Raw genomic sequence first — 144,179 nt, 5'->3', positions numbered from 1 at the left:
AGGTTAGGGATAGCTAGGTGGCACAGTGAATAGAGCACCAGCCCTGAATTCAGGAGGACCAGAGTTCAAATCTGGTCTCAGACACTTAACATTTCCTAGCTGTGTGACCCTGGGCAAGTCACTTAATCCCAGACTCAAAAAAAAAAAAAAAAAAAAAAGAGTGGGTATCTGTATCCACTAATGAGAGAATCCCATATCCAATGAGTTTTAGGACTTGGGTTAGATAGGGGGAAATGTATTTAAAGCTTTTTTAAGAAACTAAAAAGTACGGATTAGCTCCCTGGAGGACCTCAGGATTAGCCAGAGTCAGGATAAATCAAAGTCCTTGGTCTTTACAGGGAGAAGTGAAGGAAGCAGGCAAGCTGATATGTGGCTTGCCAAAGATGTATCCTGGATTCTGGAGTTTGAAGTCTCCAGCCTCTCTCTCCTCATCCTGCTGCCAAGTGACTCTGACTTCTCTCTCCCAGGCCTCCAATCCTTGCCTACAATTATTTCAACAGAATTCAGCAAGTCTCAATGATGAGGAGAGGCATCACATCATAATCTCATCTAAATATATATAGAGAGCCATTATCTCACATCCAATAGGTAATTAGCCTTAAGTGCTCTATTGTCTGATTCAAGCATACCTTTTTGGAGTTTTAGCCCTCTACATCTCCCACTTTCTTTTGTTTTAGAACACAGGTGGTCATGCCCTTTCTGACTTCTCAGGAAAGGGGTGAAAACACCAAAAAGAGGTGATCATGCTTCCCCTGACTTCTCAGGAAGGGAAGTGAAAGCACTAAAAATGAGATGATCGCATCCTTCCTGACTTCTCAGGAAGAGCGATGAAAAACACCAAAGGTAAGTGGGGAGTCAAGCCAGATATTGTTATTAGGTTTCTGGTCTGAAGGGTCTTACTAGAAACAGGTATACACAAATCCATCAGCATGGGAGGTATTACATAAGCACATAGCAATAAAGCACAGGCTATTAGTGATGACTCTCCTCACAGTTGGTGCAGGCTCGATGTGGTATAACAAACATGAAATGTACACTCAAGTAGTGATATAACAAACAATATGAATCAATATGGTATTGTAAAAGATTACCAGAAGTCCTAGAAGGAGAGTATGTAATTAACAATCACACAGACACCTCCTTCAGGAGCCAAGAAATAATCCAAAACTAATCTATTGTCCATTACTTTATGTATCAGGGAATCCAATGATTCCCTCCAAGTTTTTGAAATCCTACAACAGTTTTATTATGTGTTAGGAAATCCAATGATTCCTGCAGATTTTGAAGTCCTACAACAGTCTTATCATGTCTCAGGGTTTCCAGTGGTTCCTGAGGGTTTTGAAGTCCTGCATCAGTCTCATTAACAATTTTTATGTCCATGAGTAAATTGCCATAACAGCCATGCTCTTTAAGTGGTGGGAGTAATCAATTATGGACCACCAATTTTTCATGGGATTTCTCCTTCACTTCAAGCATCTCCTCCATCTTTCTCCAATGGATAAGGCAAATATTGCTCATTGACACCCATCTGATTCCTTCTCCATCTGTAGAGATACAAGTAAACCCTCTCCCTCAAGCAGTTAACCTATCTGGTCCCTCCCATTCATCACTTTCTGGATCTCCACATCACCTGGGAATTATCTAAAGATAGTGGAGCTGCTCAAACTGGACACTATCCTTCCATTGGGTTATAAAACCTGTCTGTCAGAGCCAGTGTATTTTTATCAAAAATCAAGAAGTTAATTGTATAAATAGCTAAATTTAGAAGTTTTCTAGGGTTACCTGTGGCTCCCCCTGTCTTTTGTTTTTGGAGGAGTGTCTTGATGTCTGTTTTTCCTCTTTACTATTGCCTGTCCTTGAGGATTGAAAGGTATGCCAGTGGTGTGAAAATCTGATACTGTGCACAAAAGTGTGCAAAATGTTTAGAAGTATATGCAGGTACATTTTCTGTTTTTATTGCTTGTGGCACACCCATAATTGCAAATGCTTGTATAAGGAATTCAGTGACCACTTGGGCTGTCTCTTTTGCTGTTGGTACTGCAAAAGTAAATCCTGAAAAGGTGTCTACTACAACATGGATAAAAGACAGATGACCAAAAGATTTATAATGGGTCACAACTATTTGCCAAATTTCATTAGGTCTCAAACCACAAAGGTTCTTCCCTAGAGGGAGTGTAGGAGCATGGAAAGGAAGGCAAGCTGGACAGGCTTTTACTATGCTCCTAGCTTTCTCTCTTGTTATTCCAAATTTTAAATGTAAAATTCTAGGAGCCTGATGATATTTAGAATGAGATTCTTGTGCTTCTTGAAATAAAGAAGTATTGGCCAACATGGTTGGAAGGCTTCCTGAAATAAAGGAGTATTGGACAACATAGTTAGAAGGCTATCTGCCTTTGAATTACCATCAAAAATAGAATCTGGAAGTCCACTATGAAAGTGGACATGCAAGACATAAATCTTAACTGGGTGCTTTCTCACATGCTCTTGTTCCTTAAAGAGCTGATATATATTGGAAGCTATAAATTTTATTTGGACTATAGTAATTCTTTGTACCACACCTACTCAATAGACCAAATCAGATATTATATTTATATCTTCTGGATAATAAGTAAGAACTAGAATGATTGCATTCTGCTAAGTGAACTGAAAAGGAGTTCTGACTACCCTCTTTATAATTAAGTCATGCGATATACAACACAAATGTTATGTTTGGATGCATTTGTAAAGATAGTTTGTCTTTTAAGAGAAACTTTAAAAACTTTTTCTTCAAGAATACATTGCCAATTATATAAAATCTGGTTATCTTTAATGGAAACCCCTGTGTAAAATTTGGAGCCATGGCCAATAAAATTTGCCATTCTGGGATGGTTTCACAGCATACAATAATTTGTGCATTGGTATAAAAAGTGTATATCTTGTCAGGTCTTATCCCTGATAATTGTACTACTCGCTTAATGGCCTTTAATAAAATTCTAATCACAAGCAGGGAGTAAGGAGTAAGGCTTTGTTCTGGTTGTGCTGGGAGGTTCACCCACTCTATCACAGTGTCTCCTTGATGTAGTACTGCTGTGGGGGCCTCTTTTGTAGCAAAAACTGAAATTTCCAAGGGTTTTTGAGTGACTCTTTCAACCACATTGGATAAAGCCAGTTAACTTCTTTCAAAGCCTCTTGAGCTTCCTTTGAAAGCTGGCATGGTGAATTTAAAGCACTGTCTCCCCTTAAAATGTCATATAATGGTTGCAATTGATAGGTAGTCAAGTATCACACTGGAGGCATGCATCCACTGGATATTTCCTATCAATTTCTGAAAGTCATTTAAGGTGTTTAGCTTCTCTGTTCTTAAGGAAAGTTTTTATACTGTAAGCACCTTAGGGTATACTTTATATCCTAAATATTGAAAAGGAGCATGTCTTTGAATTTTTTCTGAAGCTATATGCAATTTGTAGTTCATTATTGTTTCTATGGTCTTTTGTAGACATGCTTCTAACATTTGCTCCTTAGGTGCACATCCCAATATATCATCCATGTAATTTAATTTTTGGAAATGCTTTTCTTACTGGAGTAAGAGCAGCAGCAACATACATTTGACATATAGTAGGGCTATTTTTCATTCCTTTTGGCAAAACTGTCCATTCATATCTTTTATAAGGCTCAGCTAAGTTAATCCTTCTCACTGAAAAGGCAAATCTTTATATATCCTCTTTATTTAAAGGAACAGAATAGAAACAGGCCTTAATGTCTATAACCCAAAGGGGCCATTCTCTAGGCAGTTGAGTAGGAGATGGAAGTCCAGCTGAAGAGTTCCCATAGTTTCCATCTGTTCATTTATTTTTCTTAAATCAGTCAACATCCTCCATTTTCCAGATTTCTTCCTTACAACAAATACAGGGGAATTCCAAGGACTTAGAAAAGGTTGTAAGAGTCCTTGGTCAAATTGCTCCTGTCTATAGCTAATAAGACCTGAATTTTTATTACTAGCTAAGGGGCACTGTTCTATTCACACTGGTGTATCAGTTTTCCATTGGATAGAAACAAGTGAAAGTGTTGGCGGGCCTTCAAAAGCAGCCCTGCCTAAAATACTGAAATACTCATTTGTAATCCTAACTGTTGTAAAATGTCTCTTCCACACAAATTGATGGGTATTTTTTGAACTATATAAGGACTCAAAACTATTTCACCTTCAAATGTCCATCTTAAAGGAGTAGCTCTATGCAAGACATGTAGGTGTCTGCCTTACTCTTTGGCCAGTGACTGGGCCAGTTGGCACCTCTAATGACTGTATAATCTGCACCTGTGTCTAGCAATCCTTCTAATGGGATGCCATTTATATAGATAGTGAGCATAGGTTGATCAGCTGTCACAGCTGCTGCCCAGTATATTCCTGGATTCTGTTGCTGGGAGTTACAATCTGAGTAGCTGGAGGGTGCAGAGCCAAGATAGCAGAGAAGATACACGTGAATTTATAAGCTCCCTTCTTCCCTCACTATCAATTAGTTAAATCAGCCTCAAAAATAATGCTGGGCTGATAAAAACCACAAAAATTAGAAGCACAACTTACCAGCTGAAGAGAATCTGGAATTTCAACAGAAAAGGTCGGTTGCAAGGGGAGGAAAAAAAAAAAAAAAAAAAGAAAGAAAGAAAGAGGCCAGCACAGACAGGGTTAAACTGGGTGCTAACACACTGTGCCAATAGGGCTGGGGAGAACTCTGGGATCAGAGAAGCCACTGAGATAGAGGAATCTGATACAGGCTGTAAGCTCTTCTCTGCATATAAAACAGCAGTTCAGAAGAAAAATCAAGCTACTTTAAAATATAAAGCCAGATCCTAAATCCATCCCAATCTGGAAGTGACCTAATAGATCTCCTCACTGCTGTCCAGACTGTGCAGATGCCTTCTGCTGCCTGGGGCTACTCCTTGGGGTAGTTGAGAGCCTGAACAGCTGGGACACAGCCCTAGGCAGCCTTTAATCCACATAGTGTGAGGCTCAACCTAAGACAATGGAATTCTAGCAGCAGTGGAACTCCCAGAAAAGCAGAACTCCCAGAGAAGTGGAACCTTTAAAGTAGGAACCGCGGTTTCCGGGCAGACACTTCCAGTTTGAGCTTTTCACATCAGCTGCTGACATCCACAGCCCCAAGGGAGGCATTGGCTGGGGTTTGTGACACTTTCATTGTTCAGCCTTAAACTTCAGGGCAGTTGCTATGCCACACAGTGGGGTCCTTCACTGGGCAACCCTCACAGTACAGCCATGCTAAACACTTCTGAGGTATTTCCGGGGAGGGGGGAGGAGAACTCTCTCCCAGGGCTCTCTCTTACCTCAGGCACAGGGTTGTTGCATTCTACCCCCCCCCACCTCCCCCCAGTCTGGGAGGAAGCTGGTAAATAAATAAATAAACTTCTTATCCCAAAGGCAAATCCCAACAGATTTTTAACAATGAGTAAGAAGGTGAAGATAACAATTGACACTTTTTACACAGAGAAAGAGCGGGTATCCAACCCTGAAGAAGCTAACAACAGAGAGTATGCAGATAACATTCTAAAGGGGAACAATAACTGCCCACCATCACATAACTCTCTCCTAGAAGAGACTATTAAAAAGATAAGAGAGTTTGAAGGAAAATGGGGAAAGGAAAGAGAAGCTATGATAGAGAATATAAATGTTCTGAAATTTGAGTTGGAAGAAAGGAAAGGAGGTGCAGGGAAACAAAATTTGTGAATTAGGAAAGGTTAAAAAAAATCACAGGAAAGTAAGATTTCTGAATTGGAAAAGATAAAAAATTCTCAAGAAAGTAGGATTTCTGAATTGGAAAAAGAAAATAACTCGCTAAAAAAAATTAGTGAAATGGAAAAAATTCAACAGAGCAAAATAATTCATTTAAAAACTCAATTGAGCATATACAAAAAGAACTAAAAAATGTGAATGAAGAAAATAACTCATTAAAAATCAGGACGGAACAAATAGAAATGAATGATTCCTTGAGAACCCAAGAATTAGTCAAACAAAACAAAACAAAACAAAAAAAAAAAAAGCTAGAGAATAACATCAAATACTTACTGGGAAAAATCTATAGACCTGGAAAATAGATCTAGGAGAGATAATCTGAGGATCATTGAACTTCCTGAAAACTATGACCAAAAAAAGAGCCTATAGATTCTATTTTACAGGAAATCATCAAAGAGAACTGTCCAGAGATAATAGAAACAGAAGGGAAAATAGGCGTTGAAAGAATTCATCGAACACCTTCTGAAAAAGACCCTAAAAAAAGAACTCCACGGAACACTGTGACTAAGCTGCAGAACTACCAAACAAAGGAAAAAATATTGCAAGCACCGAGATAAAAACAATTCAAATATCAACGGGTCACAATAAGGGTCACTCAAGATCTGGCTGCCTCCACATTAAAGGATTTAAGGGCCTGGAACCTGATATTCCGAAATGCAAAAGAACAAGCATTGCAACCAGTTAAGTTCACCATTTTCTTCCATGGAACAAGATGGTCATTTAATGAAACAGAGGAATTCAATTTGTTTCTAAGAAAAAAACCAGACTTAAACAAAAAGTTTGATCTACATGGACAAGACTGAAGAGAAGCAGAAAAAGGTAAAAAGAACTCTTGAGAACTGTATATCTGTTGTGGATATACAGAAAGTCTGCATGGATAATTTGATTTTACTGATATAATATTTTTAAAAAGGGAAGTAGTAAAGGGAAGGGGATAGTATCAGAAAAAGGGGAAGGAGAGATAAAAAGAGGGAAACTACATCCCAGGAAGAGGCATAGAAAATCTACCACATCTGAGGGAATTTAGAAAGGGGGAGAAATATTATGAGAATCTTACTCTCATCAGAGTAGGCTCAAAGAGTAAATAATTGAAATATTTGTTTTTCAGAGAATCCTCTCACCTCATTAAAAGGGGGGAGAGGAAAAGGAAAAGGAAAAGAGGAATAAGGGAAGGGTACAAGAAAGGGGAAGGGACTTAAAAGGAGGAAGGAGGGATACTAAAAAGGGAGGGCTGTGCGTCACAAATGGGGTCTATAAATTAAATATTGGGTAAGAGGTTCAGGGGGATCGAGGGGGAAAAAAAGCATAATCTGGGGATAATATGATGGCAGGAAATACAGAATTAGTAATTTTAACTGTAAATGTGAATGGGATGAACTCTCCCATTAAACGGAGGCAGATAGCAGACTGGATCAAAAGTCAGAACCCTACAATAAGTTGTTTACAGGAAACACACTTAAAGCAGGGATATACATACAGAGTAAAGGTAAAAGGTTGGAGCAGAATCTATTATGCTTCAGGTAAAGTCAAAAAAGCAGGGGTTGCCATCCTTATCTCAGATCAAGCAAAAGCAGAAATTGATCTAATTAAAAGAGATAAGGAAGGAAACTATATCCTGCTAAAATGTAGCATAGACAATGAAGCCATATCAATACTAAACCTATATGCACCAAGTGGTATAGCATCTAACTTCCTAAAGGAAAAGTTAAGAGTGTTTCAAGAAGAAATAGACAGCAAAACTATAATAATGAGTGATCTCAACCTTGCACTCTCAGAATTAGACAAATCAATCCACAAAACAAATAAGAAAGAAATTAAAAAGGTAAAAAGAATATTAGAAAAACTAGGTATGATAGACCTTTGGAGAAAACTGAATGGTGATAGAAAGGAGTATACTTTCTTCTCAGCAGTTCATGGAACCTATACAAAAATAGGCCATATATTAGGACATAAAGATCTCAAAATTAAATGCAGGAAGGCAGAAATGGTAAATGCCTTTTTCTCAGATCCCAATGCAATAAAAATTACATTCAATAAGAAGTTAGGGGTAAATAGACCAAAAACTAATTGGAAACTGAACAATATCATCTTAAAGAATGACTGGGTGAAACAGCAAATTATAGAAACAATTAATAATTTCATCCAAGATAATGACAACAATGAGACATCATACCAAAATTTGTGGGATGCAGCTAAAGCGGTAATAAGGGAAAATTGTATGTCTTTAGAGGCTTATTTGAACAAAATAGAGAAAGAGAAGATTAATGAATTGGGCCTGCAACCTAAAAAGCTAGAAAAAGACCAAATTAAAACCCCCCAAACAAAAACTAAACTTGAAATGCTAAAATTAAAAGGAGAAATCAGTAATATTGAAAGTAAAAAAAAAACTATGGAATTAATAAATAAAACCAAGAGTTGGTTTTATGAAAAAGCCAATAAAATAGATAAACCTTTGGTAAATCTGATCAGAAAAAGGAAAGAGGAAAATCAAATTGTTAGTTTTAAAAATGAAAAAAGGGATCTTTCTACCAATGAAGAGGAAATTAGAGAAATAATGAGTTACTTTGCCCAACTTTATGCCAATAAATTTGATAACAAGTGAAATGGATGACTTCCTCCAAAAATATAGGCTTCCTAGATTAACAAAGGAGGAGATAAATTGCTTAAATAGTCCCATTTCAGAAAAAGAAATAGAACAAGCTATTAATCAACTCCCCAGGAAAAAATCCCCAGGACCAGATGGATTTACATGTGAATTCTACCAAACATTTAAAGAACAACTAGCCCCAATGTTATATAAATTATTTGAAAAAATAGAGGATGAAGGAATCCTGCCAAACTCCTTTCATGACATAGACATGGTACTGATACCTAAACTAGGTAGATCAAAAACTGAGAAGAAAACTATAGACTAATTTCCTTAATGAATATTGATGCTAAAATCTTAAATAAGATATTAGCAAAAAGACTTCAGAAAATCATCCCCAGGATAATACACTATGATCAAGTAGGATTTATACCAGGAATGCAGGGCTGGTTTAATATTAGGAAAACTATTAGTATAATTGACCATATTAATAATCAAATTAATAAAAACCATATGATCATCTCAAGAGATGCAAAAAAAGCATTTGATAAAATCCAACATCCATTCCTACTAAAAATGCTTGAGAGTATAAGAATAAATGGACTATTCCATAGAATAGTCAGGATCATATATTTAAGACCGTCAGTAAGCATAATATGTAATGGAGATAAACTGGAACCTTTCCCAGTAAGATCAGGAGTGAAATAAGGTTGCCCACTTTCACCATTGTTATTCAATATTGTATTAGAAATGCTAGCCTCGGCAATAAGAGTTGAGAAAGAGAATAAAGGAGTAAGACTAGGTAATGAGGAAATCAAACTGTCACTCTTTGCAGATGATATGATGGTATACTTAGAAAACCCCAGAAATTCTAATAAAAAGTTATTAGAAATAATTCACAACTTTAGCAAAGTTGCTGGGTACAAAATAAATCCACATAAATCCTCAGCATTTTTATACTTCACCAATAAATTGCAACAACAAGAGATACAAAGAGAAATTCCTCTCCAAACAAATATCGAGAGCATAAAATATTTGGGAATCCATCTACCAAAGAAAAGTCAGGAATTATATGAACAAAATTACAAGGCACTTGCCACAAAAATAGTCAGATTTAAATAACTGGAAAGACATCCAGTGCTCGTGGATGGGCCAAGAGAATACAATAAAGATGACAATATGCCCCAAACTAATCTATTTATTTAGTGCTATATCAATCAGACTATTTCAGTAACCTAGAAAAAATAACAACAAAGTTCATATGAAAGAATCAAAGGTCCAGAATTTCAAGGGAATTAATGAAAAAAAAAGTCAGATGAAGGTGGTTTAGGTGTACTTGATCTAAAGCTATATTATATCGCAGCAGTCACCAAAACCATTTGGTATTGGCTAAGAAATAGACCAGTCGATCAATGGAACAGATTAAGTACAAAGGACAAAAAAGGGTACAACTATAGAAATCTAGTGTTTGATAAACCCAAAGATACCAACATTAGGGATAAAAATGCATTATTTGGAAAAAAACTGTTGGGAAAACTGGAAATTGGTATGCCAGAAATTAGATATGGGCCCACACTTAACACCATATACCAAGATAAGATCAAAATGCGTCCATGATTTAGGCATAAAGAATGAGATCATAAATAGATTAGAGGAACAGAGGATAGTTTACCTCTCAGACCTGTGGAGGAGGAAGGAATTTATGACTAGAGAAGAACTAGAGATCATTATTGATCACAAAATAGAAGATTTTGATTACATCAAACTAAAAAGTTTCTGTACAAACAATACTAATGCAAACAAAATTAGAAGGGAAGTAACAAATTGGGAAAAAGAAGATCCAACTCACTTCCAGTTGGTCAATGATGGACAGAAACAACTACACTCAGAGAAGGAACACTGGGACGTGAATGTAAAATATTAGCACAACTGTCTATCTACCCAGGTTACTTTTACCTTTGGAATCTAATACTTAATGTGCAACAAGAAAATTGGATTTACACACATATATTGTATCTAGGTTATATTGTAACACATGTAAAATGTATGGGATTGCCTGTCATCTAGGGGAGGGAGTAGAGAGAAGGAGGGGAAAATTTGGAAAAATGAATACAAGGGATAATGTTATAAAAAAAACTACTCATGCATATATAATGTCAAAAAATTATAATTATAAAATTAATTTAAAAAAAAAGTAAACAAAAAAAAAAGAATCTGGGCAGCTATCACCAAATTGCCTTTTAGGAGTCTGTATCAGTAAACCTGATCGTACTCTTTCTACTGGTTGATAAGCCACACATTGTCTACCTTTATTAGTGACTAGTATATTGTCTACCTATTCCCCAGTTTCCCACATCAGTATATGGATGAACCCTGTATTATAAGTTCTCTCAGGAGGTTAAATGATCAAGCCTACTGTACCTGGAGGCAAGGGATCCATAAGCTGGAGAGAAACAGATTTCACCTCTATAGGGGGCATCTCAGTTGTCCCAGCTGCATACAACTCTATTCTCTCCAATTTTAATCTCTTTCTCCCATCAGGTAGCTTCCTGGTTCGTTGATTATGTTATCTCTTTCTCCTATTAGATTGCTTCTTGGCTGATTGGTTATGTCTGAGTACTGAACTTCTGAAGACTCTCTAGGTGTGGCATAGGCTGCCATCATGCCCCAAGTGTTTTTTTGCTTTGGGCCTTGGGGCTGGGCCCCCCATCCTTCTTCTCTGAATCAATCTACATTCTGATGCCCAATTGAAGTCTCTGTTGAATTTTGGACATGGGATTTTCGGTCTTGTTTTCCCACCCTATCGCTATGCCAACATTGAGCTTTCAAGTCATTGAAAGCATTGACAAATCTCTCTGGAAGTTCCTTGCCAAAAAGGACCTTGTCTTCCCATGTTCAGATGTTGGGAAATTTACATCATAACCTGGGTATAAAAGGCATTTGACCCCACTGTGGCACAGCATCTTATGATTTCCTCTAAAGGAGCATCCTTGTGTAATCTTAGTATAATTCTTCTATAAATCTCATTAGCATTTTCTTTAGCAAGTTGTCGTATCATAATTTCTGTTGCTGCATTTTCACCAATAGTTCATATGACAGCTGTTTGCAGATGTCCCATAAAATCAGCAAAAGGCTCATTTGAATCTTGCTCTATTTTCATGAAGGTTTCTCCTCTATCTTGTTAACATGGGAGAAAGCTCCATGCTTTGATAGCAGCAGAAGCAATTTGCTTATATGCTGCTATGGGTAATTAATTTGTGCTGAAATATCGGCATAAGAATCGACACCTGTTAATTGGTCACAGGTCATTGGTGTATTAACTCCATTTTGCCTATTTCACTGGGCTTGCATCCTACAGAGTTCACTATATTCAGAAAACCACAACAAGTTTCCCCTCCCCCCCAGGTTCTAAGCATGTCCTTGCTATAGATTTCCAGTCACTAGAAGTTAAAATTTCATAAGTCAAATTCTTTAATAATATCTTGACATGACATGATGTAGACCCATAAAGAGTGCAAGCCTTTTTTAGGTCTTTGATTATTTCTAGATCAAAAAAAGTATATCTTCTCCTTTCTTGACTTGAAGAGTTAGGCTCTTCAATACTAGCATACATTTCTATTCTCAAATTAGCTGTATTTTGCCCTTCCTTTTTGGCTTTAAGTAGTGCCTTTTGCAATGGAATCATAATGTTGGGGGTGATTGGTGGGGGGGATGCAATGGTGATATCACTGCCCTTCCCACTCCTCTTCCTCCTTCCAGTCAGGAAGGTGAAATTGATGGGGGAAGGTTAAGAGCCTGCTCAGGTGTAAGCAGAGTTGAAGCTGGGCTGTGAAAGGGAGAATCACCACGCCTTTTAAATTCACTTAACTCCCCAAGCCTTTCAGTGATATTTTCATTACCTTCTCCTGTCTCTTCCTCTTTCTCTTCATGCTTCCTTGTTTGACTATTCTCCTTAGAACTTTTGTTTTTTCTAGACATTGAGGATTCTTTAAGGCTAATTGTATTATGTTGTATATATAGAATGTTTCCTTAGAAATTGAATCAGGACCATTATCATTGTAATATTCACATAGTTCATCTCCTACTAGTTTCCAATTATCTGCCTCTATTTAGTCTTCCTTGAAAAACCAAGGGGATGTTCATTCTAATGTTTCCAAGAGTCCACCAATCTGCTCCCAAGTTACTAGCAAACCTTACCTCTTTATTCGTCTTAGTATGCTTTCTATAGAGCTTCCTCAGGTGGGGGTGGGAATGGGTGTGGGGGAGAATCTTTTCCTAATATCTGGCCCATTTCAGCTAGAAAATGAAAGTTACTAGTTTAGCCCTTAACAAAGTTCCCTGTTTGTCTATTTTAATATTCACCCTGTTTCCTGGTCACAGGGATTTCTTCACTGAAATTAGAGTCCTTGGTCCACATTGGCCGCCAAATATAAAGTACATATTAGCTCCCTGAAGGGTCTCAGGATCAGCCAGAGTAAGGATAAATCAAAGTCCTTGGTCTTTAGGGGGAGAAATGGAGGTAGGCAAGCTGACATGTGGTTTGCCAAAGATGTATCCTGGATTCTGGAGTCTCCAGCCTCTCTCTCCTTGTCCTGTCACTAAATGATTCTGGCTTCTCTCCCCCCACCCTCTAATCCTTGCCTACGATTATTTATCTTAACATCAAACATTCAGCAAGCACCAATGTTGAGAAGAGCTATCACATCACCATCTCATCTAAATATGTAGATAGAGCCATTATCTCACATGGAATAGGTAATTAGCCTTAAGTGCTCTATTGTCTGATTCAAGCATATCTTTTTGGAGTTTCAGTCATCACATAAAACAGTTTTTAAAATGACAATTCACTTATAGTCCTTATCAGCAAAGGGGACTGATGGGCAAGTAAAAAAAAAAATTAAATAAATAAAAGTAAAGTAAAGTAAGAAAGCAGAGTAAAAGGTAAAAAAGAGAAACTGAAACAACATTAAAGAAAGTTTTGCAGGACAGGAGGAAGTCCTAGAACTCTGGAGTTTATCAGATAACCAGTATGAGTAGTAGTTGACAAATGATAATTATTGCTGCCCCAAACTGGATATATCTTGAACAATTAGAGACTTTTCAGGAGTAATCTTCCTCGACTGAATTTGCTTATACACTGAAACCAAGTAATATAAAACTTTTTGTTCATAGCCACACAAAAGGTATGTGTGTGTGTGTGTGTGTGTGTGTGTGTGTGTGTGTGTATAAACAGATGAAATTTGAAAACTGATCTTTATTATATCAAGTCAAGAGATATCTCTTCTTTCTTTTCATTAAACCATGTAGTAAAGGTGAAAGATCTCAGTATCTATTATTACCCATGCTAGCATGGGCAAGCTACTGTACTTTTCTGGGCCTCAGTTTCTTCTTTTGTAATATGAATTCAATTAACTGTGGGGTCCTAGCTAATTCTAAATACATGCATATATTTAGAATTAGATATATTAGATATATTATATATATTTATATTATATATATATTTATATTATTATATTTTATATATTATATTATATTTTATATTATATTATATATATACATATATATATGTGTATATATATGTGTATGTATATATATATATGTGTATGTATATATATGTGTGTATGTATATATATATATATATATATATATATATACTTTTTTTTTTTTTAAAGAACTATAAGGGGCAGCCAATTAATGTAGTGGATAGAGCACCAGTCCTGAAGTCAGGACTCCAGTTCAAATCTGGTCTCCGACACTTAACACTTCCTGGCTGTGTGTGACCCTGGGTAAGTCACTTAACCCCAATTGCCTTAGCCAAAAAAAAAAAAAGAAAAGAAAAGAAAAGAAAGAAAGAAAAAGAAAAAAGAACTATGATAAATATGATATCACAATTACTCAAAACAATTAGATTGACTTCAGAGAAAGAAATATGATTCCAATAAATTAATAGTTCACCTCTGCCTAATTACTCTCTATATTGGTAAAAGAGGACTACTAGAGCCTAAGTACTTAGTTTTAGATCTTCCACTGTGCAATAACCTTTTTTTGCTCTTAGAGAAGGAGTGTCAAGAACCAATTGTTACTGTTCTATTTGTTGACGATAAAAAAATAAATTACTTGAAGGGGTAATATTGACTATAAATAAACATTTTTGACATACATACAATGTATATAGATAGAATTCAAATAGGTTTGGAGTGAAATATAAATATAAATAAGAAATGACCCCTGCCTCATTCATGAGTATTAATCAAGTAATATCAATGTAATATGCTATTATTATTCATTTAATTAATTTATTTTTCTGATGAAGTTTAAATAAGTATATTCCTGGGGCAAGTGACTACATTAATATTATTTGTCTAAAATATTTGATGTTGGGGCAGCTAGTTGATGTAGTGTATAGAGCACCAGCCCTGAAGTCAGGAGGACCTGACTCCAAAATCTGGCCTCAGACAATTAACACTTCCTTGGCTATGTGACAAGTCACTTAATCCCAATTGCCTTAGCAAAATAACTAATTAATTAATTAAAATAAAATAAAATAAAATGTTTGATGTTCTATGGACTATTGAACAAGGGAATAATAGCTTTTTTTAGTTGAAAAAAATTGATATTAATATTTACTTTATGGTATCTAGATATAATGGTAGAATGCTGGATCTAGAATCAAATAAGATCAGGTGAATTCAGCTTCAACTCCTGACTGAGATTCTTACTAGCTGTTTGACTTTAGACAAGTCACTTAATCTCTGCTTGTATCAGTGTTCTTAAATGTAAAATGGCAATAATGATACAACCTATCTAACTCACACCATTGTACTGAACATCAAATGAGATAATATTTGTAAAGAACTTAGAACAATAATAGCTAGTTAATAAATGCTTGTTCCCTTTCCTTCTCCCTTGCCTTATCTTCTCTAGTTTCAACAAATGCACCTTTGGGACAACTCTCATCACAGATAATGTATAATATATTATAGGTACCTCATCCTGTTTCCAGATGACTTTAATTTAGCTTAGAGATTTATGTGTCTCTTGAATGATAGATTTTATTTTATTATGGATCGATGTTATATCTGATTATTTGGGAATAAAAATTTGATCATGATAATGTAACAATTCCAGTAATGCTTATTTATTGAATGCTCAATTAGAATTTAAGGCATCTATTTGTAATATGTTGATATGTCATCTCTTAATTTATGAGACAGTGTATCATTTCAATTATTAAGGCCTTGTCTTGCTTGTTATTTCATAGTGGCTTTTTTTTTTTTTTTTTTTTGCATTTTGCGAATATATGTTGCACAGCTTTTTCTTTGTATATTCTGAATTGATCAGTAAACTAGGTATCTAAATTAATTTGCTTTTCTATACTTATTGTGATGATGACCTAATCTTGAATTGCTATTAAAAAATACCAAATTTCCATAACAAATCCACAGTAGCTTGTTGTTGTTATTGTTGTACTTATTTGTTTTGTTTTTCTTCTTCTTGTTGTTGTTGCTGTTGTTCATTATCATCATCTTCTTCTTCTACATCTTTGTTGACAAATGCGATAAATTTATTTGGGTGTGTCCCTTGGAGGGTCTTTTTTTATTCTACTCTTAAATCATAACTATTCTTAACTTCTAACTGTAGATAGGCCACTTCCAGATAACAACTTTTAAAAATCCATTAGTCTATACCTATTTTCAATGCTCAGTAAAGTAAGTCTTTTCATTCCAAAAGTATTCTTTTAAGATTTTGACTAGTTTATCATGTGGGCCAAGAAAATATATCAATCTTCTTATTCTTTGATAAGAAAATGTTAAGATTTCTATAATTGGCTTAAGGTGATAGACCTTGTCTTTCACTAACATTATACAAACTTTTGTTAGGATGCATTCCAAATCTGTTGCATATACAATAAGATGAATGTTGCATAGGCTTGGGTGTTCCTTAATTTATATATGCTTTTCAGACAAACTTTATAAAAAAATCTTGACATACAGACATAACTTTTTCTCTAGATAGCTTTTTCCTCAATACGTTTCATCAGAGGAAAAGTATTTTTAAATATTGTCTTCATTAATTAGTTCAATTTAATCACCAGAGTCAAGCTCAGTCCCTTCAGTTTCTATTTAACCTTAGTGCAGTTTAAGACTTTTACACCTATAGTCCAAATAACATTTTGTTATCAGTGGAGTAAAGTTTTCCAAGATGACAAAGCTGTTTAATATAATGTTTCATGGAGCTATACAATTTAGGGCCATTCATATCCATTATATAGGATAGAAGATAATGCAATGTAATATCATATAATATTATACACAGTAGTTTGATGTATCATAATATTATATTGTATAGTATTAATATTAATATGATGATATAACAACATCATATGTAATACATATATAATGAGATATTTTGGTACAATATCCTCTTAAACTTGAAAGTAATTTTTTAGACAGATAATTATGACATTAAGGTTATACAGAACTATAACTACAGTTTCCCTGTAAGATTCTATTACATTACTTTTTCATGGTGTCAATATGTTAGTGTTATTTTTAAATTAGAGAACAGTCATAAAAAAACTATTCCAATTTTTTTAGTAGTCAGATAAAAATGTCCTTGGTCCCGGAACAAGTTATTCTGCTGTTATTCTTTTAAATTTATTTTTCTGTTGATTTGTTGGACTGGTGAATAAGAAAACTGATTTTACAAATTTAAATAAAAACATTGGGATTTTTTACCTTTGTTGTTTATATAAAATTTTTGTTTCCCATTTTACTTAGTGAAGTTCAAATGCAAAAGAACTCAGGGCATAGTTCCATTATTATTATTTTTTTCATCCATTCTTCTCATGCTTTTAAATGAGATTTGGATAGAAATGAACTTGAGATGCCATTCTTCTGCCATTATTCTTTTATATTTAAGGTTCTGGAGATTCTTGTACAGGTGGAAAAAAATGATATTTATATTTTAACAATAGTATTAGAACACAAACTCAGCCTTTGTATACTCACTGAGAACTTTTCATATGATTTCAGGAGCACGGAGGATGGTGGTAATGATATGTATCCCATCCTGTTCCCACACAATTTTTATTTCCTCTACAGACTTTCTACTGAGACTCTGGAACTTTTAATTCCAGACAATTTTTAAAGTATAAATATTTGACATAGCAATATCTATAAGAAATGGTATTCTTAAATTTTTTAAACTTCTTGTTGTTTAATGGATCAATGTTAAATAGAAAACTTCTATGGTCTAAATATGTAGTATGTATGCTTTTAATCTTCCATTGCATGAAAAATAATAAGAATCTAATATGTAATTCTATCCAACATATGATATATTTCTAGGTATTTGATAGTATCTTAATTTTCAAAGTCCATTATGATGAGCTGCATAATTTCTATTGTTTCTTTTCAAAATTTCCATTGATTGTTAAGTCTAGACTCTATAAAAAGTTTGTCTTTCTGTATGCAATGAACTAGTTCCTAATTACCATCATAAATTTCTTCATTTATTGTTTCTTTATAGAATTATTTATTATTATATTATATTATACTTTATTGCATTATATAGATATTATTGGTTGAATTGATGAGAATTTTACCAATAGAGGAATTATATTATATTTATATTTTATATTTAACTAACTATCTTAGTCATTCTTTTTATCAATCACTTCATCATCATCATCTTTATCAAAGTATATAAACACACAAAAATATATAAAGCTAAAAATTGGAATATTTTTATGTTTTTAAATTGAATTATCATATTTAGGTCTTGAAGATGGTTCTATCACCTCTTTTAAAATTTTTTTTTTTGGTTCCCTTAATCATGTCTAAATTTTTCCATTTTCTTTCCATTGATTAATTTTTCTTTTTTTTTTAAATATATATGTACATATATGTGTGTATACATATATATATATATATATATAAGTATATGCATATGTATTTGTTTTACCTTATTCTTTTCTAAAAGATCATTTGTCAAATTTCAAAGAATGAATAAAGCATTTGAAAGGTGGGTTAGAGGTAGTACATAATCTAATAAGAACTTTAATTGATTCAAGGATTAAAGGAACACTGTGAAATTTACCTTCTAGTAAAAGCCTGTCAAACCTAACAGGCTATAAAACAATTGTTAGGAAATACAAGGTTTTATTACTTAGTTTTCCAATAACTCTGGTTTTAATTATCTTGTGGTGACAACTGGGAATCTGAAGCCTAAATGGTCTTTTCAGCAACAATTATGCATGATATTTCAGGTTTGGAACTGAAGCCTAAGGAAAGAATAAATAAATAAATATATATATATATATATATTTATATATAAAACTTGCTGTCAACAGGCTCCAGCATCTGCAATAAACTACTAAGATCTGAGTTAAAATCAATCAGTCATTCAAGGAGCTCATCAAATGCCAATGCTACCTAAATAGAAATACTATCTAGGTTATTTCCAAAAAAAATGGGTTACTAGTTCCCCTTGGAGGTCTTCTATGATAGAGTTACACTGAGTAAACATTTGCATTTGTTATATATTCATTCATTTTAGTTCTACCCTTTGAAGCCAAGTAACAAAAATGTTGAACAAGAGTAAGGATGGAGCCTCAAGATACTCCATTAGAGATGCCTTCTCAGTTAACTCAGTCTTTTAATCACTACTCTCTTGGGACTTGTCCATTCAACTATCACAAATTAAACCAGAGAAATTATCATCTAACCCACATTTATGTACTTGTATATTATGGGTACAGCTATGAACTTGGTATTAAAATATTTGATTTCTTGTACAAGTTTGCAATAAATAGGTATAAGACCTTTGTTCAGTTGGTCAGTCCAGTCCTAAACTTCTTTTTGCGCCATCCAAAGATCATAGCACATCAATGCTGTCCATGGAATATTCTTGACAAAAATACTGGAGTCGGTTTACCACTTCCTCTCCAGTGGTCTAAGGCAAAAAGAGATTAAGTGATTTGCCCAGGGTGACTAAGTGTCTAAGACTAAATTTAAACTCAGATCTTCCTTATTCCAGGCCTAATACTCCATTCATTGAACCATTTAGCTGCCAAAAGACCTTAGGCAAATGCCTTCATTTAGCCATCTTAAGTCTCAGTTTCCTTGTTCATAAAATGAGAAGACTGAATTAGATGACCTATAAAGACTCTTACAACTTTTGTGCCTTGTAATTCAATATATCTTAGCTGAAATCATTACAATTAGAATTCTGTTCGTTACCTCAACAGAATACCCTTTGTCTTTCCTCCTCAGTTACTATGTAATGATTGAAAATATTTGAAATGATGAAAGTAAATATATTTTATCTTATTAGACAGATCTTCTTAACCTGGGAACCTGTAAACTGTTTTCTAATTAATATTTCATAAATTTTTATTTTGTTTATGTTTAAATTATTATTTTGTGTTTATTTTATATTAATTGTATTTAAATATCTATATTGAAATTTAAATGTTTATTTATATTTAATATTAAATTCATTTTATTTCAAATACCAAATGGTATTTATTAAAATTAAAATTCATATTAAATATTATGTTAAGTATTTTATATTAATTATATTAAAGAATTATGTTAGATTTATATTTCATGTCCATTATTTTTATATTTTATATATTATATTTATATTTTAATTTTTGTTATTTATATTTTATAATTGAATAATTTTATATTATATTTATATTTTATATTTAACTAACAATAGAATTGGTTTTCTTTGTAATTCTATACATATTATTTTAGGCATTTAAAAAAACCATTATTCTGGGGGGCAGCTAGGTGGTGCAGTGGATAGAGCACCAGCCTTGAATTCAGGAGGACTGGAGTTCAAATCTGGTCTCAGACACTTAACACTTCCTAGCTGTGTGACCCTGGGCAAGTCACTTAACCCCAGCCTCAGGGAAAAAAAACACACACACACACACACACACACACACACAAAACATTATTCTGAGAAGGGGTCCATAAATTTTATCCAATTGCCACAGGAATCCATAAACCAAAAAAAGGATAAAGAACACTAGTACTTGATTATACAGAGGTACATCATTCAATGTTGACCATGGAATCAGAAACTGAAAACTAGAAGTTATCTTAGAGGCCATTTAATAGATTGAAAATTGGAAATTATCTTAAAGGCCATTTAATATAACCTCTTCATTCTACAAAAGAAGAAACAAGCCCTAGGAAGTTAAATGTCCATGCCCATGTTCACACAAGTAATATATTCTACTACTGCTACTACAACAACTATTACTACTATTACTACTACTACTACTACTACTACTACTACTACTACTCAATGAAGGATTCTTATATCTCAAAAATGTATTTTTTAAAAATCGACTGCATGAGTCATATCTGAATGACTTTATTAAATTATTCTATGTTAAAGAAAATTTAAATCATTTTTAAAAAAGAATCGATCCCAAATCTGTTCATGCTTCCTATTACTTCTAACCCTTTGTCCTTTCAAAAGTGAGTGGGGATATGTAAGTGTAAGCTACAAATTTCCTCTTGACATTTTTTGGGCAAGCATCAGAGATCTAAGCTACACCCAGGAGTTGATGTTTTATAAAAAAAAGAAATTAGACAGGCACTAGAATGAATCCATAGCCAGATGAGGCTAACTGTTAATGACAGTTGTACAATGATAGAAGTGTCCCTTTCATCTCAAAAAAAAAAAAAAAAAAAAAAAAAAAAAAAAAAAAAAAAAAGGGAGGGTGGTCCTTTTTCAAACAATTACTTTCAAAAGAAGAGGCAGTTTGTCATGAGTCAGCATAATTTGCAGAGATTGGCTATCTTTCCTTTCAAGAGCAGTCATAGGTATGGGTCTTTATGCAAATAATAAGCAGATATAACTCATTGCATTTTTATTTGGTCTACTTTCTTGCTAAGGAATGTTCTAGCCCAGTTCTCATTCAGGAGAGAAACAAAAGTGTTATTCTCTCTTTTACAAGCAGTCCTTTTGATTTCTACCTCCCCTGCCCCTTATTTTTTTGTTTGCTTTTGACCCTGCTTATCTATCAAATTCGATAAAAGAAATGAAATGGCAGTGAAGCTCAAGGGGAATGCAGGAAAAGACAGCTTTTTGTGAAAAGCTACTTTAAAAGATGGAGATCAGTTCCTACCTGTGTAAGAGGTATGATTCAGTTTGGTACCAATTACACACACACACACACACACACACACACAAAACATGGCCAATATTTTTTAAGGTCTTTTGATTTCAGAGAGGAACATTCTTTTGCAGCTCTTTCAAATTATTTTCTTAAAAGAGGCTTTCTCAAAATCTAGTTTTACATATAAAGTGTAATGCTTGCCACATAGAACTTAATAACATCATCCTTTCTTCTTTCCCATATATCACAGTATTGTCTTTGTTTGTTTTTCTAGACCTGTGATTCCATCAGTATAGACAATTTCTAGTGAGGAAATACTCTCTACCAATGCAGGAAAACACCTTCTCTGCAATTTATTCTGAGAAATGTCTAGTATTGGGGGGAAGGAGAGAAGGTGTTAAATGAGAATCCCATAGAGTCCTGCAGAACCCATGCAGGAATTCAGGTATTCTTAGCTCTGAGGCCAGGTTACTATCCACTGTTTTATTCAATCTCTTTGCCTTTACACTAGTTAAACCCCTTCCCTCCCATGCCTGGCATGTTCTGCCTCCCTATTTAGCCTCTTACTTTCTTTAGTATCCCCCAAGACATACATGTGAGCACATAAGTTTGTATATATGTATGTGTGTCTTTATGCATTGTGTATACTTGTTCTGTTGTGGTACCTGAAAGAAAATTCTAAGTAACAGTTGTTAGTCAAATAATATTTTAACTTGCAATATAAGGAAGGTAATATAGAATACAGGAAAAGCAACAAAATCAAAGGAACTGTTTATTCTATTCTGATTTATTGTACTAATACTAACAAGGTATGGGAATACATGGAAGTATAGAAAAAAGCAAACAGTTACAAAATATCCATTTATATATGATAGATACAATTGCTTGCAACAAAGAAATATAAATGATACAGGATATTTCTGTGTATATTCATTTTTACAAATTGTATTTCCTCAGCAAACTATAGCATTCTTGAAATTAAATAAAAATGGAGTCACTTTTGATGCAAATTTAAGTTTCATTTAATTGAATTATTTATATATTCTCTTACAGTAGAATGTGTGTTCCTTGTGGTCAGGGATTCTTTTTTGTCTTTGAATTCCCAGTGCTTAGCATAATGTCTGGCATATGGCATTGACATAGATTAAAAAGTTTCTGAAATTTGGTATGTCCTCCAAATTTCACTATCTAATTCTTCTAGTTTCCTTTTCCTAGTTTCTTTTATTCCTTGGTTAAAATTGGGTGATAGTAAGATTCAAAATCAGTATTCACAAAAGCATACAGAGACTGGACACTGCTAAGAGGAAAATCCAAGAAACTTTTCTGATTGAGTTTCTTATTTATCTTTCTCTCAGTCTGGGTGTATGTGGGGACATTTAAAAAATAATAATATTAAAAAAAAAACTTCCTGTTCCACAATCTCTCCTATGAATGCCCTCCCCAATCACATTTTCATTGCTAAGAGAACCAATTTGAGGTCTTCTGCTCTCCTGGTGATTATTTGACCCTTAGTTCTGAACTCAGTTCAGCTTTTCCATTCCTAACACTACATAAAGTACCATAACTACCAGTTCCAGGAGCCCTATGCAGACCTTTTTTCTATTAAGAACATGGAACAGTTACTAGACAGGGAATTAATTTTTGGCTCTGGTTGTATCTTTTCATGCTACAATTCAGAAGTACAGGATACATAAAAGTCTATATATCTCCTCTAGGCTCTTAAAAGAAATTCACAGCTCATTTTAGGAAACTTCCTGCTTCTGGGGAATAGAGAGATTCTCAAGCAACACTAGCAATGAGCAACCAACTGAAATGCAAATAAAGTATCTTTCTCTTGCCCCACTTTCATTCTGAGAGCAAGTCCTTTCTTCTTGTTTTGGGAACTGTTAACGGTTTTATTTGAAATATGTGCTATTTAAGAAAGCCTTCAAAAGTGTTCTGGTGGTACATATATAAAGCTATTATTTCTAACAGACAGAAATAAGGAAAAATACATCTCAGATAAGAGGTAAAGTCTATACAAAGGCATCATAGAAAGATATTAGATATTAATTCTGGTGAAAATAGGCCAGATTGGATATAATGTAAAGTAAATAAATATAAAAGTAAAAGAAGTATAGTGTGAAATCATTTTCAAAATACATGTTGGAGACAAATTATGAAAAATTTTAAATGCCCAACAGATTAATTTTTATTATATTCTGGAGGCAGAATGGTACAGTGGAAAGATTAACCCTACTGTCAAAAGGCCTCAACTACCTGCCTAATATTGTGTCAATGACAATCTCCCTATTCTTCAGTTTCTTCCTGTCAAGTAAGAGAAATCACTGTAGCTTAAAATTAGTTAAATTCCATTTTCTCCACTTAACTTATATATCATCTCTACCAATAGAATGTATGTTCCCTGTGGCCAGGGATTCTTTTTTGTTTTTGTATTTCTAATGCTTGTTAACATTTCTGGCACACTATAAGCACTTAATAAATGCATTTGAATGACATTATTATTGGTTTAAGAAAAATCAAAAAGAAAATAAACAAGACTCTAACATGATAACAAATTCAAATATGATGGACTATGGCCAACTCAAATGCAGGAATACTGCATGATTATGAGCCTCATTATGAAAAACCACATTGCATATAAGTTAGACAATATAAAGCCAATGTCAAGGATGACATTATGGCTGAAAACCTGAGTGACTAGAAGAATGGAGACATCCTTGATATAGAGAACTTAGGAAATTTAATGGATTTTGGGGAAAAAGATAATGAACCTGTAAGAACTTCTAAACTTGAAATACCTTTATAAAACTGAGTGGGAAATTCTCAATAGGCAATTAGTGATTCATGACTGTGGTTCAGCAGAGATAAGGGCAAGATGCACTGTCACTGTTGGAACTTTCCTTTATTGCCCTCTTGGAAATATTCTAATTCCCAATATTATGTTGTCATCTAGATGCTGAGATTTGTGAATGTGTGAATTTGTGGATTTTGTGGACTCACTACATTCCCACTAGCTCTCCAACAAAAAAGTAGAAGGTTCTTAACAAGTTACGTAATGAAAATAAAGAAGCAGCTTGCCATTGTTCATAAAGCAAGACATTCTTGTTTCAAAACCAACATGTCTCCAGAAAGTAAGGTGATGGTGAAATATCCTCATCTGTAGCATGGGTCATAGCAGTTATGAAAAATGATGTAGACTTAATGTTCCAATGAGTAGAGCAAAAGACATAGAATTCAGATGTAATCTGCAGAAATCAAATTCAGGACCTAAACTCTGGACTGGGTTTGCTGTACTCTCCTTATCTTTTTCTCTTTTAAAATTTAAGTTTAAATTTAATTTTTAAAAAATACTTTAAAGTATTATCAACTTTTTAGAGTTGCATTATGCTAATGACCATTAATTTCCCAGACTTTACTTTTTAAAGCCTTTTTAAAAAATATTTTATTTTTCCCAATTACACTAAAAACAGTTTATAGCATTCTTTTTTTTTTAAATTTTGAACTCCAAAGTATTCTTTTTCCCTCTCTCCCTTACCTTCTCATTGAGAAGGAAAATAATTTATTTAGATTATACATATGCAGGCTTGCAAAATATATTTTCTTATTATTTATGTTGTGAAAGAAAACAAACAAAAATGAATAAGAAAAATAAGGAAAACTTTTAAATGTATGCTTTAATCTATATTCAGACTCCATCAGTTCTTTTTTTCTGGATGTAGATATGTTTTCATGATAAGTCCTTTGGAATTTGTTTGGATCATTATATTTCTATGATTAGATAAGTCATTCACAGTTAATTATCATAAAATACTGTTTTACTATAGACAATGTTCTCCTAGTTTTGCTCCTTTCACTTTGCATCAGTTCATGTACATCTTTAAAGTTTTCCTGGAAGCATTCTGATTATCATTTCTTAGTGGACAACAATATTTGTTCATAATCATAGATTGCAAAAGAGAGAGACAGAGACAGAGACAGAGACAGAGAGACACACAGAGAGAGAGAGACAGACAGACAGACAGACAGACAGACACACAGAGAGACAGAGAGAAAGAGAGAGAGAGAGAGAGAGAGAGAGAGAGAGAGAGAGAGAGAGAGAGAGAGAGAGAGGGAGGGAGAAGCAGGGAGGGAGAGAAAGAAGGAGGGAGAAAGCTGCTTAGATATTTTTGTACATATTGGTCCCTTTCCTTTTTTTAGTTAATCTCTTTGGGATACAGAACTAGTAGTGGTATTGTTCGGTCAACGGATATGCAAGATTCTATAGCCTTTCTAGCATAGATTCAACCAGAATGTTTGAATCAATTCACAGCTCCACCAATGATTCATCAATGTCTCAGTTCCTACATCCCTTCCAACATTTGTCAATTTCATTTTCAGTCATATTAGCCAATCCGATAGGTATGGGATAGTATCTCAGAGATATTTTTCTGATTATTCATTTATTAAAGTAAATGCAAATAAAAAAAAAAAGAAAAAAAAAAAAGAAAAGAAAGAAAGAGAAAACCAGAAAACTTGTCTGTGCCTATCAGAACATCAGGAAGGATTCAAAATATATAACAATAAAATTCCATTTCAAGAAAGCATATATAGGGGGCAGAGACAAGATGGCAGAGAAGATATACTCGAATTTGTAAGCTCCCTTCTTCCCTCATTACCAATTAGTTAAATCAGCCTCAAAAATAACACTGGACTGATAGAAACCACAAGGATTAGAAGCACAACATGCCAGCTGAAGAAAATCTGGAGTCTCTACAGGAAAGGTCAGTTCTAATGGGAGGAAGAAAAAAGGCCAGCACAGACAAAGCTAGGTACTAGCACACTGTGCCCATCGGGCTGGGGAGAACTCTGGGATCAGAGAAGCCACTGAGATAGAGGAATCTGACACAGGCTGTTAGCTCTTCTCTGCTTATAAAACAGCAGTTCAGAAGAGAAATCAAGCCACTTTAAAATATAAAGCTAGATTCTAGAACCACCCCAATCCAGAAGTGACCTTAGCATAGGTGTGAATCCTCCTTCTGCTGTCTGGGGCTTCACCTTGGGGTAGTTAAGATCCTGAACGCGGGGACACACCCCGAGGCAACATCTAATCCACATAGGGCCAGGCTTGGCCTGAAGTTGTGGAACTCTAGCAGCTGCAGAATTCCCAGAGAAGCAGAACTCCCAGAGAAGCAGAATCTTTGAAGTAGGACACGCTTTCCGGGCAGACACATCCAGTTTGAGCACAGGGGCTTTTCACCTCAGCTGCTGATATCCACGCCCCACAGACACATTGGCTGGGCTTTGTGTCACTTTTACTGTTCAGTCTTAAACCTCAGGGAAGTCGCTGGGACACACAGTGAGGTCCTTCACTGGGCAACCTACACAGCGCAGCCGTATCACCTCTGAAGCATTTTGGGGAGGAGGGAGGGGAACTCTCTCCCAGAGCTCTCTCTTAGCTCAGGCACAGGAGCTGCTGCATCCATCCAGTCTCAGAGGAAGCTGGTAAATAAATAAACTTCTTACCCCAAGGGCAGACCCCAAAAGATTTTTAACAATGAGTAAAAAGCTGAAGAAAACGATTGATTCCTTCTACACAGAGAAAGAGCAGGTATCCAACGCTGAGGAAGTTAACAGCAAACAGTCAGCAGATAGTACTCTAAAGGGGAATGATACCTGCCTCCCATCACATAACTCTCTCCTATCTCCTTGAAAAGACTGTTATAAAGTTAAGAGAGTTTGAAGAAAAATGGGAAAAGGAAAGAGAAGCTATGATAAGGAATAACAATGTCCTGAAATTTGAGTTGAAAAAATAAAGAATTCACAGGAGATGGAGGGAAACAAAATTTGTGAATTAGAAAAGGTTAAAAAATCACAGGGAAGTAGGATTTCTGAATTTGAAAAGATAAAAAAAAGTATCAAGAAAGTAGGATTTCTGAATTGAAGAAAGAAAATAACTCTAAAAAAAAAGTTAGGGAAATGGAAAAAAATTCAATAGAGAAAAATAATTCATTTAAAAACTCAATTGGGAATATACAAAAAGAACTAAAAACTGTGAATGAGGAAAATAACTCATTAAAAATCAGGATGGAACAAATGGAAATGAATGAATGGTGATAGAAAGAATAAACTTTCTTCTCAGCAGTTCATGGAACCTATACAAAAATAGACCATATATTAGGACATAAAGATCTCAAAATTAAATGCAGGGAGGCAGAAATAATAAATGCCTTCTTCTCAGATCCCAATGCAATAAAAATTACATTCAATAAGAAGCAAGTGGTAAATAGACTAAAAATAAATAGACTAAAAACTAATTGGAAACTGAACAATATCATCCTAAAGAATGACTGGGTGAAACAGCAAATTATAGAAACAATTAATAATTTTCCCCCAAGATAATGACAATGATTAGACATCATACCAAAATCTGTGGGATGCAGCTAAAGCGGTAATAAGGGGAAATTTTATGTCTTTAGAGGCCTATTTGAACAAAATAGAGAAAGAGAAGATTAATGAATTGGGCCTACAACCTAAAAAGCTAGAAAAAGACCAAATTAAAACCCCCCAAACAAAAACTAAACTTGAAATGCTAAAATTAAAAGGAGAAATCAGTAATATTGAAAGTAAAAAAACTATTGAAATAATAAATAAAACCAAGAGTTGGTTTTATGAAAAAGCCAATAAAATAGATAAACCTTTGGTAAATCTGATCAGAAAAAGGAAAGAGGAAAATCAAATTGTTAGTCTTAAAAATGAAAAGGGGGAAGAGGAAATTAGAGAAATAATAAGGGGTTACTTTGCCCAACTTTATGCCAATAAATTTGATAAGTTAAGTGAAATGGATGACTTCCTCTAAAAATATAGGCATCCTAGGATTAACAGAGGAGGAGATAAATTGCTTAAATAGTCCCATTTCAGAAAAAGAAATAGAACAAGCTATTAATCAACTCCCCAGGAAAAAATCCCCAGGACCAGATGGATTTACATGTGAATTCTACCAAACATTTAAAGAACAATTAGCCCCAATATTATATAAACTATTTGAAAAAATAGAGAATGAAGGAGTCCTGCCAAACTCCTTTTATGACACAGACATGGTATTGATACCTAAACCAGGTAGATCGAAAACTAAGAAAGAAAACTATAGACCAATTTCCTTAATGAATATTGATGCTAAAATCTTAAATAAGATATTAGCAAAAAGACTTCAGAAAATCATCCCCAGGATAATACACTATGATAAAGTAGGATTCCTACCAGGAATGCAGGCCTGGTTTAATATTAGGAAAACTATTAGTATAATTGACCATATTAATAATCAAATTAATAAAAACCATATGATCATCTCAAGAGATGCAGAAAAAGCATTTGATAAAATCCAACATCCATTCCTACTAAAAATGCTTGAGAGTATAAGAATAAATGGACTATTCCATATAATAGTCAGGATCATATATTTAAGACCGTCAGTAAGCATAATATGCAATGGAGATAAACTGGAACCTTTCCCAGTAAGATCAGGAATGAAACAAGATTGCCCACTATCACCATTACTATTCAATATTGTATTAGAAATGTTAGCCTCGGCAATAAGAGGTGACAAAAGGGATTAAAAGAATAAGAGCAGGTAATGAGGAAATCAAACTGTCACTCTTTGCAGATGATATGATGGTATACTTAGAAAACCCCAGAGATTCTAATAAAAAGTTATTAGAAATAATTCACAACTTTAGCAAAGTTGCTGGGTACAGAATAAATCCACATAAATCCTCAGCATTTTTATATATCACCAACAAAATGCAACAGCAAGAGATACAAAGAGAAATTCCATTCCAAACAAATGTTGAAAGTATAAAATATTTGGGAATCCATCTACCAAAGAAAAGTCAGGAATTATATGAGAAAAATTACGAAACACTTGCCACAAAAATAAAGTCAGATTTAAATAATTGGAAAGACATTCAGTGCTTGTAGATAGGCCAAGAGAATATAATAAAGATGACAATACTCCCCAAACTAATCTATTTATTTAGTGCTATACCAATCAGACTCCCAAGAAACTGTTTCAGTGACTTAGAAAAAATAACAACAAAGTTCATATAGAAGAATAAAAGGTCCAGAATTTCAAGGGAATTAATGAAAAAAAAAAGTCAGATGAAGGTGGTCTAGGTATACCTGATCTAAAACTATATTATATAGCAGCAGTCACCAAAACCATTTGGTATTGGCTAAAAAATAGACCGGTCGATCAGTGGAACAGATTAAGTACAAAGGACAAAAAAGGGTACAACTATAGCAATCTAGTGTTTGATAAATCCAAAGATACCAACATTAGGGATAAAAATGCATTATTTGGAAAAAACTGTTGGGAAAACTGGAAATTAATATGGCAGAAATTAGATATGGATCCTCACTTAACACCATATACCAAGATAAAATCAAAATGGGTCCATGATTTAGGCATAAAGAATGAGATCATAAATAGAGAAGAGGAATAGAGGATAGTCTACCTCTCAGACTTGTGGAGGAGGAAGGAATTTGTGACCAGAGGAGAAGTAGAGATCATTATTGATCACAAAATAGAAGATTTTGATTACATCAAACTAAAAAGTTTCTGTACAAACAATACTAATGCAAACAAGATTAGAAGGGAAGGAACAAATTGGGAAAATATTTTTATAGTTAAAAGTTCTGATAAAGGTCTCATTTCCAAAATATATAGAGAATTAATCCTAATTTATAAGAAATCAAACCATTCTCCAATTGATAAATGGTCAAAGGATATGAACAGACAATTCTTAGATAATGAAATTGAAACTATTTCCACTCATATGAAAGAGTGTTCCAAATCACTACTGATCAGAGAAATGTAAATTAATACAACTCTGAGATATCACTACACACCTGTCAGATTGGCTAAGATGACAGGAACAAATAATGATGAATGTTGGAGGGGATGTGGGAACACTGGGACACTGATACATTGTTGGTGGAGTTGTGAAAGAATCCAGCCATTCTGGAGAGCAATTTGGAACTATGCCCAAAAAGTTATCAAACTGTGCATACCCTTTGACCCAGCATTGCTGCTATTGGGCTTATATCCCAAAGAAATACTAAAGAGCGGAAAGGGATCTGTATGTGCCAAAATGTTTGTGGCAGCTCTTTTTGTTGTAGCTAGAAATTGAAAGATGAATGGATGTCCATCAATTGGAGAATGGTTGGGTAAATTATGGTATATGAAGGCTATGGAATATTATTGCTCTGTAAGAAATGACCAGCAGGAGGAATTCAGAAAGGCTTGGAGAGACTTGCATGAACTGATGCTGAGTGAAATATGCAGAACTAGAAGATCACTATACACTTCAACAACAATACTGTATGAAGATGTATTCTGATGGAAGTGGATATCTTCAACATAAAGAAGATCCAACTCACTTCCAGCTGATCAATGATGGACAGAAACATCTACACCCAGAGAAGGAACACTGGGAATTGAATGTAAAATATTAGCACAACTGTCTATCTACCCAGGTTACTGAGACCTTCGGAATGCAACAAGAAAATTGCATTTGCACACATATGTTATATCTAGGTTATACTGTAACACATGTAAAATGTATGAGATTGCCTGTCATCTAGGGGAGGTAGTAGAGGGAGGGAGGGGAAAATCTGGAAAAATGAATACAAGAAATAATGTTATTAAAAAATTATTCATGCATATATACTGTCAAAAATGTATAATTATAAAATTAATAAAAAGGAAAGCATATATAATAATAGAAGAGATGATATTCATGAATGTCCATTTTTACTTCCTTGTTAGGTTTTTTTTTGGTTTGGTTTTGTTTTCTGCTTGCACTTTTTGCTTTATTCTTTTCCTCCCATTCATCCTATTCCTTCATCTCCTCCAAAAGGCTACAGTAACAGATATATAGATTTCTCTCAATTGAATTTTTAAGTTTGACTTTGTTTGAGATCAATGATTACTAGCCCTCCTTTTTTTCTAGCACTAAATAAAGTTAAATATAAGAATATAAGAACATATATCAATAGTGGTGTGCTAGATAAGAGTTCTGGGATTTAGAGTTTAAAAGACCTCAGTTCTAATCTCACCTCAATCACTTACTAGTTATATGACTTTGGGAAAATTAATCTCTCTCTCTGATTCAGTTTTCTTATCTATAAAATTAATCATAATAATAACTATTTCAGAGGATAATTGAAAGAAAAAAATTCATATTATATTTTATAAATCCTAATATGCTATAAAAATACTCATTAGATGATGATTATAATTACCTGGCAAGCTTATCTAACAAATGTATGGTGTTTATTTTACTCCTACACTGAGATTTAACTTTATTTAGTCAGCCACAAAATTCTCTTTTCAATATCACTGATATCTAAGCCAGTCCTATAAAAATTAAAGACTGGAGGCCTTACTCTTTTATTTTGTTGAATAAAATGTATTACAATCTCATGACAGAATATAAACTCCTGGTAGAAAAGCTTCTTAGGGACAAGATAAGTTTCATTCTTATTTTTGTATTCTATTGGAATGAATATAGAATGAATAGAGGGCCATTGTTGAGCCAGAAGGTACTGGGTTGAAGGTCTTTCTCTAATATTTACTGACTGTGTGAACCAGAATATAACTTCTCAGTCCTCTAGATCAATGCTTCTGAAATGGTGTTGCAAGGAACCCAGAAAAAATTTAGTATTTTTCTTTTTCCTATGAAAGTCAGACAGCTTTCTAAAGGCATTAAATAATAATTCAAAATTTTACTACAAGAATTTTGTCAAAGCTCATTCACATTTAAGGATTCTACACCAGAAGTGTAAGAAACACTGCTCTAGACAACTCAAACTATAAAAGTTTAAGAAAAGGTGCTGACAGAGAAAGTTAACATAGAAGTTCCCTTATCTGAGAGTTCTCTACATTATAAGCTCTTAGGTCTGTTTCCTATATTTAATGCCTGGCATCAAATTAGCATTAGTGGTACTGAATCAATTTCTTAAAATTTCCTTTTACATAACTTCAATAGATCCTTGACAACATTGATTGATCACTGGTCCTTCTACTGGGATCATCATGATAGATCACAAGCTTTCCAAGTCTTCTTAATCTGTGTACACATACATTTACACTCATATGTATCCCTTGCATAATGTCATAAAATCATAGATTTAGAGAAGAAATGAACCTTAGATATTACCTATTTCAATCTCCTTTTATGATTTTGTATTTTTCTAAGTCTTCCATGGATAATCTACAAAATTCATTGAAGGCTAACCTCAGGTTATATTAATGAATTGATAATGTAAGATAACTGGAAAAATATTAATTTTTAAAGTACAAAGTGCTTCTATCATGCTCAGTCTGGCATACAAAATCTTTTACAATGTTTCCAACCTACTTTGTAATATTCTGCCCACCATTCACCTTCCTGAATGTTCTGATCTAACAAATTGATTTTCTAGCAGTGCCTCAAATATGTAGTGTTCCTACCTCTTTTTTCTACTCATTCTAATCATCTTTCCTGGAATGCTTGCCTCACTTTTTGCCAACTATTCAAATACTACTCAATTGGTAAGACTAAGGTCAAATTCTTCTATAAATCATTCCTAATAAACCCAGTCACATTCAATTAAGCAAGCATTTATTAAATACTTTAGACAATAATATCAAAGAAGAGGAGAGGTCTAGTTTAGCTTTGCTTTTTAAGAAACTTCACCTCTGAAAAAAATAAAATAAAATAAATACTTACCACTGTCTACTCTTTGCCGTCATTCAGTGATTCTATTGAGGATATAGGACATGTGCACAACTCAATCAACCATTCAACAAATCTCTATTAAGTGTCTAACATATGCCAAGCAATGTGGGGATATGAACACATCATTAAATAATTAAGATTCACAAAGAACTTATATTATAATTGCGAACGCGTGTATGTGTGTAAATATAGAATAAATATTAAAAGAGTATGTACAAAGTAGTTAAATACTAGATGCTTTGGGAGGGGAGGATACTAAAAATTTGTTAATGTAAAAAGTCTTCTAGGAAGGAGAACTTGACATGAGACTTCAAGAAAGCTAGTGAATCCCAGAAGGGAAAAAGAAGTCCAGGCACAAGGGATAAATTTTGCAAAAGTATAGACACAGGAGATGAAATATTATATGTAAGGGCCAGTAAGGAGGCTAGCTAACTATCCTGACCCTTAGTTTCCTCATATATAAATAAGGATAATGCTGTTTTTTTTGTTTGTTTGTTTTTTTCTCTCTTTTCTAATTTCACAGAGTAATGAGGATCAAATAAGATAATGTATGTAAATCATTTAGCATATTTGAATTAATTTATGAAAAAAATTGTGAAGCACTATTTACCACGTTCTATGTTAAGTATTAAATACAAAGAGGAAAATGACACTTAGCTAAAAATAGCTGAATGATAATGGGAAGGGAAAGAAGTGACGGGAAAACAATATCTGAATCTGTAGGGTTCAACTGCAGAATAGATTGAAATATCCTGATGGCCTTTTTATGGAGAGACAAGACAAATTGTGAGGCTCAGTAATTGTTAAGATGCTTCTCTCCCAGAAGACCAGTGGCAAAGATGATGTTAAGATCTTATGGTCTTTACAAGGCAATTTTATCTGGAAAAAGAATGGTCAAGTTTTGATGTCAGGATAGATACTGATAGTCCATTTTGCTATGAGCTCCAATGTAAATAACAGTCATTTTTGCTTTGGCCAACAACCCTAAGGGTTTTCTTTAGAGATTCATTCATTCATTTAGATTTTTTCAGACTAAATGAAAGAGGAGATTCTTTACCTCAAATGCTACCTGACCTTAATTACTGAATGAAAAGGCCACGGTCTCATATTTCATCCAGGGTCATCTCCAGTCATCTTGATCTGTCTTGCCACTGGACCCACTTATTCTGGAGGGGAAAAAGTAAGGCAGGTGGTCTTGTGTAGCCCTCCCTCACTTAAATCCAATTCACTTGCATGCTGTGGCATCACTTCCTTAATGTCATGGTTCTCTTTGAGAATGAAGGACAAAGCACACAATAACAACTTCTTCCACAGAAATCCTAGAATATTTACTATCTATGCTGTTCCTTTGGTGATTAATCAAAAACTCCCTTGTAATTGATTTTGTGTTGTATTGAATTATCATTTACCTCTCTAATTACAATTGAATTCTGTACTTTAGTAATTAAAGTGGTATCTTGGGCTCCTTACAATCTTATTCTCTTTAAAATTCAGGACAACTTTTGTAGACCTGGTAATCCAGAGAGAGATTCCAAATTCATCCACTCATTCATTCATTCACTTAACAGATATTTATTAGAAGCTTACTATATGTAGAACACTATGTCATGCAAGGTATAGCAAGGAGATCAGTGTCATTGGGTTACAGAGTACATGAAGAAAATTGAGGTGTAGTAAGGCTAAAAAGGCAAGAAGAGTCAGTTTGTATTTGATATGGACTAGACTTATCTAAGAATTAAATATCTAAGTATTATTGGGAAATAGATGTTTTATTTTGTTTTGTTTTTTAAAGAAATACATTGTCAAAAGTCCTTTTAAAATAGCAACTATTTGTAGGCAAAACCAATTTCACCTATTCTACTTCCCATCTTTCAGAGGGAAAGGACAATATTTTCTAAACATCCCCAAGCAACCAAAAAATATTTTATTATGTACCAACCATTGTGCTAAATGCTAGGGACACAATTAATAAAAAGAATGACAGTTCCTCTCCTCAAAGAATTTATAATCTAAAAGATGAGACAACAAAAAAAATAAAATAAAATAAAAGTATGCAGGAAAGCAGGCAAGAGAAGGGAAGGACAAGATACCAGGAAGTAACTTATTCCATGATTCTGAAACCAGGCAGGACAACTGATGCAAAATAGGGTGGGCTAAGTCAAATCATGTTGCTTCCCTCTTTAAAGGTAGGCATGAGGAGTTTAATACATAATTGTCTAAGCCTTCAATCATAGAGGAAAGGAGTCTGATGGAGGTGTGGTCAATCAAGGCTAGCAGCATGGTGGTGAGTTCAGAAGTGATGAGCTTATCCTAAGAGAAACATCTTGAAGAATTGAAATCATACAGAGCAACAAATAAAAAATGGAGTGAAAACACAAACAGCTTTTAATGCTCATCCATTTTGTGTTCCTATCTAGTTAAGCACTCATATTGGTGGGTGGTGAGTCTACATGAACTCATTACATTCTCTCTTGAAAGATAAACATGTACTCTACTGACCTAAATAAGAGAAACATCTGGTTAGACTCACACATGGCTTTTTTGGCTGAGTTCAGCAACAGAGAAGCATAGTGTATGTATTATCCATCTTTGTGCAACAACCACATATCATTATTAATCAGTGTGTTTCATTATAGAGATTACTAGAGTTGGAAATAACTAAATTGGACAGATCTCCATAAACAAGCTTTCATGATATTCCCATATATCCCAAAATCCCAAGATGTTGCTTTTCAAAGGATTTTTGGTACAATACACACATTTATGAAGTTGTCAGAGGTATGTAATTTGTTCTTTCTGAAAATGGAGATAGGTAGTAATACTAAGTAACTCCTTCAGGCATATTTTAAAAATTACTGTAAAAGTATGCTAAAATTATCTCAGAAAAAAGTTACCATAAGGATCTATGTGTGTTTTTATATATATAATATAATATATATGACAAAATATTATCTGATATATTCATTTAAAAGTATGTAATATAAAATCTCAAAATATTACCCTGAGTCATTTAACATTTCAGCAAAGGATTTTATCTTTTTTTAAAAATAAATATAACAAGGAAAAAGAACCAAATTTCTGCAATATTTCATGATTGTTCACTAAGTTATGCTTCATATGGTCATAAATTTAGAATTATCTGCCATTCCTGGAATATACTCCCTTTTAACTTCTGCCTCGTGGAATCCATTATTTCTTTCAAGATGCAGCTCAAGGGGACTACTTTCTTATTGAAGACTTTTCTGATTTCTCCAACTACTTCCCAAATACTCTGCATATTTAATTACTTTATATTTAGCTATAACAGCTTAAATTCATATAATATTTTAAGGTTCAAAAAGAAATTGGTAAATATCATCTCATTTAATTTCCACAATAATCCTGAGAGATAGGTAGTATTATTATTAGTCCCATTTTTGAAGAGGGGAAACTGAAGCAGACAGATATTAAGTAGCTGATAAGGCAATGAAGCAAATAAGTATCTGATACAGAATTTGAACTCCGGTCTTCTTAACCTTGAGTCTGGTGCTTTATATAATGTGTCACCTAAAAGCCTCCACTTTTATATGTTCTTTTTTCTTCCTTATTGAAATGTAAACTCTCCTTCCTTAGAGGATTGTTGATTGTTTCATTTACTGAATTTGTATAACCAGTATAGTGCATGGCATATAAGTATTTAATAAACACTTGGATGAGTAGTTGCTAGCTTGAACTATATGGGATTTAAGAATTCATCTAGCCCAAACCCTTCAAGCAACTCATCACATGTCAGAGGCAAGATTTGAAGCCTGGTCTACTCATGAGATAGTGCATATACCATAATATTCATCATCTAGGTACTTATTTACCACTAAAAATGGATTCCATGGAAATATATTTTATTTAATTCCATAATGTAATCATCAGGCTAAAAATTAAGTAATATTGGAAATATAGGCAAAGAGATAAAATACCTTTCTTGTAGCTGGCAAAGGTAAAAAGTTAAGATTTTGGAATAAGAATTCATTTTTGGTAAGAAAAAAAATTAATTGAGAAAATTGGAAAGTAGTAATATGGCTGAAACTGGGCATGGACCAATATCCTATACCATTTGCCAAGATAAGGTCAAAATAAATTTATGGTTTAGATATAGAGACTTTACCAAAAAAAAAAACAAAAAACAGAAGACCATGGAACATACTACTTGTTGAACTTATAAATTATTTTAAGGAGCAATATGGAATTATTGCCATTGAATTTTTAAAATACTTATACCCTTTGACTTATTTCACAAATTTATGCAACTTGCTTCATTCTGTTTTGTTAAAATTTTCCATGGAAATCTTCATACCTATAATATCATCCTTTTTTTTTTTTTTTTTTTTTTTTTTTTTTTTTTTTTTTGTCATTTAGTGCTCTACACAGAACTTTTATGACTTATAACTTCCTAAGGTGTAACACCAATTCCATATTATCCCATCCATTAGAATTAAGTTCCTTGTGAGCAGGGACTATCTTCATCACTTAACCCCAGACTATAGAACAGTTTTTGGCATGTTTGGTAATTTTTCAGTCATATCTTACTCTTCATGAATTTATTTGGGATTTTCTTGGCAAACATACTGCAGAGGTTTGCCATTTCTTTAGCTTATTTTCCATGAAGTGGTGCAAGATACAGTGCCCAGGGTCAAGGAGTTAGTAAGGGTCTGAGACTAGCTTTTAACTCAGAAAAATAAGACTTCCTGACTCCAGATTATTTTGTTTAATGCTTTGCAAGGAATTGTTAGCTGAAGCATGTCATTGTCATTTAAAACAGAGACCCAGAAAAGTAAAGTGACTAAATAGGCAAGATCCAAAAGGAAATCTTCTGCTATCAAAGTCAGTTGTTTCTTATTATGTTAGTCATTTCCTGGAACACTTCAGTTACTCAAATTCAATAGGCTCAGAGAGGCTCAGATGTGATACACTCATTTTCATTTGGAAATTACATTTGTATTTTACTAATTTAAATAAAAATGTACCACTGAGAATATAAATGTTCAAATAGAATAGTGAATGCTAAATTAAAGTCAGATCTTTCTTCAAATTCCACCCCTAACTCTACTCTTAAGTCTTAATTTTCTCAGTTATAAAGTAGGATAATGATATCTGTATTGTATACCTTACATGGTTACTGGAAGTACATCCTACAAATGTAGAACAATATTATCATAAATGTTAGTCAAGTAATTATTGAACTAAATCCCAATGTCATGTGATTAAAAGAAAGCCACAGAATTTTAAAGTTCATGCATTCTAAGTGTCATAGAGAATTAGATAAAAAATTGAATTTTATTCTTTTTTGGTTACATTTTAAGTTCTTGAATTATCTCTCTCCTTGTTTCCCTTCCTCCCCATCATGCACTATAGAAGATAATCTTTTCACACACATTTACTAAAGCCATACTATCTTATCAGTTCTTTCATTAGAGGTAAATAGCATCATCATGAATCCTTTGTAGCTGATTTAAACATTTATAATATTCAGAATAAATTAGTCATTCACAGTTATTTTTCAAATAATATTATTTTTTACTGTTCTTTTGGTTCTTCTCAGTCAAGTCTTCATTATTTCAAGTATCTTTTTACATCGTTTTAAAATCAACCTGCTCATCATTTCTTACAACACAGTAGTATTCAATAATGATTATATACCACAACTAGTTCAGCCATTCCTCAATTGGCAGGCATGAACACAATTTCCAGTTTTTCATCACCACAAAACAAGCTACTATAAATATTTTAGAACCTATAGTATCTTTGTTGTTTTTTGCCAAACATCTTTGGAAACAAACCTAATAGTAGTATTGCTGGGTCAAAGAGTATAAACAATTTAATAACTCATTCAGCATGCTTCCAGATTACTTTCCAAAATGGTTAGATCAGTTCACAGTTCCACAAATAGTGTTTTATTGTCTCAACTTTTTCACTTCCCCTCCATTATTTGTCATTTCCCCTTTTCTATCATTTTCACCAATCTGATAGCTGTGAAATGATTTCTTAAATTTTTAATGTCTACTGCTCAAATCAATAACAATTTAGAGCATGTTCCAATATAATCATGTATTTCTTAGATTTCATCATAAAAAAAATTTCTTGTTCATAGCTTCAACCATTTATAATTTGGAGAATGGCTCATATTCTTATAAATTTGACAAAGTTCTATATGTATTTGAGATATGAGAATTTTATCTGAGAAATTGTCTATGATTTCCCCCAAAGTTTCTGCTTTCTTCTAATCTTGCTAGATTGATTTTATTTGGTAAAATCTTTTTAATTTAAAATAAGTAAAATTATCCATTTTATATTCCACAATTCTTTTTCTCTCATTTATGTATAAATTCTTCCTCTATCCAAAAGTCTGATAGGTATTATATCCCAAGCTTTAAATATACTGCTTTACATCTGTAACCCATATTAGATTGCTTCTGTCTTGAGGAGGGGAAAGGTAAGAAAGGGAGGGAGAAAAAATAGTAAAGTCTTTTTTTTTTTTAAATGAGTATTGTAAACTATGTATTTATATGTATTTGGAAAAGTAAAATATATTAAGAAAACAAATAAATAAAATGCTTTAAGTTTTTCTAAGTGTTTTATAAATATCTCATTTTATTCTCACAACAATCCAGGAAGGTAGGTACTATTATGATGTCCAATGTAGAGGCAGACAGAAATTAAATGATTTTCCCAAAATCACACAGCTAGTAAATGTGTTCTGACTGAATCTGAACTCAGGCCTTCTTGACAGTAGAAAAAAAATACTGACTCTGGAATTGGAAAACCTTTGCTCACATTTTCCATCTTATATATACCAGTTTCATAACTTTGGACAAATTATTTCATTTCTTTGAGTCTCCTTGCATCTTAATTTCCTAAAATTTCCTAAAAGAAAAAAAAAAATCTAAAAAAATTTTCCTAAAATATCCTTTAAAAAATCAGAGTGTTGGACTAGATGGTCTTTCATTTCCTCTTCAATTCTAGATTATAATCCTATTAGATAAAACTTGACCTAGTTGTTAGTCCTGAATTTTTGCTTCCTAGAAACTTGATCCTCATGTTTAAATGATAACAGAATTCTGGAGAGCTGACATGTTAACTCAATTATGCCACTCAACAGAATGAATTTAGGTGAAAATTGAGAGTACTCTACCTTGAGTGCAAGCTAACTTGAAGGCATATCACATACTCCTTTAGAAGTCATTGGGAAAGAATAAATATAAAATGTATTCGAAAGAAATCTGGGCTGAAAATGGCTTCTATCCCATCTCTGGCATGAACTCAGCATGGAGCAGATGCTATGGAAAGATGCTATGATATGGAAAGATCATGACCTCTGACACCTAAGAATACAGCTTCAAATCCCACCTTTGATGTCTGATCTGAGTCACTTTCTCGAAAATTCAATTCACCTCAGTTTTCTTATATGTAAAATATAGGGATTAGGTTAAGTAACCTTTGCTTTACTCTAAGTAGCCATTTCTACTCTAATGCTCTTGTGCACTATAGTATTCTTTAAAATGCTCATCAAGGGCATTAGATTTTTTTTAAATAATTAAATTAAAATTTATTAAACCTTTATTAAACATTTACAACATACTAGGCACTGTATCTAGGAAGATACCCAAAAAAAAGCCAAAAATTACTTCCTGTCCTCAAGGAGTTCACAATCTACTTTTAGAAACCAACAGACAAATATTTACAGACTCTATAAATGAGAAAAAAAAAAAAAGGCAAATAAGAATATAAACATAAATTCCAAATTCTCTTAGGAAAATATTAAACCATTTCTCCATTGTGCCTGAAACAATCTGACTTAAATGATAATATTATTTAATAGCAAAGCATTCTTCATTTGTTACTGAAATCTAGCCAATCTGGATAAATATCCTTCCAACTTCATAAATGTAGAAACTGAACATCATGCTACAAATGAGAGTTGCCTCAAATAGAGCAGCAACAAATCCACACCAAAATGTTTATCTTTCGGTTGTGGAGTCACCAGTCATATGAAGTACACTGGATATTTTCAAAGTCTTAACTCAAAAGTGAAATAACAATCTTCTAGCCCAAAAAATGATACATGACTTTTTCAGCACAGCCCAGTTTAACAGAAGGACAATTCCAAAGTCAGTGTGACAATAGAAAGTTTGACTAGCAATTCTTCGTTGTTGTCACAAAGCATTCAAAAGGAGATTAAAAGCATTTAAAAAAATGATTCTAACTTCTTTCCATCTCCTGTCTCTCATTCCAAGATCCAAGAACATGAATATTGTGGGCTAGTTCAGAAGACCACATACATTACAATGTACTATTCCATCTGTATTTTAAAATATGATTTTCAATGTCATAAGACAATGGAGTAGACATTTAGGACCAGCATGCATAATTATATGTTAGGTTTTGTGGTTTTTTGGTAACATTTTATAATTTTCAAAGAGAGTAAGGGTGAGAGCATAGGGAGGGGAGGACGATGTGAGTGATGTAGACACCAGATGATGGTAGGCACCAAAAGTTGGGGTTTGGTCATGTAAAGAATTCACAATAGCTAATCTCTTTGGCAAAATGTCAATTTATTTAGGGAAGAAGTAACAGACAAAATGAAAGGATACAATAAATATGGGGAATGGTATGAAATATCACTATGAAATAGAGTGGAAGAGCATATGAAAGACAAGTTCCTCAGTGGAATTCACAATTATCCAGTGGAAAGGGAGTACTTCATGAAGTTAGGGCATGCTCTTAGCTGACAGGCTAAATCCTGAAAGGGACTTAGCATCATAAAAGAGTTAGTTAGTGGTAAAGAGAAGTGGGCTTTGGAAGCATAATGGAGAAGAGATACCATGTGGCATGGGAAAAGGGGAAGGAGAAAGCCACCATGAGGCAGAGTACCACAGTGGACTGACCCAAAGGAAGGCAACAGCTATGGTATGACTCACAAATAGATTTTATAGTGAAAATTTAACTTCAGGGACATAAACTGAACTTCTAACAGGGCATGGCAAAGTGAGAGTGCTGGAGACTTCTACAGAGTGTGGATCTCAGGGATTTGACCATAACTTGGATTTCAGATTGAATGACCTCCTTAGAGGGTAGTACCATGGAGTTAAATTGATTTCTATCAGTACCTTCTCCCTGCTTTCCTTAGGGATTAATTTTATCAATTCCTCTGCTAACCACATCTAATGCTGAAGATCTCATCAAAGGACATATTTGATTTGTTCTTTCAAAAGCAACAAAATGCTTGGGATTTGGTTAGAATGATATTTTAGAGGATTGGAAGATAGACTGGATTTGCCAGAAAGACTGAATGCACTCCTAATTCTATGTGAATAGGCATGTGAATATCAGAGTAGTTCAAACTGTAACAGTTAAACAAATTAGTAAAGGATAAAAATATTTCAAGTAGGCAATATGATGACAAAAAAAAAAATTAAGGTCTTGTTTTAATTTTAAAGAAAGTTGATGTGTGTATGTATGTGTTCACATGTAATTTGAGGTGCTTGGGACAATGAACTGTGGAATAAATATGAAAGTTTAAATCATCTTGTAAAGGATGAAAAGTGAGATCATTTTTATGTGAATAATTTGATGAATAATTTGATTAAAGGTACAAGGAAATAACTTTCCCTTATTAAAAATTGACAAAAAATGTTGGCATGAAGAAACACTATTTTCAAAGATATAGAATGTGATGGAGAACTATTCTGAGAACTGATTAATGACTGGAGCTAAAGGGCATTAAAATTTCTTAGCTCATACCCATGTCACTGTTTTAAGACTTGAGGGTATTTTTTTTAAATGAAAAATTATATATCTGTTTGGAAACTAAAGGAAGATTAAAAAAGGATGATTGATTTCACAGGGGAAATATGATGAGTAATTACTTCGTAAGTGAAAGGTAAGTCACTGAGTACAAGGAATCCAATTTAATCCATAGAAAACAGGCTAAAATCAGGAGTCTGAGGCTGCATATGTGCTTAAAAAATTGAAAAACCTAGTAGGAATAAAAGACTCATCTGGGGTTTGTGTAACTCTTTGAATAAAACAGCAATAGGAGCAGTCATCTGACAAGAAAGCTTTCACTGTATTTCTTCTTGGCTGAATAAATCTTTTAGCTCATTGAAAGATAGCTTCAGTTCCAAACTATTACTCTTTAGTACCTAGAAATTCAAAGAGGTAAAACTATCAGAAGTACCTGTGGCTTTTAGTTTTCTCTGTGATTTGAGGGAGAAAAGCAAGAAAAAGAAAGACAGGTTTTACAGCTATTTTGCAATATAAGAATTGGATAACACAGGATTCTGGCTAATAAAGAGTTAGTTTGGCTGATATGCCTTGCCCAGAGAGTCAAATGTTTCATTGTTTGCTTTGAAATTTCTGGATGACACAGAATTCTGGAAAGAGGATAAATGGTTGGGCTGATTTGAAAGGCCTAGAGAGATCCACCCATATGAGTTTCAGCTCTCTGGTTTAACAGTTACTGCTACCAATTCAGAATTGTAAGCCATTTCCAGTTTTTTTTGTTAATAATAATTAAAATTTGAAAGAGCTTGTGAATGCTTTGTAAATTCAAGAAAAGATGAAAAGAGAATTTGCTTGCCTAGAAAGTATTGAATAGGGAAGATGTAGTCACCTATAACTGGTTTATCCCTCTGAGTCTAAAAGAATTTGAAAATAGTTGAATGGTAATAGACCTCCTCTTAAAACCATAGGTCCAAGTATCAGTGTTTGTTCCCACCAAACTCTACATGAAGTTCTCAAAATGCCAGAATTTCTTTTTTTTTTTTTCCTTTCCTCATCTCCTTTCCTTTTTTTTTCCCCTTTTGCTTTTATTTTTAAAAATTATTATTTTTTAAAACATTGCCATGATTTCTAAAAATGTCATCTTTCCCATTCCCTCTTTCAAAGAAAATCTCTTTTAACTGAGAAAAACAGCTAAAACTCCTGACTCCATCGGACAATACGTATAAAATATTTGTCTGATCAGTCTCTTGGTTCTCTGAAGGAGAAAATCATGCTTTATGCATGGCTACAAAATCCTCAGCATAGTTATTGGACTTTCATTTATAATTCACCTTCATTTTAATGATTTTTTTAAAAACATGAGACTGTTGTAGTTATTGCATGTATTTTGTTCTGTTTATTTTACTGTGCATAGTAGGATCATAAATTTGGAACGTCAAATGAACTTAAGGGTAACTTAGGCCCACTAATTGCCTTTGTAGATGAGAAAACTGAGATTAGAGAAGCTAAATGTCTTTTACAACATTATACAGATACTAATGGCTTTAAACTTTCTATATGTGCATGTGTGTATATATTTATATGTGCATGTGTTTATATATGTATGCATATATGTGTGTGTATATCTATATATATTCACATATATATATATATGAAAAATTGTGTCTCCTTTAACCTTTGAAGGGGGATCCTGAAACTGTCCCTTTTAATGTGTAAAAGAAGGGTGATTCAGTGTCTCAAGCTCTCCCCTAGGAAAAGCAGTATTTCCCAGACAACACCCAGTGAAGTGATCTTATTCATTTGGAGATCTTGGCTTGACAATATTATTGAGTAACTCAAACTCCCAAGATAAGTAATCAATCTCTTTTCAACTGGAGATCTAGGCTGGAGACATTGTCAACAATTGAGTGAATCTCATTCAATTTTGATTGGAAGCCCAAGCCTCAGATGTCTAATAAAAAAATAAATAAATAAATAAACAAACAAACAAAAAAACAAAAACAAAAAACAAAAAAACAAACAAAAAAACTCTGAACCTCCATTTTTTGCAGAAGACGTAAACAGGATTATGCTTGCCAAGGAAGCTCTCTTCTTGGCAAGCTGCCCTGCCAGGACTTTTGGCCACTGGAAAAGATATTGTCTTCTCAGTATTAACTTTTGTTATCTTCCTCACAGGACCTTTTTTGCCCACTGAGAAGTCTGTCTTCTTAGCAGGCTGGTTTCTCAGTGCCAATAAATTCCTTTTGTCCACACAGATTTTTGTGAATTCTTTTCACATAGGACTTGCACCTCTGACCAGAGGGGATTTTCCACCCCGATTCTTGCACCTCTTCATTACCACTAACCTCACTTCAACACCTCAACATATGTAGACAGACACATATGGCAAAACTTCACCAATTAAAGAAAGTAATTGAATATTCAAAGAACTCAGAGATGAGCAGGGCATTTATTACATGCCATACATGTTTGAATTGCAATGCACTACAAAAAAAAATGCTATTTCCAGTAAATAGAGTTATAAAAGTCATATATATGGGGATGGAGAAGTTTTTCTTTGTTTTTGTTTTGTTCTTGCTTTTGTTTTTTATTTGTCAAGATAAAACTAAAACTAGTGTTTTGAGAAATATTAGGAAAGTAAAGCATCACTATATTCTATAATATCAAAGGCAAAAGGTATAAGCAAAATTAATAGACATAATTATAGATACAAATCATGGAAATAATTGTGAATTTTGTGTGTGCTTCCATCAAATTCAGGTAACAGCTTCTCCTCGCAACTCATTTATATTTGCAGGGTGAGTATTAAGCATATAGTTAACTAAAATTCTCACCAGTGTTCAGAGAATAAAAAAATAAACAAACAAACAAAAAGATGGGGAGATGTTGGAATCAGCCTTTTCATATAAAAATATATTATAAAATAGTATTAAAGCATTTGGAAATATTTTAACAACATGAAAATAAAGTAATACAACAGACTAGATAAATAGAGTCAGAGATAATTCAAAGTTATGTATAAACTCAAGAAGATAAATTGCCATGGGAGGACACTTATTTTAATAAGAACTTTGGAGAAAATTGGAAAGCAATTTTCTTGAAGATTTACAATCCTTAGATTATTCTTTATTCTTCAAGTTCAATAATCTAATTTTTGTAGAGTTCTTGTGTAGTCTTCCAAGCTTGCTGATTTTTTCTATTAATTTTCCTTCTGCCTAGAGATCTCTTTCTATCTCTGTCTCTGTCTGTCTGTCTGTCTCTGTCTCTGTTTCTGTCTCTGTCTCTCTCTCTCTTAGCCTGTCTCTGTCTCTGTCTGCCTCTATCTCTCTGTCTCTCTCTCCTCCCCACCACCTTTCTCCCCCTCCCCTCTTTCAATTTCATGTTTGTCATTCTTTTTTCCACTGAGAATAAACTAGTTTGGAAAGTATTTTTGTCTTTTGCACTAACTTGAATACTCTCTTATTAAACTTGTTGATTTTTTTTTCTCTTAGACATGTTTTTTTCCTTATTTCTTTGACATTTCATTTAATTTTTATTGTCCTTTTGAATTATTCTGTTATATTCTGGAGAATTGTTCTATTCTCTTATAAAATGTTTATAAAATAATATCTTCAGATTCCTCAGGTGATTTTTCACTCATTTTCTTAGAAAATTATTTAATGGGGGCTAGCTAGTGGCACAGTGGATAGAGCACCAGCCCTGAATTCAGGAGGACGTGAGTTCAAATCTGGTCTCAGACACTTAACATTTCCTAACTGTGTGACCCTGGGCAAGTCACTTAATCCTAGCCTAAAAAAAAAAAAAAAAAAAAAAATTATTTAAAGTTTAAAAAAAAAAAAAAAGAATCCTGGATTCCAAGTCAGAGAACCAGAGTTCATATTAGAGCTACTATTTCCTACTTTTGTGATTCTGAGCAAACCATTGGTATTCAGTGCTCTCATCTATAAAATAATAACATTTCTCTTTCAGCCAAAACTTTATTATCCTAGGATCTTTTCCTGTGAAGTAATCATTTATCAATATTTTCTTCTTTGATTAATTGTTAATTTCTTGAAACTATATCCACTTGTATGAAAGAGTGTTCTAAATCACTACTGATCAGAGAAATGCAAATTAAGATAACTCTGAGATACCACTACACACCTGTCAGATTGGCTAAGATGACAGGAACAAATAATGATGAATGTTGGAGGGGATGTGGGAAAACTGGGACACTAATGCATTGTTGGTGGAGTTAAGAAAGAATCCAGCCATTCTGGAGAGCAATTTGGAACTATGCCCAAAAAGTTAGCAAACTGTGCAAACCCTTTAATCCAGCAGTGCTACTATTGGACTTATATATTCCAGAGAAATACTTAAGAGGGGAAAGGGACCTGTATGTGCCAAAATGTTTGTGGAAGCACTTTTTGTAGTGGCTAGAAACTGGAAAATGAGTGGATGTCCATCAATTGGAGAATGGTTGAGTAAATTATGGCATATGAATGTTATGGAATATTATTGCTCTGTAAGAAATGACCAGCAGGATGAATACAAAGAGGTTTGGAGAGACTTACATGAACTGATGCTGAGTGAAATGAGCAGAACCAGGAGATCGTTATACACTTCAACAACGATACTGTATGAAGACATATTCTGAGTGAAGTGGATATCTTCAACTAAAGAAGGTCCAATTCGCTTCCAGTTGATCAATGATGGACAGAAACAACTACACCCAGAGAAGGAACACTGGGAATTGAATGTAAACTGTTAGCACTACTGTATATCTACCCAGGTTACTTATACCTTCGGAATCCAATTCTTAACATGCAACAAGAAAATTAGATTTACATGCATATATTGTATCTAGGTTATACTGTAACACATGTGATATGTATGGGATTGCCTGTCATCTAGGGAAGGGAGTAGAGGGAGGGAGGAGAAAAATTGGAAAAATGAATACAAGGGATAATGTTATTTAAAAAAAAATTACTCATGCCTATGTACTGTCAAAAATTTTTTTATAATTATAAAATTAATTTTTAAAAATTGTTAATTTCTTCCCTTTCAGTTATCTTTATCGACCACTATGATGATTTTCTGTGGTATTCTTACTCTAAATGATCTTGTGAAAAAATTATAATTAATTGTAGGTTCTAGGATTGTTATACTTCTAGTCCCTATATATCTATTCTTTATTCTCTCAAATCAATGGGTTGTATAAGACTTGAAGTTGTCAAGAAATGAAGTGGACCAGTACTCCTGGTATTCCTTTTTAGTATTTAGTATTCCTAAAGGAAGAGGCTAAAAGAGAGGTTTTTTATCTTTTGGCTATCATGGACCTCTCTGAATGTCATAATATCCTCTCAGAATAATTTTTAAATGCATAAAATAAAAGATTGAGAATTATTAAGGAAAACAATTATATTTAAGATAGTTAACTATACACTACACACACACACACACACACACACACACACACACACACACACATATATATCTTTAAAGTTCATGAATCCCAGCTTAATAACCCCTGCTCTTATAAAATGTCAGAAACACAATAAAATACTTAATAAAGTATAATTCATTTAATGAGAAAGTCACTGAAATTTGGTATAGCCTCCAAATTTCACAATCTAATTCTTCTAGTTTCCTTTTCCTATAGTTACCTAGTTTCTTTTATTCCTTGGTTAAAATTGTGTGATAGTAAGATTCAAAATCAGTATTTACAAAAGCATATAGGGATGGGACACTGCTGAGGGGAAACTCCAAGAAACTTTTCTGATTGAGTTTCTTATTTATCTTTCTCTCAGTCTGCATTTGGAGTACCTGTTTTCCCTTATATGTATTTAAATTTTGGAAATGTCACAGCATCTGGGGATTCCTCAATACAATCTTCTCTTTATGCTTCATACTCCTTTATAGCTATTTACTTCTCTCCCTCTCAAGTCTCAAGACTGGTGAGATTCTTGGTCGTCCGACTACTCTGGTAAAGGCTATCTCCAGAAAAATTGTAAAGACAACAATTATAGGGACCAAAGCCTCAAACCAAAGCTATCATAAGAGATATATGGCCATTCATCTCTTATGGCCTCTGGGATACTTCACTTGGAGTTCCCTTGTTCACTCATTGGTAAAGAGCCAATGAAAAGGCCTTCTGTTATTTTTCTTATAAGAATTATTTTAGAGTAAGCTCTTTCAATGTGCCTTTTATTGTAATTGCTGTTTGTCTTGTATTTATGGTGCTTTTCTTGTTTAACTGAAGTGATTAGAGAAGAATTGGACCTTAGTTTATGATGCACTCAAGATTCTCAAATTCCTTTTTGTCCATATTCTGGACAATTTCTCTATGCTAATCCTTGCAAGATAGTTTTCATTCTCAAAAAAAATTAGGGAAATGGAAAAAAATTCAATAGGGCAAAATAATTCATTTAAAAATGAAATTGGGCATTTACAAAAAGAACTAAAAACTGTGAATGAAGAAAATAACTCCTTAAAAGTCAGGATGGAACAAATAGAAATGAATGATTCATTGAGAACCCAAGAATCAGTCAAAGAAAACAAAAAAAATTAAAAGCTGGAGAATAACGTCAAATACTTACTGGGAAAATCTATAGACCTGGAAAATAGATCTAGGAGAGATAATCTGCGGATCATTGGACTTCCTGAAAACTATGACCAAAAAAAGAGCCTAGATTCTATTTTACAGGAAATTATCAAAGAGAACTGTCCAGAGAAAATAGAAACAGAGGGGAAAGTAGATGTGGAAAGAATTCATCAAACTCCTTCTGAAATAGACCCTAAAAAAAGAACACCACGGAATATTGTGGCTAAGCTGCAGAATTACCACACAAAGGAGAAAATCCTGCAAGCAGCTAAAAAAAAAACAATTTAAATACCAAGGTGCCACAATAAGGGTCACACAAGATCTGGCTGCCTCCACCTTAAAAGATAGAAGGGCCTGATATTCCGAAAGGCAAAAGATCAAGGATTGCAACCAAGAATAAACTATCCAGCTAAGTTTAGCATCTTTTTCCATGGAAGAAGATGGTCATTCAATGAAATGGAGGAATTCCATATGTTTCTAAGAAAAAAACCAGACTTAAACAAAAAATTTGATCTACATCCACAAGACTGAAGAGAAACAGAAAAAGGTACACAGAACCCTTGAGAACTGTAACTCTGTTGTGGGAATATAGAAAGTACGCATGAATAATTTGATTTTACTGATATAAAAGAAAAGAAAAGGAGGGGGTGTAGTAAAGGGAAGGGGGTAGTATCAGAAAAAGGGGAGGGTGTGATAAAAAGAGGGAAACTACATCCCAGGAAGAGGCATAGAAAATACACCATATCTGAGGGAATTTAGAGAGGGGGAGAATCATTGTGTAAATCTTACTCTCGTCAGAAGAGACTCAAAGAGTAAATAATTGTCATAATTGTTTTTCAGAGAATTCTCTCTCACCTCATTAAAAGGGGGGAGAGGAAAAGGGAAAAGGAAAAGGAAAATAAGGGAAAGGACGTGGAGGGAGGGGGGAGGGATACTAAAAAAAAAAAGGGAGGGCTGTGCATCACAAGGGGGGTCTATAAATTAAATATTGGGGAAGGGGTTCAGGGGGGTCAAGGGAAAAAGCATAATCTGGGGATAATATGATGGCAGGAAATACAGAATTAGTAATTTTAACTGTAAATGTGAATGGGATGAACGCTCCCATCAAATGGAGATGGATAGCAGACTGGATCAAAAATCAGAACCCTACAATATGTTGTTTACAGGAAACACACTTAAAGCAGGGAGATACATATAGAGTAAAGGTAAAAGGTTGGAGCAGAATCTATTATGCTTCAGGTAAAGCCAAAAAAGCAGGGGTAGCTATCCTTATCTCAGAACAAGCAAAAGCAGAAGTTGATCTAATTAAAAGAGATAAGGAAGGAAACTATATCCTGCTAAAAGGTAGCATAAATAATGAAGCCATATCGATACTAAACATATATGCACCAAGTGGTATAGCATCTAACTTTCTAAAGGAAAAGTTAAGAGAGTTGCAAGAAGAAATAGACAGTAAAACTATAATAGTGGGAGATCTCAACCTTGCACTCTCAGATTTAGACAAATCAAACCACAAAACAAACAAGAAAGAAATTAAAAAAGTAAATAGAACATTAGAAAAACTAGGTATGATAGACCTTTGGAGAAAACTGAATGGCAATAGAAAGGAATATACTTTCTTCTCAGCAGTTCATGGATCCTATACAAAAATTGACCATATATTAGGACATAAGGATCTCAAAATTAAATGTAGGAAGGCAGAAATAATAAATGCCTTCTTCTCAGACCACAATGCAATAAAAGTTACATTCAGTAAAAAGTTAGGGATAAATAGACCAAAAAGTAATTGGAAACTGAATAATCTCATCTTAAAGAATGACTGGGTGAAAGAGCAAATTATAGAAACAATTAATAATTTCACCCAAGATAAGGACAATGATGAGACATCATACCAAAATCTGTGAGATGCAGCTAAAGCAGTAATAAGGGGAAATTTTTTATCTTTAGAGGCTTATTTGAAGAAAATAGAGAAAGAGAAGATTAACAAATTGGGCTTGCAACTTAAAAGGCTAGAAAAAGACCAAATTAAAAACCCCCAACCAAAAATTAAACTTGAAATACAAAAATTAAAAGGAGAAATCAATAATATTGAAAGTAAAAAAACTATTGAATTAATAAACAAAACCAAGATTTGGTTTTATGAAAAATCCAATAAAATAGATAAACCTTTGGTAAATCTGATCAGAAAAAAGAAAGAGGAAAATCAAATTGTTAGTCTTACAAATGAAAAGGGGGATCTTTTCACCAATGAAGAGGAAATTAGAGAAATAATAAGGAGTTACTTTGCCCAACTTTATGCCAATAAATTTGATAACTTAAGTGAAATGGATGACTTCCTCCAAAAATATAGGCTCCTAGATTAACGGAGGAGGAAATAAATTGCTTAAATAGTCCCATTTCAGAAAAAGAAATAGAACAAACTATTAATCAACTCCCCAGGAAAAAATCCCCAGGACCAGATGGATTTACATGTGAATTCTACCAAACATTTAAAGAACAATTAGCCCCAATGCTATATAAACTGTTTGAAAAAATAGGGGATGAAGGAGTCCTACCAAACTCCTTTTATGACACAGACATGGTACTGATACCTAAACCGGGTCGATCGAAAACTGAGAAAGAAAATTATAGACCAATTTCCTTAATGAATATTGATGCTAAAATCTTAAATAAGATATTAGCAAAAAGACTTCAGAAAATCATCCCCAGGATAATACACTATGATCAAGTAGGATTTATACCAGGAATGCAGGGCTGGTTTAATATTAGGAAAACTATTAGTATAATTGACCATATTAATAATCAAATTAATAAAAACCATATGATAATCTCAATAGATGCAGAAAAAGCATTTGACAAAATCCAACATCCATTCCTACTAAAAACTCTTGAGAGTATAGGAATAAATGGATTATTCCTTAGAATAATCGGGAGCATATATTTAAGATCTTCAGTAAGCATAATATGCAATAGAAATAAACTGCAACCTTTCCCAGTAAGATCAGGAGTGAAACAAGGTTGCCCACTATCACCATTACTATTCAATATAGTACTAGAAACGCTAGCCTCAGCAATAAGAGACGAGAAAGAGATTCAAGGAATTAGAGTAGGAAATGAGGAAATCAAACTATCACTCTTTGCAGATGACATGATGGTATACTTAGAGAACCCCAAAGACTCTGCTAAAAAGCTATTAAAAATAATTCAGAATTTTAGCAAAGTGGCAGGATACACAATAAATCCACATAAATCCTCAGCATTCTTATATATCACCAACAAAATGCAACAGCAAGTGATACAAAGAGAAATTCCATTCCAAACAAATGTTGAGAGTATAAAGTATTTGGGAATCCATCTACCAAAGAATAGTCAGGAATTATATGAGAAAAATTACAAAACACTTGCCACAAAAATAAAGTCAGATTTAAATAATTGGAAAGACATTCAGTGCTCTTGGATAGGCCGAGCGAATATAATAAAGATGACAATACTCCCCAAACTAATCTATTTATTTAGTGCTATACCAATCAGACTCCCAAGATACTATTTTAATGACCTAGAAAAAATAACAACAAAATTCATATGGAAGAATAAAAGGTCGAGAATTGCAAGGGAACTAACGAAAAAACAGTCAGAGGAAGGTGTTCTAAGTCTACCTGATCTAAAGCTATAGTATATAGCAGCAGTCACCAAAACCATTTGGTACTGGCTAAGAAATAGAACGGTAGATCAGTGGAACAGATTAGATACAAAGGACAAAAAAGGGTACATCTATAGCAATCTAATATTTGACAAACCCAAAGATACCAGCATTAGGGACAAAAATTCATTATTCGGAAGAAACTGTTGGGAAAACTGGAAATTAGTATGGCAGAAATTAGATATAGATCCACACTTAACACCATATACCAAGATAAGATCAAAATGGGTCCATGATTTAGGCATAAAGAATGAGATCATAAATAGATTAGAGGAACAGAGAATAGTCTACCTCTCAGACCTGTGGAGGAGGAAGGAATTTATGACCAGAGGAGAAGTATAGATCATTATTGATCACAAAATAGAAGATTTTGATTACATCAAACTAAAAAGTTTCTGTACAAACAATATTAATGCAAACAAGATTAGAAGGGAAGTAACAAATTGGGAAAATATTTTTAAAAGGAAAGGTTCTGACAAAGGTCTCATTTCCAAAATATATAGAGAACTGACCCTGATTTATAGGAAACCAAACCATTCTCCAATTGATAAATGGTCAAGGGATATGAACAGACAATTCTCAGATGATGAAATTGAAACTATTTCCACTCATATGAAAGTGTTCCAAATCACTACTGATCAGAGAAATGCAAATTAAGACAACTCTGAGATACCACTACACACCTGTCAGAATGGCTAAGATGACAGGAACAAATAATGATGAATGTTGGAGGGGATGTGGGAAAACTGGGACACTGATACATTGTTGGTGGAGTTGTGAAAGAATCCAGCCATTCTGGAGAGCAATTTGGAACTATGCCCAAAAAGTTGTCAAACTGTGCAAACCCTTTGACCCAGCATTGCTGTTATTGGGATTATATCCCAAAGAAATACTAAAGAGTGGAAAGGGACCTGTATGTGCCAAAATGTTTTTGGCAACTCTTTTTGTTGTAGCTAGAAACTGGAAGTTGAATGGATGTCCATCAATTGGAGAATGGTTGGGTAAATTGTGGTATATGAAGGTTATGGAATATTATTGCTCTTTAAAAAATGACCAGCAGGAGGAATACAGAGAGGCTTGGAGAGACTTAAATCAACTGTTGCTGAGTGAAATGAGCAGAACCAGAAGATCACTATACACTTCAACAACAATACTGTATGAGGATGTATTCTGATGGAAGTGGAAATCTTCAACATAAAGAAGATCCAACTCACTTCCAGTTCATCAATGATGGACAGAAATAACTATACCCAGAGAAGGAACACCGTGAAGCTAATGTAAATTGTTAGCACTACTGTCTATCTACCCAGGTTACTTATACCTTCGGAAGCTAATAATTAATGTGCAACAAGAAAGTGGTATTTACACACATATATTGTATCTAGGTTATATTGTAACACATGTAAAATGTATGGGATTACCTGCCATCGGGGGGAGGGAATGGAGGGAGGGAGGGGATAATTTGGAAAAATGAATTTAAAAAAAATAATTTTTATTTACCAGATATATGCATGGGTAATTTTACAACATTGACAATTGTTAAACCTTTTGTTCTAATTTTTCCCCTCCTCCCCCCAGATGACAGGTTGACCAATACATGTTAAATATCTTAAAGTATAAAGTAAATACAAAATATGTATACATGTCTAAACAGTTGCCAAACATCAATTTAAAGACAAATAAGCAAACCATTTCTTTATTTCCTACCTGACTGCATTCTCTTGGATTTCCACATTTGTCTTGTACCTTTCCTTCTTCCCTACCCTCCTTTTTATCTTTCTTTTTTGTGTTGTCTTCCGCCTTTAGATTGTAAGTTTCTTTAGGGCAAGTAGTTTTTCTTATATTCTCATCCACAGTAGTTTAGTAGAGTGCTTGGGAAAGAGTGAGCAATTAATGTCTATTAATGGATTAATTCAATTGACTTTGTGAGCTTCAGTTTTCTGCTTTGAAGACTGGGTTTAATTATAGTCATTCTCTAAACTTCATATGTTTATTTGTTCTCTTGATGTTCAAATGATATAAAATACATAAAAGCTCTCAGTGAACTGAAAACATGATAGAAAGAAAGATATCATTATAAATTATAACATAAATATATCATAAATCTATATCTCTGTTATTGATATATACACACATGTATCCATATTATGAATCAATTAATCAGTAAACATTTCTTAAATGCCTGTTATGTGCCAGGACTGTGCTAGCAAGAAAGAATACAAACATAAAACTGGAAGAAGTCATTTGTGGTCAGAAATATTACATTTTGCTGCAATACAACATATATGTATCCAAATATACATAATATATAAAGATTAAATACAAGGCATAGACATGTAGATGGCACAGTGGATAGTTCCTGATCTGAAGTCAGGAAGATTCCTCTTCCTGAGTTCAAATTTGGCCTCAGATACTTGCTAGCTGTGTGACTCTGTGCAAGTCATTTAACCCTGTTTGTGTCTGTTTCCTTATCTATAAAATAAGCTAGAGAAAGGAATGACAAAACACATTAGTATATTTGCCAAGAAAACCACAAAAGGGATCACAAAGAGTCAGACACTACTGAAAAATGACTGAACGACAACAAAAACAAGGTAGATTTAGCAGTGGAATAAATTGGTAGCTTCAGATATGAAGAAGTTTCATTTAGGACATGTCATTTGTGTTAGGCCAGGAAGAAACAATGAATTCCAAGAGACCAAGAGTATGCATTCTAAGCATTAGGCACAACCGGTACAAAGGCTTGGAGATTGGAGGAAGGGTTGAGGAAAAAGATGAATGTTATATTGGTATAGACCATAGAATAAATAAAAGGGAGTAATCTATCATTAGCCTGGAATATTAACTTGGAACTTGATTGTAAAGATCAAAAACATAAAATTAGATTATTTCTTAAAATGAGTTACCTGAATCTTTGCTTAGTTTAAAGACATTTTTAACATGTTCCAATCAGCCAATTTAGTCATAAAGAATGCTTTTTTGTTCGAGCTCTCTCTATGAGTCATGAAATTTCTAAAAGTCTCATTCATATAAAATAAAGATTTACCCATCTTCCACAACTCTTATTCCATATACTTCATAGGACTAAAAAAGAGTGATTTCTTAATGCTGAGCTTTATTTGCATTTGGTCTTCAGAACTGATGGCAATTTTTTGAGCATAGGAGTACCATCATATATGCAGTAACTGAATTTCCACCAGTGGTTGTTCTTTTGAGCTAATACCAGATGTAATAACTTCAAATGTTATTCATTAATTCATGCATTTAATGAGCATTAATTATGCAGATCTATAGACAATGCATTATTCTAAATAATGAAGAATTATCATTGAAATATGTTTCCTAAGTTCAATGACATTGCAATCTAACAGAAAGAGGAATTATATGGTGTCTTAGATATTTTCTAAGCTAAACTCCATATTTTTAGGTGAAGAAACTGAGGAAGACCTTAAAGGCCATCTAGTCCAATCTACTTATTTTATAGATGGGGAATGAGGCCAATGTTGTAATGCCCAGGAGCAAAAGGTCAAAGAGAAAGATCCCCAAAGACTTTTAGTTGCAGTATATGAACTTCCATTTCCATTTCTTTTTAAAAATCTATTGTTATTCAGTCACATCTGACTTTTCATGATCTTATTTAATAATTTAGGTAGTGCAGTGGATAGAGCATTGGTCCAGGAGTCTGGAAGATTCTTCCTAAGTTCAATTCCAACTTCAGATATTTAGTATCTGTGTGACCTCATGGACAAGTCATTTAAGTCTATTTGTCTCAATTTCCTCCTCTATAAAATGAGCTGGAGAAAGAAATGGCAAACCACTCCACTATCTTTACCAAGAAAACCCCAATTGCATCACAAATAGTTAGACATAACTGAAACAATTGAACAACAGTGAAATGGTAATTCAGAATTTTACTGAATAAGTCAATATACTGTACTTAACCTGCATTTCCCTAGATAGGCATCTCCTGTGTGTACAGATTGCATCCAAATAAGTGAGGTAGAAAGCAAAAGACAGTTCAAGTAATAAAGTTTATTATAAATATAAAATTGGATTTGTAGTCAATTATATATATATATATATATATATATATATATATGGATTAGACTATGCATATTTGATAATATATAGTTCAATTTTCTTCTTCATTTTACTCACATAAAGCTTCAGCCTTTATTTTATAGCATTTGTTCCCTATCTTTTATATTTTGTGAAATGCAACATTCGGAAGTTCATTTAATATTAGGGAATATAGCAGGGCTAGAAGAGGTAAAGTTCTGTAAAATTCTTCGATGTCTCTCTCTCTAGAATTCAATTAAAACACTAACCAAGCAATGATTTTGCCCTATCTTCCCTTATTAAAAAATTCCTTTGCCCTTATTTTTTTCCTTGTTGTTAGCTTTCTTGTGCTAATGTACATTAGTATCATGCCATCTCTGTACTTTCCATGCCAAATGGCATGACCAAAGAAACTACTTGAGAGATGAATTATCTTTCCTAAAATACAGAAAGATAATCTGGCACCTATGGAAGATTATCTTCATTTTCCTTGTCCTTCTGTTTCAAAATGATAATTTTGGATATTTTGCTAATTGACTAATCTGAATTTTTGCTAACTTAAAAGTAATTTTGTATGAATATACCTAATTAGAAAAATAAGTCATCAAAAATGTTTTCTAACTAGGTTTATTCAGCTTATGTCATACTCAGTCATTTTTTGGTCATGTCCAACTCTTCGTGATCTTATTTGGAGTTTTCTTGGCAAATGCATTGGAGTTTTTTGCCCTTTTTCTCTCTGTAGAGGTCTGGAACTTTGGAGAAGTATACTTGAAACACTGCAAACTTATAATAAGTTGTCAATTCAGTGGAATTGATAGATGATGGTCCTTTAGTATACATATACTTAATACTTAGAATGGTGATGTAATGGTTCTTTAGTTCATACATATTCAGTATGCTGAAATGATGTAATTGTAATAAGGTATATAAGGGCTGAGGACTGGAAATGAGATATCTCATTTTTGACCATCTTCCTGGTGGCTGTCCTGCCTTCTCTACTCCTCAACTAACATCAAGACTGGGCCAGAATAAAGACTCTAGACTCTATTCCTGACTATTCTCATGATGTCTATCCTGCTGAGTTCAAGGCCCATTCAAAGGACCTCCAGAAAGCTAGCCAGAACATTACATCTCCCCAGATCATTTCAAAGATGAGGAAAATGAAGCAAATAAGTTTAAATGATTTGCCCAGAGACACAACTAGTAAGTGTCTGAAGCTAGATTTGAACTCAAAAACATCAGTTTTTCTGATTCCAGGCCTGGCACTATCCTAACTGGCTGCCCTTGTATGAGAGGGTCCTTCAAACTCTTATTCAACAACATGAAATTATATTCCTCTTTCACAATTCATATGCTATACAGTTCACAAGATGATTCCAAGGAAGAATGATTTATCCACTAAACTCTATTGTCATATTAAACCATGTCTAATTCATGGCCCCTGATTATGTACTCAAATACTTGAACTACATACAGAATTATCAAGAATACTTAGAACTTCTCTTAGTTAATTCTCCTGGAATCTTGAAATTCTCTGTGGACTGAAGGCACAGGAAGTATGTGTTGGCTTTCACATGCAGACATTTTTTCCTTTGCCAAAATCTTTTGTTCTCAAGTCATTTCCTTGAGAATTTCAAAAGATAATGGGAGAATTTTGAGACTGTGCCCCTTCAGCTGGTGTTCTAACTTTAGTATAAAACTAGAAGGTCATGAGTAGGTGGAGAGAACAGGTTAGTACTTAGCCCTCCCCCTGCCTTTCCTTGAACTTCTCACCATTTTTCTTGCATATTTAATTATATAATTAAATATCTCAAAGTGATGTGCTTTTGCCTCAACAGCATAGAGAACAAATTACCTATTACTCTTTATGCTTAACAAAGCAGAGAAGAAGATATATTTGCTTATCTTTCCATCTAATGTCAAACTAGCAAATGCTAATAGAAGTCCTTCAAACCAGAAAACTAGCCAGAGAGAAAAATTTGATTTTATTGTACATGAATAAACCTATGAGTGTATATATGTATACAAATACATACATATATATGTGTGTGTATTTGTGTATATATGCATATGTGCATAGATATATACATATAGACATTTTTTATATTTTTTAAATGTATAAAACTAGAGACAATGTGACATAGTGGATAAAATGGCTCTAAAGTCAAGGAAGTTCCAGTTAAAGTCTTGAATGTGATACATAGATAATCTCTCAGAAACCCCATACAGTTCACTAAAACTCTTAACTTATAGTTAAGATGAGTTACTGATGTTGTCTATTTGTGAAAGAATTGTCTAGGCAGATGGTCCCTATATATTTATAATCACAGATCTTCAAATTTCACCACCACTCTCATCCACTACCATTCCCCAAACATACATATAACATCTAAGAGTTTCTTTATTATTGCTTTATTACAATATCAGAAGATTAACCTGTGAAATAGATTTGGGCAGCTTGTGCAAGTAATAATGAATTAATGGATTCTTAGATTTAGAGCTAGAATGGAGCTGTGAAGCTATCTAATCTAAGTCCTTCATTTTTCACATGAGGAAACAGAGGCACAAAAAGGTTAAGTGCTTGTTCAAGATTACGGGTATTAATAACAGAAAAGCAAAGACTTCCATCCACGTCTTAAATTCCAAGTCCAAATTTTTTTTTTTTCAATGTACCTTAATACTAGGAAAATTTATCCTGCATAGCTTGCAGGACCCTCTGCCCCATGTTCTTGGAGCCTCTGCTGAAGTGGTTGGACATGACCTTATTGAGCTGGTGCCTCTCATAGATCTTGGTCATAGATCCCATGCCTGCCCTACTCCTCTTGGAGGTAGAAGCAGCCGATGTATAGAAAAATAATTCTCATTGTAAGGCACCAGTTCCCATTGTTTGGTCATCTTAATTATACCCACACATTTGGAGACTTTCAGTTTCCCTGACTTTTTCAAAAAGGTGGCTAGGACCGTGACAAACTCCTCTTGGTTCGCATCTTTCATTGTGACTTTAGGCAATGTGAAGGCTTCAAGCAGCTATCCAGGGGAAAAAGCTTATTTGATATTTGGTTTTTTTAGGCTAAAGATGCTTTCTTTACACTGACCATAATAGAAAACTGAAGCCTCTAATAAAAACCAGATGATAATTAAATATATTAACATAGTAGCTACTGTCTGGCAGTCAGATTATGATCGTGATCCCAATTCCCTCCAAAAGCAAAATAAAATGAAATAATGACATTGTGGCATAAGCAATCATAGGGAAGTAGAAATAGTGCCATTTCCCACTTGTTGAGAGAATCATATGAAGTACTGCAGGTAAAGCAATACTTTGCCAATCTGAAAGCACTATCAGCTAGTATTAAGAATTACAAAAGATTTTTACAAAGGTAAAGAAGGCTTGCTATTTGTGTCAGTGGAAAAACTATCTATACCAAAGAAATGATCAGTCTTTGAAGTGTTAATACTTATGCCTGTGTTATAATAATATCTAACATTTACATAAATCTCAGTTTAAAAATAAATCTCTTTTCCATTAGTATTATGAAGTTTTAAGACTGGAGCTGTTTAGTATCTTTATTTTGCTGGTGTGAAAACCAAGGCTAAAGGAAATGAGAAGACTTCATTAGGGTCATATGGGTAGTATATATCTGTGGCAGGTTTGGAATTCAGGTTTTTTCTAAAGGCCAGTGCTTATTAGTATACTACTCAGTTGGTATAAGAATTAAATAATTGATTTTCTTTTCTTGATGCATACAAGGGATTTGGATGGAGTTAGATATATTCTACAACTTTCTCTAGGGTCTAAAGGATATGTTGTTAATTAGCCAAGTGTTGTTTGTTTGGGGAAGTGGGGGGCCCAAATAAGGGTAGTAAGAGAACCACAATGGCTTCCCTAGAGACCCAAATCATAGCCACATAGGAATTAAATTGAAGTTGCCAGATCCTTTGAAGAATTGGGTCCAATTCAAAAAAATCAGTGGTCTTTCATAAAAGAGCTGTTTTAACAAAATCAAGGGTGGATGATAGCTTAATGAATCCCAGCCTAGGTTGGATGGAATAAGTTTGGACCTGCAGTCTTTTGGGAGTCTCTATAAACACTATTTTCTTTTCAGATCTTTCTCCTAATAAGTAAGTTAGCACATTCCTGGCATTTGGACTTGGCCTTTTCATTGTTATTTATTTTCCAATCTATTGTTGATAAGTTGTTTCATTTTCTCCCAAGATTAATTTCTGTTTAAATTATCTCAAATTTGATTGGGGCCATGCAAATTCCTCAACAATATCCCCTCTCAACAGCAGACATCTCCAATTTTGGATATCCCATCACTGGGCTGAATACACAGTTGACACTAAAAAATACTCATATTGACTTGATAATTATGGCATAATAATGACCATGTGGATAATCCTATAAAGGAAATTATCAAACCAAAGAGAAAATTAGACATAAGGATATAACAGATGGGGAATTGAATTATTTGATTCTTACTCCTAATTCTCAGAATAACAGTAGTTTTTTTTTTTGTTTGTTTTTGTTTTTTTATAATAAGTTTATTATAAATTTTGTAAGGAATAGCAAGGTGAACATAAAAGACCTGCAGTTTCAAGCAAAAAAAAAAAAAAACTAATCTAAAAGGCTTTTATACATAACCATATTTTGTAATTGTTGTTGTTTAGTCATTTTTCAGCTATGTTTGTCTGACTCTTCATGATCCCTTTCTGGATTTTCTTTTTTTTTTTAATTACATCTTTTTATTTTTAAAACATAATGGATAATTTTTCAAAAATGATCCTTGCAAAATGTTGTGTTCCAAATGATTCCCCAATCCCCTGCCCTAAATGGCAAGAAATCCAATATGTGTTAAATATGTTAAAATATAACTAAATCCAATATATGTATGCATAGTTATATAATTATCATTCTGCACTAGAAAAATCAGATCAAAAAGAGAAAAAAATTAGAAATAAAACAAAATGTAAGCATACAACCAAAAGAGTGAAAATGCTATATTGTGATCTATGTTATTTTCCACAGTCCTCTCTCTCTGGGGACAGATAGCTCTCTTCATGACAAGGTCATTGGAACTGGCTACAATCATATCATTGCTGAAAAGAACCATGTCCATCAAAATTAATCTTCATATAATCTTATTGCTGTGTATAATGATCTGGTTTTGGTTATTTTACTTAGCAACAGTTCATGTAAGTTTCTCCAAACCTCTCTGAAATCATCCTGCTGATCATTTCTCATAGAACTATAATATTATATAACATTCATATACTATAACTTATTCATTCTCCTATTGAAGGGCAGCCACTCAGTTTCCAGTTTCTTGCCAATACAAAAAGGGCTGCCACAAACATGTTTACACATTTGGGACCCTTGTCGCCTTTATGATCATTTGGGGGATATGAGCCTAGAATAAACACTGCTGGATCAAAGAGTACGCACATTTTGATAGTCTTTTGGACATAGTTACAAATTGTTCTCCAGAATGATTAGATCAGTTCATAACTCCGCCAACAATGTATTAGTGTTCCAGTTTTTCCACATCCCCTCCAACATTCATTATTATCTTTTCCTGTCATCCTAACCAATCTGGGAGATGTGTAGTAATACCTCAGGGTTCTCTTAATTTGTATTTCTCTGATAAATAGATATTTAAATCACCTTTTCATATGATTAGAAATGGTTTTAATTTCTTCATCTGAAAATTGTCTGTTCAAATCCTTTGACCATTTATCAGTTGGAGAATGGTTTGAATTCTTATATATTTAGGTCAAGTTTCTATATATTTTAGAAATGAGGCTCTTATCAGAACACTTGAATGTAAAACATGTCTCCAAGTTTATTGCTTCCCTTCTAATTTTCTCTGCATTGGTTTTGGTTGTATAAAAACCCTGTAACTTAATATAATCAAAATTATCCATCTTGTGTTCAGTAATTTACTTCAGTTCTTCTTAAGTGTCAAATTCTTTTCTTCTCCACAGATCTAAGAGGTAAACTATCTTTGGTTTTTCTAAGTTACTTATAATATCACTCTATGTCTAAATCATGAATCCATTTCAACCTTATCTTCTTATACAGTGTTAGATGTGGGTCAGTCCCTAGTTTCTGGCTTGTTAATTTTCTTTTTCTTTTTTTTTTTTTTTCAAGAGTAAATTTTTTTTTATAATATTATCCCTTGTATTCATTTTTCCAAATTATCCCTCCCGTCCCTCCACTCCCTCCCCCCGAAGACAGGCAATTCCATACATTTTACATGTGTTACAATATAACCTAGATACAATATATGTGTGTAAATACCATTTTCTTGTTGCACATTAAGTATTAGATTCCGAAGGTATAAGTAACCTGGGTAGATAGACAGTAGTGCTAACAATTTACATTCACTTCCCAGTGTTCATTCTCTGGGTGTAGTTATTTCTGTCCATCATTGATCAACTGGAAGTGAGTTGGATCTTCTTTATGTTGAAGATATCCACTTCCATCAGAATACCTCTTAATACAGCATTGAAGTGTACAGCGATCTTCTGGTTCTATTCATTTCACTCAGCATCAGTTGATGTAAGTCTCTCCAAGCCTCTCTGTATTCCTCCTGCTGGTCATTTCTTACAGAGCAATAATATTCCATAACCTTCATATACCATAATTTACCCAACCATTCTCCAATTGATGGACATCCATTCAACTTCCAGTTTCTAGCTACAACAAAAAGAGCTGCCACAAACATTTTGGCACATACAGATAGATCCCTTTCTGCTCTTTAGTATTTCTTTGGGATATAAGCCCAATAGCAGCAATGCTGGGTCAAAGGGTATGCACAGTTTGATAACTTTTTGGGCATAGTTCCAAATTGCTCTCCAGAATGGCTGGATTCTTTCACAACTCCACCAACAATGTATCAGTGTCCCAGTGTTCCCACATCCCCTCCAACATTCATCATTATTTATTCCTGTCATCTTAGCCAATCTGACAGGTGTGTAGTGGTATCTCAGAGTTGTCTTAATTTGCATTTCTCTGATCAGTAGTGATTTGGAACACTCTTTCATATGAGTGGATATAGTTTCAATTTCATCATCTGAGAATTGTCTGTTCATATCCTTTGACCATTTATCACTTGGAGAATGGTTTGATTTCTTATAAATTAGGGTCAGTTCTCTATATATTTTGGAAATGAGATCTTTGTCAGAACCTTTAACTTTAAAAATATTTTCCCAATTTGTTACTTCCCTTCTAATCTTGTTTGCATTAATATTGTTTGTACAGAAACTTTTTAGTTTGATGTAATCAAAATCTTCTATTTTGTGATCAATAATGATCTATACTTCTCCTCTGGTCATAAATTCCTTCCTCCTCCACAGGTCTGAGAGGTAGACTATTTTCTGTTTCTCTAATCTATTTATGATCTCATTCTTTATGCCTAAATCATGGACCCATTTTGATCTTATCTTGGTATATGGTGTTAAGTGTGGATCCATATCTAATTTCTGCCATACTAATTTCCAGTTTTCCCAACAATTTTTTTCCAAATAATGAATTTTTATCCCTAATGTTGGTATCTTTGGGTTTGTCAAATATTAGATTGCTATAGATGTACCCTTTTTTGTCCTTTGTATCTAATCTTAGCCAATACCAAATGGTTTTGGTGACTGCTGCTATATACTATAGCTTTAGATCAGGTACACTTAGACCACCTTCCTCTGACTTTTTTTTCATTAGTTCCCTTGCAATTCTCGACCTTTTATTCTTCCATATGAATTTTGTTGTTATTTTTTCTAGGTCATTAAAATAGTTTCTTGGGAGTCTGATTGGTATAGCACTAAATAAATAGATTAGTTTGGGGTCTGGCTTGTTAATTTTCAATTAATCCAGAAGTTTTTGTCAAATAGCAAGTTCTTATCCCAAAATCTAGGATCTTTAGGTTTGTCAGACATTAGATCACTAGTCATTGACTATTTTATCCTGTGAACCTAACTTATTCCACTGATCAACTACTCTATTTCTTAACCAGTATCAATTGCTTTTGATGACCACTGATTTATAATATAGTTTTAAGTCTAGCACAGCTGGGCCATCTTCATTTGCATTTTTTTCATTAATTCCCTTGAAATTCTTGACCTTTTGTTCTTCCAAATGACCTCTGTTATTATTTTTTTCTAAATTTGTAAAATAATTTTTATGGAGTTTGACTGGTATGTCACAGAGTAATTAGGTTTGTTTAGGTAGTATTGTCATTTTTATTATATTCACTTGGCCTACCCATGAGCACTTGATATTTTCCCAGTTGATCAGATCTGACATTATTGGTGTGGAAAGTGTTTTATAGTTGTGTTCTTAGAGTTCCTGACTTTGCCTTGGGAGATAGATTCCCAAATATTTTATATTATCAACAGTTATTTTAAATTAAATTTATTTTTGCATCTCTAGCTATTGGACATTGCTGGTAATATATAAAAATGCTGATGATTTATGTGGATTTATTTTGTATCCTGTAACTTTGCTAAAGTTGTGAATTGTTTCTAGTAGTTTTTCAGTTGATTCTCTAGGGTTCTCTAAATATACCATCATATCATCTGCAAAGAGTGAGAATTTAATTTTCTCATTACTTACTCTAATTACTTCAATCTCTTTTTCTACTCTTATTGCCAAAGCTAATATTTCTAATACAATATTGAATAGTAATGGTGATAATGGGCAATCTTGTTTCACCCTTGATCATATTGGAAATGGTTCTAGTTTGTCCCCATTACATAAGATACTAGCTGATGGTTTTAAATAGATGCTATTGATCATTTTAAGGAAAACTCCATTTATTCCTATGCTCTCTAGTGTTTTTAATAGGAATGGGTATTGGATTTTTATCAAAACCTTTTCCTGCATTTATTGAGAAAATCATATGGTTTTTGATAGTTTGGTTATTGATATAGTCCATTTTGCTAATAGTTTTCCTAATATTGAATCAGCCCTGCATTCCTGATATAAATCCTACTTGGTCATTATATATTATCCTGGGGATGATGGGCTGTAATCCCTTTGCTAATATTTTATTTAATATTTTTCCATTAATATTCATTAGAGAAATTGGTCTATTTTCTTTCTCTGTTTTGACCCTATCAGTTTTAGGTATCAGCACCATATCTGTGTCATAAAACAAATTTGGTAGAATTTCATCCCCTACTTTTCAAATAGTTTGCATAGTATTGAAATTAATTGTTCTTTAAATGTTTGATAGAATTCACATGAAAATCCATTTAGCCCTGAAGATTTTTTCCTTAGGGAGTTGGTTAATAGCTTGTTCTCTTTCTTTTTCTAAAATGAGACTATTTAAGCAATTTATTTCCTCTTCTGTTAATCTATACAATCTCTATTTTTGTAAGTATTCCTATATTTTTCTTAGATTATCAGATTTATTGACACATATTTGGAAAAAGTCATCTCCTAATTATTGCTTTAATTTCCTTTTCATTGATGGAAAGTTCTCCCTTTTCATTTTTGAGACTAACAATTTGATTTTCTTCTTTCCTTTTTCTAATCAAATTAGCTAAAAGTTTATTTTGTTGGTGTTTTTTTCATAAAATCAACTCTTATTTTTATTCATTAATTCAATAGTTTTCTTACTTTCAATTTTATTAATCCCCCTTTATTTTCAGAATTTCAAATTTGATATTTAATTAAAGGTTTTTAATGTGTTCATTTTCAACTTTTTTAGTTGAAAGCCTAATTCATTGATCTTCTCTTATTCTATTTTATACAAGTAAGCATCTAGAGATATCAAATTTCCCCTAATAACAGCTTTGGCTACATCTCACAAAATATGGTATGTTATCTCATTGTTGTCATTCTATTGGATGAAATTGTTGATTATGTTTATGATTTGTTGTTTTACCCATTCATTCTTTAGGATTAGATTATTTAATTTCCAATTACTTTTTGCTCTATTTCCCCCTAGCCTTTTATAATATGTAATTTTTGTTGTATCATGATGTAAAAAATGCATTTACTGTTTCTGCATGTCTGCATTTGAATTTTAGGTTTTTATGCTCTAATACATGGTCAGTTTTTGTATATGTTCTATGTACAGCTGAGAAGAAGGTATATTCCTTTCTTTCTTCATTCAATTTTCTCCAAAGGTCTTTCATTCCTAACTTTTCTAGAATTCTATTTACTCCCTTAACTTCTTTTTTACTTATTTTGTGGTTTGATTTATCTAGTTCTGAAAAAAGAGCAAGTTTGAGATCCCTCATTAGTATAGTTTTACTGTCTAAATCTTTTTTCAGCTGTCTTGATTTGTCTTCTAGGAATGTGGATGCTATACCACTTGGTGTATATGTGTTTAGTACTAATATTACTTCATTATCTATTGTACCTTTAAGTAGTAGAATTTTAATTAGATCTATTTTTGCTTTTGCTTGATCTAAGATCAGGATGGCTGTTCTTGTTTGTTTTTGTTTTGTTTTGTTTTGTTTTGTTTTGTTTTATTTTTGTTTTTTACTTCACCTGAAACATAATAGATTCTGATCCAGCCTTTTACTTTATCTTTACTCTGAATGCATCACTCTGTTTTAAATGTGTGTCTTGTAAGCAATTCTGGCTTTTAATCCAATCTGCTATCTGCTTCTATATTCACATTCACAGATAAAATTACTATCTCTGTATTTCATGCCATCTCATTTTCCCCCAATTATACTTTTTTCTTCCCTTTCCCTCTATACCTCATCCCCAGTATTTTACTTCTGACCATCACCTCCTTCAAACCACCCTCCCTTTTTGTAGCACCCCAAATTTCTTATACTTTTGCCCTTCTATACTTGTCCCCTTCTACTTCTGTTCTCCCTTCTATTATCCTCCCCCTTTACTTTCTCCTTTCCCCTTTCCCCTCCTACTTTCCTATAGGGTGAGACATGCTTCTCTGGAAAGCTAAATGTGTCTGATATTCTCTCTTTGGGCTAAATCTGATGAGAGTAAGATTCACAAAATGCTCATCTCCCTCCTTTCTTTTCCTCAATTGTAATAGGTCTTTTTTGCTTCTTCATGAAATTTAATTTACCCTATTTTAACTCCATTTTCCTCTTCTTCTGGTAGAATCACCTTTCCATTTATAGTTTCTTCTTTACATCATCAATATAAAATCAAATTATACCTGCACCCTCTAAGTATAGACATAACAGAGATACCTATCTCAAGTGTAAAATACATCATCTTCTGATATAGGGATATAAACTTTTTGACTTTTAAAAGAAGGTAATTTTTTTTCCTTTTTGCCTTTATATGCTCCTCTTGAGTTTGACTTTGAAAAACAAATGTTTTATTTAACTTGTCTTTTCAACAAAAATAGAAGAAATTCACTTATTTCATTGAATAATCATCTTTTTTCCCTGAAAGATGATGCTCAGTTTTGTTGGATAGTTGATTCTTGGCTGCAATCCAAGTTTCTTTATCTTTCAGAATATCAGATTCCATGTCCTCTTATCCTTTAAAGTGGAAGCTACTGAGTCTTAGATAATCCTGATTGTGTCTCTTCAATATTCGAATTCTTTCTTTCTGGCTGCTTGCAATATTTTCTCTTTGATCTGGTAATTCTGGAGTTTTTATTTTGGGGTCTCTTTCAGGAGGTGATTAGTGAATTCTTTCAATGGTTATTTTACCCTTTGTTTGTGGGACATCAGGGTGGTTTTCCTTGATGTTTTCTTGACGATGATATTATAAAAGCTCTTTTGTTTTTTTCATTGTGGTTTTCAGGTACTCTAATAATTTCTAGACTGTCTCTCCTGGATATATTTACTAGGTCAGTTGTTTTTCCAATGAGGTATTTTAATTTCTCTTCTATTTTTTCATTTTTTGGTTTTATTTGACTTATTCTTGCATCTAATTGAGTCATTCACTACCATTTGTTCACTTCTAATTTTTAGTGAATTATTTTCTTCAGTTAGTTTTTTTATTTTCTTTTTTGCATGGTCCAACTCAATTTTTTAAATAACATGTTTTGTTCATTGCATTTTTTTTTCCATTTCACAGATTCTGTTTTTTAATGAATTGGTTTCTTTTTCATACCTATTTTGTAAGAAGTTATTTGCCTTTGCCATTTCATCAAATCTATTTTGTGAGGAGTTATATGTTTTTTTCCCATTTCATCAAATCTATTTTTAAGAAGTTTTCTTCAGATAATTTCAGTTTTTCATTTCCGAACTCTCTTGCCCAGATGATTTGCTTTCCCCATTTTTCTTCTAACTTTTTTTAAAGATCCTTTTTGAATTCTCCCAAGAGAGCCTTGTGATATGAGGACCAACTCATATTACCCTTTGAGACTTCATCTGGCAATGATTTCCTCTTAGGTTCTTCAGGGTTTGAAGTCTGTTCTTTTTTTTCTCCATAAAAGCTGTCTATGATCAGAGTTGTTGTTTTTTTTTGGGGGGGGGTTGCTTATTTTTTGAAGGTTGAGGTCTGCTCTTAAGGCAAAAGTACAACAGCTAATTCAGTACTGTTGACTGGATTCCCATCCTGGGTAGGCATGGCTAGGTCCTGTTAGGATTGCAAGGTAATAACTCAGGTTGTCTGAGCTCAGAGTTCACACCTTTAGGAGTTTACACCTTTAGACTTCTGAAAAGGAGTTTACATATTTGAAAGGAGTTTGCACCTTTGGACTTCTGGGGGTGAGTTTACATGTCTAAAGGAGTTTGCACCTTTAAGAGGAGCAAGTTCATTGGTTGAAGTATTTCTCACAAGCCCTATTTAGTTCTCACTAGCCCATTCTCTGCTAGGATAAAAGAGGAGGGCAGTAGGGCATGGAGTTAGGCTAGTCTGGAACAGAGTTGGGACAACAGTCTGGAAGGAGAGAGTCTGGCTGGAGGCTCCAGAAGCTTCCCAAGAAACCTGCTCACAGAGGAAAAGATTTTACAGAAAAGAGATCTCCTCTAAGAGAAGGATTATAACTTAGAGACGACTGGACCTTTACAAGGTTCCATGTTTTCCTGGGATTTAGGGGCTTGCTATTTGCCTTTTGCATTTGCTTTGAGTATCTCACAGCTAATATGCTGAATCACTGGCTTTTAACTAGATCAGAGTAATCTAAGAGCCTCACAGTAGATTCCCTGGTTTGTGGATGCTGCAATGCCCTGTCTCCCTGCTCTGATTCCCTGCCCTGGTTCCCTACACTTGGCAGTCTCTCCCTCTGCCCAATTAAAACAGACCTTTTCTGAAATTCTTCTAAAGTATTTTCTTCTGAAAATTTGATATACTTCAAACATTTGTGGATTTTGTCACTCCAAAACCAGTTCAGAGTCTTGATTTGGCATTGATCTGAGAAATATGAGGAGGAGCTCAGATAGTGATGTATCTGCTCTTCACCATTTTGACTCCTTCCTCAACAGTAACTTTTTTTAAGTGAGAAACTTTCTATGTTTGTTCTTACTTACAAAAAAGCTTTAAAATTATTATCTTCTTTCTTTACCTACAGAAAACAGAGGGTCTTAAGATTTACAATTTAAGATTTAAAAGTCATTTTCAAATGACAAAACAAAGTAAAAAAGCTGAAGCAACTTGGGAAAAGAGGCTATATATATTAATCATATAGTTAATATATATATATGTATATATATGTATATAAATCATATAGTTAATGAGATTTTCAGTGACCTAGAAGAAATAGTGAATTTTATTTTGAGAACCTAAATTTGTTCTCTATTGTGAAAGATCACATCAATTTCTAATTGCATTCAATGACATTCAGCAAATATTTATAAATAGATTTTTGCATGCAAGTGCTGTGATCTCTTGAGAGCATGCAAAGATGGGGAAGATATAATCTCTTCATTGAAAGAGTTTATAATTCCATAGGGAAAATGAAATGTGCATGCAAATTATAGTTGCTCAGTCATGTTTGATTCTACAAACCCATTTAGAATTTTCTTTGCAAAGATATTGAAGTGGTTTGCTCTTTCCCTCTTCCACTCATTTTTATAAATAATGAACTGAGGTAAACAGTGATTTGTCTATAGAATCACATAGTTAGTAAGTCTCTGAAGCCAAATTTGAACTCATAAAGTCAAGACCCAGACCAGTGTTGTATTCACTGCACAACCAAGCTCTCTTCATCTCTCAAGTATACATTTTTGTTTTATCCCTATAATCATTATTGTATTAAATTTAAATCAATAAAATGTTTTTAGAAATTTTTCATATATTTGAACATCATGGAGAATAAAAAATAAGAAATTATGCAGGGCTTACAAGGAAAGCTGATAATCAATCTAATGAATTTTCCCCAAACAATATCAGATTCAAGAGAAGAAAGTATCTCCCCTAGTGCTAAGTATGTGACCTAAGCTTTTCTGAGAGAAATAGGCCATAATCATTTGCAGGTAGTTTAAAGGAACTCCTCTGGTTTATTCCCAGTGAATAGGTCTACCTCAAAAAAGATGGCCTATTAGAATTAGTCCAAAGAGATGGACTATTTTCAGTAGAAAAACATTCTTTTTGGTCTAAGTGGGGATGGTAAAATGGCCTCATTTCCCCCTTTTTGCCTCCTTTACCCCCTTGGAATTCTAGATATCAAATGTTCAATGGGGGGTCATTATTCTTGGTAATAGAGGTTATTCTTTCCCATAATTAATTTCTCCTAATTCTGTTACCAATTATCTTTGAAGCAGGTTCAACATCAGGGACCATTCAGAGATATTCTCTATATCTTACTAGCAGGGAGTTATAGTGAATATTTCTCATTAAGGGTTAGGAAGGTGCCTTCTTCTGTTAAATGTCCATGTCCTGTAATTTCATCAAGATGACTATGTATTGTCCAAGAGACCTCTCTGGTCAAACTAGCCACATTAATAAAAGTAGCTACATTTTTAAAATATGAAAATATACTATAATTCTATGATTGATATAACACATAATCAGAATTATAGGTTTATGTGTCTATTTGGTCCAAAAGAAATGTAATTAAAAAAAATAAATCCTTAAAAATGACAGATGTTCTGGTGTACAAGGGAGAAATAGACCAGAGGCAAAGAAACAGATAACCAGGCAATCACACTTTCACCTGCTCACATGCTACACATGTGTGACTCCCTGGCAGTTAGTAACTTGAAAATTTCTGGGGCAGAAAGCAAAATTATGTAAGTCTGCTTTCACTGATGTCATGAAAAACACATGCTATGCCAATTCAGTTCATGTGCCATGAACTGAAGGGAGTGAGCACTGCTTGCTCCTTAGCAGAAAAGGAAATTATGTCTCACCAAGGGCCATTTTATTCCCTTTTTAATAAGAATTTTGTGAAATAAACACTGTCAATTCAATGTCATTCTACACCTTTGAAATTTCCTTCAATAATACAATAAAAGAAAAGCCCCACAACTTAAAACTTCAGTAAGATAAGTGGGGGATGAAGGAATCTTACTAAAAGCAATGATATAGGGTGAGAAAGTAAATTAAAATGAAGTTAACTATTTTCAAAATATTTTATCATCTAAGGGCATTAGAGCAAATGAATATACCCTAATGAAGATAAGGGCAATATATTTTCCTATATTGAATTTTATCCAGGTTCTAATATGATAAAAACAGAATACCAAGTACAAACAGTGAAAATCTCAACAACAAAAAATAGACATAAACCCAGAATGAAATATATTGTGAAACAATTCACAATTTAAGCAAAGTTTCAAGATATAAAATAAACTCATATAAATTACTGACATTTCTCATATTACTAACAAAAGCAGTAGCAAAATATAGAAAGAGAAATTCCATTTAAAATAACTGTAGACAATAAATATTTGGGAGTCTATTTTCCAAAAAGCCAGGAAATGTATGATCATAATTACAAAACACTTTTCACACAAATAAAGTCAGATTTAAACAACTGAATAAATATTAGTGGCTCAGAGACAGGCTGAGCTAATGTAATAAAAATGACAATCCTACCTAAATTAATTTATTTATCTAGTACAATACCAACCAAACTACCAAAAGTTATTTTCTAGACCTAGAAAAAAATAATAACAAAATTCATCTGAAAGAATAAAAAGATCAAGAATATCAAAGGAATCATTTTTTTTAAGCATACAAAAGAAGGTTTGCTAGCTGCACCAGATCTAAAACTGCATTGTCAAATGTCAATCATCAAAACTATTTGGTAATGGATAAGAAGTGTAGTGGTGGATCTGTGGAATAGGTTAAATACATAAGGCAAAGAAGTAAAAGACTACAGTAATCCGTTTGATAAATCCAAAAATTCTGGACTAAGAACTCATTTTTGACAAAAAACTAGTAGAAAAACTGGAAATAGTATGGCAGAAACTAGGCATAGACCAATATTTTACACTGTGTATCAAGATAAATTCAAAATGAGGACATAATTTAGATATAAAAGGTGATACTAGAAGCAAATTATGAGAGGAAGGAATAGTTTACCTATCATTATCTATGGAGAAGTTAATTTATAGAACCAAACAAGAGATATAAAACATTATGAAATGCAAAAATGAATAATCTAATTTACATTAAATTAAAAAGCTTTTGCACAAATAAAACTAATACAAGTAAAATTAGAAAAAAGCAGATATCTGGGAAATAATATTTAATGTCATTTCCTTTTTAGTTTAATATTTTCAAAATATATGCATAGATAGTTTTCAACATTCACTTTTACATAACTTTTTGCTTCAAATTTTTCTCTCTCCTTTCCCTTCACTCCCTCCCTTAGATAGGAAGTAATCTATACATATTAAACATGTGCAATTCTTCTATACATATTTCCACAATTATTATGCTGCACAAGAAAAATCAGATCAAAAATGAAAAAAATGAGAAGGAAAACAAAAAGCAAACAAAAAACAACAAAAAAGTAAAAACACTATGTTGTGATCCACATTCAGTCTTCACAGTCCTTTTTTTAGGATATAGAAGACACTGTCCATCACAAGACATGAATTACCTCACTGCTGAAAAATCATCAGAACTAACCATCACATAATTTTGTTTTTGGGTACAAAGCTTTCTTGACTCTACTCATTTCATTTAGGCTCAGTTCACATATGTCTCTCCAGATCTCTCTGAAATCATACGGCTGATCATTTCTTATGGAACAATAATATTCCAGAACATTCATATACCATAAATTATTCAACCATTCTCCAATTGATGGGTATCCATTCAGTTTCCAGTTCATTGCCACTACAAAAAGGGCTGCTACAAACATTTTTGCACATGTGGGTCCTCTTCCATTTTTGATGATCTTTTTGGGATATAGATCCATGTAGCGCACTGTCGTCTCTAGAAGCTGCCAGATCACTCTCTGGGAAGAGATATGCTGTGTTTACTCAAATCTCTCAGACAGATTCTTCTTCCTGTAATGAACCGTTGTCTCCAGGCAGTTGCTGTTAACTCTTGTCCAGAGAAGTGACTTCCCTTCCTGCAGAGAGCCGACTTCCCTTCCTGCAGAGAGCTGCGTCAAGCAAGATGTAATGCAGAGTCTTCTTCTTGAATCCTGGCTCTGAATCTCCTCCAGCTCTTATCCTTCTCCAGGCCGATCTGCTCTCTGGGCCCAATGCTGTCTCTTTTATCCTCCCAGAGAATGGGCGTGGGATAATGGGGCTTCTGGGAAGAACCACTTCAGCCAATGAGCTTGCTCCTTCTATCAAGTCAACCTGAGTTCTCACCTTGTAATTGTCCAACCTGAATTCTCACCTTGTCACTATCCAGACAACCTGAGTTCTCACTTAGTAATCCTAACAGATCCAGTGGAGATACTGCTGGATCACAGGGTATGCACAGTTTGACATCCCTATGGGCGTTCCATATTGCTCTCTAGAATGGTTAGATAAGTTCACAACCTTGCCAACCATGTATTAGTGTCCCAGAAGTGGTACCTCAGAGTTATTTTAATTTCCATTTTTCTAAACAACAGTGATTGAGAGTTTCTTCATATTACTAGAAATAGTTTCAATTTCTTCATCTGAAAATTGTCTACTCATATTCTTTGATCATTTATCAGTTGGAGAATGATTTGTGTTCTTGTAAATTTGAGAAAATTCTCTATATATTTTCAAAATGAAGCTTATAGCAAGATCCTTGGATATAAGAATTACTTATGTCTATGATTTGTTGTTTTACCCACTCATTCTTTAGGATTAGATTATTTAGTTTCTAATTAATTGTTGGTCTATTTTCACTTTTTTACATGTAATTTTTATAGCATCATTATCTGAAAAAAAAAAAAAAGATACATTAACTATTTCTGCCTTTTTACATTTGATTTTGGGGGTTTTATGCCCTAATACATGGTCAGTTTTTATAAAGGTTCTATGTACCACTGAGAAAAAAAAAAAAAAAGTATATTTATTTTTGCTCCCCTTCAGTTTCTCCAACGGTCTATCGTACTTTACTTTTCTAAAATTCTATTTACTTTTAATGTCTTCTCTTATTTATTTTATGGTTTGATTTATCTAGTTCTGGTAGAGCAAGGCTGAGATTTTCACTATTATAGTTTTGCTGTCTATTTCTTGTTGTAGCTCTCTTAACTTATCCTTTTAGGAATTTAGATACTATAACACTTGGTGCATATATAGTTAGCATTGATATTACTTTACTCTCTATGGTAAAATATAGCAAAATGTTATTCCTTTTCTTATATTTTTAAATTAGATCTATTTTTGCTTTTGCTTCAATTCTACTCCTTTTTTTGTTTGTTTTGTTTTGTTTTGTTTCTTTTTACTTCAGCTGAAGCATAATAGATTCTTTTCCACCCTTTTACCTTTACTCTGAATGCATCACTCTGCTTTAAATGTGTTTCTTGTAAACAATATATTGGAATATTCTGGCTTTTAATCCAGTCTGCTATCCACTTCCCTTATATGAAAGAATTCATTGAATTCACATTCACAGTTAAAATTACTACCTCTGTATTTCTAATCTTATTTTCCCCCAAGTTATACTTTTCTATTTCCTTTCCCCCTTTCCCTCCTTCCCAGTGTTTTGCTTCTGACCACCACCTCCATCAAACAGCCTTTCCTTTTACAGGCCCTCCCCCTTTTCTTAACTCTTTCCCTTTCTACTTTGGTTCTCCCTTCTATTAGCCTCCCTTTTTCCTTTCCCCTTTCCCCTCCTACTTTCCTGTAGAGTTAGACAAGCTTCTTTGTAAAGCTAAGTACCCCCTTCCCTTCTTTCCCTCAATTGTAATAGATCTTTTTTTTCCTTTTCATGTGATATAATTTACCCCATTTTACCTCCCTTTTTCTCTTTTTTTTCAGTGCAATCCCTTCTCTACTCCTAACTTATTTTTTATATCATCACAATAAAATCAAATTATTCTCACATCCTCTAAGTATATCCCTAACAAAGTTACAGTTCTCAAGATTTAAGCATATCATCTTCCCATATAGGGATATAAACTTTTTAACCTTTTAAAAAAGAGGGGTTTTTTTTCTTCCCTTTTTACCTTTTTATGCTTCTCTTATGTGCTGTATTTGAAGATCAGATTTGCTGTTCAGCTCTAGTCTTTTCATCAAAATAAATGAAATTCCCCTATTTTATTGAATGTTCATTTTTTTCTTTGAAAGTTTTGCTTAGATTTGCTGGGTAGTTTATTCTTGGCTGCAATCCAAGCTCCTTTGCCTTCCAGAATATCATAGCAGGCCCTTCAGTCCTTTAAAGTGAAAGGTATTAGGTCCTTTTTACCCAGGACCTCCTCAATATTTGAATTGTTTCTTTCTGGCTGCTTGCAATATTTTCTCCTTGATTTGATAATTCTGAAATTTACCTATGATATTCTTTAGAGTTTTCATTTGGGGATCTCTTTCAGGAGGTGGTCAGTGAATTCTTTCAATGGCTATTTTACCCTTTGGTTCTAAGACTTCAGAGTAGTTTTCCTTGATGATTTCTTGAAACATGATATAATATAAGCTCTTTTTTTTTTTTTCATTATGGTTTTCAGGTATTGTAATAATTTCTAGATTGTCTCTCCTGGATATATTTTCTAGGTCAGTTTTTTTTCTAATTAGACATTTTACATTCTCTTCTATTTCTTTTTTTCATGTTTCTTTTTGGTTTTATTTGATTCTTGATGTCTCATTGAATCATTCACTTCCCTTTGTTCACTTCTAATTTTTAGTGAATTATTTTCTTCAGTTAGCCTTTTATATCCTCTTGCATTTGGTCAATTAAACTTTTAAATGAGATGTTTTCTTATTGTTTTTTTCTTTCACTTTACCAATTTTAGTTTTAAAGGTGTTCTCTTTTTCCATTTCACTAATTCTGTTTTTCAAGGAGTTGCCTTCTTTTTCCATTTTACCAAATATATATTTTGAGGCATTTTCTTCAGACAATTTCTGTGTTTCCTTTTCCAAACTCTCCTGTAAAGCTCTCATTTCATTTCCTCATTTTCTTCTAAGTTCCTTTTAAGATTTTTTAAAAAATTCTTCTGAGAGCCTTTTGAGTTGGAGACCAATTCATATTACCCTTTATAGGCTTCATCTGAAGACATTTTGCTTTTAATGTCCTCAGGGTTTGAGGTCTGTTTTTCTCTGTCTCCATAATACCTATCTATGGTCAGAGTTCTTTTTTCTTTTTTGCTCATTTTTAAAGGTTAAGGTCTGTTCTTAGTGCAAAGGGGAGATTGTTCCAAGCTTTCTCTATAGGCTACATTGGCTTCCCTTTATGCTGAGATTAGTGCTACTGGCTTCCTTCCCATGCTGGGTAGGTGTGGCCAAGTCCTGCTTGTTATTCTGGGTTTCAGGGCTCACTGTCTGCCTTTTATAATTGTGTTGAAGGTTTCACAACTAGTCTGCTGATTCCCTTACTTTTGAAGTGAGACAGAGTAATCAATATTACTGTATTTTTGGCTAGGAGCCTCCCAGTAGCTCCCTCCAGTACTCTCTACCCTGGGTCTCTGCGCTGATTCTGCATTGGGCCACCTCCCCCCTGCCCAATTAAGGCAAACATTTTCTAAAGTTCTTCCAAAATATCTTCTGCTGGAAATTTGTTACACTTCAAATATTTGTGGGTCCTGTCACTTCAAAACCCATTCAGAGGCTTGATCTGGTGTTAATCTGAGAGTTGCCAGGAAGAGCTCAGACAAATACTTGTGTATTCTCTGCCATGCCTTTGCTACAACCCCAATCAGTGTTTCTGATAAAGATCTCATTTCTAAAATTTATAGAGAATAGAGTCAAACTGATAGGAATAAAAGTCATCTCCCAATTGATAAATGGACAAAGGATATGAACAGATAGTTTTCAAATAAAGAAATTAAAGCTGTCTATCATCATATTAAAAATGTATAAATCACTTTTGATTAGCAAAATGCAAAATAAAATACCTCTAATCATCTATGCATATCAAATTGTCTAATATGTCAGATAAGAAAAATGATAAATGATGAAGAAGGTGTGGGAAAATTGGGACCTTAATTCATTTTTAGTGGAGTTGTGAATTAATCCAAACAGATCCCAAAGAGATCATTCTGAAAAAAAGGAAAAAGGACCCACATATGCAAAAATATTTATAGCAACATTTTTTGTGGTGATAAAGTATTGGAAATTGAGTGGATGCCCATCAATTGGTGAATGGAAGTTGTAGTATAATAATGTAATGTAATACTATTGTGTTTTTTAAAATGATGAGCATCTTCCCACCATGAGGTGATTCAAGGAAATTCCAATAGATTTCTCAGAGAGAGAACTATGAAGATTGAATATGGATCAAAGCATAGTATTTTCATTTTTATTGTTTGTTTGCTTGATTTATTTTTATGTTTTTTTTCCTTTTCCAGCAACTTAGCTCTTCTGATGAATAGAATGATCTAAGACAATTCTAAAAGAATCATGATGGAAAATACTATCCACATTGAAAGATACTATTTTTTTTTTTCCTTTTTCTTCTTATTCTTCCTTCACAACATGATTAAACCAGAGATATGATTAACATGATTATACATATATAATCTATATTGAATTTTGATTTTCTTGAGGAGGAAAGGGAAGAGAGGGAGAGAGAAAAATTTGGAACTCAAAGTCTTGTAAAAATGAATGTTGAAAGCTATTTGCATGTAATTGGAAAAAACTATTAAGTGGAGAAGGAAGTGTCACTGTTTAAAAAAAGGATATTGATTTTCTTATATTGTTGATCAAATAAGTATAGAAGGAATTCTGTAAAAAAGAAATTGATAATACATTTTGAACAATGGTGTTATTATTGTGAAAATTATATAGTAATCCGTGGTTCATGACCCTATATGACTCCTTTTTCCACAAGTACTTACTTTACCTTTTCTTTGCCAATCATATCTCTTACATTGTTCTAAGAGAGTACAGATCAGTGGAAATTAGGCTAGAAGGCTTTTATCAAAGTGGTATCTTTTATCATCTATGACCTTGGGGTAATTCTTTAATCTAAGTCTTAGTTATCTTTTCTATAAAATAGGAATTGCGATATGGCCTTGATGAACTCACAACTCTATGCTATGGAACAAATAAAAAAAATGTATATTAGGTACTGCATAAATAAGAAATAGAATAATAATAGTTCACCCATGGTATTTTATATTTTATAGGATGTATATATATAGATGTATATATGCATATGTATGTGCATATATATATGTGTACACATACATATTTACGTGCATTTATTGGAATGAACACATATGTGTATATATCTGTGTGTATGTATACATTGATCTTTACAGCAACTCTGTCAGTTAAATGTATGACAGATATGATAATTGAGACCTTAGAGAAAGTAAATAATTTATTAAAGATCATACACTAGAAAATGGCAGAACTTGAATTCAAACTCAAGTCTTCTAAGCCTATTCTTCATTCAACTCGACAATACAGTCTTCCTCCTTTTTCAGGAAGAATCCTATTGTTACTCAAATGCTCTACTGTCCTCATTTAGATTTCACAATCTAAAACTAATTTGTTAATGGAGCTGAACTTGTTTGGTAAATGAAGATAGTTTTGATTTTAAGATAAATCATTTTATCTCTGTGAATCTATTTGATCATTTGATATGTTATATATAATATACATATATTATACACATACATATGTACATTTATATTAGTATATATACACATATATAAATATACACTATAAATATATACATGTAGATAAAAATATGTCTATATCTATATATTATTCTCATTCTTCCTCTTGGGCTTTGGAAACATATTTCTTGAAACTTCATAGTATACACAATCTCTCTTGCTTTCCTATATTTTTATTTAATGTGCTGTCAAGATGAAGCTGTATAACTATTAAATTGATATAATAAGCTATTTTTAAAATAATTGAAAAGTACTATGATATAGTAGAGAAAGATTTGCTCTCCAGTAATGAATTGAACCAGCTATACCCAGTGAAAGAACTCTGGGAGATGACTATGAACCACTACATAGAATTCCCAATCACTCTATTTTTGTCCACCTGCATTTTTTATTTTCTTCACAGGCTAATTGTACACTATTTCAAAGTCCATTTATTTTTGTACAGCAAAATAACTGTTTGGAATGTATACATATATTATATTTAACTTATACTTTAACATATTTAACATGTATTGGTCAACCTGCCATCTGGGGGAAGGGGTGGGGGGAAGGAAGGGAAAAGTTGGAACAAAAGGTTTTGCAGTTGTCAGTGCTGAAAAATTACCTATGCATATATCTTGTAAATAAAAAAGCTATAATTAAAAAAAAATGAAAAAAAAAAAGATTTGCTCTCAAAACCAGGAAAACATAACTTGTAGAGAATTGCATTGATAGAAGTTCTCTCATGCAAGATTTCCTTATATTAATGAAATCACCAGCTTATTTCCTATCCCCTACCTTATTAATTGAAAACATTTTTAGAAAAAGTTTTAAAACATTATAAGACACTGAGCAAGCTGTATTTTAGTAAGAATCAAGTCCAAAAGGAAAAGAAGTATGCGAAACAGGGTCTTATCTCTGAGGGGAAAAACTTTATGAGTACAGCTTTCTGACCACAGCTGGGATAGCTTGGGATGGACAGAGAAATGGAAAGTGGAAAAATCAACAATCTTAGGAAGTGGTTACAGATCTCTAGGGCAGGATTAGGAGATAGAACAGGAAGTATTTATGTACCAAAGGAAGTCTTATGAAGGACTCTTACATTGATCATGGGGAATTCACTTAGTTTAACATCTATTGGAACATAAATTGTGTGATAATGAAAAAAACATTTCTGAAACTACACAAACACAAGGGAGTTCTTTTGGCAGCAACCTGGTTAGTGACCCCTTGAATACTAAATATTAAATCTATATATGATGTTGTGCAATTATAACCCCTCTTCAACTTTTAAAGAATTATTATCCTCCCAGGCTATGTGGAAAGGTATGTGTAGTCTTCCTTCATTACAAGGAAAAGTAGGTTTTGTTTCCTTGTTTTTTCTTTCCAGTCTTCATTATTTTGTCATCTCATGGGTAGATCTACAATATAAAATTTGAATGTACAATGTGAAGCATTAAAATTCCTTCAAAACTATCAAATAATACCATAATTCAGAATTTTGATCCTGGATTTGAACCAGAGTTATTACTTACAACACCTGTTCTTGTAGGCAAAGCAATCCAAAACTTCAATTAGCCATTTTCTTTGTTGTTGTTCTATGCGAAGTCAAATAATGATTTGAAAATCTGTCAAGATCAGTTCATGCACTAAATTAGCTGGCTGGGTGGTTAGAGTTATTTAGCCTCTATGAATCTGATTGATTAATTTAATAGCTGTATAAAACCCATTTGTGTTACTACTATTGTAAAAGGTAGATGTGACAATAACAAATTAATATAATGAATTAACCAAAATGTTGGAGCATAATATGTGCTGGATTTGGTGACATTAGACAAACTCAAATCCCATTTCTGATACTTATTGTCTGCCAGAGGTGTATTATTTTGCTTCTCACACTGTTTTCTTAATATTCAAAAGGGGATAATATTATTATTTTTCTAATAAGATTGTTTTTATAAACATTGTCTCAATTAACATAAATAATTTACTTTATGAACATGTCACAAATACATTTCAAAATTGTAATTCTTTTTTACCAATGGGTTACTTAGTTTTTGTCTTTCCCAGAGACTACCATAGTTTAGTATGGTTATTTTTAAAAGATTGAATATTTGGCATTTTAAAAGTATGTATATATGTAGCATAATTGTTTAATGCATCTCTCACTCAAAAGTGTTGTAATCACAAAAGACATTTAATTTTGATATTAGCAATATGAATGTGATATATGAACATAGCCAATATGATGCCATTGTCAGAACCTCAATATTACAATACACATAATTTAATGTTTAAAAATTTATAAAATTTTCACTTTTCTAAATATTGATTTGTATTATGGCTACAGTTAGTCTGCTCATTCATGGCCTCATCTCCTTCAAAGTCTTTTGTTCACTTGAGTTAGAATTTTTAATTTTTTTTTTATTCTATCATTTGTTTCTACATTTTCTAATATATAACTCTCTTCTTTTTTCTTAAACAGCCATCACTTCTACTAAAAAATAAAAATGGGAAGGGGTGAAAACTTCTGCAAAACTAACCAAAACATTGACTAAATAAGACATATGCAAAGATCTATATATTCATTCCTCTATAAAGGAAGCTGAGAAATACATTCTCAAAATTCTTTTAAGGACTCTCACTTCATCATTTTAATTTCACCGCAGTCAGCACCATTAGTTTTGCAGCTTTTGTTCTTTCTACTTATATTATTGTATTAGTGTAGATTGTTTTAATCTTTCTATTGGCTTCACTTTATATTAGCTCATGGGACTTTTAGCTATATTCATCATATCCACTTTTTATGCACAGTTAAATTTCATTACATTTATATGTTCAAGGACATTGGAGATCTATATCTACAAGGGAAAAGAAATTCCCCAATGTTTAGATAATAAAGCTGTGAGGCTGTGATTAAAAAGTTAATATCAAACCAATCCTAATGGAAAGATAAGAGGAACCATAGAAGGAGTAAGACTCCATGTATAATAGAGTTGAAGTAAGGACCTTGGACATTAAATTGCTGCCCCCCCTTGAGCAAGTTTGAAAGGAAAACCATTCATAAAAAGGCAGACACTAGAATGTTTTAAAGAGAAAGTAAAATCTGAGAAGGAGCAGAACCTCTGGCTCAAGGGTGAAAGTCAATACAATAGAATTTAATGCACAAAAGTGCTAGACATGTAACTTCATTTATCCATTTGCCAAAGTTTCTAGTTAGTTTCCAGTTCTTTGCTACCAAAATAGTGTTAACATAAATATTTTGTTGCAAATATATTTTTTATAATAATATAATTTTTATAATCTATATCCTTGAAGGATGACTCAAAATCACTTTTAGCAAAATTCCACATTTATGTCTAAAATGATTTGACCAATTTATGGTTTTTCCATTAGTAAATTACTGTATCTATCTTTCCATAGTTCCTGAGATACTAATCATTACTTATCTTTTAATATCTTGAGAAGGTTGTTGTAAGAAAAGCACTTTGAAAAATCTCAAAACACTATAGAAATGTGAGCTTTCATTAATAATTTCCATCTCACAAATTGTGGTGTAACAATACCCTAGTAGATCAATATATATACGATCTCATCAAAATAGGTATTCCCTCCAACGATGCATATTACAATACATGCACAATTGTCTATCCAGTGAACCTCTCATTCATGTCTTCCCATGAAATCACTACAGAGGATTTACCTGATATTCTGAAGAACATATTTATATTCTCTTAATAGTTTATGTATCCTAGTGAAGCACACATGTTGTTCATTTTCTTTGTTTTTTTTTCTTTCTCTCTCAGTCTCATAAAATAAGCAACTAGATATTTTTCTATTCACATATTTTTAAGAAAAATTTTTACTATGAACTTAATGATCATCTAAAAACACAAAGATCTAAAGATACTACCTAAAGGATTTTATTAGAAAGTATAAACTTTTATTATGTTTAGGTTATTTTAAAAAATATACATATATGTGTGTATGTTTACATATATATATGTATGTGTGTGTGTGTGTGTGTGTGTGTGTGTGTTTATATAGGCACATTTATTTGGATACCCTCTATATAATTTAGTAAGGTACTAAAAAATTCTTCAGTTGTGTTATGTCCCCTTCTGTACCTTTCTGTTTCCTCTGCATTTTAGATCAATATCCTATTGATATTTCTTTTTTGTATCTATCATTAATTACTATCATCTCCCTCTCCATTATTTCCCTAAATGGCAGAGTCCTTCTTACAAATATAGATATAGTTACTTTTCCAGCAAAATTCCTCACTTTTAGCGTGTTATCATCTACTTTCAATCTCTTCATAAATTACTTTTCTTTTTGGCTAATCCTTAATTTCAGTTCTTTGGAAATTGTAATACCCCCTGTTGTGAAGTCATACTTTATTACTGAAAGAATATTAGTGTTAAGAATATAGGCCTTTGTTTCAAGCAAAGGCTTGAGGGTTTTTAAAAGATCTGTGTAATTTTTAAAAACATCACCACTTTATCCTGTTTTATGTTGTGTCTTGTTCATCATCTATTTACAGTATATACTGTAAAGAGAATATACTCAGTATATACTCAGTGGTGTGTACTCACAGAAAAACCTATATAGGGTATCTGTCAAACAGAAAAATGGGAATTCATTATCCACTTGTTTTGTCCTTTATGAATAGTTAGGTGCAATTATTAAGAGATTATGGATATAACTTAGAAAGCTCTATAATAGTCTTGGACTTGATGTAATCAGCACAATGTAATTTGGAGAACTTTAGCATATACAGTTTTTCTCTTCAACTAGGACTCTGGGCTGGTCCTGTTCCATGACAATTTGGCAAGACCTAGAACAAGTATATATTTTCCAGTTTCATTTTGATTTCAATATTTATAATCTGAGGGTAAAAAACTAAAATTATCTCCACTGTTACTTCTTTTAAGATTTCTATATGAGCTATGACATATTAATGGGAGGTATGCTTTGTTGGAGGGAAGGCTTTAAAATAGTTCCTCACTCTATCAATCAAATGCTTTTTAATAATCAACACACTAAGTAGAAAGAATTGTAAAGATATGATCTATTGGACTATAGTTTCTGAAAGCTTTCTTCTCCCCTTTTATTGCTACTAGCATGTATTACCTCACTGTATTCATGGAAAGTTCTCATAATAATTTTGTACAGCAGGGATAATAAGCATTTGAGTTAGCAGTTAATAGTATTCTTTAGACTTGAAAATTGATCCCAAATTCATAAGTGTGCATGAACAAAATCAAGTGAAGATTAGATTGGTGAACCCATTGAATGCCATTTTTGAAGAAGTTAGATCAAACAAAATTGATAGTTTTATTAGTGTACCTCAAATTTTCCTGATAATGAGCTAAACTTACTCTCTTTTTTTTATAGTCAACACCTTTAACTTCTGTTGCAAAACAACGCCAAATCTTCAAGTCGCTTAGCAAATGATATTCTCTGCTAATTGTTGAAAAATGATTTTTTTTCTCACATCAAATATCAGGCTATTTCTTAACATTCCTATTACTGCTTTTCTTAGGTTGTTTCCCCTTCTGACTGATGTCTGCTCTTAAATATTTAGCATTTTATTCATATTCCCCAACAGTTAGTCATTGTCTAAAATTCCTGGCTGGCATCCATTAGTGGTCTTCTTAAATAATTGGTAATTAAATGTAAACATATTTAAGACTCCCTAAACTTGAGTTTTGCCTTTTGTCATCATTCCAAATCTAATTTGAATCTTGCCTTAATAGCCTCACTTCCTCTCAGGCACAAGCCCTCATTCAGTTCCTTTTTTTAGGTCTTTCTATCAGTACATGCCTCAAACCCTCACAGCAATATAACCAGCAGAGCTGGTCTTCACTCTTTCAATGAAAGGAGTTGTTTATTGGTTCTATACAGAAGATTTATGGATGAGAACTTGAAGTATGCAGTGGGCAAGGCAGAAATAAGAGAATAACATTACTGCCCATGAATGCAGGTGCTGTTTAAATTCTCCAATGATTTCCCCTCAAAGGCTACTCTCATGGATTCTTTCATATTCTGCATGTTTTGCTAAGTAGGTTTGGAGGATAACTTGCACAATAGCATCTCCCAGTCCAAATTCCCAAAAAATTCCTATTTTCACTTGGAGGATAGAGGAAGAAGAAAATTCTAAGGCTCAGAGTACAGATGGCACTTAACACAGCTGTTACAGTCAAGTGGAAATGAATGCAAAAGTTTTGTTTGCATGTTATGACCAAAATCCAGCTTCTAATTATATCCAGGTTGGAGAGTCTACAGTTTGTCAGCAGAATCCCAGGATTTCAGTTTATATCAATAACAGACTCTGATTTTCTACTATGCCTTTGGCAAAGTCCACTCCTTTTCCTTCAGCCTATGAGAAGGAAAATTTAACTTCTACCAGTTGATTGCCATACAATTACATGAAAACAGATGCCTATCATATTTATAGGAATAAAGTTTCCGAATTTTTTGAAAATGTGAGTAATGTAATCTGGTATAAGATGACATCTCAGTGTAGGCTATCATAAATGAGATCTTTTATAGGAGGTTGAATATTATCATAACATATAAAGTCCATAAAATTACTATATTAATTAATATTTGAACTGTCCTCAAAAGAAACAGGCTACCTCAGAATACAGCAAATGTCTCACATTAAAAGTTTTCAAATGGATGGCCACTTCTTAAAGATGTGTGCATGATTATATTTTAATTAAGTGTTCTACTAGTTGATTTATGTGGTTCCTTTTATGTCTTAAGTATATATTCTATATTTCACATTTTTGAAGATGAGTTAGAAAGCTAAGGACAGAGACTAGGAGCTATGTGTAAGATTCAGGAGTACTCTGGATAGGACCCTGAATCAAGGGCAATTGGATAAAGAATATTCACAAAATCTAACTTCAAAAGGAGAAAAATAAATAAAAGCCATTGGGAAGTGATTGAACATGTTTTTTTGTTTTGTTTTGTTTTTGGGTTTTTTTTTTTTTGTTTGTTTGTTTTTTGTTTTGTTTTGTTTTGTTTTGTTTTGTTTTTTGTAACCACTAAGGCTAGAAATGTGGTGGGCCATAGCCAAAGGAAGTCAGATGATCAGCTGAGCATAGTCCACCTAATGACAAAAGAGTTGCCTATGTTGACAACTGTTTAAAACTCACAACTCCTGAAGAAAAAAAATATTTTAGACAGCCTTCATAATTTTTGGCAATTGAGATTAAATGACTTGCCCAGAGTCACGCAGCTAGGAAGTGTTAAGTGTCTGAGGCCAAATTTGAACTCAGGTCCTCCTGACTTCAGGGTTGGTGCTCCTATCCACTGTGCCACCTAGCCCTAGCTGCCCCTAAAATGCTCTTTTTAATATTGAGGTCAAATATAACTTCCTAAGAAAATCAAATGCATATAAGAAATGGGATTTGAATCCATATCTTCCTAGTTCCAAATCCTGTTCTCTATCCAACAGATAAAAGCTTCTTGTCATAGTTTGTTAGAATATAATTATACTTCCATTATTATTTTATAATATGTCACAAATAAAGCTTAAATAGAAAACAAAGATAGTTTAATATATATAGGGTATTTGCTATTTTGTAGAATCACTTATAGTTTTCATATTATTATTATTATTAATAATAATAGGTTTGGTTCTAAATGTGAGGTATCCCAAGATGAGTTGTTATTGATGTTATTGCTGAACATAATTCTTTTATAGATGGTAATTTCAATCAATATTTTCATTTTATAATAGCTAAGAAATTTCACTTTTCAAAAATGTGCTATGAATAATTGTAACATTATTATGATTTTATTTGACAAATGAGAAAAGTCCTTATTCACTCAGAGAACATGATTTGATTTTCAGGTTCGAATTCAGATTGCCATGTACTATTAAAAGACAATTCAATTCATCATTCTTATTCAGAAGGAGTAAGGCTGAATGTATTCTACTTATCCATAGCCAATAGGATTCCCCATCCATTTATATTCACAAATACTTGTATCTCTAAAATAGTCCCTAAAACGAAATTAAAATTGTATTTGGTAGACCAGTTAACTAATTAATAAACAAGGCTTTACTTTTTCTTGGCAGCTAGGTAACACAGTGGACAGAATCCTAGGTCTGAGGTAGGGAAGAGCTGAGTTCAAATATGACTGCAAACACATAACAAGCTATGTAATTTTGGGCAAAATATTTAACATCTGTTTGTCTCATTTTCATGAACTGTAAAATGAGAATAATAATAGCAACTACCTCAGAAAATTATTGTAAAAATCAAAGGAGATATTTGTAGTTTTAAGCATAGTAAGTACAATATGAATTTTTATTAACTTTCCCTTACATTCCATTTCATTTGCACAGCAGAATTTTCTTAAATTGGGAAATATTTTTGAAAAAAAAAATATATATGAATATTTTCCACTTTTAAAATTATTTTATATATGTAGTCATTTGAATTGTTTGAACCAACACATGTATTGATTTATTTAGAGTACTCAGTTTTTACCTCCCAAAAAACAAACAAAAAAAAACTATACATATGCAAGCTTCTGGGGAAAATTTTATTAAAAAGTAATTCCTTCACCTTTATTACTATCAGAATGAAGAGTAGCAATTTCTTCTTTTCACTAAAACACCTTCAGAAGTACTTGGCAATAAAGAGCAAGTGGATTTTACAGAATTACAAAAATATCCTATACTCTGCCCCCATATTGTCATGCAACTGCCATTTTCTTTTTAAAAAGTTAATAAGTCTTATATTTTAATCTTTTATTTATAAATTTATATGTGACTGTCTATGAATATCATGTGTCTAAATCTAACAAAGGGATAGATACAATTTTTGATTAATTTTGTTATTTAATTTTTATTTATTTATTCTTTTTATAGATTTTTTTGAGGAGAGTTCTTTTTTTTTATTAAACTAAATACAACTTTTTTTAAAAAATAGAAAAGAAAGGGGAAAATTTCAAAAACAAATAAATACGACGTTGTCATATGTCCAGAAGAAGAACATCAGGGAGGACTCAAATATATAACAATAAAATTCCATTTCAAGAAAGCATATTTAGTTTTTCTTTCCTTTTTTTTTTTTTTTTTAGGGGGGACAAGGCAATTGGGGATAAATGACTTGCCCAGGGTCACACAGTTTGTAAGTATGAAGTATCTGAGGGGGGATTTGAACTCTGGTGCCCTTTACTTCGGTTCTAGTGCTCTGTCTAGCTTCTCCTCATACGTATTTTTAATAATAGAAGACATTATATTCATGACTGTCAGTCTTTTCTTTAATTCCTTATATGTTTTTCTTCTGCTCTCCTCTGTATAGTTTTTACTTTGTTCTTTTTTTTTTCCCCTTTCACATCATCTTCACCTCTCCCAAGCAGGCTACAATTAATCATGGATATACACAGTCCTTAACTTGCTTTGCTATTACTTAACCTTCCCCCACCCATGGATTCCTCTTTTATCTTCTACCCTCACCCTTCCCATTATTCTACACACTTTATTTCACTCCCATTAATCTAAATACCCTTCTCTAAGCCTATGCCATTCTATTCCCTCTCCCCTTATTTCTTTCTAGATTTTGGAGAGTGCTATATCTTTCATGATATACATCTATATCTATATATCTATATGTATTTATGTATATGTATTGTTCCTTATTTAGCCTATTTCTGATGTGAATAAATTTTCAAAACTGCAAGTCCTCCTTCCCTTTTAATGCCTCTGGGTTAGTTCTTCTTCAAATTCTGCATAATTGTTCATTTTGTGACTTCTACTCTTAGAGAATCTTCCGAGAATTATCTAAGTGATTTTCAGTTCTTGGTGGCACTCTGAAGTCAAGCATAAGAAGTTTTGTCACTCTTTGACTGTATAACCTTTCAAATCTGGCAAAGAAATATAATCATAGGATCAGGGAATTAGAATTGAAAGGGCCCTTAAAATTTATCCAGTCCAATTCATTCATTTCTCAGATGAGGAATCTGAGACATACAAAAAAATTAAGATAATTATTTTTTTTCAAAGTCACATACATAGTAAATGATAGAACCAGTACCTGATCCTTTGTACTATGACCTCTATTCCAGAGCTCATTCTAGTACTCTTGTCTCCCTGATGTCTTCCATTTTCCACATTACATGTGCCCAGTTCCTTCTATCTTCCCACATGTAACACAAATTAAAATCCTCTTTGGGTCTTGGTCACTCTTCTCTGGATGTGCTCTGGCTTGTCAATTTCCCTCTTTAGATGTGATGCCCAGAACTGAGCACAGTACTCCAAATGTCATCTGACCAGGGCAGAGTCCAGTTGTACTATTACTTTCATTGTTCTGGACACTATATTCTATTATCACAGACTAAAATTGCATTAGCATTAGCATTTTTGGCAGTAATATCACACTGTTGACTCATAGTAAGCATGCAATCAATTAAAATCCCAAGTCTTTTTCACATGTCTTCCCATCCTGTACTTGTGCAATTAATTTTCAAATCTGCATGCATGATTTAGCATTTATGCCTATTAAATTTCATCTTTACTTTGGATCATTATTCCAGTCAATTCAGATCTTTGGAGATTTTGATTTTGTTGTTCAAGATATTAACTATTCCTCCCAGTTGTCAGGATAATGTGAGACACTGTGGGATTGGGTAATAGAGGTAAATGCAGGTGTGGTTCTATGAAGAATTTTGGTGAGGGGAGAATAGAGACTTATTGTGGAGTCAGCTGTGGAAATTAAGTGATTGGGCTATTATTTGTAGGAGGAATTTAAATGGTGTAGAGAGTAGAAAAGGAGATGCTATACTAAAAGGCTTGATAAATAAAGAAGTTGGCTTTTTTTGTTTGTGTAGAGAGGATATAAAGTGCTATTTTGCTTGTGTCAAAAAAGTGCTTGAAAGGGGATGGTTAAGAGACTGAGAGGTATTGGAGTGAAATGCTTCCAATATCTGTTGTTTTCCCTATGCACTATAGCCATTGAGGTAAATGGGGTGTATTTATGGGTAACTCTTTCATTATGAATTCATGACTTGTGTTACTCTAGTTTCCCAGTGCAATGATTACTACAATTGGAAAAGAAAGAAAATCTCATAGAAGATGCCAGCTCCAGATTAAGATGATCTATCTAAATTATACCAGCTGAGCTTGCTTCTGGTTTCCTATCCCTAATATAAGATTTGGGGACTCCCTGATCCCTGATACTAGCTTTGTGTCAGTTACCTGCCAATTTGAAGAGTGGGCCAACTGTTTTTTCATATGATATTAATAATAGTTGGGTTTAGTTTACGGTTTGAAAAGCACTTTAATAAATTTAAAATTTCAATAAGACTTTTGGGACATGATGTTTTATCTCATTTTGTTCTCAGAATGTCATTAAGAGGTAAATAGTGTTGTTTTTTTTTTCTATTTTACAAATGTGGAAGCTGAGGAATTGATTTGTCCAAATCTAAAAGTATCTAAGACTGGATTTAAAACTCAGTTTTCCTTAACTCTAGATACAGAACACAATCCATTGTACCACCTATGTGTTTATCAAAATATAGACTAGAAAAGAATCTAGCAGAATGTCCTAAAACATAATGATCATTTATATTTATAAAGTAACTTAAAGTTTGTAACATGCTTGCTTCCATTTGTTCATTTGACCTTTACAATAATCTTATGAGGTAATTCCTATAGACATTATCATTACTCTTTTAAAGATAGCAACATAGAGGAAAAAGAGATTGAGAAATTAAAAATAAATAGCAAAAAGTAAGCATTATCTGAGGCAGGATTTGAACCCAGGGTTTACTGGCTTTAAGTCTCTCTATGCACTATATCATGGTAAAGACCCCCTCCATGTCCATATAAATCTTTTATGTTCTGTGTTATGTTATCTAATCAAGTCTAAATACACTTACATATATATGGTCATCTAGCTCTACTTCTCTATCTTGTCTCCAAGGATATAATGAAAAATTTCCTCAAATGCCTTACTGAAATTCAGATGCACTACATCTACAATATTTATCTAATGTATCATGATTTGTCAACTCATATATAACATATTAACTTTTTTTCTCATATGACATGGGCTTCTTACCCTCAAGGAAAAAATGAAAAAGACTTAAGTAGGAAATGATATTAGATAAGGAGGAAGGAGTTTCTTGAAATATTATCATTAGTCAAATTAACTATTTGCCCAAATCTTTCACGTCTATCTCACACTGAAAAAATAACTGGTATTTCCATGAGCACAAGGAAAGATATAAAAAACTTGGAAAGTTTCTTCTAGTTAAAAAGTGACATATAAAGAAAATCTGCATAAGAAAATAAAATTAAAATACCAGGAATGCTATGTGGTAGGTATATTTCATATTTTAAATAACAAATAAAACCCTTATTGGCAGCCAGAAAAAGACTGGATATAAATATAATCAAATATGATGGAATAACACAATAATTGTGTTATTGGATAAACAGCACTATTCCAAATTCATAAGAAAATGGAAAAACAAGGATAATATATTACAAAAAGTAAAAAGACTTGAGCCAAATAATATATCCTAATCTATTTCTAATCATCAATTTTAAAAAGATAGTAATAAGATAAAATGCCCTTAGAATCATTTCTATATGCACACAGACACAAAGACACATAGGGACAATGCTTCAAATCCATAATGCTTTCTTCTTGAATGAATTTTTTAAGAGTAAGGCTCAGTAGATATTACAGAGAAAATAAATAAGATCTAGAAATGATGATATCAAAATGAGATAGAAGATGGAACTCAAATCTGACATTTAAAAAGTTTAATTTTTATTAAGGGTGCAAAAAGAATAAATAAAGAATAAGTAAAGATATATTTAGTGAATCAAGGGAAAAATTTTGGATTAGATTGAAGGGAAGGGGAGGGAAATGAAGATGATGCTACCAAGAAAAACTTTGAAAAGAGTACAGTGAAAGAAAATCTTTTAAAACAGGGAATTTCTAGACATGCAGAGAACAAAAGTTTTGTAGAATGGGAAAAATAATAGTGAAAGGAATGGTAAATATATAGATAATACCAAAGGGAAAAAAATTTGTCACTTAAGTAAATTAAAATAATTTATGACATGACAGATAAATGGAAATGAGAGAGTAGACATAACCTAGGGAATAGACAACTATCAAAGCATTGCTAACAATGCTAATTACAAGACAGTATTCATTTAAAAGGGGAAAAAAATGGAAATCAATACCAAAATAAATAAATAAATTGAACAAAACATATCTATAAATTATGCCCTTAAATTACATGTGTTAAATTTTTTGATAAAATGAAATATAATAAAATGCAAAAAAATTCCTTAATTCTAATATACAAAAAATTATCTAAAATATATGCATGCAAAATGAATATGGACAAATAGAAATAAATTTATAATGATCAGGTTTTCTCTGCCTCTTACCCCCCCATCCAATTCCTAATTGCATTCATGCTATAAAAAAAGTAAAAACAAACATTTACAGTATCAAGAGAGATATATGATAAAAAGAAACATACAATGAACTGGTATCAATAATAAATGTATACATAAATTGGCAAAGCATCTTAATATATAAATATAAATGAAATATATGTGTAATGCTCATTAAGAATAAATATTAATATAAATGAAAACTTACTGAATTTCAAAAAGATACATAATAACATAAAAATTGTAGTAAACTTTAATTTTCCTATTATTGAGCTGGAAAAATCTAATGTAAAGATGAAGCAAAAAAGAAAATATAAACTTTCACAAACCAATGGAGAATTTAGAGGTGAACTATGCTTGACATCTTCTAAATGGGAGCAGTCAAGAATGTACAAATGCTAAGTTTTTAATGATGCTTTTGGAATATATTGTGTGGTACAAAACTTTGATATTATAAAAAATAGAAAAGATATAAATTTAAATGATTATTTCATAAACATAAAACAATAAAATAAAATAAGATACCAATATATTTTAAAAAGAAAAAAGATGAAGATATAAGTAGAAGTTGAATAATGACATTTTGGATAAATGTACAAAAGAAAAAATAGTAGGGAGAATAAATATTTATATGAAAGATAATAGTAAAAATTAAACAACATAATTTTCAAGTAGTTTTATGAAGAAAAATTGTCTCTGAAAATAGGCATTCGCTAAACAAAATGAATTAATAAACAATGTGAAATTTTAAAATCATAAAATTTACTGAATAAACAAACTCAAAATATGCACAAAAGACAAAATCTTAAAACTCATAGGAGAAATAGTTGAAAAGAGAAGCCCACCAAATTTATCTAAAATTAAATTAAGTTCATTATTTTAAAACATGTCAAAAATAATCTTAAACTCTTTTTTATTTATTTATTTTTTATTTACAAAACATATATGTGGATAATTTTTCAACATGGACACTTGCAAAATCTTCTGTTCCAACTTTTTCCCTCCATCCCTGCACCCCCTCCCCTAGATGGCAGATAGTCCAATACATGTTAAATATGTTAAAGTATATGTTAAATCTAATATATGTATACATATTTATATAGTTATCTTGCTGCATAAGAAAAATCTGATCTAGAAGAAGAGAAAAAAAGCCTGAGAAGGAAAATAAAAATACAAGCAAATGATAGCAGAAAGAGGGAAAATGCTATGTTGTGTTCCAAACTCATTTCTCTCTCTGAGTGCAGCTGATTCTACTAATTACTGAACAACTGGAACCGGTTTCAATCATCTTATTGTTGAAGAGAACCATGTCCATTGGAATTGATCATCATATAGTACTGTTGTTGAAATGCAGAATGATTTCTTGGTTCTGCTTATTTCACTTAGCATCAGTTCATGTAAGTCTCTCCAGGTCTTTCTGAAATCATCCTACTAGTTATTTCTTACAGAATAATAATATTACATAAAATTCATATATCATAATTTATTCAGCCATTCTCCAATTGACAAGACATCCATTCAATTTCCAGTTTCTAGCCACTACAAAAAGAACTGCCACAAACATTTTTGCACATGTGAGTCCCTTTCCCTTTTTTAAGATCTCTTTGAGATATAAGCCCAGTAATAACACTGTTGGATTCAAGGGTATACACAGTTTTATAACTTTTTGAGCATAGTTCCAATTTGCTCTCCAGAATGGTTGAATCCATTCACAACTTCACCAACAATGCACCAGTGTCTCAGTTTTCCCGCATTCCCTCCAAAATTTGTCATTCTTTTCTTGTCACCTTAGCCAATCTGACAGGTGTGTAGTGGTATTTAAGAGTTGTCTCAATTTGCATTTCTCTGATCAATAATGATTTGGAGCACCTTTTCATATGACTAGAAATAGTTTCAATTTCTTCATTTGAAAATTGTATTTTCATATTCTTTGACAATCTATCAATTAAATAATGGCTTGATTTCTTATAAATTTGAATCAATTCTCTATATATTTTGGAAATGAAGCCTTTATCAGAACCTTTGAATAGAAAAATGTTTTTCCAGTTTATTGCTTCCTTTCTAATATTGTCTGCATTAGTTTTGTTTGTACAAAAAAACTTTTTAACTTGAGATAATCAATTTTTTTTTTTTATTTTGTGATCAATAATGATCTCTAGCTCTTCTTTGGTCACAAATTCCTTCCTCCTCCACAAGTCTGAGAAGTAAACTATGCTATGTTCTTCTATTGTATTTATAATCTCATTCTTTATGTTTAAATCATGAACCCACTTTGACTTTATCTTGGTATATGGTGTTAAGTGTGGGTAAATGCCTAGATTCTACCATACTAGTTTCCAATTTTCCCAACAGTTTTTGTCAAATAGCAAATTCTTATGCCAAAAGTTGGGATCTTTGGGTTTGTCAAACACTAGATTGAAATAGTTATTGACTATTTTATCCTGTGAAACTAACCTATTCCACTTATCAACTAGTCTATTTCTTAGCTAGAATCAAATGATTTTGATGACCACTGCTTTATAATATAGTTTTAGATCTGGTACAAATAAGCCACCTTCATTTGATTACTTTTTCATTAGTTTCCTTGAAATTCTTGACCTTTTGGCTTCCAGATGAATTTTGTTATTATTTTTTTCTCGATCAGTAAAATAGTTTCTTAGGAGGTTGATTGCTATAGCACTAAACAAATAGATAAGCTTATGTACTATTGTCATCTTTCTTATATTCACTTGACCTATCCAAGAGCACTTAATATTTTTCCAGTTGTTTAGCTATGACTTTGTGTGGAAAGTGTTTTGTAGTTTTGTTTGTATAGTTCCTGACTTTCCCTTGCCAGATAGATTCCCAAATATTTTATACTATTGACAGTTATTTTAAATGGAATTTCCCTTTGTATCTCTTGCTATTGGATTTTGTTAGTGATGCATAAAAGTGCTGATGATTTATGTGGATTTAAACAAAAACAAAAACAAAAACAAATTAAAAATCCCCAATCACATACTAAAGTTGAAATTCTAAAAATAAAAGGAGTGATTAATAAAATTGAAAGTAAAAAAAAATTCAACTTTAGTATGTGATTGGGGATTTTTAATTTGTTTTTGTTTTTTAGTTGCAAGCCCAATTCACTGATTTTCTCTTTCTCTATTTTATGCAAGTAAGCCCCTAGAGAGCTAAAATTTTCCCTTATTACCACTTTGGCTACATCCCACAAATTTTGGTATGTTCACTCATTATTGTCATTCTCTTGAATGAAATTATCAATTGTGTCTATGATTTGCTATTTCACCCATTCATTCTTTAGGATGAGATTTTTTAGTTTCCAATTACATTTTGATTTATTTTCCCCTGGCTTTTTATTGAATGTAGCTTTTATGGCATCATGATTTGAAAAGAATTCATTTACTATTTCTGCCTTTCTGCATTTGAATTTGAAGTCTTTATGTACTAATATATGGTCAATTTTTGTATAGGTTCCATGAACTGCTGAGAAGAAAGTGTACTCCCTTCTGACTCCATTCAGTTTTCTCCAGAGATCTATCATACCTAACTTTTCTAGTATTCTATTTACCTCTTTAGCTTCTTTCTTATTTATTTTGTGGTTTGATTTATTTAGTTCTGAGAGTGTAAGGTTGAGATCTACCACTATTATAGTTTTATTGACTATTTCTTCTTGCAGCTCTCTTAACTTCTCATTTAGGAATTTAGATGCTATAGCACTTGGCACATATATGCTTAGTACTGATATTGCTTTATTATTTATGGTACCCTTTAGCAAGATATAGTTTCCTTCCTTATCTCTTTTTTTTTTTTTTCTGCCTTGCTGATGCATTTTTCTTTTCCACTTATTAGTCACGCTCAGTTTTAAATAGCTTTCTGATCATCCAGGTCCTATCAAAGAAGGTGAGAGAATAGTTTCTTTGGAGTAGCGTCTGATTTCACCACCTTGGCTTCTTCCATGAAACAGTTCTAGTATACTCCTTCCATAGTTCTAGTATACTCCTTCCATTCCTTATCTCTTTTAAATAGATCAATTTTTGCTTTTGCTTGATCTGAGATCAGGATAGCTACCCCTCCTTTTTTTGCTTCACCTGAAGCATAATAGATTTTGCTCCAGCTTTTTACCTTTAACTCTGCATGTATCACCCTACTTTAAATGTGTTTCCTGTAAATAGCATATTGTAGGATTCTGGCTTTTAATCCAATCTGCTATCTGCCTCCACTTTATGGGAGAGTTCACACCACTCACATTTATGGTTAAAACTCCTAATTCTGGATTTCCTATCATCTTATTATCCCCAGATTATACTTTTCTCTTTCCTTTTTCCCTTAATTCCCCTCTTCCCCCCCACCCCCAGTGTTTAACTTATAGGCACAACTTGTCTCAAGCAGCCCTCTCCCTTTAGAGTCCCTCACCCTTTCTTATATCTTTCCTCTACCATTTCGTATTCCCTTCTATTTAACCTACTCCTTCTCTTTTTGTTTTTTCCCATCCCATTTTTCAAAAAGGTGAGAGAAGTTTCTCTGTAAATCAAATATGTCTAATATTTTCTCTTTGAGCCAAATATGATGAGAGTAAGACTCACACAATGTTCCACCCTTTCCCTTCTTTCCCTCAGATACAATAGGTTTCCTTTGCTTTTTGTGAGATGTAATTTCCCTCTTTTTACCTCCACTTTCCCCTTTTTCTGGTGCAATCCCCTTTCCACCTCTAGTTCCTTTTTTATATTATAACAGTAAAATCAAATTATACATGTACTCTCTATGCATACCCATAACAGAAATACAATTCTCAAGTGTTCATTTTAGCATTTTATGCTTCTCTTGAGTCCTATATTTGGAGGTCAAATTTTTTGTTTAGCTCTGTTTTTTTTTTTTTTTTTTTTTTTAATCAGAAATAAATGAAATTCACCTGTTTCATTGAATGCCCATCTTCTTCCCTGGAAGAAAATGCTTAGTTTAGTGGGATAGTTTATTCTTGACTTCATTCCAAGTTCCTTTGCCTTTCAGAATACCAGATTCCAGGCTCTTTGATATTTTAATGTGGAAGCTGCTTGATCCTGAGGTAATCTTTATTGTGGCTCCTCGATATTTGACTTGTTTTTTTCTGTCTACTTGTAATATGTTTCCTTGGTCCAATAGTTCTAAAATGTAACCACAATATTCCTCAGAGTTTTAATTTTGGGGTCTCTTTTAGGAGGTATTTGATGAAGTCTTTCAATGGCTATTTCACCATTTGATTTTATGACATCTGGTCAGTTCTCTTTGATGATTTACTGAAAAAATAGTGTCTAGGCTTTTTTTTTCATCATGATTTTCAAAGAGCCTAATAATCCTTAGATTATCTCTCCTAGATCTATTTTCTGGGTCTGTTGTTTTCCCAAGCAGGTATTTAAATTTTTTTATTTTTTCTTTTTTCTTTTTCTTTCTTTCTTTCTTTTTTTTTTTTTTTTTTTTTTTTTTTTTGGTTTTGATTGACTGATTCTTGATGTCTCATTGAGTCATTCATTTCCATTTGTTCAGTTCTGATTTTTAATGAATTATTTTCTTCTTTTACTTTTTGTTGTTGTTGTTGTTGTTGTTCAATAGAGATTTTAAATGAGTTGTTTTGTTCTATGGGATTTTTTTTTCCATTTCACAAAAAAAAAAAAAAAAATTTAGAAGTTATTTTCTTTTTCCAATTCACAAATTCTGTTTTCCTGGGAGTTCTTTGTCTTTTTTTCCATTTCACATATTCTGTTTCTCAGGGAGTTGTTTTCTTTTTCCAATCTATCTTTTAATGAGTTATAGGCCTTTTTCAAACCCTCTTGCAAAGTTTTCCTTTCTTTTCCCCATTTTTCTTCTAACTCTTTTAAGATCCTTTTTAATTTCTTCTAGGACAGCCTTGTGTGGTGGAGACCAGGTTACATCATCCTTTGGGGCTTCTTCTGGACACAGTCTTCTTTTAGTCTCCTCAGGGTTTGAAATTTGTTCTTCTCTTTCACTATAGAAGCTGTTTATAGTTAGAGCTTACTTTACCTTTTTACTCATTTTTAACAATGTTGGGATCTGCTTTTAGAGCAAGGATGTTCCAAGCTTCCTCTACAAACTCCAGGGATCGGCTACACTGGAATTGTTCTGAATCACTCCTGGTGCTGGGTGGGTGTGGCCACATGCTATAAGAATCCTAAGACTCCAATGCTTTGGGGTACACTCTTTACCTTTTGTGTTTGTGTTGAATGTTTTATAACTTCTCTGCTGACCTACTGGCTTGCAACCAGGCAGAATAGTGGTAGAGTTCTCCCCATAGATTCTCTGCCTTGTGGAGACTTCACCCCACTCCTGGCCTTCTTAGCATGTGCTGGCCTCCATGCTCTGCTTCCCTGCCTGCACCTGGCCTCCTCCCATTTCTGAGCCCAATCAAAACAGACATTTTCTGGCATTCTTCAAAATTATCTTCTGCTGATAATTTGCTGCACTCTAAATATTTGTGGATCCAACCAGTCCAGCAATATTTCAGAGGCTGAATTTTGTGATTAGTGTGAGGGTAGTAGGAGAGCTCAGAAAGAAGCATGTGTCCTCTCTGCCATCTTGGCTCCACCCCTAATTTTTAACTCTTTAACTAGCCTAAGCACAAAGGGGAAGAAAAAAATGTGTTAAAATATTAAAAAAAAAAAAAGATAATATTCTAGCAGAGAAAAATAAAAAATATCTATCCCAATTTATTTTGTGAAGCTGACAATTTAAACAAAACAGAGGATTATCTACCAAAATATGCAATAATTAAATGAATAATACAGGAAATAGAGACCTTATACAATCTAATTAATTAAACTGAAAGAACCACAAACAAACTATGAAATAAAAGGTTTTATTATTCATAAACATTTACAGATAAATTCTATTAGATTTTAAAGAGCTATTAATACCTATGATGTATGTATTATTCTCAAGATTTCAAAAGACAAATATCCTACAAAATTATCTTTGCCAAGACAAATATAAATCAAGTTCCTAATTTGTGGAACCATCAAAGAAAGAGATTGATAAAAAAAAATTTCTTTAATGAAAATTTATTTTAAAAAATTGAAAATTAATCCCAGAAAAAGATCACAACAATCTGAACAAATGCCAATCTTTAGAAATAGAGATAGATAATTATATATAGAGAAATATGGATTTCAACTAAATTAGAATGATGCCAGGGATGAAAGACTTGTTTAACTTTAGAAAAACATTCAATATAATTGATTATATTACAAGCAAAACTATCTCAAAAGACTTGATAATGTCAAGATTCAAAAAAATTTCTATAAAGTAGAATATTTATTATATATGTAATAATTTATAATACAAGATAATCTAAGAATTAAAAACAGTTTATAGGCATAGAAAGAACTTTTTTTTTAATTTGAAGTTTATATATAAAACCAAAAGTTGCCATTATGTTCAATGAAACATTATGAATTTTTCCAGTATAACTTACTGGAAAGTGAGGAAAAAAGGAAAAGAAAGACCTTTGTTAATTATAGAGACAATCCTCATATTTTTCTGTAGAAGAAATTGACTTACTAGGAGTTCCCTACACAAGTAATAATATAAATCTTGTCAAAACAACAATAAAAACATTCTCTCAGTGTATTTAATATACAATGAAGTCTAATTATGAGGACATGAAGTTACATTTTTTTTTCAAATAATACTATCTCCTTCTCAATAAAATCATTTCATACTGAGTGATTTGCCTCATTTGATCCTCACAATAACCCTATGAGTGCATTACAGAATTACAAAATCCCAGAGTTGAACAAGACTAAAGGCTATCCTTAGCAGGGAAAGAATCCATTCTATAACAGTCAATAAATGGTTAATCAACTTTTACCTGAAGAACTACAGAGAGAGGGTTCTTTCTTTATATTATTGTTTTCTTTCTTAAATTACATTAAACTTAAATTTACTTCTTTTCCATATCCACTTTTTACTCTTATTCTGTCCTCTGAAACCAAGTAGAAAAAGTCTAATTCCTCCCAAAACTCAACTTCATGATTTTAACTTTGCCTTTTAGGTTCTTCATAAAAGTATCATTTCTGACCAGGTGAATCATCAGAAGCAGAAGTAGTCTTCCAGCTTGGCAAGACTTAAAAAGTTCTTGGACACATCAGAGAGATAGTGAATTACTCAATCAGATTGACAAATTGCTATCCCAAGAAGCCTTCAACAAAGAGTTATCAACCACCACTATTTATCTCTGACCCTTATTGAATTACCTTTCACTTAAAAGCCCCCATAGATCTATATCCTTTTTTTGGAAGATAAGCATCTATTTGGTTCCTCTTCAGTGGGGTCAGCTGTCTCCTCTTAGCAAAAAGCCTACTATATACTGCTTAATTATAAGAGTAAAGTAATTTTCTTTCCTCTACTCTTCTATTCACATTTTCTTCCTCCATTCCAACCAGATGAAAAAAAGACAAGATTCCCCTCTAGATTTTCAGACCCTTTTTTAAAAATAATTTTCTATTGAAGCTCTTCTGTTTTTATTTTGTTCTGGTTGTGATTATGGATTAGTGTTGTCACAGTAAGTTGCAAGCAATAATCTGGAGAACAGAGATGCATACCTCAACCTTTCTATCTTCTCTTCTAGAAGGGAGATGAACTTCCTCTCTGAATAATAGTTATGTAAAGGTCATCGGATCTAGAGCTGGACAAGATCATCTGGAACAAAGATTATTAACTTGGCACCCATGAATATAAAAAAGCTATAAATAATTCAATATAATTTGGTGGGGGTTTTTTGTTTGTTTATCTTATATATTTTATTTTATGAACTTGAAACATTATTCTGAAACAAGATTTGTATGCTCAGACTGCCAAAAGAGTTCATGAAGCAAAAAAAAAAAGGTGGAAAAACTCCTGAAAAACTGTTTAATTTTACAGATGGAGAAAATGAGGTCAAGGTATAATGGAAGATTTGCTGAAAGTCACAAAGGAAGTGTGAGAAATGATATGTTAATCTGTCTTTCTATGTCAGAGCCAACATCCTTTCCACAATATCCAATTCTTATTATACAGCATGTATTCAGAATCATATCATGTGGCTGAAAGATTACTAATGATTCTGAAATTTATATATATGTGTGTGTGTGTGTGTGTGTATAAATTCCAGCCAGTCTTTTCTCCTTTGTTTAGGAATACAGTGTGGTTCATCACATCATCAACATGGAGTTAAAATGAATCTCTAGATTCCATCAAGATCCCTTTGTTGTTATTGCATTTAACTCTTCATGACCCTGTTAGAATTACAAGGTGAGAACTCAGGTTGTCTGGACAATTCTCTAGCTCAGAATTCACACCTTTAGTTCTGGCCTTTAGGGAGAGTTTGCACCTTTGAACTTCTGAAAAGGAGTTTACACAACCTTTGGGAGGAGCAAGTTCATTGGTTGAAATAATTTTTTCACAAGCCCCCCCCTTAAGTTCTCATTACAATCTCTCTGAAGATAAAAGAGGAGGGCAGAAGGGCAAGGAGTTAGTCGAGTCTGGGACAGAGTTGGGAAGGCAGGCTGGAAGGAGAGAGTCTGGCTGGGAGATTGATTTGAGAAGGCAGTCTTCAAGGATAATTTAGAGACGACCGGACCTTTACAATTCAAGAACTTTACAACTTAACGCCCACAATGTGGGGCAAGGACTTTTGCTTATCCTGACAAGGACTTATTCTAAACCCTTCAGAGGAGCTAGCCTGGACCTTTATATGATCCCATCTGGTATCTTTTTGGCAAAAATACTGGAGTTTTTGCCATTTCTATCTTCAACTCATTTTACAGATGTGGAAACTGAGGTAAATAGTTTAAACAACTTTACCACATTACCAGTATCTAAGATCAGAATTGAAGTCTGGTCTTCCTGACTCCAGGACCAGTGATCTATCATATTTTGTATCATCTACTTATCCCATTATTCTACTCTCTAAAGATCATCTAGTCTTATTTTGCAAGTGAGGTAACTGAAATCCAGGAAACTTAAATGATTTGATTGAGGTCACACTGGGAGGAAGCACCCAAGTCAGGATTCAATTCACTTTTTTCTGACTCCTGAGTCAGTGTTTCTCTATCTCTTTACAATATGAATGCAAGATCATATTGCTGATGATGTTCTATTGGACAAAGAAGAAGTTAATTCCAGCTGGCACTTTGCTTTTTGTCAGGAAATAGAGGATGGTTCATGTCAACCAAAATATTCGAACAGATTAGCTAGGCTAGTCTTGAAATAAAATGTGGAGAATGTGACCTGTGATGGGAGAGCACACTTATTCATGTGGTTCAAAATTAGGCATGCCAACTTAAAAAAAAAAAGTTCTAAGCACCATGTTCATTGCATTTGCTTCAGTATCAACCCTCAGAAAATAGCAAAAAGAGCATGTATATGCATATGTATAAAGCTAGACATTCATTTTCATCCATAAGCAATATCTTGGTGTGTTTTGTTTGTCTCTCTCTCTCTTTCTGTATATAAATACACATACTATATATAATATATATACTATATACATAGTAAGGGCTATATAACTGCTAGCTGTTATCATTATTATTTATTTTTACATGTATATTATGTGATATGGATCTATCTCAATGTAAATATCTTTAAGAAATATATTATTATGAATCTGTATATATTTATGTATATGTTTATAGATATATAGATATTTATATAACATGTGTGTATAACTTATACTAGAAATGTGCAGTTAAATGGTTAACAATCTCCGGATAAGGGGAGAGAAAGAATTATGATACAATTCTAAGTTTAATTCATATTACTAACATTTTTTCTATCATTTTCTGAAGTTTGGACAAATTTTTAGCCTTTACTGATTTCAGAAATATAAATCTTCACACTGAAAACTTTTTTTTTTAATCTTCTTTTTTTTTATTTTATAATTATAACGTTTTTTTGACAGTACATATGCATGGGTAATTTTTTACAACATTATCCCTTGCACTTACTTCTATTCAGATTTTTTCCCTTCCTCCCCCAACCCCCTCCCCCAGATGGCAAGCAGTCTTATATATGTTAAATATATTACAGTATAGTCTAGATACAATATATGTGTGTAGAACCGAATTTTTTGTTGCACAGGAAGAATTGGATTCAGAAGGTAAAAATAACAGTTTACATTCATTTCCCAGTGTTCCTTTTCTTGATGTAGCTGGTTCTGGTTCACACTGAAAACTTAACATATCAGTTCTTGGAAATGGGTATTAATTCGTTCCAATATAACCTTGTTTGTATCAGTTTTCTCAAGCCTTGAAGTGTTTGTGATTGTTGAAGTCACAATAAAAAAATAAAAAATCTAAAGAGCATTGTAACACAATCCTTGATAAATATTAGCTGTGTGAAAATGTACTTCAACTCACAGTGCCTATGCAATTTCCTAAGAATATAAATCATAGATTACTTGTTTATCTACATTGGTAGAGGGAATTTCAATATGTGATATTCCATATGCCAATGAAATTATAGTTCTTAAAAAAGACAGATCTTAACTTTAAAACAACAAATTGAAATATATACATATGTGTATACATACCCATGTATGTGTGTATGTACAACCATGAAAGTTAATTTCTTCTTAAATGCTTATAATATTTTAATAGTTTCTCACTCTATGTGACTTTACATTCTCTGTATGAAGCTTTCCATTGCCAAATTTATTCCCCTTCAATATAATATAGTGAGTACATATCTTACTCTTATTGTTATTCTCTTGCTCTGTATAACTTCATAGCAACCTTTCAATTTTTTCTGTTTCCCAAAATTGATTGCTGTAACATCACTTTTATAGTAATTGTGCAAGTCATTAATATATAAGAGTTTGTTCAGCCATCCACTAAACTTTATGTATTTATATTGTTTTGAGTTTGTTACAATGATAAAAAATGCTATTATTTAAGCAGATGTTTCTTTTTGCCTTTATGATTTTTAGGATATAGTCTCGATAATAGTATTATTGGGCAAAAGGGTTTGCTTTTGTGATTGGAAGTACATTACCAGATTTTCTAAGAAAAGACCCTATCAATATTCAATTCTCCCAATAATGTAGGAATAAGCTTATATCCATCTGGCCCTATTACACTATTTTGTCCTTTTCCTTATTTTTACTAAAGTGAAATAAGTGAAGAAGTAACTCAAAGATATTTTAAATTATATTTCTTCTGATTATTAGTAAGATGGAACTATTTCCCCAATGACTGCATAAATTTGTGCATCTTTTTTCCCTAAGTTGTCTATATCCTTTTAAAATTTATCTAATACTAATTGATTGGTGTCATTGGATGTCTACATTAATTCTTTATAAATATTAGGTGTTCACATTACATGTTATATTTGCAACAAAATTTTCCAATATTTTATGTTTATATAATTTGATTATTTTGGCTCTTATGCATTCATCTTATTTTATATTGTAAAATCCATATGTTCTAACCCTAATTATTTCTTCTTCTTTAATTAATAGCTAAATTTCATTGCTCTCTATAGTTGAAATAATTGTTATTCCTTTCTAATGTTTTTATAGTTAATTTTCTTTCATAAAATAGCTGTAACCAAGATAGATATAAACTGACTTTTTAGGAAATCATAAGATTATTATTTTTTTTAATTATTTCAGCTTCAAAAAATTTAATGAATTTTTTTTAAATTATGCTATGAAACCAAGAATGTCTTTGGCAGAATATGAACTAATTAGCTGTAAGACTTCTCCTAAATTCTTTCTTTCTGGAGACTAAATATAACCTATATGATAAAGTAAGACATGTTCAAATCAACTAATTTTAAGGGAATAACAAAAAATAGAACTGATCACCTACCTCATTGCTGAGAAATGAAAAGCAGTTGTAAGTTACTACCATCCTAGCTTTCTTGGCTTGTACAAGCTGAAGGAAATTCTGCATGCAGTGCAAGGAAGTGTTCTGAGCCAAGTTTATGTTCCAACTGAATATTCATTTTTATTTAAGGTTAACACATAAGCAGGAAGTAACAATGGCTGCTCTCAAATGCATGCCAGTCTGCTATGGACCAATTGACCCAAAGCCAACTATGGAAGGCTATGGCAGAACAATGGATGAAAGCTCATTCAATGATACTAAAAAGAAGTCCTGGCCCTAAAGAAGAATCAAACAAATAAAAAAGTACTTTAATTATCTCATAAATGCCAGGCACTGATCTAAGTATTGAGGATCCAAAGGCCAAAATAGAATTGTCCTTGCCCTTGAAGAGTTTAAATTCTCTGGAGACAATACATATATATATATATATATATATATATATATAAACATATATATATATATATATATATATATATATATATATATATATATAAACAAGGGCATATAAGACTTATTCAGAATGAATTACAAATTAAAAATAAATATATGGGAAAGGGAGGGAAGGTCACAAGCAGTTTTAAGGATAAAGAAAGGTTTCATATAGAAAAGGTCTTTTGATTAGGCTTTTAAAGGAATAAAAGAATTTTAAGAAGCAGAAATGAGGTGGAAGAACATTACATCTTGGAAAACAGCCAGTACAAAGATGAAAGACAGAAAATAAAATGCCATGTTTGATTAATAGCAAGAAGAAAAGATTGTTTGGACTATAAAGTAAAAAAAATGCAACTATATATCATAAGATTTTAAAGATAGGTTGGAATCATGTTATATACTCATATCTACATATATATGTAGTTTTATACATATATATTTTATTATATATAATTATATATATTTATATATATATAGTTATGTTTAGCTATATAGACATAATTTGTTGTATATCTCATCCATTAGAATCAAAGCTGAGGAGGAGGAGGCAGAGAAGAAAGAACTGAAGGAAGAGGAGAACAAAGAAGAGGAGGAGGAGGAGGAGGAGGAGGAGGAGGAGGAGGAGGAAGAGGAAGAAGAAGAAAAAGAAGAAGAAAAGAAGAAGAAAAAGAATTGTCAAACAAAGTTCTGAGAATCAAATGAGAGAATATTATAAATAATTTAGCATAATGTCTGGCACATAATAAATGCTTAATAAGTGCTCAGCCCTGTTTACCAACCCTGACTACACATATCATTACTATCAAGCTGAAGACTACAAAATAAAATTTTATAAAATGTTATTCTCTAAAAGTGCAGCCAAGTATTGGGCACTTTACATGAAGCAAGACAATATCAAAACATCTACACAAATAGATGTAAGATAACAGTTTTATGGTACCCTGCAATAGAGGTCAAGATGAAAACCAACAAGATAGACAATTTTGAAATTTTTTTTGTGTTTTTTTGCTCTAAATTCATTTTTTAAATTAAAACTTCTTTTTGAGTTAAGGTGTTTCACCTATGCTAAACTCCTTCCTTATTTCTTACACATAGGTATTTTTAATATATTCTTTTGGCCACTGTTAATCTACCAGAAGATTGCAGGCCTTGCAGTTTTTGTTCTTTTGCTAAAGAGAAATGGATTCCTTCCAGTGGAGGTTTCCAAAGCTTTTATTTCAGAACTCTTCCAAGGAACTCCACCACAATGAAGTGACTGCATCAGCTGTAGATGTTACTTCTAGAAAAAGCACCTTCCAAAGCAGAAGAGATTTGAGCCAAAAAAGAAGAAATTTGATGATTTTGTTGAAAGAAAAAAGCTAAGGAAAAGAATAAAAGGCCCAGGAATAAAAGAGAATGAGTTGCCAAAAATGTTTCTCCACAAAAAGAGAGAAGTCATCAAAAATACAACTAATATCCAAAAGACCATTTATTTATTTTCCTTATTCATAAATCTTCTAAGAGATGTAATGATTGTTAGTATTCCTTTACCTATGAAGTTTAAAAATAGCAAAGTTAAAAAACAGCAAAATCTACTCTTTCTAAAATTGTAGCCATATTTGTTAGTAAAAAAAAAAAAAAAAAAAAAAAAAGCTGGAACTCACACATGACATATTTTTTTTACTGATTAAATATGGCATATCAGAAACGAAAGATTAAATTTTTTAATAAGAAAAAATGATATTTCGTTTATTTAAAATGAAAGTCTCTTTTTCAATATTTTGGTCAACATTTAAATAAATGTTCAGTTAAAACAAATCTGTGAATCAGATGAATTTAATACATTTAGAAGTAAAACTATTATATGAATAAAAAGATGATTTGTTATTGTAACAGAAGAGAAATTTAAGATTTTTAAAACTGAAAGAGACTTTTGAGATCATCTAGATGAGAAAATGAATGCCAAAATACTCTAAAAGGTTTGAGTTCATATTCCTTTAGGGGAATGATTGAGGATGAAATCCAGTTTTTCAAGTTTCTGTGGGTCTAGGGAACTTCCAGTGAGGAACTTCCTTTACCAACACAGATTGGCATAAACTCTGCCACTCCATTGGGAATTGATTTCTGTTTGAATGTTAAGCCATTGTTGTAGTTTGGAAACAATTTAATGACAGGTTAAGGAAGTATAAGAAAACATTACACTTAAAAGCATATTCTTATTTAATTATTGCACAAAGAAAATCATTGTGTATGTGATCATGGATATTTCTAATTGCTGCAGAAATTATCTTGTAATGTGTCAAATATGCATATGCTTATTGTCACAGGGGGAAAATAAAGTTGTATAATTGGACAGTTATTTACTGCTTAAGGCACCATTAATGATAAATCTTGCCACACTTAGAATTTTTTAGCAGAAAAATGTAAATTATTATAAGGCCTGTAAACAAAGTTGTTTGATTTGTTTTGGGATTTTTTTTTGTCTGTTTTAGTTTTCTTTTCTTTTTTTTTTTTTTAAACCAGTAGAACTGCTAACATCCAGGATCTACTGATATAGCCTTCAAAAATTCATGTTCATCTCCATTCCATGATGATATATCAAATTAGAATATTAGTTACTGTGAAATCCCCTTGATGTTATGTTATGTTATGTTAATCATAACAAAGGGGGAAAACCATAAGGAGAAAAAAAGCAAGCAAACAAACAAATGAAACTAGTATGTTTCAATTCACATTTGGTCTCCATAGTTCTCTCTCTGGATGTGAGTGGCATTTGCTATCCCAAATCTATTGGAAATGTCTTTAATCACCACTTTTTTGAGAAGAGCTGTCTATCATATAGATCATCACATAATTTTGCTGTTACTATGTACAATGATCCCTGGGTTCTGCTCACATCAATCAGTATATTCATATAAGTCTTTCTAGTATTTTCTGAAATCAGTCTGCTCATCATTTCTTATTAAACAATAATATACCACTACATTTTGTTATGTGCCAGAACTTGAAACAAGGTGCTAAGTCAGTGGAATTGATAAAGACAATGGTTGTTTAGCATAGTGCTTAACAGTTCTCTAATTCAGTACATGTACTTAGTACTTACTATAGTTCCACAAGATTAACATCTTTGATTAGAGACCATATAACTTGGATAAGCTCAGCTAGGAGGAGAACTAGGGAAGATCAGAGAAATGGTGGTAATCTTCCCGCCTCCCCGACAAAAACTAAGACACATTCAAGAGTACCTCAAGAAGCTGGCAAAAGCAGAGAAGACAAAGGACTGGCAGCAGGAGCCTAAACTCTTAGAACCAAGGAGAGAGATAGGCCTCTAAGAAAGCTAATCTGGCCACAGGGAAGGAGACAAGACTTGGAAGGAGACAATAAAGGATTTGGACTTTAACCCCTGGCTGCATTTGGGGTGATTACTGAACTGAAACAAAGGATACCTCCAGAGACCCCAAGGAAATCTCAACAAGAGAAGATTACATTTTAAAGAAGAATGTTGCCATATTTATATACCATAATTTATTTAGTCATTCCCCAACTGATGGGCATCCACTCAATTTCCAGTTCCTTGCTACTTACAAAAAGAGCTGCTACAAACATTTTTGCACATACGTGTTCTTTCCCCTCTTTTATGAATTCTTTGAGATAAAGACCCAATAGTGACGTTGCTGGATAAAAGGGTATGCACAATTATATAGATCTTTAGGCATAGTTTCAAATTGCCCTCCAGAATGGCTGGATTAGTTCACAACTTTACTGATACATTAGTGTCACAATTTCCCACATCCCCAAAAACATTTAACATTATCTTACCTGTCATCTGAGCCAATCTTATAGGTGAAAGGTGGTACCTCAGAGTTATTTTTATTTGCATTTTTTTAATTAATCGTAATTTAGAGCATTTTTTTAACATATAATTAGAAATGGCTTTAATTTGTTCATCAGGAAATTGTCTATTCATATGCTTTGGCCATTTATCAATTGGGTAATGACTTGTATTTTTATAAATTTGACTCGGTTCTCTATATATTTTAGAAATGAGGCCTTTATCAGGCCTTAATGTGGGCTTTAAAAAGTTTCTCAGCTTTCTGCTTTCCTGCAAATCTTGATTATGTTGATTTTATTTGGGCAAAAACTTTTTAATTTAATGTAATAAAAATTACTCATTTTATACTTCATAATATTCTCTGGTTTTTCTTTAGTCAAACATTCCTCCCTTTTCCAAAGACCTAGAAGGTAAACTATCCCTTGCTCTCCTAATTTGCTTATAGTATTATCTTTTGCCCAAATCATGAACCCATTTTGACCTTATCTTGGTATAAGATGTGAGATGTTGGTCCATGTTTAGTTTCTGTCATACTATTTTTCAATTTTTGTCAAATAGTAAATTTTTTTTTTATCTCAGAAGCTGGAGTCTATGGGTTTATCAAATACTAGATTACTATAGTCATTGACTATTGTGTCTTGTTTTCATAACCTATTCCAATGACCTGGCACTCTGTTTCTTAGTCAATACCAAATGATTTTGATGACTGCTGTAATGTAATTTTAGGTCTGGTACTGCTAGACCAGCTTCTTTTGTGTTTGTTTGTTTCTTTGTTTTTCATTACTTCTTCTGATATTGTTAGGTTATCTGATTTTGATGTGAGTTTGCTTTTCAGTACAGTATAAAAATTAAAAAAAAAAGATTATTTGTGATTTTGTGGAATAGATTAAGCACACAACACACATATGTACATTTATAAGAGAAAGAAAAAGAGAGAGTATAAATAAGAGAAATATGGAAAAGATATACTTGTTAGATATGTTATGGGAAGAGGTTATGATTTAATAAGAAACAAAGATCATGAGAAATAAAATAGATCATTTTGATTAAAGAGATTTTTCAGAAACAAAATTAATTCAGGCAAAATTAGAAGAAAAGAGGGGAAAAATTTTACAACAAATCTATTAAAGGTCTCATTTTCCAAATGCCTTTAATTTGTTCATCAGAAAATCAGAAAATCTATAAAAAATAAAAGTCATTAAAGGATCAAAAGGATATGAACATGCAGTTTTCAAAAAGAAAAAAACTCAAAACTATCAATAGTCACATGAAAAAATATTCTGTATCACACTTGATTAGACATATGCAAATCAAAATGATTCTGAGATATCATCTCACATCTATTAAACTAACATGAGAGAAAAAGAAAATGATGAATGCTACAGAAAATATGAAAAAAGTGACATTAATGTACTATTAGTAGAATTGTAAAGTGGTCCATGTATTCTGGAGAATATAGTGTATATAGATTATATAGTCTATAAAGGGTTATAAAACTGCAAATACTCTTTGACCCAACAATTTCATAAAGGAAAAAGGAGAAGGACCTAATTGTACAAGAATATTTATAGCAGCTTTTTTTATAGTGTGAATAGAGAACTGGGTAAATTCCATCAAATGCAGAATGACTAAAAAAGTTGTGGTATAGATTTGATTCATTTCCCTATATATATATATACATATATATATGTATATATAGGGAAATTTATTCTATACTATACTAAATATAGTGTGTGTGTGTGTGTGTGTGTGTGTGTGTGTGTGTGTGTGTGTATGTGTGTGTGATATAGCACGATAGTAATATAAAGAATGAATACGGGATGGATTCAGAAAAGCCTTGAAAGTCTTATATGAACTGATGCAAAATTAAATGAGTTGAACATTATAATAGCAATATTGTAACAATGATCAACTCTGAAAGACTTGGCTACTCTTTTTTTTTTAAACAAAGTCACTTTATTATAAATTTTTTGACAGTATATATGCATGAGTAATATTTTTTTATAACATTATCCCTTGTAATCATTTTTCCAAATTATCCCCTCCCTCTACTCCCTCCCCTAGATGACAGGCAATCCCATACATTTTACATGTGTTACAGTACAACCTAGATACAATATATGTGTGTAAATACCATTTTCTTGTTGCACATTAAGAATTAGATTCCAAAAGTATAAGTAACCTGGGTAGATAGACAGTAGTGCTAACAATTTACATTCACTTCCCAGTGTTCATTCTCTGGGTGTAGTTGTTTCTGTCCATCATTGATCAACTGGAAGTGAGTTGGATCTTCTTTATGTTGAAGATATGCACTTCCATCAGAATACATCCTCATACAGCATTGAAGTGTACAGTGATCTTCTGATTCTATTCATTTCACTCAGCATCAGTTGATGTAAGTTTTTCCAAACCTCTCTGTTTTCATCCTGCTGGTCATTTCTTACAGAGCAATAATATTCCATAACCTTCATATACCATAATTTACCCAACCATTCTCCAATTGATGGGCATCCATTCAACTTTCAGTTTCTAGCCACTATGAAAAGAGATGCCACAAACATTTTGGCACATACAGGTCTCTTTCCCATCTTTAATATTTCTTTAGGATATAAGCCCAATAGCAGCAATGCTAGATCAAAGGGTATGCACAGTTTGATAACTTTTTGGGTATAGTTCCAAATTGCTCTACAGAATGGTTGGATTCTTTCACAACTCCACCAACAATGCATCAGTGTCCCAGTTTTCTCACATCCCCTCCAACATTCATCATTATTTATTCCTGTCATCTTAGCCAATCTGACAGGTATGTAGTGGTATCTCAGAGTTGTCTTAATTTGCATTTCTCTGATCAGTAGTGATTTGGAACACTCTTTCATATAAGTGGATATAATTTCAATTTCATCATCTGAGAATTGTCTGTTCATATCCTTTGACCATTTATCAATTGGAGAATGGTTTGATTTCTTATAAATTAAGGGTCAGTTCTCTATATATTTTGGAAATGAGATCTTTATCAGAATCTTTAACTGTAAAAATATTTTCCCGATTTGTTATTTCCCTTCTAATCTTGTTTGTTTGCATTAGTATTGTTTGTACAGAAACTTTTTAGTTTGATGTAATCAAAATCTTCTATTTTGTGATCAATAATGATCTCTAGTTCTCCTCTGGTCATAAATTTCTTCCTCCTCCACAGATCTGAGAGATAGACTATTCTCTGTTCCTCTAATCTATTTATGCCTAAATCATGGACCTATTTTGATCTTATCTTGGTATATGGTGTTAAGTGTGGATCCATATCTAATTCGTGGCATACTAATTTCCAGTTTTCCCAACAATTTTTTTTCAAATAATGAATTTTTATCCCAAATGCTGATATCTTTGGGTTTGTCAAAGACTAGATTGCTATAGATGTACCCTTTTTTAGGACTTGGCTACTCTCATCAAAACAATAATCAAAGATAATTTCAAAGATCCCAGGATGAAAAAAAAAATATTTAACAAAGATAGAATCAATGAACTCTGAGTGCAAATTGAAACATTTTTTAACTTTTTTTTTTTCACTGTGTGTGTGTGGAGGGGATGTTTTACAATATGGATAATATGAAAACACGTTTGATTTTATAGATGCTTACCCTGTGATTGAAGAGCTTGACTCTTCACGTAAAAAGGAAAAGATACACTCCTTTTGATTTGGATAAAATTAAGGATTTGAAAAAAGGTTGCACTCTTTATGGGGATACATCCTCTTATGTTAAAATGTTACTAGATAATTTGTCTTATGAAATCCTAATCCGGAATGATTGGAAATCCATAGCAAGGACATGTTTAGAACCTGGACAAAACTTGTTGTGACTTTCAGAGTATCATGAATTATGTAGGATTCAAGTCAGACACAACAGAGAAGCAGGGGTTAACACACAATTCACTTTTGACCAACTAGCAGGTGAAGGTCAGTATGGAGAGAATTTAGAACAGATTTATTATTCCATAGTGGTATATGAGCAAATTTCTAAGGCTGCAATAAAAGCTTGGGGTTCCCTCCCCAGACAGAAAGATCAAGGTGAGGCTTTCACAAAAATTGAGCAAGGTCCCAATGAACCTTTTGCAGATTTTGTGGGACGTCTGCAAACTCCTGTCACAAGAACCATTGGAGAGAATGCAGCTACAGAAATAATGACCAGACATTTGGCTATGGAAAATGCCAATGAGCTTTGCAAAAGAATTATATGGGGACTAAACAAAGATGCTCCTTTAGAGGAGATCATAAGATGCTGTGCTACAATAGGCACAAATGCTTATTATACTCAGACAATGATGAACATGGAAACACAGGGCCCTTCTTGGCAAAGGACTTCTTGAGAAACTTGTCAATTTTTTCAATGTGGAAAAGTTGGATATCTAAGAGCTCAGTGTAGATATGGAGATAGAATGAGAAGAAAGGCTGAGAGAAGACCTAAAACTCCATGTCCAAAATGTCACAAGGGCTTCCATTGGGCCTCAGAATGTGAATTGACCTAGGAAAATGAGAGGTGGAGCCCAGCTCCAAGATATCAATCAAAAGACTGGTGGGACATTATGGCAGCTGAGGTTATACCCAAAGAGCCTTTAGAAGGTCAGGACTCGGGTTTGATCAACCAGTAGAAAAGCAATCACATGGCAGAAAGGGATTACCTGATCAATCAGCCAAAAAGCAATCAGATAGGAAATGGATTACCCTTGGGGAGAATACAGGCCTTTTAAACCAACAGGGCAGTATCCAGTGCAAACAGCTCCAATGTAATTGCCAGATGATGAGAAGAGATTTAGAAAGTGGTAAATAGAAGGGAATTAGATAGGTTAATGCGTGGGGATAGAGGATTTGCTTGTATTTTTACAGACAGAGAAGGAAACAGATGGATGCCAACAAGCACCTGGAGAGAAAAGAAAAAGAGAAAAACCTCAAAACAAAGGAGAAGACCTAGGAACAAAATCTGCAGGAATCATTGGATTCCCTAACACAAGATAAGACTGTTAAAGGATTTGAAAACCAGCAGGGATAATTGGATTCCTTGAGATGAAAAATTGTTGATAAGACTATTGCAGAATTCAAAACTTGCAGGAATTATTGGATTCCTGGCACATGAACTAATGGACAATAGATTCCTTTTGGAGTATTTCTAGGACTTTTGGACATGTATGAATTCCTCATGTTGATTCTTGTTATTTGTTACATCACTTCTAGCCGGTGTTATGTTACTATGTGCTTATGTAATTTATCTAATTATGTGTAATACCTCCTATATTGATGGATTTATGTATACCTGTTTCAAGGTCATGACCACCCTATGTTGTAAATCAAAAGAAAGGGGGAGATGTTAGGGTTACAAGGTAATATATTTGGTTCAAACCTTTAAAGGAGTTTACACCTTTAAAAAGAGTTCAAACCTTTGAAGGAGTTTACACCTTTAAAGGAGCTCACTCATTGGTTCTTTAAGGAGTTCCCACAAGCCCATGGAGTACCCACAAGCCCATTCTCTGAGAGGATATAAGGAGCCAACATTAAGTGGGGAAATGAGTCTGGGAGTGAGTCAAAGGGAGAACTTCAGGGAAGCTCAAGGAGATTCAGAGTTAGGATTCAGTGGATTTGCAAATCCAGCAGATTCACAAGACTAAATGAAAAACCTGCTCATGGACTTCCAGGAGATTCACAACTAGGACTGACTTCTGGGAAACCCACAATCCCACATTCTTGGAGGCAGAGTCTGATTCATTCCCATGTCTACCTTTGTGCTGGATGGAGGCTTTGGATTCATAGGGAGCTGGAGAGAACATTTGGAAAGAGACAGTAAAGGGCTTTAACTCCTGACTGCATTTTGGTGATTATTGGAACAGAACTGAAAGGAAGGCTGCCTCAAGAAACTCCTCAAGAAACCTATCCCCAATAATGTATTGCTGTCTATCTATTCACAGAGAAAGAAAGAGCAATGTAGTATAGTAGAATATGGCTTTGTTTAGAATCAGAGAATCTGTGGATTAATCTCAGCTTTGTTACTTACTTCAAATGTGATCTTAGGCAACATCACTTACATGATCTTACTCAACATTTTTGGTCTCAGGTTTCTTATCTGTAAACTGAAAGGATGCTTTAAATAATTTCTGAGATTCCATTACGTCCATTAGGTGATCTATTGAGACCCCACCCCTCCCACTCCCCATCTTTTTTCTCACCAGGCAGGGAGTCTCTGGATGTATTCAAAGGCTAGGTGATTTAACACCTGCTTAAGGCTTTGAAGGCCTTTGGTCTAGTTTGAACCTAAGCCTTTGAATTGGCTTTGAAGTATATATTATGTTGAATTGCAGATTCAAAGAAGTAGCATAAGTGCTGCCAGAAAATGTATAGGAAAAGTATGCTCATATACATACATATTTATGCATTCATAAATACATATACAATGTATCTACAACTATTTATAGACTCACACACATATGCATATGTATGTATGTATGTGTCCCCCTTAAGCCTGTCCCCCAATTTATACTGGCACCAATAGGTTCCCAGAAAAGCTGTTACTACTACTTTCAGAGTTGTGGGGACAAGCTCATAGATGACTATTCTAATAATACTGATCACATTCAATAATTGGCAAACTTTTAAAAGCCATATTGAAAATGAAAGTGCATGTTGTTGGACAAAATACTATGAATGCATTTGAAGTAAGCAATAACATATGAATGCAAAGTAGTAAACTGTTCATCCTGTTCCAGCACCTGCTTCAACTGTTGAAGATGCCAGCAATAATAGGAATGATGGTGGTAGAAGCCAGAAGCTTATGTTATTTATTCAAGGGAATGGTATAACGGGGGCCCAATTATTAGTGGCACCAATCAGTTGCCAAATTCCCCCAATTATAATGGGCATAACTATGAAGAAAATTATTACAAAGTTATGGGCTGTAACAATTACATTGTGGATTTGATCATCGCAGATCAGAGTTCCAGGCTGGCCAAATTCTGCTCCAATAAGGAGGCTCATGCCTACTCAAGCACCTAATAGTAAATAGAGTGCCGATGTCTTTATGGTTAGTAGAAAATAGTAGTCAAGTAATGGACATAGGTAAAATGGCTGAGTGTAAACCTTGAACCATAAATTCAAAGACAGAGACTAAATATCTCTTTTTACCAATAAATTGAAGCCAAATGTTAAGGCACTTAGCTGTTACCTAAGAGTTAGTAGGACAGATACTCTCCAATTTAGAGGCAAAGGTGATCTATTGAGACCCCACCCCTCCCACTCCCCATCTTTTCTTTCTCACCAGGCAGGGAGTCTCTGGATGTATTCAAAGGCTAGGTGATTTAACACCTGCTTAAGGCTTTGAAGGCCTTTGGTCTAGTTTGAACCTAAGCCTTTGAATTGGCTTTGAAGTATATATTATGTTGAATTGCAGATTCAAAGAAGTAGCATAAGTGCTGCCAGAGCTTAATTAATTAAATTAATTAATTAAAAGTGCTTGATTAATTAAAATTAAAGTGCTTAATTAAAGTGTTTGATTTGCATTTGAAAGATGGAAGATAAAGTCTTGTAGTTTTTTGTTTTGTTTTGTTTTTTTTTAATGTTTAATACTTTAGCTTAACAACCTAAAAAACCAACCAAAGAAAAAAATCAATGGTAGTTTTTCACAGAAAATAAAAGAGTTGCCTGAGAAATTATCCAATTTCTATGAGGCTCATTCCCAATATTCTACATAGTCATATGCTATTCTCATTTGATCATCAGAATCTTTCATTTTTCTAGATATGTATGTAGGCCACTGCTATTTTAGATAAAATAGGCTGATCTAGGCTGACAGTGGTGAAAATACAAAGACTCTGCAAAATAAGTTGTTCAAAGGCAATAAAAAAATTGAGTAAGGGATCCTACTTCCTGAATCATCTTTTAATCACAATGTAATAATTAATCATTTGGGATAGGATAAGAGTTTACAGAAACAGCAGAATTGTAGGACCTTTAAAAATTGCATTTTTAGTGAAATCATGCCAAATAAGTTCCCTGCTTTATGAAAAGAATAATATGAATTGATACAGAATGAAAGAGGTAGAACTGTCTGTGTATTTGTGTGTGTGTATGTGTGTGTGTGTGTGTGTGTGTGTGGTATAGGGTATTCCAAGCTTAAAACTGTGCCATGCTTTTTGGGTCAAAAAATAGCATAAACATACAAATATATATGTATACATATCCAAATATATGTATATACATATATACACAGATGTGTGCATATAATAACTACAACCATATAAAAAGATTGCTAAAGAGGGATAAAACTATGCGATTTTTTTGAAAAATTATGGTCCTGGAGGAAAAAAAGTAGTAAAGCATACATAAGAAATGGAAAGGGGATCCGATTAATACATAACATCATATATAACATCAGATGATTATATCAAGCTTTTTCTATTAGTTGTCTGGAGAGAGAAGATCCAGAGATGATTATGATGTAACAGCAAAGACATCAATAAAACACATCTTGAACATAGTTTCCAGTTTCATACAATATAAATTATGTCTGTGTTATGATTGTGTGCAGTAAAATATAGCTATATTTCCTGTATCTCTTCTCCATCTAATGATAATAAAAGTTACAAAGTATATAGTGCTTGAAGATTTGGAAAACATTTTTGAAATAGTTTATTTTATTCTTATTACAACCCTGGGAAGACAGTGTTATAATCCCCATAAAAATGAGGAAACTGAGGCAGGCAGAAATTAACAACTTGCCCAAGGTAATACTGCCAAGAAATGTCTGGGATAAAATTTGATTCCAAGTCTTCCTGACTCTTGGTCCACTGTTTTACCCATTGCCTTCTAGTAATGTGAATAATTTGCCTTTCATAAATACTGATAATGCAATTGTCCCCAAATTAAGAATTTTTAAAATACCAAAATAAAATCTGTCACTATTAAATATTTGGTTAAAAATTTTTAAAAGATTCTTGTTTCCTTATAGGGAAGATGAAATATAGTCTCATGGCCAAATGGCACCATGAGCTGCAGGAAGGGGGGAAAGGAGAGTAGAAATGGGAACTTTTCTTCCTCTCTGCCCATTCTTTCAGCCTTAGCTTCTGCTCTGGCAGGACTAACTCTGCCTCAGGCCATGTTTACACTAACAAGGAAAGAACCATTGCTGGAGTGTTCCAACCATAACTTTAGACAGGACCCATCAGCTGGAGTCAAGCTATGTGTCAGCACAATTCACAGAGACTCAGAAGCCTCCAGTCTTCCAGTTAAGCTGCCATATAGACAGACCATTGTTGACTGGCTTAGCTACAAGTGGTGATCAGAGGGGAGAGGTTTGAACAAATAGGCTTTTTGTACTGCTTAGAGATGTGGCCTGCATTGATTTGAGCCAGTGTGGTATAGTGGTTTGAGAAGTCAGAAAGATTTGTATTCACATCCCACATCTAACACACATTGATGATTATCATAGCAAAGTCCATTAATTAATTCCTTTCAGTCTCAGTTTTGTCATTTGTCAAATAAGAATCATAATTGCAGTAAGAGTTGCTATAAGACTCAGATATGTAATGTAAATGAAGTGCTTTGAAATTTTTAAAGCATAATATGAATGTCAGCTATTGTTAGTAGTAGTAGAGATAGAATACATGTTCTCTACATATTCTCTACAATGTTCTCTATCCTTACATATCTACATGTTCTCTACAATGTTCTCTATCCTTAATGAAGACCAATAAAAGGAAAGAGAAAAAGTAGTCTTAGTCCTAGAATCAGGATGGAGTCCCTGCCATGAAGAATAGGTCAAGTCTAATAAAACAAATAATGAAATTTTAATTTCATCATAGTGGAATCCCTCTAATAATTCAGATATCAACTCATCTAAAATTTAGTAGTTTTAATAAGAATAACCAACATTTGTAGAAAGTAATAACATCCAAAGGGTATTTTATAAATATTATATCATTTTATCCTCACAAGAACCCTGGGAGGAAACCATTACTATTATTCACATTTTATGGGTGAAGAAACTGAAGCAGACAGTGGTTAAATGATTTGTGCAAACTCACAAAACTGGTAAGTATCACAAGCTGGATTTGAACTCTGACCACCTATCAGACCATCTATCTTAGAGATTTCTCTTAAGATTCAAAGGAGTACTTTAGTAGATAATCTTAAATAGTTGCCTAACTTCCAAAGAAATTAAATGGCTTGCTGATTGTCAAATAGCTAATAAATCTCAGAAATGCAATTTTAAAATTCTGATTTTACTAGAAAGACTAGTTTTTTATAGATTTTAAAATGATAAATCTGATAGTATTATCTACCAAATACCTATAGTTCCTTACTATAAGTAAGGCAACCAGATTATTTGTTTGGCTAAGATTGTTTTCATTTTGTCTTTGTTTTTATTTCTCATTGTAAACATCCTAAACCAGAAGGCTCTATATAAAAGAAAAAATTACATTATAACTTTATTATAAATTTTGCAAGGAATAGCAAGTTGAACATAATAGTTTCAAATAAAGCAGTTTCAAGTTAAAAAAAAAAACTAATCTAAAAGGCTTTTATACATAAGTACATTTTGTTGTTGTTATTGTTTGGTCATTTCAGCTGTGTCTGTTTGACTCTTTGCAATTCCGTTCAGAATTTTCTTGGCAAAACTTCTGTAGTGGTTTGCAATTCCTTCTCCAACTCATTTTACATATGAGAAATTGAGGCAAATAGGACTTGACAGAGTCACACAGATAGTAAGCATCTGAAGACAGATTTGAACTCACAAAAAGTCATCCTGTCTCCAGCCCCAATATTTTATGCACTGTGCCACCAAGCTGCCCTATAGCTATATTTTAGAAACAAGAATAAAAATAAAAACAAGGATCCACTTTAATTTCCTTTATTATTTGGTTATTTCCAACTAACTTGCACATTTAAAAGAATAGCATATTTAAAATAAGACTATTTAGGTTCAAAATCTAGAACAGACACTCACTACCACAAACAAGTCACTAAATCTGACTGAACTTCAATATATATATATATATATATATATATATATATATATATATATATATATATATATATATATATCTGTAAGAGAATGGACGAAATGAGAAATGGTAAATATGCTCCCTGCCACCTCCATATCTGAGTAGATCAATTTTATTAAAATGCAATTGGGAAATATTTACTGCTTTTATCTATATCTTATCTAAAGGCATAGATGCCATGATCATCAAATTTTCAGGTAACCCAAAGTCACCTTTCAGTATCTAGGTGTACAGTGGTTAGAGAATCAGGCCTGAAACCAGGAAGGTCCATCTTTGTGAGTTTAAATCTGGTGTCAGATACTTAGTAGCTATATAACCCTGGGCAAGTCATTTAACTTTGCTTCATTTTCCTCATTTGCAAAATGAGAAGGAAAGGGCAAACTACTCCAGTATCTTTACCAAAAAACAAAACAAAATTTAAAAAAAAATCATGAGAATCAGAAATAACTAAATATAGTTCTGCCTCTCTTTTTCACCTTTTCTGTCTAATTAAGTGGTTAATTAAAAATTCTCCTTCTTTTATCCCTTTTCAACATCCATTAATTGCTATTTTTCCCTTTGGTTTTAGATTTTTCTTTACCTTGTTCCCCTCATCAATTCTTGTCCATTGCTATTAATTCTAAACTTTTATTCTTTGATGAATAATTTTACTATTTATTTGCTCCTTCTTTAGTGTTTTTGTGCTCCCTTCTGTTATATCTTACTCATATTAAAACAATAGCAACAATATTGTTCAACAGTAGAAACTTTACTGTGTTTCAAATTGTTCTCTTTCTAATTTGGTTTGGTCCTTTTTCTGATCATCAATTGGCCCAAATTTAAATTCCTCTCTTCTTAGGGAAGATATTTTCCATGTAGTTGTAACATTCTTAAATGTTGGAGGAAATGTGGAAAAACTGGGGCACTGTTGGTGAAATATGAACTGATCTAACCATCCTGGAGAACAATTTGGAACTATGCCCAAATTACTATAAAACTGTGTATATCCGTTGATCCAGCAATGTTACTGCTATAGGTATATCCCAAAGAGATTAAAAAAGGAAAAGGGAAAAAGAGCTTATGTGTGCAAAAATATTAATAACAGCTCTTTTTGTGGTGGCTAAGAATTGGAAATTGAGGGAATAACTGTTAACTGGAGAATAGATAAACAAGTTGTGTTAGAGGATTGCAACTGAATAATATTATATGATAAGAAATGACAAGCTTTTTGCACAGAATGAATAATTGGAAATGTTTATATGATTACACATATATAGCCTATATCAGATTACTTACTATCTCAGGGAAAGTGCAGGGGAAAAGCTGAGGAAAGGATAAAATTTGAAAATCAAAACTTAAAAAAAAATAACTCAAATTTTACATATAATTGGGGGAAAAGAAAAAAAATTTTAAAGTAAAGATACACTTCATACAATGGTTTCATTCTTGCTCTCAGTGGTACGGTATCCAGTTTTTCTACAAAGAATATTACTGGTGATAGAAAATAAGAAACATCTTGGAACACCAGTAGAAAAGATACATTTTGCTCTGAATCAGTTCATCTGTCATTATTATTGCAACATAGAATTTTGAGCCAGGAGGGACCCATCAGGTTCAATCTCAGATGAAGAAACTGAGACCTAAAGGGTCCTCAGGACAACTTAACTCCAGATTCCTGAAGGCTAGCTATGTCAGGAAAACTGTAAGATTTTAATAGTAGAGCAATGACTCAAAGTCAGGTTCTCTAGCTCCAAATCTAGGCTTCTCCTAGCACTAGCCTGGCTCTTATTTTGATCAAAGTTTACTGCAATCTATATCAAATCAGGGGTAAATCCTTATCTGGAGAAGCAGTATTTAATGTTACAGTCTCTTGTTTTCTATAACTGGGTTGGCTTTTAACAAGATGACCAACTCAGCTTTATTAGGCACATGAATTAAAAAAAAAAAAAAAAAAAACTTTCCTGATGAAAAGTAGAAATGTACTTTTCCTTCTTTTTCTTCACTAATATAGATTTTTGCAGTGGAATAACCTGAGAGTTTTACGTGTTTCTTCCTGTTTAGCATGGCAATGAGGAATGGAATTTAGGCTTATTCTGTCTGAGCTAGAGTCCACCCTCCTGAGTTGAAGTCACTTTTTCTACATAAAGTCAGAACTGAAATAAAGGTGTTTTTTTTTAATCGCCCCAAGCTGCAGTTTGGAGTTGTTGTTTTTTCCTCTTCATCTATGATTTCTCTTTTCTTTAGAACTTACAGAAAATTTAAGACTCATTCAGTCACAGTTGAAATATGTTCACAAAGATGTGGATAAGAATGTATCAACAATTAAATTAATGTTTAGAAATCAGTGCCATGAACTTAAAAAAAAAAACTTTTTTCAATGTAACTGGCATTCTTTGTAATCTTAGGTATCTTATTTTATGCATTTAAAAACATTATTCTAAAGAGTCTGTATGTTTCATGAAGGAAAGAAGGAAGGAAAAAAGGAGGAAGGAAGAAGGAAGGTAGGAAGGAGGAAGGAGGGAGGGAGGAAGGAAGGAAGGAAGGAAAGGAAGGAGAGAAGGAGGGAGGGAGGGAGAGAGGAGGACAAGAAAGAATAATTTATTAAGTACCTACTATGTACCAGGCTCTGTGCTAAATGTTTTACAAATTTCATTTCATTTGATCCTCCCAACAAACCTGGGAGATAGTTATCATTTTCCCCATTTTACTGTTGAGGAAACTTAGATAAAGAGTAAATACTTGCCTAGACTGACAGAGCTACTAGGTGTCTAAGACCAGATTTGAACTAAAGTCTTCCTGACTTCCTGCCCAGTACTCTATTCACTAGGCCAATTAGTGGTCATCAAAGATGGAAAGATTTTTAGTAAACTAAAAAGTTTAGGAGTCCTTGCTATCAATAGACTAGTTTATTTAATATCTTAAGAATCTTCTGCTCTCTTCAGTGAGTTACACAGAACTTAAAACCATTTTGTACCTAGTTGTATGGGTGAAATAGATAAAAGAATTCACCATCATCAGACAGTCTACTGTAATAATACTCTCAATATTTATCTAGACTCTAAATGTAGGCTGATGTTAGTGGACCAGACTCAAAGCTTTTCCAGCATGATAGAATCTGCAATAATTTGTGTTGTACTGACATAGCTAGCCTTCAGTAATCTGGAGTTACTTCAGTGTCAAGATGAAGCCTGGGAAGAGGACTTTGGGACAGGGGAACCAGGATGGAAAAATTAAACAAGGCAAATTATAGTCTCACTGAGATCCTACAACTATCTATTTCCTGGTTTTTTCCCCTCTAAAAATGATTGCATTTATCAGATGGCTTTTTGATAGATTTTTTTCAATTTTTATTTTCAGTTTCTTGCTATATTTTTTTACTATTTTGTGAATACTGCCTTGGGCTTTTCATCAGTCATTGAATTTGTTTTCAGCAACTGAGAAGCAATGGAAAGTCGTGACTTTCCTTAGATCCTCTGAGCTGGCAGGGAGAACATTTCAGACTCTTGACCCTGAAGCAGTTTCATCCAGTGGGTGGCTGAGAGCATAAAAGATGACTGTGTCAGTCCAGATGAATTCAGTCATCATAACTGAAAACAATTCTTACCATTTCTAATTGGGATGAGCTAAATGTACCTTCTTCATTAATTCCCTTGCTATTGATAGCCATAACATTAACCAGAAATTCATTCTACATAAGTAATAATGTTAATGACCCTTAGATCTCAGGAAGAGGTCTATAGGCATATAAAAATGGGGTAAAATTAATTTCATTTAAAAAAAATTAACAGAAATATTGGCCAAAGTATCCTTTGGAATTGGGAAGACATAAAAATATATTTGTTTATGTGATAATATGACTGATTCCAGTATAAATATTCTAGCCTCCTAATCTATTAAAACACATTCTTTTGAGATAAACAACTGAAGCTTTATTAATTTTATGCTGATTGGCTCTTCATTTGAATCTTTGCATATAGGAACTCTATTCACTCAAACTCCAGCACAGATTTGTTACAAATGAAAACATTCTCTAGACATAATAAAAATCATTGCTTCCTGTAAAGTCCCCACTAATTTAACTATAATCTGATCATTTTGCAACTCTTCTTTAATAATTTTGTATTATAATCAGTGTTTTCTCTGTGCCTTAAGACAAAATGATTTCCCTGCCCATTTCTAGATAAAGCAGCAAAGATGATGGAATACATTCTAAGCCTAGAGCTCCAGTCTTTTGTTTATTTCACAGCAGGTCTTCCCTAAAGCCCAATTACACATTCCTATTAGAGACATTTTAAAATGGAAATGTAAACTGACTTTAGATCTATGTGCCTTGAATATTAAATAGATGCCTCAAATCCCTTGCTCTACTCGCCAGAATTAACAGCATTTGTGATTTGTGTTTAGGTTTTTTTTTTTTTTTTTTTGGTATTTTCTTTTTAAAACTATGTTGATGATATCTTTTTGGCTATGTAAAAGAAATCCTACCCATTGCTAAAAGCCAAGATCAAATTCAACCTGTTCCACAAAACTTTTTTCTAATTTCTAATCTCCTCAGTCCACTTCGCTTAGTTAGGAGATCTTTCCCTGACCAATTAAGAAGTACTTTATACTTTTATTATTATTATTATTATTATTATTATTATTATTATTATTATATATAATTGTCATATATTTATCTGTCTATATATCTTATCACTCTCACTAGACTGTGGGTTCCTAGAAGCTATGTGCTTCTCCATTCCTAAGAGTTAATAATTCAAGTCAATTCAACCAATTTAACATGCATTTATTAAGCACCAACTAGACTAAATCCTGTGGAAAGTTCAGCATTCCCAAACAACCCATAAATCATCCAATCTAGCCTTAGGGTTGTCACACATGGTATTCTATGTCTCATCTTCACACTCTAGGAGAAAATAGTCCTCTCTCTTAATTCTGCCATTAAAATTTCAGGTCTACTTAAGACATCTGATTTTTTCTTGCATGATATGCTAAGACTGTTGTCAGAGTAAGGGTGAATTATTATGGATAAGGAATTCACTCTGATAGATGAGCTCTCACACATGTCCAAACAAAGGTTCATTGCTCTACTATTTTAAAAACGCAAAAATACTTGAATGCTTCCTTCTTAGCTGCTTATGGCATTTCTCCTTCTTTACAGTGGGAATTTTACCCTCCTCTCAAAAAGAACAAGATTTGTAATTAAATATTATTGGATTTTTCATTGAAAGAAAACCTTTGTTTCTTTTATGAATGAAAATTTGCCATCAGTGACAGGCCACTTTGACAACTGGGGATGTTTTGCCAAGGGCATGGAGCTAGAAATTACATTCCTCCTATACAAATTTCAGTAACACTTCTATCTCTTACTTAAGGGTCATAACATTAATGGAAAAAAAGAAATAAGTGCCTGAAATAGTTACTTCTGAAGGTTTTTTATTTTGTTTTTACCTTTAAAAGAAAAGGAACAAACTTGGGGTCAGGAATGGAGGTTAAAGGAGAAAACATTAATTCAACAAATTAGTTAAAGATCTCCCAGGCTCATTTGGAACTATATCCAAAGAGCTATAAAACTGTGTATACCCTTTGATCTAGCAGTGTCATTATTGGGTCTGTATCCCAAAGAGATCATAAAAGAGAGAAAATGACCTACAAGTGCAAAAATGTCCGTGTCATTCTTTTTATAATGGCAAAGAACTAGAATTTGAGGTAATGCCCATCAATTGAAGAATGGCTAAATAAGTTATGGTATATTATTGTAATGGAACTCATCATTGTTCTATAAGAAATGATGAGTAGACTAATTTCAGAAAAGCCTGGGAAGATTTACAGAAACTGATGCTGGGTAAAGTAATCATAACTAGGAGAACACTGTACACACTAATAGCAAGATTATGTGTTGATCAACTCTGAAAGACTTAGCTCTTCTCTTAGCAATGCAGTGATCCAAGACAATTCCAATAGATTTGAGATGGAAAATATCATCCACATCCAGAGAGAGAACTATGGAAACTGTGTTGATCTAAGTTCAGCATTTTCACCTTTTTTGTTTGTGTTTTTCTTTCTCCTATTTTTCCCTTCTTGGTCTGATTTTTCTTGCACAATATGACAAATATGGAAATATGCTTTAAAGTATTATATCTGAATAATATATATTAGATTATCTACTCTCTTTTGGAAGGGAGATATAAGGAACGGGGGGAGAAAAAATTTGGAACACAAAATCTTTTTTTTTTTTTTTTTTTTTTTTTTTTTAAATTCATTTTTCCAAATTATCCCCTCCCTCTCCACTCCCCCCTATGGCAGGTAATCCCATACATTTTATATGTGTTACAATATAACCTAGATACAATATATGTGTGTAAATACCATTTTCTTGTTGCACATTAATTATTAGCTTCCGAAGGTATAAGTAACCTGGGTAGATAGACAGTAGTGCTAACAATTTACATTTGCTTCACAGTGTTCCTTCTCTGAGTATAGTTATTTCTGTCCATCATTGATCAACTGGAAGTGAGTTGGATCTTCTTTATGTTGAAGATTTCCACTTCCATCAGAATACATCCTCATACAGTATTGTTGTTGAAGTGTATAGTGATCTTCTGGTTCTGCTCATTTCACTCAGCAACAGTTGATTTAAGTCTCTCCAAGCCTCTCTGTATTCCTCCTGCTGGTCATTTCTTACAGAGCAATAATATTCCATAACCTTCATATACCACAATTTACCCAACCACTCTCCAGTTGATGGACATCCATTCAACTTCCAGTTTCTAGCTACAACAAAAAGAGCTGCCACAAACATTTTGGCACATACAGGTCCCTTTCCACTCTTTAGTATTTCTTTGGGATATAATCCCAATAACAGCAATGCTGGGTCAAAGGGTATGCACAGTTTGACAACTTTTTAGGCATAGTTCCAAATTGCTCTACAGAATGGCTGGATTCTTTCACAACTCCACCAACAATGTATCAGTGTCCCAGCTTTCCCACATCCCCTACAACATTCATCATTATTTGTACCTGTCATCTTAGCTAATCTGACAGGTGTGTAGTGGTATCTCAGAGTTGTCTTAATTTGCATTTCTCTGATCAGTAGTGATTTGGAACACTCTTTCATATGAGTGGAAATAGTTTCAATTTCATCATCTGAGAATTGTCTGTTCATATCCCTTGACTATTTATCAATTGGAAAATGGTTTGGTTTCCTATAAATCAGGGTCAGTTCTCTATATATTTTGGAAATGAGACCTTTGTCAGAACCTTTCTTTTTAAAAATATTTTCCCAATTTGTTACTTCCCTTCTAATCGTGTTTGCATTAGTATTGTTTGTACAGAAACTTTTTAGTTTGATGTAATCAAAATCTTCTATTTTGTGATCAATAATGATCTCTAATTCTCCTCTGGTCATAAATTCCTTCCTCCTCCACAGGTCTGAGAGGTAGACTATTCTCTGTGGAACACAAAATCTTGCAAAAGTATATGTTGAAAATTATATTTACATGTATTTAGATTAAAAATGCTATTTAGAAAGAAAAAAGACCTACCATGTTCCTAACAGTATTATATAATGATAATAATAATAATCAATAATACTTGTTTCTTCTAATAGAATATAAGATCTTTGGGAACTAGAACTGTTTTTGTCTTTGTATCAATCTAACAAGAAGCCCTATTGATTTTACATTTCTCCAATCCACTCTTTTGTCTCTGATACCACTGCCACTTTGGTACTAACCCTTATCACCTCATGTTTGGATTATTGTAATAATCTGATGATAGATCTGTTTGCTTCAATTGTTTCCTTGGTATAGTTCATCTTTCATCTATATACCAAAGTGATATTCCTGAAGCCCAATTCCAACCCTATTTCTCTCCTACTCAACAAATTCCAGGAGCTCCCTACAAAATCAAATACAAAATCCTTTTTGGCTTTCAAAGCCTTTCATCAACTACTCCCACCACCTTTCCAATCTTCTTAGACTTTACTCCTCATACCATATTCTTCTGTACAGTGCGGTAGTTCTCCTTGAAATTCTCAAATAAGATATTCCATGCTCAGTTCCAGGTAGTTTCCTATACTTTTCTCCCATGGCTGGAATGCACTCCCTCACTTTTGTCTTCCCTGGCTTTTTTCAAGTTTCAACTAAAATTCCATCTTCTACAGGAAGCCCTTTGTCAACTTCTTTAAATTCAGGTGTATGTTCTCCTTTTAATTATTTTCTAATTTTTCCTATTATGCACCTTATCTGTATATACTTATCACTTATTGTCTTCTGTATCAGAAAGTGCTTTTTTTTTCTTGTAACTTAGCACCATGCTTGGAACATAGTAGGAACTTAGTAAATGCTTACTGACTTATGATTTTATTGCTATAGACAACTCACTCTACCAATATAAGTCAACACCTTTTCTTAAATACTTATACTCTTAGAAAGTTGTTTAAAATAATAGTGTGAACTCAAATATGAATAGGTCCAATAAATCATAAATAAGGATTCCTTTAGGTATATATTGACTTTAAAACTACATATTAAGATTATTGTTGTTATTGAGTTATTTCAGTCATGTCATACTCTCTGTGATCCCATTTAGGATTTTCCTGGAAAAGATAATTCCCCAAGTCATTTCTCAGATAAGGAGAATGAGGCAAACAGGGTTAAGGGACTTGTTCAGAGTCACACAGATAGTACTTAGATGCTCTTATTACACACCCATTTGACAAATGTGTGATAAATGATGCTGAGAAAAGTTAAAGGGCTAACATGATCACATAACCAGTAAGTGTCTGAAGCAGAATTTGCCCTAACCAGTGTGCCATCGAATATCATTAAAATCAAATGACAGAAAAGTACTCTTAAAAAGGTGATGGATCTCAAGAATTTTGTCAGCTCTTAAGCAACAAGCCTTTTTATTCTGATAAAGTGGAAGGAATATCTATCATCAGGGAATGTTTAAAATGAGGTGGAAAGAAGATTGCCTGAAAATATGCAGACTCTACGTGAGTTTGGAAACAAAAATTTAGTGATTCCATAGGGCATAATGGAATGGACTAGGTAATGAATGAACCTAGAGTGACAATAAAGAAACCGTTTGGTAGTGATTAAAATATATCTAAGGATTTATGTTGGAAGAGACTAACTACATGCTGCCTCTGAAGAATTAATCTGGTAAGAAGATTTGAAGAATTTTACCCTTTCCAAAGCTCCAAGTAGAATGTAGACATTAACGTCTTGGAGTGTGTTCATTCATGTGGTATCTCTTCCAGGTGAACAGTAACTCCTTGAGAGGACTCAGGGTTTGAGTCTACGTTTTAGCTAAGGTAATGAAGGAAGGGCTGCTGAGAAGATTGGATGTTTTCTTAAGTCATTTTATTCCTCTAGGAAAACCTGATTTCTTCTGTAGTGTGTGGGCCAGAGGTTATAGACATTCCACTTTTGCCCCCACACTTTTATTTTGAGCTTAAAGTCCTCTTCATGAGATGTACAAGTTTTCAAACAACTATATTCCTTTCAGTCTTCATGAATTATATTTAATCCCTGATCAGGACCTTAGTATTTCTGTTTGCAGAAATAAAAATTATATTATCTACTATCTTAAATCCCTCATTCTCTTCTGTAGATTATATCTTTAATTAATATCAGTGAATAAAATATTGCTTGTGTCTTACTTAAGTTCATAACCTAAAACACTTAACACAATGCTTACCATGCTACATAGTAGGCACTACATAAATGCTTATTGCCTTCCCTAATATTAATGTAGAACATTAAAGCTTGCAATGTGTTTTACATATTTTGTTTTTTGTGATCCTTACAAAAACCTTTTTAATAGATGCTCTTACTATACACCCATTTAACAAATGAGATAAGTGAAGCTGAGAAAAGTTAAATGACTAATATATGATCACATAGCTACTAAGTGTTTGAAGCACAATTGGAACTTCTAAGTTTCCTATTCCAAACATGTTCCTTATAATGGTATCATTTATCACCATGTGAATCACTGAAAGTAGATTTGATAAATCTTCAGCGAAAATCTTCATTATAACACAATTACACATTCTGGGAAAATAGCATTTGGTATTGTTGTTCAGTCAATTTTTAGTGGTGTACAAAGCTTTTTTACCCCTGTAGGGTCTTCTTGGCAGAAATATTATAATGGTTTGCTATTTCCTTCTCATTTCATGAATGAGAAAACTGAGACAAAGTAAGTATATGAAGATGGATTTGAACTCTGGTCTTCCTGATTCAGAGTCCAGCACTCTAATCACTATTTCCCCAATTGCCATTCTCTAAAAGCACTATATTCCCTGATTGTTTACATAATGTCCACATTGATTCCTCTGTTCCTTCAACTGAGAATTTTGAATCACTAAGAATTATGTTCTCTTTCTCTCTGTGTGATAATATTGGAAACCCTGTGTTCTTGAAGCATCTGTGGATGCTCTCATCATTCTTCTGTGGAATACCAATGACTGTTTCCATAAAATCTAGTCATACCATCTTTAGGAATAGCCTTTAATCCATTAACTACCGTGTTTCCCCGATAATAAGACCTATCCTGAAAATAAGACACCCACATACTCTTTAATATTCCGCTAAAATAAGCCCTCCCCCGAAAATAAGCCCTATCGAACTTACTATGAAAACGGTCATCATGGTGATCCCCTGCGCTATATGCTGCGTAGCGGTACCTTCAGTAAGCAGCGCCGCCCTCCCCTCCCGGGTGAAACGCACGTCGCGCTCCGAGCTGCATCCAATCAGAGCTGCAGCAGTGAGCGCGTCATCCTCTTCTTCCCTGGTGATTTGCTTGCTGGCGCTACTGAGAGCAGCGCCGCGGAGTAGAGCTGAGACAGGACCATCTAAAAACTCGGTAAGTTCAGTAAGCGATGGAGAATAAAATAAGCACTCAGGGGGCATGATGGAGGCTAAAAGGGGCATGATGGAGGCTAAAATGGGCATGATGGAGGATAAAAGGGGCATGATGGAGGCTAAAATGGGCATGATGGAGGATAAAAGGGGCATGATGGAGGATAAAATAAGCCCTCCCCTGAAAATAAGCCCTCTGGTGTTTTTTAGTCCCAAAAAAATAATAAGACAGTGTCTTATTATCGGGGAAACACGGTAGTAATCCTTCTCTCAGTCACTTCCTGACACAAGTTTGGATTTCAAGCTACTTCCCAAATTCCTTTTCTTCTTTGTTTGATACTCAAAGAATCTCTTCCATTCTTTCCAAGAACATTCCATTCTCCCAGGTAATCTGAAGGAAAGATATTCTCCACCCCTTCACTTATTCTTTTTATATGGAGATCAATCTGCTTCTTTTGTCCTTAACAAAGTAAGTCCACACATATTTATTCCACACTTGGTACATGCCAAGTATTGTATTAAGGGCTGGAGATACAAAACATAAGCAACAAGAAAGGCAGGTACTGCCCTCAAAGAGCTTACATTTAATATAAGGATCTGAAAATGACAGAGGGAAGGAGAGGGGAAGGAAAAAGCTTGATGGAGTAGGGGATTGAATATTTGAATAGAAGTAAAAAAAGAAGGGAATAAAAATTGGTTAGCTTAAACACTTCACCAAAGGAGAAGCATAGAGAGGAACATGTCAGTGGGAGAAGGATAGTGGTATGGTAGAGGAATGGTCTAGGATGACTTTGCATATTGGCAAAGTCCAGAAGTCAGAATCAGTGCTAACTGATTCTGGAATTAATAGAAATATAATATCAAAATTCATCACACTCAATATGCCATTCCTGTTATCCTCCAGAACTGCCAAGAGACCCTTAGTCTCTGACCCATAGGTCTGACTGCTAAGTGCCACCAAAAACATAAAAAATCAACAAAAATACAATAGATTACCCTTGTTCAAGACAACCCAAGGCTCTACATACACTCAGAAATTCCCCAGGGTAGCATTTTTTTCCAGTGAATTGTCACACCATTTCTCATTTTATCAGATACTGTTTACCTAAGGAGACTTGAATTGTATGTAATGAGTAGATTACTTCCAACATCCTAAAGCAATCATTAGCTGTAATCTTCTGTTACCTGAGAGGTCTGTCTCTCAAATTCATTTTACAACAACAACTTTTTTTTCCCTCTTCTTTTCTTCTCATAACTATTCATTTATTTTGTTTCTCACCATACCACATTCTTATTTGTCTAAATAATCTAAATGAAGTTCATTTTTCATTCAAGGGAGGTAGTGGCTTTCCTATTGTTTCACTGTTAAGAATCTGAAGGTATAATTGCTTGTGACTATGATTTATTGGTAACAGTGAGACATAGTAGTGATGGGCATCCAGTGAATCTTTCAGATTCCCCTAGACATAGATGCCTGGTTTTCCCAAAATAAAACTGTGAAGTGGATAGTCTTTGCCTTTCTCCATGAATGCCTCCTTCTTTTGATGACTTGCTAACAATTTTCTGTCAAGTAAGCTTTTTAAAGTATTTAGGGATAATTAGAGTTAGTATTTATTCAAGTGTTATTCAAGTGGCTTTATTTTTAATAACACCCCTATTTCTGAATATGTCCCTTCCTAATATCCTACCCCATAATCCATTCCATGAAATAAAAAAATTTCAAAAGAAAGAAAGATTAAAACAAAAAGCAATACATCAATTGGGTCAATCAGTATATGCTATGTTATATGCCCATAGTCTGTAACTTCTGCAGAGAAAAGAGAGAGGGAAGTACATTTTCTAATGTACCTAAGTCATTCTAAGTCATTTTTCAAATATAATTCCAATTATTTTCTGTGATATAAAATGATATATATTCAATAATATATATGTGTGTGTGGTGTGTGTATATATAAAACTTATCTTTTGTAAAGCTGGGAATATAAAGACATAAAAACCCAATAGTCCCTTCTGTCACTCAGCTAATAATAGATTAAGGTATGAAATCCAACATCCTCTAGTGGGATGAGTCCATGTATCTTTCCCACTCACCTTTTGAGTATAAATATCTATGGTCCCCGTTTGGCCAATATGGGGAACATATTGAGCCTTTGGACCTAACCTTTATCCAGGAAAGAAACAAAGTCACATATCTTAACTGAAGCCATATCCATTATTCAATCATAATAAATGGAGTTGGTCTTGGCAATAGAGCCTAATTAAAAAATGCAAATTGCAACAAAGAAAGAGAAACCTTGCAGACATTTCAGTTTACACTTTGTTCTTTTTATCTACTATCTCCACGTGAGACAGTTAATGTATCTTACAAATTCCAAAGACTCCTTGGACAGTGTGGAGCTGATTAATCTTTTCTAGCAGTTTGCTGATAGGCTATTTCAAAACCCAAATTTTGGGATTTTACAATTAGGGTTACTCATACAAGACAATGTTCTGATCTCAACCAACCAGTATCTGGAATTCCTCTTTGATATAACCTTTGGTATGAGTTTGTGTTTCTTCTTGAATGGCTATTTAGAACTGTTTTAAGAAAGATATATCTTTTATATATTTCAATAACAATACTATAACAATTCTGATGGACATGGTCCTCTTCAACAATGACATGAACCAAATCAGTTTCAATAGAGCAATAATGAACTGAACCATCTACACCCAGTGAAAGAACTCTGGGAGATGACTATGAACCATTACATAGAATTCCTAATCCCTCTATTTTTGTCCACTTGCATTTTTTATTTCTTTCACAGGTTAATTGTATACTATTTCTAAGTCCAATTCTTTTTGTGCAGCAAAATAACTGTATGGGCATGTATATATATATATATATATATTGTATTTAACTTATATTTTAACATATTTAACATGTATTGGTCAACTTGCCATCTGAGGGAGGGTGTGGGGGGAAGGAAGGGCAAAATTGGAACAAAAGGTTTTGCAATTGTCAGTGCTGAAAAATTACCCATGCATATATCTTGTAAATAAAAAGCTATAATGAAAAAAAAAAAAAAAAAAAAAGATGTATCCTATCCTTAATTTTTCCAGGATTATAACTTGAGAAATTAATGGTACTGTATTTTTTTTCCTATTACAGATAAAGAAATTGAGGAAAGAATTAAGTGACTTGCTCAAGGTTAAATAATCAATGAATAAATCACATATGTATTAATTAACACCTCTTATGTGTCAGGCACTGAATGAGATGCTAAGGATACAAACAGAGTGAAAGAAACAATCCCTACTCTGAAAGAACTTGTATTCTAATGGCAAAATCAACAAGGACATGTGCAAGTATAAAAAAAAAAGATGTATAGAAAATAAAATCAAATATATTCAAAATAGTATAAGGTTGTTTTATAGAGCAAGCAATAGCAATTGGAGAGAGCTGGAAAGAATTATATGCCTCGTTAAGTATCTAAGGCAAGATATGAATTCAGTTCTTTTTGATTAAAAGATTAGTGTTCTCTTTCTATCTCTACATTAAGTTTTCTAAAGGTGAAAAAGAGCTATCACATCTCCCCTTCTTCTCCAGGGAAGTGGAGTTAGAAAGGAGCATTAATGTGTACTAAAAATTAGGATAGTCATTGGGGATAAAGGAAACTCTATGTTCTCCTCTCCTCTATCAATGAAATAGATTGGATACACATGACACAATAATCAAGGTCTATAGTTATCTAGTTTTTGATAAACCTTCAAACTCCTGGAATAAGAATTCACTATTTGACAAAAATTGCTGGGGAAACTGGAAAATAATGTCAGAAACTCAGCATAGACCTACATCTCACACCCCATACCAAAATAAGGTCAAAATGGGCACATGATTAGGGCTTACAGGATGATACCATAAACAAATTAGAATATCAGGGGATAATTTGCCTATCAGACCATCAGAGAAGAGAGAAATTTATGAACCAGGAAGAAGTAGAGAACATGGATAACTTTGATTACATTAAATTAAAAAGATTTTACACAAACAAAACCAAAAGAAACAAGATTAAAAGGACAAAGCTGCAAAAAAAAAAAAAAAAAAAAAAGTCTTTACTGCCAGTGTTTCTGATAGAGGTCTCATTTCTAAAATATACAAAGAACTGTGCCAAATTTATAAGAATACAAGTCATTCCCCAATTGATAAATGGTCAAAGGATATGAATAGACAATTTTCAGATGATGAAATTAAAGCCATCTATAGTCATATGAAAAAATGCTCTAAATCACTATTGATTAGAGAAATGCACCTTAAAACAACTCTGAGATACTACCTCACACCTCTCATATTGCTAAAAATTACAGGAAAAGATAATGGTAAATGTTGGAGAAGATGTGGGAAAACTGAGACACTAATGCATTATTGGTAGAGTTGTGAATTGACCCAACCATTCTGGAGAGCAATCTGGAACTGTGACCAAAGACCTATCACCCTGCATTCAACTCTTTGACCCAGCACTGCCATTACTGAGTCTGTATCCCAAGAAAATTATAAAGAAGGGAAAACATCCCATGTGTGCAAAAATATTTGTAGTAGGTTTTTTTTTTTTTTTTTTTTTTTTTTTGTGATAGCAAAGAATTGGAAAATGAGTAGAAGTCCATCATCAGATAGGGAATGATTAAATAAGTTGTGGTATATGAAGATAATGAAATAGTATTGTTTTATAAAAATTATAAACAAGCTGATTTTAGAAAGGCCTGGAAAGATTTACATGAACTGATGCTGAGAGAAACAAGCAAAACAAGGAATAAATTGTACAAAATAACAGCAAGAATGTGCAATGATCAATTATGAAAAACTTGGTTCTTTTCAGTGGTTCAGTGATCCAAAGGAATCCCAATAGACTTTGGACAGAAAATGCCATCTGCATCCAAAAATAGAAATACAGAGACTGAATGTAAATCAACACATGCTATGTTCACTTCTTTTTTCTGTTGTTATATCTCTCTCGTGGTTTTTGTCTTTTGCTCTGATTTTTCCTCTCCCAACATAATTTATAAAGCAATGTATATTAAAAATAAATTTAAAAAAAGAATCATGGAATTATTAGAATATAATAATTTATCACTACCAGTAAAATTAGTTGTGAAGCTATATTCAAGTTTCATTGCACGATCTTTGCAAACAATTTTGTTTTTTTACAAGAGTTGCTTTTTAATCATTTTTTATTTTATTTCCAATAAACAAAACTCAATTAATAATAAATAAGTTCTAATTAGCCCCAATGCTATATAAACTATTTGAAAAAATAGGGAATGAAGGAGTCCTACCAAACTCCTTTTATGACACAGACATGGTACTGATACCTAAACCAGGTCGATCGAAAACTGAGAAAGAAAATTATAGACCAATTTCCTTAATGAATATTGATGCTAAAATCTTAAATAAGATATTAGCAAAAAGACTTCAGAAAATCATCCCCAGGATAATACACTATGATCAAGTAGGATTCTTACCAGGAATGCAGGGCTGGTTTAATATTAGGAAAACTATTAGTATAATTGACCATATTAATAATCAAATTAATAAAAACCATATGATCATCTCAATAGATGCAGAAAAAGCATTTGACAAAATCCAACATCCATTCCTACTAAAAACTCTTGAGAGTATAGGAATAAATGGATTATTCCTTAGAATAATCGGGAGCATATATTTAAGACCTTCAGTAAGCATAATATGCAATAGAAATAAACTGCAACCTTTCCCAGTAAGATCAGGAGTGAAACAAGGTTGCCCACTATCACCATTACTATTCAATATAGTACTAGAAATGCTAGCCTCAGCAATAAGAGCCGAGAAAGAGATTCAAGGAATTAGAGGAGGAAATGAGGAAATCAAACTATCACTCTGCAGATGACATGATGGTATACTTAGAGAACCCCAAAGACTCTGCTAAAAAGCTATTAGAAATAATTCAAAATTTTAGCAAAGTGGCAGGATACAAAATAAATCCACATAAATCCTCAGCATTCTTATATATCACCAACAAAATGAAACAGAAATTCCATTCCAAACAAATGTTGAGAGTATAAAGTATTTGGGAATCCATCTACCAAAGAATAGTCAGGAATTATATGAGAAAAATTACAAAACACTTGCCACAAAAATAAAGTCAGATTTAAATAATTGGAAAGACATTCAGTGCTCTTGGATAGGCCGAGCGAATATAATAAAGATGACAATACTCCCCAAACTAATCTATTTATTTAGTGCTATACCAATCAGACTCCCAAGAAACTATTTTAATGACCTAGAAAAAATAACAACAAAATTCATATGGAAGAATAAAAGGTCGAGAATTGCAAGGGAACTAATGAAAAAAAAAAACTCAGAGGAAGGTGGTCTAAGTGTACCTGATCTAAAGCTATATTATATAGCAGCAGTCACCAAAACCATTTGGTACTGGCTAAGAAATAGAACGGTAGATCAGTGGAACAGATTAGATACAAAGCACAAAAAAGGGTACATCTATAGCAATCTAATATTTGACAAACCCAAAGATACCAACATTAGGGACAAAAATTCATTATTCGGAAGAAACTGTTGGGAAAACTGGAAATTAGTATGGCAGAAATTAGATATGGATCCACACTTAACACCATATACCAAGATAAGATCAAAATGGGTCCATGATTTAGGCATAAAGAATGAGATCATAAATAGATTAGAGGAACAGAGAATAGTCTACCTCTCAGACCTGTGGAGGAGGAAGGAATTTATGACCAGAGGAGAATTAGAGATCATTATTGATCACAAAATAGAAGATTTTGATTACATCAAACTAAAAAGTTTCTGTACAAACAATACTAATGCAAACACGATTAGAAGGGAAGTAACAAATTGGGAAAATATTTTTAAAAGGAAAGGTTCTGACAAAGGTCTCATTTCCAAAATATATAGAGAACTGACCCTGATTTATAGGAAACCAAACCATTTTCCAATTGATAAATGGTCAAGGGATATGAACAGACAATTCTCAGATGATGAAATTGAAACTATTTCCACTCATATGAAAGAGTGTTCCAAATCACTACTGATCAGAGAAATGCAAATTAAGATACCACTACACACCTGTCAGATTGGCTAAGATGACAGGTACAAATAATGATGAATGTTGGAGGGGATGTGGGAAAGCTGGGACACTGATACATTGTTGGTGGAGTTGTGAAAGAATCCAGCCATTCTGTAGAGCAATTTGGAACTATGCCTAAAAAGTTGTCAAACTGTGCATACCCTTTGACCCAGCTTTGCTGTTATTGGGATTATATCCCAAAGAAATACTAAAGAGTGGAAAGGGACCTGTATGTGCCAAAATGTTTGTGGCAGCTCTTTTTGTTGTAGCTAGAAACTGGAAGTTGAATGGATGTCCATCAACTGGAGAGTGGTTGGGTAAATTGTGGTATATGAAGGTTATGGAATATTATTGCTCTGTAAGAAATGACCAGCAGGAGGAATACAGAGAGGCTTGGAGAGACTTAAATCAACTGTTGCTGAGTGAAATGAGCAGAACCAGAAGATCACTATACACTTCAACAACAATACTGTATGAGGATGTATTCTGATGGAAGTGGAAATCTTCAACATAAAGAAGATCCAACTCACTTCCAGTTGATCAATGATGGACAGAAATAACTATACCCAGAGAAGGAACACTGTGAAGCGAATGTAAATTGTTAGCACTATTGTCTATCTACCCAGGTTACTTATACCTTCGGAAGCTAATAATTAATGTGCAACAAGAAAATGGTATTTACACACATATATTGTATCTAGGTTATATTGTAACACATGTAAAATGTATGGGATTACCTGCCATCGGGGGGAGGGAGTGGAGGGAAGGAGGGGATAATTTGGAAAAATGAATAAAAAAAATAAAATAAAATAATAAATAAGTTCTTTCTAATTATCTTTCTTTCTGTCTCTATCTCTGTCTCTCTCTTTCTATATCCCCCCCCCCCATTTTTTCCCCTCCTTCTTATTTTATCTGTTTCTATTTATGCTACTATGGTCACCACATTATTTGTAGCTGCTACTATGTTTCCCAAGTGACAGAAAAAGGAAATATGTCAATTGCTTTGCATGATCTACAAAGCTCTATATAAAAAGAAATAAGCAGAAAGGGATTGTAGCCCCATCTTAAGCATAGGCTTGTATAGAAGACTATGAAATCTTGGTTTGAGACTAGGGTGAGAAGGAGTACACCTCCAACTAATCCCACAGCCAATTCAGTCACACTGGATGTCAAAGTACAAAAAAAAAAAAAAAAATAGGACTCCTGAGAAATGGGGATCAATATATTAGATTATCCAATAATTTTTGGCTTAAAATTCAATTAAAAGTCTCACATCACCACATAGTATGAATCCATGAAGCCCCCCTGTCTATTTAGAAACAGGATATTTGGACATGTTCTTAATTTTCCTTTAATTTTCAATTGACCAGTTTAATGCTGAAAGGGATTTTTAAAACATAATTTTGTGTAAAGCAAAAACTTAAGTGAGCTATTAAATGGTTTAAGATGTCATTATTATTGGCAAAAATTTTGATGCCTTAATAGTATAGAAAATTAATCTTATTCAAGATAACTATAATATGTGTATAAAGAAAACTCTCTCAGATGATATTTAAGTAAATTTGGACAGAAAGTGATATAAATATAAAGTCACTAATCATTTTGCAAAAAAATGTAAGTGAATCATTCACTTATATATTAACACTAATAATTTAAAGGAACAAAGAAAGAGCTTTCCTTTGAGGATGAAATGTGGGATATTTGATCATGCTGAGGATTTTTGGTCATGGGGCAAGATGGTCTCTCAGATCATTTGAATTTAATTGTTATACAAATAATATAAATAAAACTAAAGAGAGATAGAACAAGAAACTGAGAGAATCTCCCTCTCTTTCTCTCTCATACACACACACACACAGAGACAGAGACAGAGGCAGAGACAGTTACAGAGAGAGAAAGACAGAGAAATTATACAAGCATTTGAAGACTAGCATATACTTTTAAAATAATTTGACTTCATGAAAACAATTTGGAGAATTGTCTTTTAATCAAAAAATAAGTCAATAAGAACCAGAAGACTTTGATTCCACCAATTGAAAGATAGATTAATTATAAAGATAGGTGAGGAGACTGATACTGGAGTAACAATTGGCAAAAGATGAAGAAACAGCAGGAGATGAAAAGCATTTTTTAAAGACATGTAATGTTTAAAAATTCTAACAATAAAATAAGTTAACTGATAAGAAACTTTTTGTTCCTATCTATTGATTGAATAAAAACTTCATTTCAATCTATTGCCTTTAAGTATCATTTAAAATTTATAAGAAATGAAGCTATTCAGAAGTATATGTTGTTTGAGACCAACCAAGATGGTAGAATAGGAACAAGCAGAGCCTAAATCCCACAGTTATTCCAATAAAAATCTAAAAAGAGTACCAGATGAAGTTACTTATAATCAAGGTATGCATATAGAAATCTATACAAACAAGAAGGAGTGGGAGGAGTGGATGTGCCTAAAATCTCAATTTAATCTGATCTGGACAAAGGATAGAATACACATATGCCAAAATGGGCTTGAAGAGGTTAGTGTAGAAATACATCAAAAATCAACAGGCAAACAAAAAGGGAATAGGGAAAAGGAAAAAGAGAAAGAACAGAAAAAAGTGAAAGATAGATTGAGGGAAAAATTAGTCATAAGCAAAAGAAACTATTAATGAGGAGGAAGAATTGCAAAGAGAGATTTTTCTCTTTTTTTTAATTAAAAAAAATACAAAATAGAAGAAATAGAAAAAAGTTGTCGTGTACACAGCTGAACATAAGGGAAAATTCAAAATATGTTATAATGAATTTCCATTTTAAGAAAGCATATATAATAAGAAAAGACATTGTATTCAGAATTGTATATTTTTCTTTGCTTCCTTGTAAATTTTTTTTTGTTTTCTGATGCACATTTTTTACTTTATTCTTTTTTCCCCCTTTCCTCCCTTCCTTGTATCTCCCTTAAGTAGGCTACAGTTAACTATGAATACACACACACACACACACACACATACACACACACACACAATTTTAATATGGCTGATATATAAGGTGAGTTTCTCTGTTGATTGAATATTCTTTTAAATTTTGACTTTATCTAGGATCAGTGATTATTCCCCCTACTTTTTTTCCTAATAAATTCTACTCCTGCTCATTGTTATTGTGTTTGCATATATCTCTTATTTCCTATTCCTGATAACTCTTCTATTTTTGCTTGTTAATTTGTCATCCCTCCATTTTCCCCTCCTTTTTCCTTTTTGCATTTATCTAGACACTTTATTCCACTCTTGTTAATCTACACATTCTTCTGTACTCATCTATTCTCTCCCCTTTTTATTTTTTGTGAAAATTTTGGAGAGTGCTATTTGGGTAGTGTTCTGTGGATTTTACTATTTTTACCTCTCCTCTTCTATCATTTTAGGATATTTAAAAAAAATTGTTTCTTGTATTATATCAAGTTTATTTTGAGGGGCATAACTTTCAGGTAGACCAATTATTCTCATGTTCTCTCTTCTTGATCTGTTCTCCAAATATGTTGTTTTTCTTATGAGATATTTCACATTCTCTTCTTTTTTCATTCTTTATATTTTGTCTTATTATTTCTTGGTCTCATAATTCCACTGGTTTCCCTTTACTCAATTCTAATTTTCAAATAGTTATTTTTTCCCTGTAAGACTCTAGATCTGCTTTTCTAGATGGTTGACTTTTTAAAATAATCTTATTTTTCTTGGATTGTTCTATTTTTTTTTTTAGTTTTTTCCTCAGTCTCATTTGATTTTCAAAGACTTATTTGAATTCTTTTATACATTTTTAAAGCAGATAACAAGTTAAATATCTATCTTTGAAAATATATCTTGTCTTCCCTATTCCCAAAGTAACTTTCTAAGTTGTATTCTTTCCCTTTTGCTTGCTCATTTACATATATATTCTTTATCTTAGCAGGTATTCTTTATCAGCCAGCAGTGGTTACTTCAGTCTTCCTAGACTCAAACCCCCCTCTGTCCAAAAGATGAAAGTTCTTGTGAATGAGGCTGAGGTTATCTTCTAACCTAGCTAGTCCCAGGGATTACAGTTTTCTATGTCTACAGACATAACCTGGAGGTGTTTATACTTTACACTGTCCAAGCCTCCATCCTGCAGTCTTTCTTTGGATTTTCTGTTGTCTGGGGAACTTCTCTGCCCCAGCTCTTAATTTGTTTTTTATCAGTCTATGTTCACTCTGAGATGCAATATTATATTGTTTTCAGGGAAAATATAGAGAGCTTG

General features: G+C 33.0%; 1 long non-coding RNA gene across 1 annotated transcript; it reads left to right on the top strand.

Moving 5' to 3' along the window:
- Positions 1 to 42,108: 42,108 nt before the first annotated feature.
- Positions 42,109 to 107,695, top strand: LOC141541238 (uncharacterized). Its single transcript, XR_012481704.1, has 3 exons — positions 42,109 to 42,212; positions 89,497 to 89,546; positions 107,647 to 107,695. It is a non-coding gene; the product is annotated as an uncharacterized LOC141541238 (long non-coding RNA).
- The last annotated feature ends 36,484 nt before the right edge of the window (positions 107,696 to 144,179 follow it).

This window comes from Sminthopsis crassicaudata, chromosome 4 (assembly GCF_048593235.1).
Source record: "Sminthopsis crassicaudata isolate SCR6 chromosome 4, ASM4859323v1, whole genome shotgun sequence".
Taxonomy (NCBI): domain Eukaryota; kingdom Metazoa; phylum Chordata; class Mammalia; order Dasyuromorphia; family Dasyuridae; genus Sminthopsis; species Sminthopsis crassicaudata.
This window is presented reverse-complemented; position numbering and strand designations above follow the sequence as displayed.